A 144,179-nucleotide genomic window follows, 5' to 3' on the forward strand; every position below is an offset into this window, starting at 1 on the left:
GGAGATAAGAGGTTCATGGACTTTCATGCCCAGGTTGGCTTTGAACCACGATCCTTAGATCTCAGCCTCCTGAGTAGCTAGGATTACAGGCGTGAGCTATCAGTGCCCGGCAATTTACCAGTTGTTTTTTCACACCTTCAAGCATTTGCTAGAGTCTCATGAACATCATGATATTTCATCATGATATTTCATTCAAAACATTCCCTTGCTGGGCACCAGTGGCTCACACCTGTAATCCTAGCTGCTTAGGAAGCCGAGATCTGAGGATTAAGGTTCAAAGTCAGCCTGGGCAGGAAAGTCGTGAGACTCTTGTCTCCAATAAACCACCAGAAAACTGGAAGTGGTGCTGTGGCTCAAGTGGCAGAGTGCTTGCCTTGAGTTGAAGAGCTGAGGGATAGTGATAGTGCCCAGGCCCAGAGTTCAAGCCCCACGACCAACAAACAAACAAACAAAGAGTTCCTTACATTACTACTCTTCTGTTATCAAACCTCAGAAAGTTAGCAGTGATTCAATAATAATATCTAATAGATAGTCTATATCCAAATGTCTCTAGTTATCCTGATGTCTTACTGCTTTTACAATCTCAGCTCTAACTAATATTCCTTTTTGTTGTTATTGTTGGTCGTGGAGCTTGAACTCTGTCTGGGTGCTGGCCCTCAGCTCTTCAGCTCAAGACTAGCACTCTACTACTTGAGCCACAGCTCCACTTCCAGTTTTCTGGTGGTTAATTGGAGATAAGAGTCTCACAGACTTTTCTGCCCAGGCTGGCTTTGAACCTTGATCCTCAGATCTTAGACTTCTGAGTAGCTAGGATTGCAGGCATGAGCCACCAGTGCCTCACTTTTTTTTTTTTTTTTTTTTTTTTGGGTCCAGTCGTGGGGCCTGAACTCTGGGCCTGGGCGCTGTCCCTCAGCTCTTCAGCTCAAGGCTAGCGCTCTACCACTTGAGCCACAGCACCACTTCCGGCTTTTTTCTTTTTGCTTATGTGGTGCTGAGGAATCGAACCCAGGGCCTCAGGCATGCAAGGCAAGAGCTCTACCACTGAGCCACCTTCCCAGCCCCAGTGCCTCACTTTCTAACTGATATTTCATTTGATTGTTTTGTCTTATATATTCTAGAACAAACCTTTATTCTTATCTTTTTTATGATATTAATTTTTAAATCCAAGCCTCATAAAGTACTCTACATTCTGTATGTATGATTAATCTTTGTGATTAGATTCAGGTTAAACTTTTCTGACAAGTGAATCACATAGACAAATTCCACGAACCTCTGCATAATTTCTGCAGACACATTTCAGAAAATTGTCCTACCGCGGGGCGCTGGTGGCTCACGCCTGTAATCCTAGCTACTCAGGAGGCTGAGATCTGAGGATTGTGGTTCAAAGCCAGCCCGGGGCAGGAGAGACCGTGAGACTCCTATCTCCAATAAACCACCAGAAAACCGGAAGTGGCGCTGTAGCTCAAGTGGTAGAGCACTGGCCTTGAGCTGAAGAGCTGAGGGACAGCGCCCAGGCCCAGAGTTCAAGCCCCACGGCCGACCAAAAAAAAAAAGAAAATTGTCCTACCACTGGTGACACTAAATTTGATTACTTGATGAAGGCAATATCTACCAGATCTTCCCATATTGAAGTTACTTTGTGTGTGTGTGTGTGTGTGTGTGTGTGTGTGTGTGTGTGTGCGCTGGTAGTGGGGCTGGAACTCTAGGCCTCACACTCTTTCTTGGCTTTTCCACTCATGAATGGTGCTCTACTACTTGGTTCATGTCTGCACTTTAAGCTTTTTTCTGGTTAATTGTAGATAGAGGCTCAAGGATTGGTCTTCCTAGACTAGTTTTGAATGAAGATCTTTATATATCAGACTTCTGAATATCTAGGATTATAGAAGTGTTACACTGATACCCAGCTTATGTTTCATACATTCACTCATAGTTAATTCATTATCATAGTTAATAGTTAATGCATTGTCTGTGTGGGTGATGCTTTAAGACTATTGTAAACACATCATGTCCCCTTATTGCCCTTCACTCAATGGTTTTAAACCCACTGATCATTCTTATCCAAATGATTTCATTTTGGACTTCAGAACTTCAGGTTGAATCAGCCTTAATCATTTTTCAGCATTCATATGGAAAAAAGGTAAACCTGGGTCCAACAAGTCTGAATTTAGGTCACCTTAAGCAAAGGATCCACTATGCCTTGTCTTTCTTCAGAGACTATGTCTCTTAGAACTCCTTTGCTAGAGATGGGTATTATCAGGGATAGATTTTTCCCTCATTCCAAAGCAATGCCCGCTTGAGAGGAAAAGCTCCTGACTTCTTTCTCCTAGAGCATCTTGGCTTCAGATTGCCCCTTTGGTGTCTGCCTGGCATTATTGATCACGTCTGAGCTCTGCTGGGCAAAATCATTTTCTTTTTCTCCAACTATCATCCATGGCCACTTTGACGTTTCTCCATTCCTTTCAAATCTGACCCAGAATTTCTGTGTAGTAAGGACTTGAGGCAGCAATCTGGCTAGAAGAGGGAGGCCAGGATACTTGTTTTGAAGTGATGTCTGTTATATAACTTGCATATGACATATCTGTTTTTGTTTTTATGCTGGTGCTGGGATTTGAACTCAGAGCCTGGGAGTTGTCCTTTAGCTTTTTTCTTGCTCAAGGCTGGCATTTGACCACTTCAGTGACTGGTCCACTTCTGGCTTTTTGGTGGTTAGTTGGAGATAAGATTCTCTTGGATTTTTCTGTCTGGGATGTCTAGAAATCTCAGTCCTTAGACCTCAGCTTCCTGAGTAGCTAGAACTATAGGTATGAGCCACTGGCACTAGCTCTATACCACCTTTTGGAGCAGCCACGTTCCTAACTCTCATGTCTACTCTGCCCTACTCCCCTTTCTCTTCTGAGAGCATAGAAGTCATGCAATCATTTCCTGAGTCTCTTAACACAACATCTACAAAGCCCTGATGTTTCAGCCTCCATTGTATCTCCATTGTATCCAACTTCCTTATTATAAAAGAAAGTGTCTGTTCAAAAAAAAAAAAAAAAGAACAGTCCTTCAACTCTGGCTTAATTTCTAATTCTTTTAATCTTATCAAGAATCTTAGACAATTGAATATTCCCTTTCTTTTCCTGTGTATTTAAGTCTTTATCATCATTATTTAAATATTTTACAGTCTCATCTTAAAATGTCTTTTCTCTACCAGGCACTGGTAATGCTAGCTACTCAGGAGGCTAAGGTCTGAGGATGTCAGGCTGTTGGATGCAGCTCTAGCAGGAGAGTCCATGAGACTGGTATCTCCAATTAACCTCCAAAATGCCAGAAGTGGAGTTGTGGCTCAAGAGACAGAGCACCAGCCTTGAGCAAAAAAGCTAACGACCAGCCGGGCGCCGGTGGCTCACGCCTGTAATCCTAGCTACTCAGGAGGCTGAGATCTGAGGATCTCGGTTCAAAGCCAGCCCGGGCAGGAAAGACCGTGAGACTCCTATCTCCAATAAACCACTAGAAAACCGGAAGTGGCGCTGTAGCTCAAGTGGTAGAGCGCTCGCCTTGAGCTGAAGAGCTGAGGGACAGCACCCAGGCCCAGAGTTCAAGCCCCATAACCGACAAAAAAAAGCTAAAGACCAGTGCCCAGGACCTGAGTTCAAGCTCCAGTACTGGCACACACACACAAAAATAGTTTTTCCTCTGCCCACTGTCACTTCCTGCTTTGTTTACCTTCTTCCCTCCACAGCCGAGCTATCTAAATGTTCTGTCTCCACAGCTTACTTCTTATTCAGGTCACATGAAGCTGTAAACTGGATTTTGTCCCTACCACTTTACCAAGTGGCTCTAGCTAAAATCACTGGTGACTTCAAGGGACAGTTTGTGTTAGATACTGTTCAGGTTTTATCTTCCTTGACCTCTCTGCAGCATTTACACCCTATTCTTGAAATACATTTATTCCTTGGTCAGATGACACTCTTCTTCCCTGGCTTCCCTCTGAATGTTCTAACAGCTCCTACACAGTTCCCTCTGTTGCATGTTCTTCACGACAGGCCTAGTCTCTTCTGTTTTTGTATCTCCTAAGTCATCTGAGGCATCTCCATGACTTGTACTTACATTACCCCACCTCCCATATGAACAGGCCTAGTGCAGATCTCTTCCCAGCACCTGACTGATAATCCAGTGGCTACCAGAGGCTTTCATCCAGATGTGTCATGGGTCCCTCAAACTCTGTTCCTGGAACTGAGCCCTCTGCACATCTGCTTTTCCTCTGGAGTGGCTGCTTCTTAAATGCTATAGAGTTGGGGGAAAACGATCATTTAATGTTTTCTCCCCACTGGATATGGTGACTCCCATATCTACTCAGTTACCAAGTCCTACTGATTTTATCTGCTCAATCTGTCTAATTTGTTTACTCACTCTCATTCACTTGCTCACGATGGTGGTCCAAGCCACCATCATCATTCACTGGAGTCCTTCCAATCCCCTTCCCTGGTTCTCCTGCATACATTCTGCCTTTCTAATCCATTCTGCTCACTGTGGCCTTCCTGAGATTTTGGTTTAACAGCTTCCTTGGAACCTTGTTTGTTTGTTTTTCAGTGGTGCAGATGGAATGCAAGTCCTCACACATGCTAGTCAAGAGCTCTTCATTCCCAGCCCCATAGAGATGGTATTCATATAACCTCCATTTTACCCAATGATCTTTCTCAAACTCAGTCAAACATAGTGCTGGGTGGGTTCTTCCCTGCTGTAATCTGTGTGTGTGTGTGTGTGTGTGTGTGTGTGTGTGTGTGTGTGTGTGTGTGTGTGTGTATGTGTGTGTTTCTAGCATTTGAACTCAGGGTCTTGTGCTTGCTAGACAGGTACTTAACTACTTGGGTCACCACCTCTAGACAATTTTTGCTTTATATTTAGGATAGGGTCTAATGTTTTTCCCTGAGCAAGGCTAATTACTTCCCTTCTACCTACAGTCTCCCAGTAGCTGAGATTACAACATATTCAACCACACCTGGCTTACCAGTTGGGATAGTATATCACTAACTTTTTGCCTGGGATGTTCCAGAAGTGCAATCCTTCTGAACTTCACCTTCAGAGTAACAGAGATTACTGGTATAAACCATTGTTTCTGGCCCTTAAAATCTTTTCCTATTTCTTTCCTTCCCTCTCTCCCTCCCTCCCTTCCTCCCCCCCTCTCATTCTCTCCCTTCCTTCCTTCCTTCCTGCCTTCCTTCCTTCCTTCCTTCCTTCCTTCCTTCCTTCCTTCCTTCCTTCCTTCCTTCCTTCCTTCCTTTTTTGATATGGTCTTGCTATGTAGCCAACTTGACCTCACTCATGATCTTCCCTGTCTTGTGCTCCTCATTACATACCTCAATTACATACCAACTCCTGATTAATCATAAAATCAAGACTGAATCCTTATTCTGATATAATAGTCCTGCAGGAAGTCTTTGCTTCCTGAAATAACCAACATCATTCTAGTCATTTACTCTTTAGGCTTCAGCTGCAGCTGCCATTTCAGTTTCTTCGTTTTAAAAAAATGCACAGATGGGGCTGGGAAGGTGGCTCAGTAGTAGAGTGCTTGCCTTGCATGCATGAAGCCCTGGGTTCGATTCCCCAGCACCACATAAGCATAAAGAAAAAAAAAAGCCAGAAGTGGTGCTGTGTCTCAAGTGGTAGAATGCTACCTTGAGGTGGAGAGCTGAGGGACAGCACCCAGGCCCAGAGTTCAGGCCCCACGACCGAACCCAAAAATAAATAAATAATAAATAAAAATAAAAAATGCACAGATAAAACCAAGTGCTGGTGGCTCACTCCTGTAATCCTAGCCACTCATGAGATTGAGATCTGAGGATCAAGGTTCAAAGCCAGCCCAGGCAGTAAAGTCTGTGAGACTCTTTTTTTTGGTCAATCATGGGGCTTGAACTCTGGGCTTGGGCTCTGACCTTGTACTCTTCAGCTCAAGGTAAGCACTCTACCACTTAAGCCACAGCACCACTTCCGGTTTTCCCCTGGCTAATTGGAGGTAAGAGTCTCACAGACTTTTCTGCCTGGGCTGGCTTTGAATTGATTCTCAGATCTCAGCCTCTTGAGTAGCTAGGATTACGTGAGCCACCTGCGGCCCGGTTTTGTGAGGCTCTTTATTTATTTATTTATTTATTTATTTATTTGGTCCGGTCGTGGGGCCTGAACTCTGGGCCTGGGCGCTGTCCCTCAGCTCTTCAGCTCAAGGCTAGCGCTCTACCACTTGAGCCACAGCGCCACTTCCGGCTTTTTTCTTTTTGCTTATGTGGTGCTGAGGAATCGAACCCAGGGCCTCATGCATGCAAGGCAAGCACTCTACCACTGAGCCACCTTCCCAGCCCCTTGTGAGGCTCTTTAAAACAAAGAAACAAACAAGTTTTTTATTGTGAAAATACTGTACAGAGGGGTTACATTTATATGAGCAAGGTAATGAGTACATTTCTTATCAAGCATTATTGCCTCCTTCTTTGTTTTTCCCCTACCATCCCTTCCCTCCACATCCACCTCCCCCCCAAAATTGTAAAGTTCGTTTTTCGACATAGCATCTTGTACATCTCATTGTTGCAATGGGTCTCCTGTATCCCTATTTAAACATTTTGTTTTTTCCCTTCCCCTCCCCAAACTATACCAACATCAAATACAGTGAAAACAGGGCTTGTACTGTGGGGAGGAACATACAAAGCAACAAAAAAATCACATGGTACCTTATAAATATGTTATCTACAATAGCAAGAAAGAAAAAACCACTTGTGTCCCTATCTTAGGGTTCATTTCGCTTAACTTCATCCTATCTGGTCATATCTCCAATAATACTCAGAAAATGCCAGAAGTGGCCTGGGGCTCAAGTGGTAGAGCGCTAGCCTTGAGCATAAAGAGGTTCAGGGACAGTGTCCAGGCCCTGAGTTCAAGCCCTAGAACCAGCAAAACAAACAAACAAAACCCCACACAGATAAAAATCACATGTAAAAAAAAAATCACATGTATTTATTGTGTATTACATGATGTTTTGAAGTATATTTCCTTGTGGGTATAGTTGAATCTAATTAACAAATGTATTACCTTGCACATAATTATTTTGGGACGAACATTTAACATTCACTTTCTTTATTTTTTTTTTTGGGTCCGGTCGTGGGGCCTGAACTCTGGGCCTGGGCGCTGTCCCTCAGCTCTTCAGCTCAAGGCTAGCGCTCTACCACTTGAGCCACAGTGCCACTTCCGGCTTTTTTCTTTTTGCTTATGTGGTGCTGAGGAATAGAACCCAGGGCCTCAGGCATGCAAGGCAAGCACTCTACCACTGAGCCACCTTCCCAGCCCACTTTCTTTATTTTTTAAGAATACTATACAGCTGGGCACTGGTGGCTCATGCCTATAATCCTAGCTAAAGCTAAGATCTGAGGATCTTGGTTAGAAGACACACACACATGCATTCCCACACACTCACATGCATGTATATGCACACATAGCAGGAGGTAGAGCTATGGCTCAAGTGGTAGACTGCTATCCTTGAACGAAAAAGCTCAGGGATAGCTCTCAGGCCCTAAGTTCAAGCCCCAGGCAAGCATACACCAAAAAAAAAGGCTGATCCAGAGGATTGAAGTTTGAAGCCAGCACAAACAGAAAAGTCTATGAGGCTCTATCTTTACAATAGGCAATAAAAACCAGGCTGGAGTCATGGCTCAAGCGATAGGGCATCAGTAAAGAAAGCAAGCCAAGTGGGAGCCAACACTCTGAATTTAAATTCTAGTACTGTCCCCTGCCCCCATAACTCAAAGGAGAATACAACATGTATTTAGCATGTGTATGGCTCTAGTTTTTTTTGTTTGTTGCAAAAGGCTTTACTAATGGATTTTTAAAAATTTGACTTCCCTACCAGACTTTAGGATAGTGACTATGTCTGTTCTAGTTCTCTTCTGTGTCCTCACATGGTTTCTTGGCATATGATGGACAATCTCTAAATATTGTTGGCTGAATGGAGCACCAAACTCCCTACTCTGCCTGATCCCTGTTCTTATCATTGGTGAACTCACTGGGACCAACGTGGCCTTATGCCTTATCACTACTGTGCTGAGCATAACAGCTCCAGAATGGGGCCTTGCTGCTGCCTCATCTTTATAAATCTTTTCACTGGGAACCCAGACAATGTTGAATTCAACTATCTGGACTTTGATACCAGCTCCCTCCCTGCAGTCCAGTCCATTCAATTTTAGGTATTAATATTCAACTGGGAAAAAAGAGAAAGAACTGAGAAACAATTGGCTTAATTCAAGTGACAGACAAGTGCAGATGAGTTAATATATACAGTGATACACGTACACGAGTCACATGCACATGTTCAAACACAGGGCCCAGCTATCATCCTCAAATACGCATGCATGCACACTCTCACAGAGGCAATGAGATGTACTCTCGTTCCCTATATATGTACACAGAGAAAAATGACATATGCTTGGCACTTATGCATATGTACACAGGCAAGCGGATATACTCATTACATATGTATACACACAGACAAATGGCATATGCTCAATACATATGTATACATACAGAAGCAAGCTGACATACTTAAACACATTCAGTGGTAAAATATAGAATTATTTAGTTTTATTTCACTTACTCTAATTTCTCCAAGTAGTGAGCTTCTTGTTTTATCTCTCATAATTGTGTGTGTGTGTGTGTGTGTATGTGTGTGTGTGTGTGTGTGCATATGCACATGCCAGTCCTAAAGCTTAAACTCAGGGTCTGGGCAATGTCTCGGAGCTTTTCTGCTCAAGGTTAACATTTTCACCATGTGAATCATGGCTCCACTTTGGCTTTTTGGTCATTCATTGGAGATAAGAACGTCACAGACTTTGCTGCCTGGGCTGGCTTTGAAGGGCTATCCTCAGATCTCAGCCTCCTGAATAGCTAGGATCTTTCAGAATTCTTAAAGTCAGTGGTGCCATCTTGTTCCCAGGCCATCTTGTCTTTCTCTTTGACCCACATGGCTAATTTGTATCAACAGCTTGGCTGCCCCTGCCAGTCACCAGGCTGCTCTCCCGGGTGTTTCTCTACTAGGCAGCCAGCCCAGACAAATTCTTTTAACTGTTGATTTTAACTCTTTGTATTTTAAAAGTATAGGCTGTGGAGTTAGAGCAATCAGTTCCCATCCTCGCTACTCAACTGACTGTGTAATTTTGGGCAAATTACTTCTCCCAAACATGTGTCTCAATGATAGAAGGAAGACAACAAAAGCAAGTCCCCTGTTAAGTTTTTGGTAATGGTACATTGGGTAATACGTGACAAACTGTTCACCTCGTGTACAATTGCAGTTAACGGCAATTGACACAGATAATAACATTTATCATGTGCTTTCTATGACATAACTACTGCTAGCCAATTATTTCTCGAGTACTTGTGATGCAATAAGCAAGGGACCCATTTTAACCTAACAACAGCTCTGTGAAGTAGATAAAAGTGGAACTGAGTAGATAATGGAGCTGAGGCAAAGAGAAGCTGTGGAACTTTCCCCAAGGCAGCAGAACTAGCAAGTGTCAGGGGTAAGAGGCATATGCTCCCAAGACAACCTTCTTAATTACTGCATTGTACCTCCGACTTCCATTGCTTGTCTTTGTCAGGGAAGCTATTTCACTACGATAATCATTATGAGTGAAAACCCTTGGAGAAATATTTGAATTGTAGCTGAAATTTTCCCTTTGCTAGAAGATCAAGGCAACTCTTAATTCTGAATTCAGAGCAGCTCTGAACAATTGAATGACAAGAAGACCTGCAGGAAAAACACGGAGATGTCTTCTCTTTCTCTCTCTACCCACTCATAGGGACTGTTTGGGTGAGATGACTTTCAAATTGATACAATTAAAGTGGGGATTCTGTCCTCCTCCAGGCAGAGAATAGCTAGCTAGCTCTCTGGATTTCCAGCACATTTTTGTTCAGATGTCTGCAAATGCCTTCTTGGCGTCTGCACACTGGATCCATAACAGAGGGCCATTATTACACAGAGGGCCATCCACAACAGAGGGTGTGGATAGGAACAGTGGTGCCTTTGGCTGGTGTCCCCACCAGTACCATAACATCATGAAAGCTAAGAAACCCCATCAGAATCTCCCCAATCTCTTGTAACATGCTCATGATGGCTTGTCCATTCTGTTTGGTGGCTGTAGTTATTAATTAATGTTGGGTGTTGGGGATCAAACTCAAGGCCTTAAGCATGCTAAGCACATGCTCTACCACTGAGCTACACCCATTCCCCCACCCCTGGATGCATTCTGCGTGTGTGTGTGTGTGTGTGTGTGTGTGTGTGTGTGTGTGTGTGTGTGTGTGTGTGTGTGTGTATCAGTTGTGGGGCTTGAACTGTGGGCTTGGGTGCTATCCCTGAATTCTTCAGCTTAAGACTAGAGCTTTACCACTTGAGCTACAGTGCTACTTTTGATTTCTCCTAGTTAATTGGGAAATAAGAGTCTTATGGACTTTACTGTCTGGGCTGCCTTTGAACTGATGAGTAGCTGGGATTATAGGCATGATCCACTGTGCATTGCTTTGGTTTTTCTTTCTTTCTTTCTTTCTTTCTTTCTTTCTTTCTTTCTTTCTTTCTTTCTTTCTTTCTTTCTCTCTTTCTTTCTCTCTCTCTCTTTCTTTTTCCTTCCTTCCTTCCTTCCTTTCTTCCTTCCTTCCTTCCTTCCTTCCTTTCTTTTTTCGTCAGTCATAGGGCTTGAACTCTATCTAGGCCTGGGCGCTGTCTCTGAGCTCTTCCACTCAAGGCTAGTGTTCTACCACTTGAGCCACAGCACCATTTCTGGCCATTTCTGTTTATATGGTGCTGAGGAATCAAACTCAGGGCCTCATGCACGTGAGGCAAACACTCTACCGCTGAGCCACCTTCCCAGCCCCTATACACATTTATGGGATTTGGTTTTTCATTATGTGCACAGAGAGTATGTTAGTCATAGCTAACCATTCTTTTTGTACCCTCTGTGCTTGCCCTCACCCTTTTCTAATTTCTAGTAGCTATTACTCTAGTAGATCAGCTTCTTTATAGTCTACACGTGAGAGAATATACAGCATTTTCTGTTTATACTATTGTTTACCTTATTTTGTGTTTACCTTGCTGTCCTCTCGTACCATCCATTTGTTGCAAATGACAGGATTTCATTGTTTTTTTTTTGGGTCTGGTTGTGGGGCCTGAACTCTGGGTCTGGGCACTGTCCCTCAGCTCTTCAGCTCAAGGCTAGCGCTCTACCACTTGAGCCACAGCGCCACTTCCCGCTTTTTTCTTTTTGCTTATGTGGTGCTGAGGAATCGAACCCAGGGCCTCATGCATGCAAGGCAAGCGCTCTACCACTGAGCTACCTTCCCAGCCCCAGGATTTCATTTTTAATGGCTAAATTTCTCCATAACACACACACACACACACACACACACACACACACATTTATGCCCATACTGGGATGTGAACTGGGGCGCTTATTATTATTATTATTATTTTGGCCAGTTCTGGGGCTTGAACTCAGGGCCTGGGCATTGTCCCTGAGCTTCTTGTTAAAGACTAGCACTCTACTACTTGAGGCACAGCACCACTTCTAGCTTTTTCTATATAGTTTATTAGAGATAAGAGTATCATGGATTTTCCTGCACAGCTGGTTTCAAACTGCAATCCTCAGATCTCAGCCACCTGAGTAGTGAGGATTATAGATGTGACCCACCAGTGCCCGGCCTTGAACTGGAGCTTGAAATTAGGGATTTTTCCACTCAAGGCAGGTGTTCTACGACTTGAGCCACATCTATATTTTTGGCTTTTTGGTGGTTAACTGGAGATAAGAGTCTTATGGTTTTTCTTACTGAGCTAGCTTTGAATTGTGATAGTCAGATCTCAGTCTCCTGAATAGCTCATATTACAGGTATGAGCCACTGATGCCTGGCCACCATATTTTCTTTATCCATTAATCTCTTGATTTGTACTTAGGCTTATTTCTTTGTTATGAGCAGCCCTGCTCCAGTCTTGAGAGTCCTAATCTTTGTTCAGTTTTTGTATCAGATGCTGCTGTTTTTCACCTTCTCCTGCTTGTAATGTGGTAGGACTTTAGGATCGTATGATCCAGGAAACTCCAGCATCCTAGCCTTGTAGCGTGTTAGCACTGTGTTTCCTCGTCACTGAAATGGCAATAATACCTACGAAGAAGGGGAGTGGAAAGATGAGTGACAACAAATAGGAAGAGCCTCACATTTCCCTTAGCTGTCGCAGGTTATCAGGGAGTTGTAATCTTTGTTATTTCTCCATCTGACAGCTATTCTCTCCCACCAACTCATTATTATCTATTCTCCTTTATTAGACTATAAGCTTTATAAAAAACTAAACTTACCCAGGGACTTTGTTTGGTGTACTGCTATGCTATTTCTCTGTTTTTTGTTGTTGTTGTTGTTGGTTGTGGGTCTTGAACTCTGGGCCTGGGCGCTGTCCCTCAGCTCTTCAGCTCAAGGCTAGTGCTCTTATCACTTGAGCCACAGTGCCACTTCTGGTTTTTCTGGTGGTTTTATTGGAGAAAAGAGTTTCACAGCCTTTCCTGCCCAGGCTGGCTTTGAACCACGATCCTCAGATCTCAGCCTCTTGAGTAGCTAGGATTTCAGGTGTGAGCCACCAGTGCCCGGCGGCTGTTTCTCTGTTTTTAGAACACTGTATTTAGATCATAATAGGTCCGTAGCAGGTATTTAGAAACAGCTTTTGCTAAAAATCATTGACTTCTTAACTTCAGCTCTTGAGTTGCCTAAAACCAGGAGGAAAGCTTGGCATCTCTCCTTTCATTACATTTGTCTCCTTTGCTCTGAGACACGCCCTCTCTTCCCCCCTTCTGTAGTAGATTACCTTGGGTTCCAGGAAGGATATGACTGATTGAGAAGATGTTTATGACAAAGGGGTGGAAACCACATCCAAAGAAAAGCGGAGCCAAATGAGACACGCCACTCCCTACATCAGGATAATTACCTATAATGAGCAGGCTGATCGTAGAGCAGGAATGATAATCTCATGGGAACCACATTGTTCCCCTAAAGTGATGACAGTGATAACAACTTCTGTGGTCCCCCTTGAAGAACTAGAACTGAGATAATGATCAACCTAGCTACAGTTTGACTAGGACTGTTTAATTATGCTCATCTTTCTCCTCTTGCCCCAATTCTTCCTCTCTCTAAACCAGGATAGGGAAAATGCTTATTTTGTGGAGTCTTGAGGCATGTTGATATTGCATCGTAAATATCCTTTGTCTGCCCTTCACCATTACCTGGCATAATTGAGCAAGTGCTGGACTTGACTTGTTTCTGGTCTTCAACTGGGTTACAGATGTTCAGTAGATTTTGTTGTTGTTTTGTTTTTGGTGGTGGGGCTTGAACTCAGCCTAGGCCCCATCACTGAGCTTTTCAGCTCAAACCTAGCGCTCTACCACTTGGGCCACAGCACCACTTTTAGTTTTCTGGTGGTTAATTGGAGATAAGAGTCTCACGGACTTTCCTGCCCGAGCTGGCTTTGAACCTCGATCCTTAGATCTCAGCCTCCTGAATAGCTAGGATTACAGGTGTGAGCCACCAGAGCCCGGCTTGTTCAGTAGATTTTTTTTTTTTTGCATCTGGTCTTGGGGCCTGAACTCTGGGCCTGGGCGCTGTCCCTCAGCTCTTCAGCTCAAGGCTAGCACTCCACCACTTGAGCCACAGCGCCACTTCCAGCTTTTTTTTTTTTTTTTTTTTTTCTGCTTATGTGGTGCTGAGGAATCAAACCCAGGGCCTCATGCATGCAAGGCAAGCGCTCTACCACTGAGCCACCTTCCCAGCCCCTTCAGTAGATTTTTGATGAATCAATGGAAGTCTAAATAAGTGGACCTTGCTGTCTTAGGTTCTTCTTATACTTACTGGCCAGCATGCAGAGCCTCCTACAAAGAGGCCCTTTGCTTGCTTTCCTGGAACACATCCTCATCTCCTGGTCAACCTCCATCCATCCTTCAGATCTTAGCATAAATGTCACCCCCTTAGGGGAGACAGACAACATTTCAACAAGTTTACAACTGTACTTCCACAACTGTTTGATATTTGACTGTATACTTCCTAAGGACTGGAACCAAGTCTTTTGTATTTATTAATGAATTATCAGGGACTAGTAGACCTATTGTACAAATTTGCTGAATGAATGAATGACTATATTCCCATTTTTTTTTCAAAAAAAAACAAGACTCCTTTCTTTTTATGAAGTGGGGTCCAGTTATTCAAATCAGATTAGAGGTCAGTTTTAAGCTGTGCCAATGCTCCACCATCAATCACCCCTTTTCCTGTCTCTGGCTCAAGCTTTGTGACTCTGTCCTACTAGGGCCAATTAGTCAGCCCCAAGGTGTCTCATTAGTGTTCATCAGGACTTCATTATGCTGCTAGCCCACTCAGCAGGAGGTCTAGAAAAGCTGTGATTTTGGCAGGACTGGGAGCATGGAATGGGATTTGCCAATTACTCCTACCCCAGCCTATCACACTGTGTTGTAACTGTTAATTCTCAGATGTCTCTCCACTCCCTCACAGCCAGGACAGGATTATCTCTTGCCCCCAGAGGCTGTTGTGGTGCCTAGCATGCAAGGAATGCTCATAAAGGTTTCTTGAAGGAATGTAGTGTTTTCCACAAGCAAAGCTGGAGTTTGAGGACAAAAAGAACTCCTAAGAGAGCATGCGCCTCTAGCATTATAAAAATAAAATAAAACCCAAGCCAAGTTAATCCCATTTTGTTGGTTAATTTTGGTTGAATTTTCTGTTACTTGGAACTTTATGTTTAAAGAGAATAATTAATGGTGTGCATGTAGAGGACCTCTGGTAGATTATATGGTTATTAATGTTATTAGTAATAGTAGTAATAGTATGTGTATTGGTAAGGGGGTCTAAACTCAGGGCTTGGGTCCTGTCCCTTAGAGCTTTTACTCTCATGGTTTGAGCCATATTTCCACTCTTCACTTTGTATTGCTTAATTGGAGATAAGAGTCTCATGGACTTTCTGCTTAGGCTGGATTTGAACCCCAGATCTCAGCCTCCTGAGTAATTAGGATTATAGATGTGAAGCACCAGTGTCCAGCCTTGGTAAATTATTGCTTAGAATTATTCACTGCTTCCTTTCACATCTATAGGAATAAACTTCCCTCCTTCTTGTCTTTGAGCTCAGCTCTGGGATTGGCTTTGCCCAGTGGGATGTTAGCAGACATGGAGAAGCAGCAGTGTGCAAACTGCTTGCAGTTTCCCCTGTTCCCTTGCACTACTACTGTATTCTGATGGCTGCTGCCCTTTTAGCCAGGGGAATGAATACTGGGGGAGTGGACCAGAGCTTAGCCTCTCCACTTGCCTCAAGACCAGCTGGATCTGCAGTTTGAAGCATAGCCAACCAGATCTAGCCTAGATCTGTAGACTCACACGAGACCTATGAGCAATGATTCTTGTTTTCATGCTTGTTGAAATTTTATTTCGACTTTGTCTGTCAAAGAAAAATAGCTGATTGAATGAAGTTAAGTCATGGACTTCTAAACATGGCAGCGTACCTGCATTATCTAGAGAACTTTCAAAGAAAAGAGATGCTGAAGCTTTGCCCAAACTGTCTGGAGTAGTGTTCAGAGATTTATAGTCCTTTTAAACCCACTGGGTAGTTTTTATATGGTGTCACATTCTTCGATCTGGTATATTGGGGTCACTAGTACCAAAGTGTGATAGGAGGTTAGATAACTTCTAAGATCCCTTTTTCTGTCTGAGATTGTAAGATCAAAGAGAGAAATCCTGTTTCAAAGTTTCCATGTGAAAACTTCTGAGCAATTGGTGTTGAATTTTTCTTACCTCATTTGGACAAAGATGCAGATATAAATTAAATTGTGATTTATCGTCCCAGGCTTGTTTGTTTTTTTTTTTACTTAAGGGTTATCTGCTCTTAGTATTTCTGCCTGGGTTAAGGTCAGCAAACAGATGAAAATGAAAATTTAAGGCCAGAATACTAGGACTGGAAGAACCATGATGCAGGGTCAGGGGAGAAGTTTGGGTGAAGCTGAGCTTAGCAGAGCTTAGTAGAGCAGTTGGTAAAGGAGTGAGCTGAGAAGAAGCCTTTGCCTATGGCTTGGCAAACAAGGCCTGGGAAACACACCTGTTCAATTTTAGTTAACAATTGCCATGCCCCTGATAACACTTTAGAAAGATTCAGACAAAAAAAGCTAAATACAATGTTAAAAGCACAAATTTATAGCCAGGTCCCAGTGGTTCATGCCTGTAATCCTAGCTACTCAGGAGGCTGAGATTTGAGGATCCAGGTTCAAAACTAGCCTGGCACAAAAGTCTGTGTGACTCTTATCTCTAATTAACCACCAAAAAGCTGGAAGTGGAGCTGAGGATAAGTGGTTGAGCACCAGCTCTGAATTAAAAAAGCTAAAAGACAGTACCCAAACCTTGAGATTAAGCCCTGGTACGTGCATAAAAACAAAACAAAGTGTATTTATTTATATAAAGAGCATGGTGAAAGTACAGTGTAAAAGAACATTGTTTCTAAAGTGATTACAATAAAAATTTTTCACTTAAAAATTTCAGACTGTACAGAAACATCTAAAGAATAAGTATCACATTCATAAACCACTTTTCAGAGAAAACTACTTGCAATGCTGTGCTGTCTCAACATTTTTTTTCCTGTGGATGGATACACATGCATCTTTTCATAAAAATAAGACTTTCTTATGCGTGCTCATTTTTCTATGTCAGTCTAATCATTTTTAAAGTTGCACAATACTCCATCCTACAAAGATGTACCACTGTTGAACATTTAGGTTATATTTTATTATTATAAAGAGACAGTGATGGAGTTCCTTATTAATACATCTTTTTGTGTTTATCCAATAATTTCTCTAGGGTAAATTCTGATAAATGAAATTGTTAGATGAATGGTAAATACACTGTAAAGTTTCTTTCATAGTCAAATTGCCTTCCCCAAATGCATAAATTAATAATGCTAAGGTTTGTCAATATGCTTAGCTCTGTTAATCACCCAAAAGAAGACAATCTGGTGGCTTTATTTTCCCTTTATTACTAATGGTTTAAATGTCTTCTTATATTTATTGTATACTTTTTGTGAATTAGACGTGTTCCCAATTTTTTCCCTTTACTTCAATTATAACGCCTTTATATTGTTTTCTCTCACATTTTTTCCTAGTTGACTTTCTTGTGGTGACTTTTCATACTTTAAAAAAATTGGCTTTTATCAGTGGTACAGGGAAGATTTAATTGACATTTCTTAATTTTATGAGACAACTTGATCAGTTTTCTTTTCTTTCTTGTGTGTGTGTGTGTGTGTGTGTGTGTGTGTGTGTGGTGTGATGGTACTGGCAGTGCCTTGTGCTCTAGGCTTGGCTTTTACACTCAAAGTTGGTGCTCTAGCACTTGAGCCATACCTTCACTTCAAACATTCTGGTGTTTAATTGAAGATAAGAGTCTCATGGATTTTTCTGCCCTGTCTAGCTTTTTTTTTTTTTTGGGTCTGGTTGTGGGGCTTGAACTCTGGGCCTGGGCACTGTCCCTCAGCTCTTCAGCTCAAGGCTAGCACTCTACCACTTGTGCCACAGCGCCACTTCCGGCTTTTTTCTTATGTGGTGCTGAGGAATCGAACCCAGGGCCTTGAGCATGCAAGGCAAGTGCTCTACCACTGAGCCACCTTCCCAGCCCCCCTGTCTAGCTTTTAACCAAGATCATCAGTTCTCAGCTTCCCAAGTAGGTAGGATTACAGGCCTGAGCCCACCAGTGCCCATCTTTGATTAGTTTTTCAATGAGATTTTAAAATTCCAAGATGGAAGGCAAAAATATACTGAAAAAGGAAAAAAAAGGACTTTGGCAGAATTAAGTCCTTGATCTCACTAAGTATCAGGGGGAACAAGCGGTGGTCAGAAGAGCACTGGACTGGGAGTCAGATCACCTTTAAGTCTCTGGGTTCCAATTGAGTCAACACGATCCGAATATGGGCTCCCTTGTCGGGCGGTGCAAAGAAACAGGCGAGAATGTTCACAAAGAGCTTCGTCAAGGCCTTTTCCACAGCAAATCCTGTCCAAGTCTTCGCTGTTAAAGGGGAGGAGGGCACTGTGGGACTTTAAAAAGGCGGTATGTGGGATTCTGTCGCGGTCAGTCTGGGAATCAGGTGGGAGTTGGCTCCCTGTCACTCAGCATCTGGGAGAACGGCATCTCTGGAGCAGTCACAGCCTGAGTTCCAATCCCGATCTTGCCCTTTTCTCCGTCGGTGACCTTGGACAAGTCACCCCTTCTGGTTCTCCATTCAGCGTGTTCACCTGGAAAGCAGACGGCAGACACCTGCCCTTCCTGCACAAGCCTTTCAAAAACGTTGGAAGGAAAACGCTTCCAAAACAGTGCACAAAGGTTCGTTAGGAATAAAAACCTGTCCGGGGGCAGACAGCTGGGGCTCCCGGGGTGCTCGGGCAGGGCCCCCGCCGCCCCGCAGCCCGCCCGAGGGGTGTGGACGACCCCCGCCCCTTTGCTCCCCGCCCGCCTTTGGAACAATAGCTGCCCCGGAGGCGGCGCCGGGCCCGGGGAGGGGGCGGAGCTGCGGGCGCGGGCGCCGGGGGTGTGCGCGGGGCGGGGTCGCAGCCCCCCCTTCCCTCCCCGCCCGCTCCGTCACGCGCCCCTCGCCGGGCGGGCCGGGGTCTTTTGTGACGCAGTGGCTGACGGGTGCGGACACAAAGGGAAAGCGAACCGGCGAGGGTGGTGGGGAGGGCCGGGCCTTGCCCTCTCGTGGAGACCCCCGCCCCGCCGTGCGCGCGCCGGGTCTCCGCTCAGCCTCCGCGCGCGCGCGCCCGTGCGCACGCTCCCGCGACCCTCGCGCGCGCGCACACACACACGCGCACACACACACACACACACACACACACACACACACATACGCGCGCGCGTGCGCGCGGTGCCCACCGACTCCGTCCCGAGCGAGCGCAGCCCAGCCCCGGGGCCTGGCGAGTGCCGCCGCGCGGGCGGGGCGGGCGATGCCGAAGGGCTGCTCGGGGGTGCGGCGCTCCCCGTGCTAGGAGGCGCCCAGACGGCGGCGCAGCGCTCGGGGCGCACGGCTGGATGCTCCTGGCCTGCAGCTCCCCGGACTTCCCGCCGTCCAGGGGCGCCAGCCATGGGCGCCGCGGCCGCCCTGGCGCCGCTCCGGCTGCCTGCTGCGCCCCCGCTCGCTTTCTGCTGCTACACGTCGGTGCTTCTGCTCTTCGCCTTCTCCTTGCCCGGGAGCCGCGCTTCCAACCAGCCTCCCGGCGGCGGTGGCGGCGGCGGCGGGGCTGGTGGCGGCGGCGGCGGGGACTGTCCCGGTGGCAAAGGGAAGAGCATCAACTGCTCAGGTAGGACGGGTCGGAGCCCGCCCCCGGGGACCCTCCCTCCCTCCCTCCCTTCTGCCCACCCCTGCCCTCCCCGCCACCCCTGCCGCTGCTTCCCACGGCTGGACTTGGGGAGCATCCCCAGCCTGCGTGTGTGTGTGTGTGTGTTGGGCGTGGGGGGGGGGGCGTCCCAGGAGCCGGGGCGGGAGAGCCGGGCTTCGGGATGGGGAGTGGTCGTGCGTGCGTCCCTGGGTGTCCGGGGGCCCGGGCGAGGGCGGCTCCGTGTGCGGTGCCCTGGTGAGGCTGGGACCCGCGAGGCGGAGCACGGAGCAGCCCGAGTGGTCGTGTGTGTGTGTGTGTGTGTGTGTGTGTGTGTGTGGTGCTATCGGTGGGAGATGATAAGGAGCCGGGGGCACCTGAGGCAAAGGACCAGAGTAGTGACCATGTGCTGGGGAGGTTCTTCCTTAGGGCTCCAGGGAGCTCAGAAGGGTCTTGTGGGTAAAGGGTGGTACTGAGGACTTGGGGGCTTAACGTGTGTGCAGGTCTGTGGGGTTCAGAAGCCAGATGGAGGAGGGAGGAGGTGTCACACAGTTTTGTGCATCTGGGTAGGGCAAAGTCCCAGGCCCCAGGAAATGACCCTGTGTTTTTGTGTTGTGTGTGGATGGATGGATGATGCCTGGGGCTCAGGCAGCCACCCTGGACTAGGCATTGAAAGAGGAGGGGTTAAGAGTCCAAGAGTCATCCTCCCTTGAGGAGGGACGGGATGGATGCCTAGGACTCTTCTTGTGTGTTGTTTGGTTATAGAAATAGGTGATGAGGTCCCAAGCCGTCCCCCTGGGTAGCAAAGTGTATCCTGGATTATTAGGGTGATGTGTGTAAAGCCAAAAAAAAAAAAAAAAAAAGGATGCAGAGTCCCCTTGTGTGTTTTTGCTGGAGGGCCTGAGATTGGCAGCCCAGGGAGCCAGGGACTGACCTCTCCCCTCCCTTCCAAGGCCGCCTGCCCTCCCACAGCTGTTGGAAACAAAGAGCTTGCTGGGGCTTTATTGGATGACACTGGGGAGGAGGGGACTGGGCAGTAAAGTTCCCTCTTCCTTTATAAAGGAGTCCCAGAGGATCCCAAGGATTCAGGCCCTGGGGCAAGGAGAGGCAGCCAGGTCTCATTTGTGAGAGGGGGTGAGGTAGGGAGTATGTGTGTGTGGGGGATGGGACTGGGGGGGGGTGTTCTTGTTGAACTGGCCTAGCAGATGCTCATTGGTCATCAGCCAATCTTTTGCTCACTTGTCTTTTTATCGGTTCTAAATCCTTTACTGGGCCTCCTCTTTAATAGAGAGGAGGAAGGATGGACATGAGGCCACTGGGAATCTGCTAGCCCACCTGGCAAACAACCTTTGTACCTTTGGGCTAGTGAAGAGGTGTTTCTGAGAGAGGGAGGGAGGGAAGAACAAGACCCTCTCAAGCACCGGGCTCCTATACCCAATGTGAAGAAAAGCTTATAGCCTTGTGTTGAGGTTTCAAGGCCTCAGAACCTTTTAATAGCTTTCACATGGTATGTTTTATGAGCACACTTAACAATTCATGTCCATGGAAAGCATTGCCATCCATGAAATCGAATATTTTTCTAATAGTAAGTGGCATGTGAGATAATGCTTTAATAAGCAATCACACTTTAGGAATAAAGGCCACTTGTATATTGGAGTTATTTTTTTTGTAACAAATATTGGTTATCAAACTAGTAAGTGATCATACCATGTCAAAATATTTTATGGGCTAATGTGCTATGGTTATTTGTTCTTGCTAAGCTAATTTGTCCTTAGCAAAATGTAGTGTTGATGGATGATTGTGTGTATACTGTCTAATCTTTGATGCATAGGACAGGTTTTAGAAAGGGACATAGAGGACTGGGGAACAACATGGGGTGGGAAAAAAGGGGAATAATGTAGGGATCATGGGCATTACTACGGAACTATGTTATTTTGGTGGGGCAAATTAGTTAATTTTTTGTTTCTTTTATTAAAAAAGAGATTTGGATTTAATAATAATTACTTTCAAGGAATATTTATCACTGTTATGCCAATAAATTAGGTTGATAAAGTAAAACATTCCCTAATACTAAGATTATATTTAAAGAATTCTAGATATAAAGCTAGATCTTTAAATGGTATTTGTAGATTCTGGTTACAACTTTGTAAAGACTAAGAAAGAGTGGTAGGGAAAATGTGAATTTTCTTTAGTTGATGAATTGAGAACTACCTTAACTAGTTTGGACATAAGTATCTGTTAATGCAGCTTGAATTGAGTTTTTCATTAGCTTTTAAAAATTTAATTTAATTTTAGGACAGAATCTCATATCCCAGGCTGCCTCAGCCTCTTGAATTCTGTGATTACAGGTAGGTATATATCACCTCACCTGACTTTTTTTTAAGCAGCTTTTGTTATATTATTTCCTAATAAACAGAAATTTACTCAATCATGTACATGAGTTATGAAATCTAAATGTTATCCTTGACTCCCAGCTGTCAGTTTTGGTTTTGGACTATCCTTTTTAGCCTCCTGTGACCTGTATGGAACCTGATTCCATCTGGGCTATGTATTAGTTCATTCAGAGCATTTTGACACTTGCAAATGTGAAGAGAAAGGTAATGGCTTTATTTGATTAATAGGAGTTTAATCTGTATTGTGGAAAAGGATGGACACTTGAAGTGTTTACTGGCAACTGCCTACCAAGTTGGTTGACATTGACATGTTAGCCATCAGAGGCTTAATGAGCTATGCAATCCTCTTATTTGAGTTGAATAGATTTTTGAGCTTCTTCTTTATAGAGTATATTCTATTTGGTTCACCAGCCTATCATGAAAAGGTTTGGTCAGACCATCAAGTTAGTATTAGTTATGTAAATGTCTGTGTCATCTTCCATTTTAAGAGGAAAACAAATGGAGAGCCTTCCTATGGTGGCTTTCTCTTTCTGCTGTATTCAAAGACTTGTTAGTTTATAGTTTTTCAGCAGATAATGTGGCAAGCTTACCCATAGATGAGGTTTCTCAGCATGATCCCTTTATTAAGCATGGTGGATGTGTTCCTTCATTTGTGATACTCTGACGTTTTGTCAGAATAGTTTAAATAATACGCAGCAGTAGTTTTGACATCAGATCTAAAGTTGGTTGTTTTTTTTTTTTTTTTTCTCCTGGGGGCTGGGTGTAGTGGCTGAAGCCTATAAATCCTACTATTTGGGAGGTTGAAATTCCATTTTCATCAATGGTTAGGCACAGGGAGGGATTACAGGATATACCTGGTTCTGGCATAAATTCAGACTTGACCTTGAAAATAACCCCAAAGGGCTGAAGGTATAGTTCAAGTGGTAGAGCCCTGATTTAAACCCTAGTCCTGCCCCTGCCCCTGCCCCCAAAAGGAGAATTTTCAGTATCAGTAAGTAAGTTTGAGCAAGAAGGAAATGCTTTTGAGTTTGTTCTATATTCCACTGTCCACTGTATTCCACTGTCCACAATAACTTAGTTGCTAGCTCCCTTTTATCTTCCCAGTTTTAGGGTCATGTTCCTTGATGAAGACAAGCAAAGAAGTTGAATGAGTCTGCACTGCCCTTCGTGTGTGTGTGTGTGTGTGTGTGTGTGTGTGTGTGTGTGTGTGTGTGTGTGTGTGTGCATGTATGTTGGTACTAGGGCTTGAACTCAGGGCCTGGGTGCTGGACACTTAGCTGTTTTTGCTCAAAGCTGATGCTCTACCACTTGAGCTACAGCTCTGTTTCCAACATTCTGGTGGCTTGTTAGAGATGAGAGTCTCATGAACTTTTCCTCCTGGGCTGGCTTCCAATGGCAGTCCTTAGATCTCAGCCTCCTGAGTAGTTAGGATTACAGGCATGAGCCCTGGCACCTGGCTCGCCCTTCATCTCTTGATATTTCGTCTCCCCATAGCAGTGGGGCTGTTTTTTATTTCTTCTTATTCTAAACCGTTTCCCCCTCTCCCATTTTTTGGTTCTTGCTTCAGTGTTCTACTCACTCATTCTAGACATTAGCTTGTTGCTATTTAAAAAAATCTTAAATTGTACACCTTTTTATTGATGTTTACTGTTTAAAAATTTAATTTTTTAGGAAATTCTCTGGGTGTCAAAAGTACAAAGGTTTGAGGTGACATTTGTAGCCAGGTGCTGGTGGCCCACACCTGTAATTCTAGCTACTCAGGTAGCTGGGATTTGAGATGGTGGTTCAAAGCCAACTCAGGCAGGAAAGTCTTTTAGGCTCTTTTAAAAAATATTTAAATTGTTATTATAAAGGTGATGTGCAGAGGGATTACAGTTAAATGAATTAGGAGTGACAAAGTCACTCCTTCTCTTTTTCCCTCCTAGTTTTCCCCTTCCATCCCTACCCACAAGTTGTATAGTTCATACTGGCTAGTGTCTAATGAATAGCACTGCTACATTTGTTCACCCTTTGTCCCTCCTTTTCTGCACCCCCCCCCCCTTTTACCTCCCAAAGACAAACTCAAGCATGAAAACTCTGGGAGTAGACTGTGGCTCAAGTGGAAGAGCACTAGCCTTGACCACAAAAAAAAACAAAACTAAAGACATGTCCACATCTTGAGTTCAGTTCCCTTATTGTCACACACAGACACAAAAACACACAATATTTGTGAATAAAGTTGAACTTTGAACTCAGGAGACTGTGTAGCTTTAGATGTTCCTTTGCTTTTCCCCTACTTGTAACAGGAATGGATGGTCCTTTTTGGCTTGAGGGTGTTTGAGAACAAATGAAGTTAATGTTATAAATTAAAATGCCACCAACATGTGGCATGTGGTGATAGATACCAGATGGAGGACTGAAACTAGGTTTTAAAAATATCACAAGTTAGAAGTGAGTCCTCTGGATTGTTACATGGTGGCAAAAAGAGAATAAATGGGTAGCATAAAATGTCAGATTAAGGGGCTGGGAAGGTAGCTCAGTGGTAGAGTGCTTGCCTCACATGCATGAGGCCCTGGGTTCGATTCCTCAGCACCACATAAGCAGAAAAAGCTGGAAGTGGCGCTGGGTTCAAATGGTAGGGCGCTAGCCTTGAGCTGAAGAGTTGAGGGACAGCGCCCAGGCCCAGAGTTCAGGCCCCACGACCGTCAACAAAAATAAAAAACAAAAAAAAAAAAATAAGAGAAGTTCCTAGTTGGTGGCAATTCAGGATTCTGGGGAACAAAAAGTGCTAGTGGTGGAATCTTGTCAGGACACTGGTATGTAAAATGTAGATATTAATGTACTTAGTGATCCTTGATGTAAGGCTTGCCTTGGTATTAAGCTACTATACCAGATGCAAAAGGACATGCCTAAGAGGCCAGCCTGCCCTCAAGGGATCTTTAGTCCTTAAGAGAGGTAACTAGTCTCCTACATGTACAGTGGATTCTTTTTTTTTTGGGGGGGGGGTCCAGTCGTGGGGCCTGAACTCTGGGCTGGGCTCTGTCTCTCAGCTCTTCAGCTCAAGGCTAGTGCTCTACCACTTGAGCCACAGTGCCACTTCCGGCTTTTTTTCTTTTTGCTTATGTGGTGCTGAGGAATCGAATCCAGAGCCTCATGCATGCAAGGCAAGCGCTCTACCACTGAGCCACCTTCCCAGCTCCATACAGTGGATATTTCTGCCTGCATTTCCTGACCTTTGTTAGTAAGCATTTCTCAATACTAACAATATATATGTATATATATATACACACGTGTGTGTATATATAACACACATAATATACAATGTATGTATTATTTAAATAGTTGTACAAAGGAGTTTCAGTTAGATTGAGTGCAATACATTTTGATCAATGTCAACCCTTCCATTGTTCCCCAAAAGTCTTTCCCAAGCCTCTCCATCTTTCAAGCTGACAGAATGTTTTGAAAAGTTTGTGGTTATAAGTACACTGTTAAGTATATCCATTAAGTTGGATATCACCATTATCTGATTAAGAACATTTTCTTCACCTTCAAAAGAAACCCTATACCTATTCGCCGTCCCTCCTCCCCCAACCCTTGGCTACTACTCATCTGTTTTGTTTCTGAGGCTTTGCCTATTCTGGAAATGCAAGTAAATACAATCTTCTCCTGTGTAGTTGTTTTTGTCTGGCCTCTTTCACTTAGCATAGTGTGCTCAGTGTTCATGCATGTTGTAGCAGGTATTAAAATTTAATTTTTTATGGCAGAATAATATTCTGTTGTTTAGATATACCACATTTTGTGTATGCATTCCTCCAGCAGTGGATATTTAGTTTGTTTTGTGGGGACATATCTTTTCAGTTCTTTGTGTATATACAGGAATAGAATTTCTGGGTCACATGCCAACTCATATGTTTGACAGCTTCATGAGTTGCCATACTATTTTTCAAAGTAGTTGTATCATTTTACATTTCTACCAGCAAGATTTGAGGGTTAGTTTCTTTGTATCTTCTCCAGCGCTAATAATGTCTGTGTTTCTGGTTACAGTCATCCCATGGAGTGTGGATTATGTATTAGTATAGCTTTTTTTTTTTTGTTTTGTTTTCTTTTTAGTACTGGAGTTTGAACTCAGGACTCTTGTTTAAGCAGGCACTAACTATTACTGTCGAGTGTCATGCATGCCTCCAGCCCTGATTTTTACTTATTTTTGACATAGAGTCTTGCTTCCTGCCCAGTACTGGCCTGGGCTGCAGTTCATCTACATTCAGTTTATTCCTCGCTAGGGTAACAGGTGCATACCACCAGCTCTTGGTTGAGAAAAGGGGTCTTGAGAAGTTTCTGCTCAGGCCAGCCTTAAACCAAGATCCTACCAATCACATTCTTCCAAGTAGCTGGGATTACAGTTAAAAGCCACTGGCATAGAGCTCAGTATAGTTTTGATTTGCATTTTTGTAATAACTAATGGCATCAAGCGTTTTTCACATGTTTATTGGTTACTTGTATATCTTGTTTAGAGCATGTATTTGATATCTTGGACTCATCATTTCCTTAATAAGCCATACTAGCCAGTTCCCACAGCAGGCACACAGATGCTCAGGCTGGTAGTGGAGCTCTGGTTTGTCTGTGAGTCATTTGCTTTCTGTGCTTACCAAGAGGCAATTGTGTTTGTTTTCAAACTTATTTTTGCCAACCTTACTTGAGAGTGTAATTTAATAAACATTAGTCAAAATGAGAAATGCGGATACAAAAAGTTATTTTATGAGGTGCTTTGGAAGGATGATAAAGCAAGAGGCAAAAAGAATTGCCTGTGAACAAACTGGATTTGTGATGGAGACAGCTGAAACAAAATTGGGGAACACAGAACACTATTTGGAAGGATTTTCCAGAAAACATTACAAGTATTTTGAAGTCCCCGCTTTACTTTAAAAGTAAGGGATAGTGGACACCATAGACAATGGATTATCTGTGGTTTAAGAAATCAAGAACTGAATGGAGGGACAAAGGGTGAACAAATGAAGCAATTGTACTCACTTGACACTATGTTGAAAATGAACTATACAACTTGTGGGTGTGGGGGGAAAACTGGGAGTGAGGGAAGGGGTGACATTGTCCAAAAAGAAATGTACTCTACCTGACTTATGTAACTATAACCCCTCTGTATATCACCTTTATAATAACAATAAAATATTTTTTAAAAAGGAAATGAGGAACTGCTTTTAGCAGACTCTTACTCAAAGAAACTGTTTTGGTACTCCATGGGGTAATGAACATATAAATTTTTTTTTTGGGTCTGGTTGTGGGGCCTGAACTCTGGGCCTGGGTGCTGTTCCTCAGTTCTTCAGCTCAAGGCTAGCGCTCTACCACTTGAGTCACAGTACCACTTCTGGGTTTTTTCTTTTTGCTTATGTGGTGCTGAGGAATCGAACCCAGGGCCTCAGGCATGCAAGGCAAACGTTCTACCACTGAGCCAACTTCCCAGCCCCTGAACATATATTTGTATATTTGAAGTTTAAATGGTATTCTGCTTCAATTGACTTTTTTTGGTGCTGGTGTTGAGGTTTTGTTTAAGGTTTTGCACTCTGCCACTTGAGCCACAGCTCTACTTCTGGCTTTTTAGTGGTTAATTGGAGATAAGAGTCCTCCTGGATTTTCCTGCCTGGTCTGGCTTCAGTTCTTGGTCTTCATATCTCAGTCTCCTGAGTAGCTAGGATTACAGATGTGAACCACCAGCACCCAGCTTTTAACTGACTTTTTTGATGAACTTACCAGTGATCACTCTTGTTTATGTTCAAAAGGAGGATTTCTACTGTTCAAGGTGTCCTGGGGAGAAAAAATAGGAGATACAGTGTTAAAAAAATGAATAAGGGGGGGGCGGAGGAGGCTGGGAAGGGATGTGAAGGGTAAACAAAGGAGGAGGCTACAATGCTTGATAAGAAATGTACTCATTATCTTGCCCATGTAATTGTAACCCCTCTGTACAGTATGTTCACAATAAAAAAATATGAATAATTCTGACTGGTAGGAATAAAAAGTACTTTCGCAGAGTGAGTGGCATTTGAGTGGGGCTTTACGGGAGAGTAGACTCAGTTGAAACCTTAGCTACAGCCTTTACCTGAGGCCTTTGCTGTTTATGTTCCTTTTGCAACCTTCTTGTCCCAGTTATTTACCTACTCAGCATCTTCAGGTATTCAGTCTAATGTCACCTTCAAAATGATGCCTTAAAATTACAGCCTTTTCCACATTTCCACAATGTGCTCTGATCTCTCACCCTAGTAATCATTTTTTTCTGGCACCAAAGCACCTTTTTCTGAGTGACCTACTATATACTTTATGCATATCTGTCCCCATTATATAGTTCTGTGAAAGCAGGGGTTCTTCACTGTTCTATCAGTAACACCTAGAATGTTGTCTGACACAGTTGACTATTACAGATTTACCTATTGACTGGTTGTAACTGAGTTGGGAGGGATATTCTGGGCTAATTGGCTTTAGAAATGGCACCAGGGTATTTAAGGGAAGCCAGCATTTCTGGAGTACTGCCCTTGGGTATGTGGGTCGAGGCAGAACATAAGGTACAAGTTGCCACCATGTTTGTGGAAGGTGTTCGGTGGATCCGAAGGTTTGGCATTGGCTCTGAAGACAAAGAGAGGCGTCTAAAGGGTTTGAGAAAGTCCCAGAGACTCTTATTTCCAATTAACCATCCAAAAGCCAGAAGTGGAGATGGTGGCTCAATGGCAGAACACTAGCCTTGAGCAAAAGAGCTCAGGGACAGTGCCCAAGCCTTTAGTTCAAGCCTCAGTGAGCACGCATGCGCACGCGCGCGCGCACACACACACACACACACACACACACACACACACACACACACACACACACACACATACACACACATAATATGAAAGAAAGGAAGGAAGGAAGAGAAAAAGAAATCTAAAAGTTTCACTTCAAAATATGAATTCCTGCCTTAGACTGGATTCTTTGTAGATGTAGAGGTACTGGTATCTTTGGGTGCTCATTTCTAAAGTGCTCTACATCTGTCTGGCAAGGCTCTAACTCTTGACTTCATTGGTCCCCATCCTGTCAGTGTCTTTGCCTTTTCCTTCTTTAGCTGCAGGGCCTCCTGCTGGACAGTTTGGGTGAATGAATGGTGGAGGGCTTAATTTGGAGGAGAGTGTGTAGTGCCCAGCCCTTCCCATCTGAATACCCCTTTTGTCTGCACTTGTAGTTTCCACTGTTCTCTGTTTCCTCCAGACTCTTCACTCAGCATTCTCTTCCTACTCTCCCAAAGGTGGGGAAGGACGATTACAGTCAGACAAATGCCAAGGGCCACTTCAGTCAGGGGTTCTTTTTCCTGTGAGCTTTGCTCCTTGACCACTTCCTCCTTGTTTGTATCCCTTCCTTCCTTCCTTGCTTGCTTGCTTCCTTCCTTCCTTTCCTCCCTCTTTCCTTCCCCTCCCCTCTCCTATTCCTTCCTTCCTTCCTTCCTTCCTTCTTCCTTCTTGAACTCAGGACCTGAGCTCTGTCTCTGAGCCTCTTTGTGCTCAAGGCTAGTGCTCTATCGTTTCAGCTGCAGTGCCACTTATGGCTGTTTTGAGTCATTTATTGGAGGTAATAGTCTCACAGGGACTTTTCTGCCTGGGCTGGCTTCAAACCACGATCCTCAGAGCTCAGCCTCCTGAGAAGGTAGGACTATAGGCATTAGCCACGGGTGCCCAGCTCCAGTTTGTATTTCAAGCTTACCCCATTGTCTGATGATCCCATTTTCCTTGAAAGTCATAGAGTATTATCAGCAGGTTACTTTCATTTGCACAACAATTTTAGGTGAGTGCTAAGACAATAAACTGGGTTGTACAACGGTCATCATCACAAAGAGTTTTAGAACATTTGCATCTCCCCCAGAAAGAAACTTAATACATGAGTCTCTGGGAGTCCTCAGGGATTAGGTTTGACCACCTGAACTAGTAAGCCCTTCATAGAGAAGTGGGCAGTGGTGAAGGGCAAAGAAAAGGGCTTCTCAGCAGCAGAGGTTCATCAGTACCCAAGTTTGTATTTGAGGGGCTGAAAGGAACTTTGAGATTTTATAGACCTACCCCCACTCCCTCCAAGGCACTGATGGGGGATTTGCATGGTTGACCCAGCAGGTAATGTCAGACTGGAGGTCTGGTTGAGCATTATCTGGTTGATCTTTAACTCTGTTTTGAGTGGTGGCTCCATTCATCCTTGGAGCGGGTAATTGGGGTCTACATATTCCCAGGAGTTGGTGGCTGCTGCTTAAGGTAGGTTAGCTTTGGTTCCTGTCTTGGGGCAATTATTTCCTTTGGATGATGGGACATCTCTTCTGCTTGACATCAGTTCTGTTAATTTAATCTTTTGTCATGAAGAAGTTTATCAGTCAGTTCTGTTCTTCCTGGAATCCCAGATATTAGAGCTGGGGAGAGTGACTCAGAAGGAAAAAGAAGAGTTACAGAGAGGTAGATGGAGTCAAGAGAGGATGGAATGGAGTTAGGTTGACTGGGTCTTCCTTTCTTAGCAATTCTGGTCCCCATTCCCATTCTTCTCAGTCATAGACAGACACTAATCTCTTCTGCTGTAGACTTGATTGTGAACATTTGATATAAATGGAATCAGGTAATGTGTGGCTTTTTTGTAGTTTACTTCTTTCATATACTGTAATGTTTTAAAACATAATTCATGTGAAAGCACGTATTTGCCATTCTTTTTTGTGACTGAATTAGTGGATAATGGTATATTTTTCTTATCTATTCATCGTGTGTGTGTGTGTGTGTGTGTGTGTGTGTGTGTGTGTGTGTACTACAGCCTGAATTTAGGGCCTTGTGTGTGAGTAGAGCTCAAGGTTAGAACTCTAACCTTGAGCTCTACCACTTGAACCACACTTTCACTCTGGCTCTTTACTAGTTAATTGTAGATAAGAGTCAAGGACTTTTCTGCTTGGATTGGCTTCAGACCATGATCCTCAGACTTAAGCCTCCTGAGTTGGTAGACTTACAGGTGTGAGCCACCAGAGCTGGCTGTCTATTCATCTTTTGATAGATATTAGAGTTGTTTTCACTTTCTGGCTACTATAAATAGTGCTACTCTGAATATTAATGTACAGGTTTTTTCTTTTCTTTTTTTCTTCTGTGTGTGTGTGTGTGTGTGTGTGTGTGTGTGTATGTGTGTGTGTGTGTGTGTGTGTGTGTGTGCATGCGTGCATGCGTATTTTCTTGGGTGGATAGTCCTCCCTCCCCTTGACCCCTAGGAGTAGAATTTTGGAGTCATAAAGTTACTCTATGTTTAACATTGGGAAAAACTGACAGACTCTTTTCCATAATGCCCGTGCCTTGTTTACTTGTAGTTAAGCAGTCCATTTTCTAAATTCTTACCAACACTTCATACTATCCTTTAAATTTATGTCTGTTGTCTCTCATTTTCCCTACGTGTTTTTTTTAATGAATTAAACATTTTAATTCCCCATCCCCCTTGTTTGTGATACTGGGGTTTTGAATTCAGGGCCTTGGGCTTGCTCTTCCACTTGAGCCACATCCTGTTTAGATTTTACTCACAAATACTGTTTTAACTGCATGATTTTCATTGTTCCTATGATTAATTTTAATATTAGTGTCTCTTGAGCAATGAGGTATGTCATACTTCTCATGTACTTTGAAATTTAATTTTTCTCAGTATATGTTTTTATTTTATTAGGTGATATTTACTGTTAGTTCTTTGTTACTGTTCAGATGCATTTATTTTTTATTTTTATTTTAATACTTTAATGCATTTAATTCTTCTGTTTTAGAAGTTTTTTTTTTTTTTTTTTTTTTTTGTTGGTCGTGGGGCTTGAACTCTGGGCTTGGGCACTATGCCTCAGCTCTTCAGCTCAAGACGAGCAATCTACTGCTTGAGCTACAGCGCCACTTCCAGATGCATTTATTTTAAAAAAGTATCATGTGTGTTCCACAGCTCAGTTGTCATTTTTTCCAAGGCATTTAAGGTTTTAAAGTTCTTAACACTATTCTATCTTCAGAAGCTTTGACAGCATTAGGTTTTTAATCATAACTCCAGTCTTCTTATTTTTGTGAAAAAAAGGGGAGAGGGGAAATAACTTCTTTGTGGTTATTGCTATGGTTATAAAAGCAGTATATGATGTTTGTAGAAAATTTGAGGAATATGAAAAATATAAAAATGAACTCCAAATTAATTGCCAATCTCTTCTATAATCTCTTGTTATGCTAACATTTGTTTTATACCAGAAAAAATTTGAACTTTTAAATTTTTGATGTTAGTATTTGCTTAGGGATTTACTTTTATACTGGGGGTCACTTTTCTTGTTCATGGCTTAGATTTTCTTTTGGGATTTTTTTTTTTTTTTTGGTCTGGTTGTGGGGCCTGAACTCTGGGCCTGGGCACTGTCCCTCAGCTCTTCAGCTCAAGGCTAGCACTCTACCACTTGAGCCACAGCGCCACTTCCGGCTTTTTTCTTTCTGCTTATGTGGTACTGAGGAATCGAACCCAGGGCCTCATGCATGCAAGGCAAGCGCTCTACCACAGAGCCACCTCCCCAGCCCCTCTTTTGGGATTTTAAAGCTCAATTTATTTTTCATTGTTAGCCTCCATCCAAAATAATTTTGTAAGTGAAACTATCAGTGTATGAGTACTATTATTTATCACCTAATTGATGGATTCAGAGTCTCTCTTTTTCATAAGTTAGCTCAGTCTTTGTCCTGAGCTTTTTTGTTGTTGTTGTTGTTGGTCATGGCAGCTTGAACTCAGGGCCTGGGCACTGGCCTTGAGGTGTTTTGCTCAAGGCTAGCACTCTACTACTTTGAGCCACAGTGCCACTTCTGGTTTTCTGGTGATTATTTGGAGATGAGTCTCACAGACGTTTCTGTCTGAGCCAGCTTTGAACTGAGATCTTCAGATCTCAGCCTCCTAAGTAGCTTGGATTACAGGTGTAATCTACTAGTGCCTGGCTTCTGAACTCATTTTTTTTTTTTTTTTTTTTTTGCCAGTCGTGGGGCCTGAACTCTGGGCCTGGGCACTGTCCCTCAGCTCTTCAGCTCAAGGCTAGCACTCTACCTTGAGCTACAGCACCACTTCTGGCTTTTTCTACTTATGTGGTCCTGAGGACCTCATACATGCAAGGCAAGCACTGAGCCACCTTCCCAGCCCTGAACTCATTTTAAAAATAACTTCTTTCCCCCATCTTTTTAGAGTGGTTTAAGGTACTCTTTAGGTAGTAGTATACTGTGTTTATTCCTTTTAGTTAATTGCATAACTGTTTCTTAACAATTCAATGAAATATACATATTTTCTTTTCTCCTTTTTGTTCACTTCTTTCTCCTAGTCTGTCTGCCCTCTCTTCCTTCCTTCCTCCCTCCTTCCTACCCTCTCTTTCTCATTCTCTCTCTTCTCCCTCTCTCTCTCCTTCTCTCTTCTCGCTCTCCCTTCCTCCTTCCTTCCCTCCTTCCCTCCCTCCCTCCTTCCTTCCTTCCTCTTCCTGTTCCTCTTCCTGTTCCCCTTTCTCTTGTGTCTACATTTATTTGTTAAATTTTTATGTATTAGGTGGATGATTGGATGGCGCATTGACTCTACTGAAAAATTCTAAAGATGTATCTGCTGTAAAATATGAATAGGATTATAACTATATGTATAGCTTTATAACTTCTTTTTCTGACTTCACAAGGGGTCTTGATCTTCTTTCTGTTCCACTACACATTTCTACCACATACTTGAATGTCTGCGTTGTGTTTTATCAATAATTTATGTAATTAATTCCCAACAGATGGACATTTAGATTGGTTTCCACTTTACTGTTGTAAAAAAAAAATGTTTGCAAGCAACTAGAATCCCAGCTTACTTGGGAGGTAAAGGAAGAAGGATCTCTTGAGCCTAGAAGTTCTAGGCCAGCTCATAGCCAGATCCTGTTTCAGAAAATGAGCCAAATAGTGACAATGTTGTGCATATGTTTTGTGTATGCTTTTTCTTTTTCTCCATCATTTCGTAGAACTGGAATTGTTGGATAAAAGAATAAAGACAGAATTTTAATGCATATGAGAGGTTTGCTATAGCTGGTTTGAATTTTGATTCCCCCCCCCACCTTTTCTCTACATAATAAAGAAAAATAGCAGCAATACTTAATAGCGCCTCTAAATGCCTCTCATACCTCTCATAGGAGAGAGAGGCTGCTATTGTCTCTGCTTTAGATGCTGGACATAGTTAATGACCAAGGTCCCACAACTGGTAAGAGGGAAAGCCAGGATCTCAAACCATGGTGCTTCCTAAAAACACCAAATTATGATACATGTTCATTTGCAGTTTGTCTCACAATTGTTTCCCAAATTAAAATAGCATCATTGGTGTATCTGATTTTTATTAGGAAGGATAATTCACATCAAATAAAATCCACTGCAGTATGCCATTTAGTGGCTTTTATACATTCACACTGTTGTGCAACCATCATCATTATCTACTATCTAAGAACATTTCCATCACCCAGAAAGAATCTCTGTTACTGTTAACCATCAGTCCTATTATCCCCACCCTGTTTCCTGGCAACCACATAGAGACTTTGTGTCTCTATGGCCTTGTGAGATCTGGATATTTGATATAAACCAAACTGTACATATGTAGCTTTTTTATGCCTGACTTCTTTCTCTTAGCATAATATTTTCAAGGTTTTCTCATGCTGTAGCATGTACTTTTGTTGTTGTTGTTGTTGTGTTGTTCTGATTTAAAAAGTAGTATTAGCTGGGCTCCAGTGGCGAATGCCTGCAAATCTGAATGAGATCTGAGGGTTGAGGTTTGAAGCGAGCCCAGGTATAAAGTCTGTGAGACTTCAATGACCAAAAAAAGCTCAGGGATTGCTTCCAGACCCTCAGTTCAAGCCTTAGGATTGGAGCACCTGCATGTGCATGCATGCATGCATGCACACACACACAAACACACACACAGACTCACACACAAGGAAAAAGTAATATAATGGATCAAGAGTGGTGGCTCATGCTTATAATCCGGGTTACTCAGGAGGTAGAGACAGGGAGATTATAAAATCTCTTTATCTCAACTAATAAACTGAGCATGGTGTTTTACAGATGTAATCCTAGTTATGAGGGAAATATAGCTCAGAAGATCTTTGTCAGAGTCTTGTCTGGGCAAAACACATGAGACCTATGTAAAAATTAACCTAAAGGAACAAGGGCTAGAGGCATGGCTTAAGTGCCGGGACACTTGTCTAAGACATTTGGACATTGAATTCAAACACTGCTACTGAAAAAAAAAAAGTAATAATGACTGTAAAACTCAACACAGTTCAGGAGAATACAGAATAATGAAGGAACTTCAGATTCTACCAACAGATAATTAGTTCATTTGATATATATACTTTCTAGTTTATTTTTTTATTTTTATTTTATTTTTTGTTGGTCGTGGGGGCTGAACTCCAGGCCTGGGCACTGTCCCTCAGCTTTTCAGCTCAAGGCTAGCACTCTACCACTTGAGCCACAGTGCTACTTCTGGCTTTTTCTGTTTATGTGGTGCTGAGGAATCAAATCCAGGGCCTCATGCATGGGAGGCAAGCACTCTACCACTGAGTCACCTTCCCAGTCCCACTTTCTAATTTTTTCAAATTCTTATAAACATTAAAAAAAAAGCTGAGTTATACTCCTTTTTTCCTCCTCTGCAGTGGGGATGGAACCCCACCATGTTTGTTATATATTTTAAAAAATCTGCCCTTAGCTGGGTACTGGTGGCTCACATCTGTAACCCTAGTTACTCAGGAGGTTGAGATGTAAAGATCTGTGTTCAAAGCCTACCTGGTCCAGAAAGTTTGTGAGACCTCATCTCCAATTAACCACTAGAAAACCAGAAGTGGCGCTGTGGCTCAATGAGGTAGAGTGCTGATCTTGAACACAAAGAGCTCAGGGATAGTGCCCAGGCCCCGAGTTCAAGCCCCAGGACTGAAAAAAAAAAAACAAAAGAAAATGAAAGACAAGGAAAGAAAATGGTAATGTTGTGTGTGTGTCAGGAAATTGATTTGTCACCATTATTTTAATAATCCTCAGAATGGATTTGGTTTTTGGATCTGTGAGAAGGAAGTATATAGGTTTCCTAGGTTAATATCAGAACCAGGGGATCAGAAATGGGAAGCAGGGGAACACGTCACTGGTGGGCATCCTTGGTGATCACTGGATGCATCTGGAAGGTTCTTGGGTACCTCTGCTACGGAGCTGGGGCTCAGGTCTGTTCTTCCACCCCACCCAGCCATGGGTGGGTGTGGTTGTCCTCCCTTTCACCTTGCCTGGAGCATCCTGACACCAGCACTTAGATTTGAAGGAGGTGGGTGTGGGGGTGGGTTGACAGGATTCACTGTGCTTTTTGACAAAGAGTGGTTTGGCAAGTACCTTGCAGAATGGATGACAAATATCAGAGTCAGATAATTGTGTGGCAGATGTGAGTTTCCTTTCTTTAAATATTGCTTAGAGAAGTTTTACTCATCAGTGCTCTTACTGCATTTTAATATTAATACGAACTGCTTTTGGTTTTGTATTATGAAATGCTAAGATTATTTCCCCTCACATCGCAATAGTAGAAGGTAAATGTTGCAGTAGGAATATTTTAGTAAACAAGGTGAAGGAAATTAAATTTCTAGCTTTCTTGTTGAGGCTTGATATTAGCTTTTATTAAATCTATTGCTTGGTTTATCCTGAATTTTATTTTCAGTGATTTGTGTCATTAACAGTGCCCCTTTGGCGGGTTGGGAGTTGAAGTCATGTTTAGGGAAAGAAAGTAGGTCTTTGTTGTGCTCTGTGCCTACTTGTTCTAAGCACAGTTGCTTTTGAATACATGATGTCATCTAATCATTACAATGCAAGGGAAATAATTATTTTATGGCTAACATTGACCTCCAAACTCAGGCATGGCCCATTATGGAGCAAACTGTGTCTAGGGTGGTTTGCAATTACATCCCCCCTCTTCCCCCATAGCCAATATAAAGGGCCGTCTTGGTTTAAGGAATAGGGGAGGGGAAGGGCTAATGATGAACTTGAAAGAGGATTAAGATGGTAGGTGTAATTGGTTTGCATATGTGAAAATAGAACAGTGAAACCTGTTGAAATTGTTTAGGGAAGAGTAGGTGGGATACAGGAAAGTAATGGGGGTGTCATTGATTAGGATATACTGTATGCATGTGTCAAGATGTTAACAACCAAAACTCCCCTTGTACAATTATTAAAAGTAGTAATCAGCATAAACCCTTGCAAGAGAGAAAATATCACCCATTGTTCAACTGGTGTAACATGTTTTGTTTTTTCCTAGTTAAATTTTCCCCTCTCTCTCCCTCTTTCCCTCTCTCTCCCTCTCTCCCTGTTTAAGTGTAGCTAGGTAAATAGAATAACCTGGATTATATAAATGGGTTTCTCTTTTTTATTCTAACATTCATATATTCATAGTAGTATGTTATATAACATACATCTTTAAGTTGCTATATAGTGTTTCATGATTATACCACACCATACTGTGATTTTTAAATACTTTAAATGTCTTTGCTGGTTTCAGCAAATGTTGTTCAGTGACTGTCAGGTACGGGTTGGGGCATAAGCGAGGTTTATTTTGGGAGTGATCTCATCAGATTGGACTGGTGTGATTTTCCTGAAAAAAAAAGGACAGATTTCTCCAGATCTTACTAACATCTAGGTAATGAGTCTAAGCACATTTAAATTTTGTTTTTTAAGCACAGGTAAACAATCTGAACATAACTTGTTGAGTTAATAAAGGATGAGTCTAAAGAGGAGTGAAAGATTTCTGCATGTGTTAGGCTTTCCTCAGTGTTAATTTATTGACTTTCCTTAGTGGTTTTCTGGAGATGGGAAGGCTGAGGCAGGTGGCATGGCTTCAGTGAAGTTGGGAACACTGAGTTTGAATGCTTAAAGTTGAGGATGTGTGCTGGTGTACTGAGAGGGAACAAGATGACATAATAGTGGCGGAGGGTAGGGCATTTTTATTTTAGTAGGAACCCTCTTGTCATGATAAACAGAATTCTGTGGGTAGTCACACACACAAACACACACAAGTTGTAGATCCATGTAACATTTTATTTTAACTGAAAAACATGTAAGTATATACTTATTAATATTTTGAAGACAGATCCAGAAGTTTTCATTGAAGGTAGCCAATTCTGGAATAAAACATTTATAATGAGCTTCTTAAGGACTTGTGGATGCTAAATTGTGAATGAATGTAACAGCCATTGCTTTTAAAGGCAGCTTACTTTTTTCCCCACTCTTCAATTTAGCTTTCATAGAAGCAATTTATTCTCACTCATACGAAATGTTGAAATTATAATCATAGTAACAAAGAGAGTGGATATAACTAGTCTGGACAATGTATTGAAACACAAGAACATCTGCCTTGGTTGGCGCTAAGGGCTCCAAGGACGCTAGAGAGTGACTGAGTGGCCTTTGTAGATCCTTGTGCCTGAGACATTGGTGGTGGGTTTTAGGAGAACTCAGGTTCTCAGGTTTGCATTAATCTGATGAAGCTGGAGATACATCTGAGTGTTATAGTCATGGGCTGGACAGTAGGTAAAGGATAAAGGAGTGAGCCAATGGGAAGTGGTCAGAGTTGAGGGGATAATGGACATTGCTGTTTTAGAAGGGGAAGCAGGAATGTCAACTGCTCTAGAAAGATCAAAAAAAGAATTGGAAGACAAGAAATAAAAGCTTTTGACCAAAAATTCCACTTGGACATGATAAATTAAACAGCAAGACTAAAGGAGGTTATTATTAGGAGAGGATCACAAGGACTAATAGCTATGTGCATATGATCATATGAAATGATACTTATTGAAATGAACTCCAAGAAATTGAAACAAGAAGTTTTTTTTAACTGTACAGTTTTCAGTTCTTCCCTACCACCCCGCCCCCCGTTTTTTCCCTTTTGTTGCGGTTCTTTATTTCTGTACCCTTTGTCTTGTATGTAAGTTTATCTGAGGGAAGGGGAAGCACAGAAATGGAGGGACAAAGGGTGAACTATCAGCAGTGATAGTCACTAGAAATGAGCTGTATAACTTGGGAAGGAAGGGGGGTCAGGAGGGAAAAATTGGGAGAAAATGAGGGAGGGGTGACACTATGTACTAATGTACTAATTACCTGACTTCTGTAACTGTAATACCTCTGTACATCACCTTTACAATAAAATTAATAAAAAAGAAAAGCTTTTGAAGTTGGGTGCCACTTGCTCATATCTGTAATCCTAGCTACTTACTGAGATCTGTAAATTTGGGTTCAGAACTAGCCTGAGCAGGAAAGTCTGTGAAACTCTGACCTCCAGTTAACCAACAAAAAGCCAGAGGTGGAGGTATGGCTGAAGTGTGTAGAGCATCAGCCTTGAACAAAAAAGCCAAGGAAGAACATGGAGCTCTGAGTTCAAGTCCTAGTTTTGGTACTTTCCCTCCTCGGGGCGCCCCCCCTCCCCCGCAAATAATAGTAAGCTTTTAAATCTTTAGGTGGCTGCATTGGACTTGAAGTAAAACAGAGGAAGTCAGATTCTTTAGGAGTGAAGGCATTTTTGTGGCTGGGGCCTCTACTTTGAAACCTAGGTCAACATAAACCCAGAGTTGATGTATTTAGGTGTTTCCACTGAAACAGGCAATAGCTGTGGTAAAATACTGAGTGAGCACTTGGAGACTGCTGCGTATTTGACACATGACTGCGTTATACAATCACATGTAAACAAAATCGTTTCCATTTTTCGCAGTGCTTTTTTTTTTTTTTTGGGTCCAGTCGTGAGGCCTGAACTCTGGACCTGGGCGCTGTCCCTCAGCTCTTCAGCTCAAGGCTAGCACTCTACCACTTGAGCCACAGTGTCACTTCCGGTTTTTTTCTTTTTGCTTATGTGGTGCTGAGGAATCGAACCCAGGGCCTCATGCATGCAAGGCAAGCGCTCTACCACTGAGCCACCTTTTTTTTTTTTTTTTTAAATTTTATTTTATTTTATTTGAGAACATACTGTACAGAGGGGTTACAATTACATGGGCAGGATAATGCATACATTTCTTACCAAGCATTGCAGCCTCCTCCTTTGTTTACCCTTCACCTCCCTTCCCAGCCTCCCCCCTCCCCCCCACCCAATCATACCCCCCTCCCCCTCCACACCGACATTGTAAAGCTGGTTTTGACATGACATTTTGTACTTCTCATTGTTGCAACAGGTCCACCTGAATCCTTAAACGACTTGTTTGTCCCCATCTCCTCCACATGTTATACTGACATCAAATATAGTGAAAGCGGGGGTTACACTGTGGGGGAGGGACATACAAAGCAACAAAGAAATAATCTTATAAATGCGTTAGAAACACATGCATGAAAGAAACGAAAACATTAAAATACATATTTAAGGGTTCATTTTCCTAACATCACATTAACTGACCTTTTCCGCTTGACTCATACCTATACTAGATATTGCAAATAAGGGAAACCATGGGACCTATGTTTCTTTGGGCCTGGCTTACTTCACTTAATATAATTTTTTCCAAATCTTTCCATTTCCTAACACTGAGCCACCTTTTTTGACTGGGGCCGATTTTGCCTCTGAGGGGACCTTGGGTAAAATCTGAGGACAGTTTGGCTGGTATTCCTGGGGTGGTCATCCTGGGATCTAGGGCTGGATACCAGGGATACCATCCTCCGATACACTGGGTAGTTCTAGAATTACCTGGCCTCTAATGTCTATTAATACCCAGATTAAGAAGTCTGGAGTTCAACGGTAACCTGTTAAAAAGCTTACTCCCTTTTGGTCTCTTTAAGGGTTAGCTACACAGAACTACCTTCTATTTACGACAGGATGGCTGACAGTCATACACTCTGGATAGAAGTGTTGAACTACAGCCTGCATTTGCGAAATTAGGCAGCTCTTGATCCCAGTAAACAGGGCTCCTACCCCTGGGGTGCATTGTTTCCAAGCTTTGCAGTGCTAATGAAATTTGAGACAGGTTTTGCATTTTGAGAATTAGATGATGGGCAGATTTGCAACCAGAGCTAAATATTGTTGCCCTAAGCCACTCTGTTGAGTGCTTTTTTGTGTAAAATATTTCTGTTTGGTGAGAGTTGATTCTTGAGGACCTTGGTAATGCCTCATCTATTTTGCTGAATTTCCATTTGGGGCTTGAGAAGGCAGGTGTGTAATCAGGCTCATCATTGACAGGTAGCAGAGTGGCCCTCTTGACTCCTGGCAGTCTACAAAGTACTCAAAAAGGCATTCCAGAAAAGTCACCTCCAGAATAGAATCCTTCTGAGTGATTTGAGCTAAGATCTTAGTGCCCACATTTGTCAGGAGGCAGGGCACCACGGAGTTGGTGCTCTGGTGTTTACAGATTTGTAAACAAGGGATATACTGTAGACAATAAAAACTTAAGACTTCTGCTTAGAAATATTTACCTTAATTAGAAACCACAGGCAATACCTGTCTAAGGATTGAATTTCAGTGTATGTGACCTAGATAGGAATAGAATGAAATATGCCTAGTAAGCGGAACCATCAAAATTTCATGAAATAATATAACTTGTCTTAGTCTGTTTCTGTAACTATAACAATACTTGAAGCTGGGTAATTTATAAAGAGAGTTCATTTGGCTCATGGTTCAAGTCTAGAAATAGAGAATAAGTAGGAATAGAGGATTGCTGGGGAAGTGTTTCCTCTTTGCCAAGATGCTGTCAAAATGTAGAATTCAAGAAACCCTGTGTTCCTCAGGCAGTCGGCGGTTAACGTACACTCTGCTTCCACATTCAGCTGATAACCACTGCACTGTATTTTTTTTCTTGCAAGCTTTGTTTTGTGTATTGCATTTGTTGTTGTTAAGACTCATTTCTAATAGAGAAGATATAAAAGTTGTTCTGCAGTGATTTCTCCTAATTCGATGTGATTGGCAACTTTACTTAGCACTTACTTTAAGCAATGTATTTGGTGCTGAGAAAGCTTAATGTGAGTCTTCTAAGCACAAGACTCATAATCTTGGAGCAAGAGCAGAATCATCTCAGAACCATATTCTATCATATGGGTTGTATTTGCTGTGGTGGAGTAAAATTATTGAAAATCTTGAAGTCTAGCAAAAGTTTGTACCCCTTTAATTCTGAGTTCATAAATGTTCCATATATATATATGTACATATATATATATAGTATGAAACTCAAGTTCACTTAATTCTTTTGAATTTAAAATTATTAGTCTAGAATGAACACTGACCAATTAAAATTTATTCTGAGTATAAAAAGAAGATCTGATTCTTTTTTGCCTGACCTCCTTCCCTTCCTTTCCCTTCTCTGTCCCCTTCCCCAGCCCCCCACTCTTCCCTCTTTCCCCCTCCTCTTTCCCCTTCCTCTTTCACTTTCCCTCCCCTTCACTTTCCATTTCCTCTTTCCCCTTTCCCTCTTCTCCTCTTCCCCTCTCCCTCTTTCCTGTGATGGTGGTTTGAATGCTTTGTGTATGCTTGGCAAATCCTTTATAATCCCCTATATCTGCAATCCTTCCTTAAACTATTCACTAGAGAAATAATCTCATATATTAAGACAAACTATGTTTGTGAATTAAATTCTGAAATTTTGAGTTTCATCTTGGGGTGGGTTCCTTTTAGGTATATGATTATGTAAGATTCTTTTGGGGATATTCTGAACATTTTGTATCCTATAGAGCTTGCCTTTTGTATGTTTTATATACTTTTTGTATATTTTCTTATTATACCATCGGAAGGATTTGTTCTTTTTTATATCTATGCACATTTAAGTGAGAAAAGTCAGATACAAATATATGTATAAAACTGTTTTCTTCTCTTGCAGAGTTAAATATGAGAGAGTCTGTTGTAAGAGTCTGTGATGAGTCTTCATGTAAATATGGAGGAGTCTGTAAAGAAGATGGAGATGGTTTGAAATGTGCATGCCAATTTCAGGTGAGGAACCTGAGCCTGTTTTAAATTTTCAAGCATTTCCCATAGTTCATAATTCTGTATTTTTCATCTTAAAATGTGCTTATAGCACCGTGAACTCTATAAAAAAGCTGGGTTCACAACCCACCTGTTCTTGTGGTAAGATGCTATTGCTCTGTTACTTGTGCTTGCCATGCTTTGATCCTGGAGTTCAAGAGGACAAACTGGCAATGACAGGTAGAAAAATACTAAGATTCTATCCAGATATAAGATGTAATTGCCACTGAAGGGAAATAAGCTACAGGTTACATTAGAGGCTTTAAATTTTTAAAAAAAAATAATCTTTTTTTCTTCAATTCTCATTTCTTGTTCTCATCTTTTAGAATGTGACTGGTTTGGAACCTCAGGGACTGTGTCAGGGTTACAGTTGGACTAGAAAGTGGACCCTTTGACTAAGAGCATGGATGTCTTTACCCTACCAGTGCTGTTTGAGTAATTTGATTATCTGAAAAAGTAAAAGAAAGGAAGGGTGTTATATCCAATTCTTCCTTTTTGTTTGTTAGTGATTAACTTATAATTTGGCTTCTTACAAAGTGATTCCTGACTCATAATTTAAGATGAGATGAAGAAAGAACTAGAATTTTTTTTCACTTATAATCTTGCTCTAAATGTACCTGCCATTTTGCATTTTGCAGAGAAGGAAAGGAGTCAGAAGTTAGGAATAAAAACAGAAGAGAGTAGTATTTCCAGTAACTCCTTGATCTCATGTGACTTTCTATATGATATTCAAAGAAGTTTCTTCCTATCAGTATTCCATTTGAAAAGAGAAGGCACATTCCATACCCTTTCTTAAAATATGGTAATGAAAACCAAAGTTGGAAGGAGGGCTTGAATATGAAACCTCTTTGAAAATCATAAGCCACTGTGGTGTTTATTTTCATGAAAAGAAATGGCCAGTTTATGAGTTGGAGGGAAGGTGGTAGGTTTACTTACTCTTGTCCATCCAGCCAAAGAGGGTCTTCATGGGAGAAGCTTTCTATTCAGTTAAAACTTGTGGGAAGGTTTCTCTTGGGCATTTTCAAAATAGACACCTCCTCCCACATTCATGTAGGGAGCTTCTGGCTGGCTTCCGATCTTTTCTGCCTGCTAGGTGGAGACATCAGTGCCCTTCCATAGAGTTCCTCACGCACAGAAGCTGACTGTATCCACTGGGATAAATCACTGATAATTCAGATTCTTTCCCCCTGGAAAATTCATCATCTCTCTGGCTGCTTTCAAGATGTTCTCTTTACTTTTTTTTTTTTTTAAAGCACAATGAGGTGCTTACATTTGGTTTTCTTTTTATCTTACTTGAAATTGGCTGATCTGAAATCTATAAATTTATGCTACTTATTAACATTAATGAGTTAATTGTTTTTTAGTGTATTTTTCTCTCAAGTCTCTGTTCTAATGAGTTTAGCAACTCATTAGACCTTTCCATATTCCGTTTTTTTTCCTCCTTTTTTCACATTAAATTATTATTTTGTGGACCATTCTTCAGGTTCAACAACTCTTTGGTTATGTCCATTCTTCCTATTTAGTGAGTTTTTAGTTTCATTTTTTTAAATTTCTAGGTTTTATAGCTTATCGGTTGGGATTTCTCATTTTTTTATTCATTACAAGTATATTTATTTGAACACAGATATGAGTACTTTAAAATTTTTCTGCTAAAGGCCAGATAAGGTGATGTTAGGGAAATGAACCCTAAGATATGTATTCAAATGTTTTTTTTTCTTTCATGCGATTGTTTCTAACACATTTATAAGATTATTTCTTTGTTGCTTTGTATGTCCCTCCCCTACAGTATAACCCCTGCTTTCACTGTATTTGATGTCGGTATAATTTGTGGAGGGGAAGGGGAAAAACAAATCGTTTAAATAGGGATACAGGTGGACCCATTGCAACGATGAGATGTACAAGTCGTTATGTCGAAAACGAACTTCACAACTTTGTTGTGGGGGGAGCTGCGGCGTGGGGAGGATTTTGTGGGAGGGGGTGGGGGGAGGATGGGAATGGATGGAAAGGGGAAACAAAGGAGGAGGCTACAATGCTTGATAAGAAATATACTCATTATCTTGCCCATGTAATTGTAACCCCTCTGTACAGTATTTTCACAATTAAAAAAATGCAAAAAAATTTTTTTTCTGCTAAGGTCAATATGTACAACATTTTCTAGGTATTGTTTCTTGGGTGCATTATGTTTATTTTTGTGTCTTATTTAAGAGTATGTTGTCAGAATATTTTTGAATTTATCTATGCATTATATATATGTTATAAATGATATGTATGCTTGAATTCTGTTGTGTTCCTTTGAAGAGAATTGCTAATTTGGGGGTGATAAAATTAATTGAACTTTCCAAACGGTATATTCTATCATTGGCTCAAATTCTCAGTATTTAAATAATCAGTTCATTTCTTTTAAACCCAGTGGAGCTACTTGGAGTCTGTCCCATGTATGGGCCAGAAATTGGTTCTGAGTATGTACTCACAGGTGCTGGGACTCCCCTCTGATTTCTGGAATTTCCTTCCCACTTTGCAGTGGCTGGTTCAGGCAGATCTGAACTAGATCTCTCTTCTGGTTTATCACATCAGAAAGTTTGTCTTTTATCTCCATAGAGATTTAGTGTGAGAAAGTATTCCTTTAATTGCCTTGGTATGGACTTGGGATGCTCATGTTAAAATTCACATCCTCACTAGCAGCAGGGTATTGGATTGCCTGTTTTCTCCCAGAGTAGTGATAGTAGGTTTTTGTCAGTTTGCTTATACTTTGTAAACATGAAAGTAAAAACAAAGCATTTATTTGCATCTGATTACTAGAGAAATTGAAAATATGCTCCTTATTTGTTGATCATTTTTTAAGAACTAGTACTAATGTTATTTCCTGTTTTTTTCATACTTTCTTTTTGGTTTGGGTTGATTGGTAACATATATGTGATTATGGGTGTGTACTGTATATAGTATTTGCTGTGCTGAGCATTTTATATCCATTAACTTATCAACTCCTAGGAGAACCTTCTGTTTTGATGTGCTTTTGAAAAGAGTAATATATACCTGCATTTTAAAAATGTAAAAGAATATATATTGAAAAAAAGGTCTTATAATCCAAACTATCAATTGCTTTTTCTTGTAGGCTATATTTGTTGCTGTTATTTTTTTCCAAAATAGTCTGTGTGTATCTCTTAGGAATATAAATCACTTAATGGTATTTACTTCAGGGGTTGTTACCTCCCATTTCATGTAGATGCAAAAAATAAAAGAATTCTGTAGAGAAAAAGAAGTTACCCTGCTTTCATTATTTTTTATATATTTTTTGTAATACTGTACAGAGGGGTTATAGTTACATGAGTAAGATAATGAGTACATTTCCTATTGAGCATTGTTACCTCCTCTGTTTTTCCCAACCATACCTTCCCTCCCCTGCTTTTATTATTTTAAAAATTTATTTGTTTCGATATTTTTGAGTTGGTGCTCACTGTGTAGCTTAGGTACACCTTCAACTTAAGATCTTGTCTCTACCTCCTGATTACTGAGAGGATTGCAGATATATACCACCATGTGTTGGTGGCAAAATTTGATCTATTTGGTGGTACTTGGGTTTGAACTCATAGTACTCCTGATGATTGAACTCAAGGCCTTACCCTTATTAGGTAAGCACTCTACCCTTTGAGCCATGATCCCATCCCTTTTTGTTTTAGATTGTTTTCAGATAGGATCTCACTTTTTTTTTTTGCCTGATTGGGCCTCATTACCTGGGATTGTAAGCTTAGAAAAAAAATTTACTTGTTTTTGGTTAACAGGTAATAAATATTTTTGTGTGTTTCTTTTTTTTTTGACATAAGTTTTAAAGTTTCACATTATACTTACCTGTGTCTGTCTGTATGGTTCTGCTTCTTTTTCTTTATTCATTGAATGTCTTTTCCTGAAAATTCTCTTAAGATTGTAAAGAAAATAGCCCTTTCAGCAGCTAGAAAATCCTTTTGTGAGCTGCCTGAATCCTTTCTGTGCTTACTCTGTCACAAATCAGGAAAAGGAAATATAAGGAACTGAGATCCATAGACATTTGTCCAGAGCTTTATGTGGTGTGTTAAAGCTAGATGCTAAGGATGTGAAGATGTTTAAAGACAGGCTTCTTGCCTTGTACGGGCAAACTGCCTTAGGGCTTACATCATGATTTGATCTTCCTGCCCAGGAAATCTTCCTTTGGACCACTCTGCCTTCCAATAAGCTTATAAAGCTGTTCCAGTTGGACTCAGGTTATTGCAAGCTTAGGAACAATGACTGCATATACACATTAAATGCTTTGCTCTACTGTATACTGTACAGTGTCTTTCAACTCATTAAAAAATAGTTGATGATTCAGCATGTTTTCAAGGCTATTAACAATTTAAATACATTTTAATAGATAACAGGACTTCATGTAAAAGTCTTAAAGTGGTATTTTTATTCTTCTAACAGAGCAATTTTCTTGCCACATTTAAAAACAAAGCCACTTTTATTAATTTTGTACCACAGAAGTGATAAATACTTTAGATTTATGTTAAAAGTTAATGCCTTTGACTTTTTCCCCTATGTCCTTTCTACTTCTTTTTTCTTCTACCTGGAGTTCTCTAGTGTGTGTGTCTTTCCTCTGGAATTTATCAGGGTCTGTCTTGCTAGATGCCAGTGTCTTCTTAGTAGATCTTTGCACTAGAGTTTTCTAGAAACAGAACCAGTAAAGGGACACACACACACACACACACACACACACACACACACACACACACACACACACACACACACACACATGAAAAAGACAATATTATTAATATTATTTTGGTTGCATAGAATCTGAGAAGTGCCACAGTTTCAGTTTCATGTTGCATGTTGAAAGCCCATGGAATCTAGTGCTATGAGTCTCTGTCTAAGACTAACAGCCAGGACCAGAAGACTGATGGATCAGCTCAAGCAGTCAGTAGAGAGAATCCTTCCCTTCTGTGCCTTTTTGTTCTTTAAAAGTGCTCAACACATTGGGCACTGCTCTTCCACATTGGGAGGGCAGTCTGTTTAACTTGGTCCATCGGCTCAGATCTTAATCACATCTAGAAATATCCTTACCAATAAATCTGGAAATAACTTTTGTTGTTGTTGTTGGTCATGGGGCTTGAACTCTGGGCTTGGGTGCTCTCTTAGCTCTTCAGCTCAAGGCTAGCACTCTACCAATTGAGCCACAGCACCATTTCCTGTTTCCTGAGTGGTTTATTGGAGATAAGAGTCTCGTGGACTTTCCTGCTGAGGCTGGCTTTGAACCAGTGATCCTCAGATCTCAGCCTTGCGAGTAGCTAGGATTACAGTTGTGAGCCACCAGTGCCAGCTGGAAATAACTTTTTATCTGGACACCCTGGGGTATAGTCAAATTGACAGATGGCTGAGACAAAACACCTGGGCAAAACAACCTAAGAGGGGTCTAACTGGGTCCCCAGGCTTTTAGATGTTGCTACCCACAGTTAATCCTCTCTGGAAAAGCCTCACAGGTGCACCAGAAATGTGCTTTCCTAAGCTCTCAGATGGTTTTTAATACAATCAAGTTGATGATCAAGATGCATCATCACAACATCCTAATTACCATTTTCTTATTTATTGTGCCCAGAACAATTCATGGTAGATAAGTAGGTTCACAAAAAAGTGCTTGTAAGGATGTGATTCCAGACGTGTATGCTTTTTGTTTCTGAAGTACTTTCATGGCAGAACCATCAGGTTCTTCTAAAGAAAAGTTATAGGGAAATGTTCATTCTCTCAGTGGTTCTAACCTAAACTAAAAGATTGTGGCTGGCAACAGTGCTACATCATAAATTAATTGAATGTTGGGTGGTAGGGATAGGCCAGTGTTAGAGTACTTTATTAGCTTGTTTCCATCCCCAGCATTATAAAATTAAATAATACAGCCCTTTCCCCAAATTAAATAAACAATTTTTCCCCCAAATCGCCCAGATCCTTTCATTTGTTCATAAGCATACCAAGAAGCTTTCAAGAAGACAGACCTCTGGAAATCAAGAAAGACCAAGGAATAGCAGATCTATCTGTTCTCCTATCTCAGGTTCACTTGCTCTAGGTCTGAGGTTGAATTCAGGGGTGTATTAAGTGTCCTGCTTGCTTTCACCAAATGACATAGGGTAAGATTGCTGAATGACTTGAGTGTGTGGAATGGTGAGGAATGGCAGCTCTTCTATTTAGGGACTATGACCCTTGACAAATATTTAAGATTTGGAAATGATAATAGCAACAGCAAAAATAGTTAATATGCAATCTTAATGTACTCTGGCCAGATATACATGTTATAGGTGAATTTCTCTTATTTAATCCTCATAACAACTCTATCAGGTAGGGACTGTTCTAATTGTACAGATGGAGATACTGGAGCTTCTGCTACCCTATAATCATAGTAGTCCCAGGATTTGGACTCAAGCATGAAGCTATGTGGTTGTTATGACATTTAAGTAGTTTCAACTTTTAAAGTTGCAGCCCTGTGCTTATTAGATAGATACTGTTTGATGAGTGTTAGAATTTTCAGTCCTGACAAACTTAATACTTCTTATTACATTTTTAATTTTTCCTTTTATTATAATCTTTAAGTAGTTGTACAAAGGTGTTGCCATTTGACAAAGCAGTTTATGAGTACCATATATTACCCCTTTTAACATTCTCACCTAACCCTCCCCTTCCTTCCCTCACCCATTCCTTCATTCTTCTTAATTTGTAGGATCCGTGTTGAATTCTTGACTGCATTTTTCCCCCTCTTCATTTGTCTCCCCCTACCCCCTACCCCATTCCTTTTTACTGCCTGCTTCCTGTTTCATTTTGCTGAACTTTGATTTTGCCTTTCTAAGGAATTAACTATTTGGGAGATCTCCCCTGAATCTACTGTTAATGCTTCTTTTTTAATGACTAATAATTTATATTCCATTTTTTATTATCCTTAAAGGAAATTCATAATGGGACCTAAACATGTAATTAATGATTATAATGCATAATTTTAACATAAAAGAAAAGCATTTCTATTATAAACATTTCGGAATGTCATTGCTTGGCACTAGAAGACAATGCAGTAGTTAGCTACTTGTATCTATTTAGAATGAATGGTTGGATTAAAAAGATAGAAGTATGGGGCTGGGAAGGTGGCTCAGCAGTAGAGTGCTTGCCTCGCATGCATGAGGCTCTGGGTTCGATTCCTCAGCACCACATAACCAGGAGAGGCTGGAAAGGCACTATGGCTCAAGTAGAGCCCTAGTAGAGTGCTAGCCTTGAGCTGAAGAGCTCAGGGACAGTGCCCAGGCCTAGAGTTCAAGCCCCAAGACCAGCAAAAACAACCTCCCCCCCCAAAAAAAAAGATAGACGTACAAGAAAGAACATGAAAAGAATGACCCATAGGTATGGTGGATGTTAGAATGAAAGCTATTTAGGGTAAGGTACATAAGGGATATACTAGTATATGGTCTTGTCATAGTTGCTACACAAATGGCCAGAGAGAAACACAGAAATTACATGGCACTTGATTTTGTCATGTGCACCTGTCCTTTTCCTAAGTTGTATATGAAGTGTCTTGAAACTCATCTAATAAGTGACTAATAGTCCCTCTATCAGACTCAGCTAACAGATAAATTCTGGAGCCTGAAGCTTACTCATCTTGTTCTATACCATTTGAACCATGCCTCCAGCCTGCTTTTGGCTGGTTCATTGAAGTTGGCTAGCTTCAAACTGTGATTCTCCACGTCTCAGCCTCCTGGGTAGTTAGGAATACAGGTGTGAGCCACCATCTCTTATCTCCAAATATATTCTTAAATGTGTAATTCTGAATAAAAAATGACATTTTAGGACTCGAGCTATATTATTAAATAATGTTCTTTAAAAGCTAAACCAACTTTGAGTATCATAACTAGTGTATTGAGATGTCTACCTAATTAAAAAAAATACCTTTTTTTCCTGACAGTACTGGGCTTGAATTCAGGACTTTGTTCTCTTGGTTGGCCTTTTTGTTCACAGCTAGCTGTCCGCTACTTGAAGTGTGCCTCTGCTGCCAGGCTTTTGCTAGTTAGTTAGAGATAAGAGTAGTGGATTTGCCTGTCCAGGCTGTCTTTAAACCTTGATCCTCAGATGTCAGCCTCCTCAGAAGGCATCTAGGATGCCATCCTAGGCATCTAGGATGGCCCTGAACTGAACCCTCCTGTCAGTTCTATAGAGTGGTAAGATATAGACAGGTACCACCATGCCCAGCTCATTTTTTAAAAATTAAAAATAACATCTCATTTTTAGTACGTAAACGCTGATAAGCTAATGAAGGTCAATTATTTTTATCTATTAAATTGCTGTTTGTAATTTTTCTGTAAATACGTTGTTTTTGGTCTTTTTAAAAATTAATTTGTATTTCATTTTTTAAGTAATGATAATATGTTGTAGCATATTATAGCATTTCCCAAATTTTAATTTAGTCATGTATGATACTGATGTAGTAATTTTTCTTCTCTGGTGATACTCTAGGGTTTGATTTTTAGGGGTCATACTTACTAGGCAGGTGCTTTACTGCAGAACCATATCTCCAGTCCTTTTTTTTTTTTTGCACTATTTGTTTTGAGTTAGAGTCTTGCTTTCTGCCTAGGCATATGTTTGGACTCTGCCCCACGTGTTTAGACTTCCAGCCATAGCTAGGACGACAGACACTTATTGCCCTGCCCAACTATTGATTAAGCATTCTCACAAACTTTATTTATGTATTTTTTTCAGTCGGTTATGGGGCTTGAACTCAGGGCCTGGGTGCTGTCCCTGCGCTCTTCAGCTCAAGGCGAGTGTTCTACCGCTTGAGCCACAGCGACACTTCTGGTTTTCTAGTGGTATTGGAGATAAGAGTCTCACAGACTTTCCTGCCCGGACTGGCTTTGAACCATGATCCTCAGATCTCAGCCTCCTGAGTAGCTAGGATTACAGGTGTGAGCCACCAGCACACAGCTCACAAACTTTTTTTTAAACCTAGGCTGGCCTTGAATAGAAATTCTGTCTGTCTCAGCTTCCAAGTAGCTAGACTTACAGGCATGAGCCACTAGCATTGGACTTGATGTGTAGAAATTTTTAAAGTTTTTTTTTTTTTTTTTTTTTTTTGTTGTTTTGTCAGTCTTGGGGGTTGAACTCTGGGCCTGGGGACTGTCTCTGAACAATTCAGCTTAGGGCTGGTGTTCTACCACTTGGACCACAGCACCACTTCCAGACAGACTTTCTTGCCTGGGCTGGCTTTGAACAGTGATTCTCAGATCTCAGCTTCCCAAGTAGTTAGGATTACAGGTGTGAGCCACTGGCGCCTGGCTGGTTTAAAGTTTTTTAAGTACATAGGTCCACTGGCATTTCTCAAACCCGTATCACCTTTTCTCTTTATTTGTCATATTTCACTTCATCCTTCAGGCTCAGTTCCCATTCCACTTTGTCTGAAGAGGCTTTCCTCTTCAGACATTGTACTTACTGTGTATTCTATTGATTTGGAACAGTTTTTAGCTTACAATTTGTTTTCTAGTCTTAGGATTCTAACAAGATTATAAGATCTCAGAGAACAACGCTCTCTTTTATTTCTTTGTGCCTCATAACATTTACTTTGGGACGACTACAGGTATTGAATAAATGAATTTTGATGGTAGTAAGATGACATTACCTAACTAATGTTCTTTACAAACATTGTCAAGATTTTCCTTACTGTCTCAATGAGGTTTCATAGCAGGCAAATAAAGCAGATAGTGTAGGGATTTCCAGCCTCATTCTTATGGATAGTTGGCAGTTATTTTCATTATAAATATGGAAAAAGGTCGAAGAAATAACAAGAGTCATTTTTTTCAAAACCAAATAAAAGAACAACCTATTCAGTAGTAGAAGAGTGTCATAATACTATGGTATTGCTTTCATGAATGTGAAATAAACTATTAATATTCATGCCTTGTTCTGAGAGTTTATTTTTATTTCTTTTTTGCAGTGCCATACAAATTACATTCCTGTCTGTGGATCAAACGGGGACACATACCAAAATGAATGCTTTCTCAGAAGAGCTTCTTGTAAGCACCAGAAAGAGATAACAGTGGTGGCAAGAGGACCGTGCTACTCAGGTGTGTACCACGCACTTCTAAACACATGGTAGAAATGGTTCTACCATATTTTCTAAAAGGAAGGCTTCATCCAGCCAGAGCTAAAGTCCCTAAATTACTGCATAGATTATGGGTGATAGTTTGAGGGGATTAGATTTTTTTGAATTGCATATTTCATATTGCCACTTTTTAACCTTGATTGGTTTTATACTTAACTATTTATGCCCTTTTTCTGTAGGGATCTCTGTATGTCTTTTGTACTATGGGTTGAACCTTAGACAGATAAGATTTAGAATGGAAGCTGGTGCTGGCAGTTCTTGTCTATAATTCTAGCTACTCAGGAGGCTGAGATCTTGAGGATCACAGTTCAAAGCCAGCCTGGGCAGGGAAGTCCAGGAGACTCTATCTCCAATTAACTATCAGAAAACCAGAAGTGGCGCTGTGGCTCCAAGTAGTAGAGCCACTAGCCTTGAACAAGCTCAGGGACAGTTCAAGCCCCATGACTGACCCCCCAAAAAAGATTTAGGGCTGGGAATGTGGCTTAGTGGTAGAGTGCTTATCTAGCATGCATGAAGCCCTGGGTTCAGTTCCCCAGTACCACATAAACAGAAAAAGTCAGAAGTGGCTCAAGTGGTAGAATGCTAGCCTTGAGTAAAAGAAGCTCAGGGACAGTGCCCAGGCCCTGAGTTCAAGCCCCAGGACTGCCAAAAAAATAAAAAAAGATTTAGAATGGAGAATGACATGGGTCATCATGTCTTACTTTGTTTGTTTGTTTGTTTTTGAGAGATCAAATCAGGAGTCTTTATTAGAAAGCCAGAGATGGTGTGTGGACGTATGTCCCCCCAAAATTTGCAGCCTTGACTATACTTAGTACTGTTAGGAAACTGAGCCACAAGCGTAGTAAAGAAAGAGCAGGAAAACAATCTCAACAAATCAGATCAACTCTCTAGTGGAGAGCCAAAGAGGGACAACATGGTGACCGCAGGAAGGTCAAGAGACATGAGGCCTGGTGTCCATGCCCATCTTTTCTGTTTTCTTTTTGGAAAGATGAGGAAAATCTCTGTATTTGTGTTTCTTTTCAAATTCTTCTTTTGTCTCTTCTACCCCATTATGTCATAAGCTGTCTGTACCTTCTTCCTTTATTTTGTTTCTCTTTCCTGAATTAATGGTAGTTGATTTAGGGAAGTGTTAATCTTTCCTTCCTTCCTTCCTTCCTTCTGTCCATCAGTCCATCATGGGGCTTGAACTCAGGGCCTAGACACTCCCTGAGCTTTTTTGTTCAAAGATAGCCACAGGGCCACTTTCAGTTTTCTGGTGATTTTTCTATTGGAGATGAGTTTCATGGTTTTTCTTGCCTAAGTTGGCTTTGAACCACTGTCCTCAAATCTCAGCCTCCTAAACAGCCAGGATTACAAGCGTGAGCTATCAGCTCCTGGATAATGCTAGATTTTTACTTGTGTTTGTGTTTGAAGGTAGGGATGCATGGGAGGTATTATTATTTTTGTTGGGCCTGGATGTTATCCCTGAGCTCGTTTTGCTCAAGGCTAGCTCTCTACCACTTCGAGTCATAGCTCCACTTCGGATTTGTTTTTCTGGTGGTTAATTTGAATTAAGAGTCCATAGACTTTCCTGCCTAGGGTGGCTTTGAATTGTGATCCTTAAATCTCAATCTCTTGAATAGCTAGAATTACAGGCGAGAGCCACTAGAACTGTTGTACAGAAATTGGTGGTAGAGATGGAGACTATTATTTCCATTTTGTCCCCTCAATTATGATACAGTGCATAAAAGTTCTCCCTTTGACTAAATGTGAAGATTTTAAGGCCATATGCAGAGTTAGAAGGCAGAATCTCACTTTTCATGTCAACAGAGTTTAAGAAGTTTTCTAACCTGGCCTCAGATTCAGGAATTTTCTTTAAGGGCACATAAGCTCATCGAAAGCCATTATACTCAAGTGTTATGATGTAGTACTGGGAAATGATACATGTTAAGCAACTAAAGGAAGAGATAAGTGTATAGGACAGATTTCTGCAGGGGTTCAAACATTAGAACCTCTGATCGTCCTTTCCTTAGAGAATGTGACCTATGAGGAGTCCACATGCAGTATTGCCAACCAGTGTGTGTGTGTGAGCCTCAGTGCTCAGAGTTTTTATTGCGGTTGCATTCCATAAATATGATTGATGGATTGATTGCTCATGTGGTTTATCTTAGACTTTAAATCTGCTGTTATCATGTGACCCAAAGCCCTGTTCTATATCACTTGGGTGAGCTTTCTTAGTATGGCTAGTTCCCACCCAAAACTATTGTGACTATCTTCATCCTAAGTACTGATGTATTACCCACTCCTAACAGAGATCAGGGATGATATAGATTACCTTCTAGAAGCCTATGGAAAAGGCCAGACTTCCCTTTGGGCAAGGTCGTTTTCCTTTTATTATACACTGATGATTAGTTGCTTAGGCACTTATGTTCTTAATAGATAATCAGTAGGCTATCTCATTTGATGTGGTTCTTTTATACCTCTCTAACTAAACTTGTATTTTACAGCCTGGATCTAGAAACTAAAGGAGGAATATGAAGTTTTTATTCCAGGTTAATTTTTCATCATTTATGAAATGCATATATTTAAAACATCAAGTATTTTGATGGACAGTAAATGTTAAGCATCAGGAGGCAGAGTAGTAGATTAGAAAGGCCACTGCACTAAAACCGGGACACCTGTCTTTAAAGTTATCTTAACTCTTATTTATCTTATGACCTTGGGTAAGTTTCTGAGCCCCTATTCCTGAAATCTTTAAATGGACATCAATCATCTCCTCGGCTTGTTAAGATTGAAAGCACAAAGCTATGAAGTGGATGTATTGATCTTGTTATTTGCTGACTGAGCCCAGTGTTTTTATGTAATTTAGTCGTTTTTATGGCTCCTATTCCATGAGCTAGAAGTATTACTCTCTTTTACTTAACTGGAAAACATTTTTCTTATGCTTTTAGCATTGGGTTTAAGCCTTTTTCTCTCTCTAAAATCTGTGAAGTTTTCAGGCAGTTTGTTCATACCTGATATATGTGTCTATGCCTATAATATACTATATTTCACTTATCTGACATATCTACCTCTACCCAGTTCTGTTTCTCAAGTGCAAGCAGAGTGTCCTGCCTAGGGAAATATAAAAATCTCAGTGCTGGAATGGAGCTATGTGGGATGGGGAAGGTTTGTACAGTGAACAAATGTAATCTACAAGAACCACATTGTTGAAATAGTCACAGTAATTTGTTTAGGATTCTAAATGATCAAGGAAGGTGTGAGTTTAAAAAATATTAAAGTTACACATGGAGTAACAAAAAGGATTGTTATATTATTTCTAGCATTATCGTGGGGCCTGGCATTTATACCTAATCAATGTATATGTAACAGAAGAGAGAAAGCTGGGATGTTTTCCTAAAAAATGTTTGGCCATAAAACAATTTAAAATTGAGTTCCTGTTTTCAGTTTCTCTCTCTCTCTCTCTCTCTCTCTCTCTCTCTCTCTCTCTCTCTCTCTCTCTCTCTCTCTCTCTCTTTTGTTCATTGTGGGGTTTGAAATCAGGGCCTACTTGTAGTCCCTGAGCTCTTTTTCTTTTTCTTTTTTGTCAGTTATGGGGCTTGAATTCTGGGTTTGTGCACTGCCGTTCAGCTCTTCAGCTCAAGGCTAGTGCTGTACCTGTTGAGCCACAGTGCCACTTCTGGTTTTCTAGTGGTTATTGGAAATAAGAATCTCTTGGACTTTCCTGCCCTGCTGGCTTTGAACTGTGTTCCTCAGATCTCAGCCTCCTAAATAGCTAGGACCACAGGTGTGAGCCACTGGTGCTGGGCCCCTGAGCTCTTTTATTCAGGGCTAGTACTTTACCACTTGGAGCCACAGTTTCACTTCTGGATTTCTGGTGGTTAATTGGAGATGAGAATCTCATGGACTTTCCTGCCCTAGCTAGCTTTGAATTGCGGTCCTCATAGCTCAGCCTTGTAAATAGCTAGGATTATAGTTGAAAGTCACCAGTGCCCAGCTGTTCCTCTTTCATATATATATTTTTTTCTACTGTGTTTTTTATTCTTCATATCATTTAAAACTTGATGAAATAAAAATGGAGTATAATTGAAAACTTAAGATTACACAGTTGGTACTACATACACTACATTTTTCTTTCTTTTTTTTTTTTTTGTCGGTCGTGGGCTTGAACTCTGGGCCTGGGCACTGTCCCTCAGCTCTTCAGCTCAAGGCAAGCGCTCTACCACTTGAGCTACAGCGCCACTTCCGGTTTTCTGGTGGTTTATTGGAGATAGGAGTCTCAAGGTCTCTCCTGCCCGGGCTGGCTTTGAACCTCGATCCTCAGATCTTAGCCTCCTGAGTAGCTAGGATTACAGGTGTGAGCCACCAGCGCCCGGCTTACACTACATTTTTCTAACCTATCTGGGAATTATTTGATTATTATCTGAAGGAGATTAAAGGGAAGAGGACAATCTTATCTGAGCATTGTCTTCTACTCCATATATATAATATATCTTCTCACATATAAATGTATATACATATATATACACACACATATATATATATATATATACACACATAACACATATATGTGTATGTGTGTGTATGTGTATGTATTTGTTACCAGTACTGGGGCTTGACCTTTTGCTTGTCTTATTTTTGCTCAAGGCTGGTGCTTTACCATTTGAACCACACCTCTATTCTGGCTCTTTGCTGGCTAGTTGGAGATGAGAGTCTCATGGACTTTTCTACATGGGTTGGCTTTGAACCAGAATCTACATATCTTAGGCTCAAAAGTAGCTAGGATTACAGGCATGAACCACTGGTGCCCAGCTTTTCAGAGATCTTCCCTCCAAAATGCAGGCAGAAGTGTGAAAATCCTCACCTGCCAGCTCTGTTTTTTGTTTTAGTTTTTAAAATAGTTCATGTTGATTACACCACACACAGTATTATCCTCTTTTCAAGAGTTGTGTGCTGTATTTTGGTCCTTTTAGCACTCTAAAATTAAATTTTAAGGCTAAGAATATGGCTCAGAGGTAGAGCACTTGCCTCTCATGTGCAAGACCCAGGGTTAATTACATTTTAGGCTGGCTTCTTTTTGAGAATGCTGATTAGATTTCCTGGAGGAAATTATTTTCATCAGTAATATGAAAACCTCAATCTTGAGGTTCTTTCCTTCCTCAACCTTGGGACTTTTTTTCCTCATATTATTGTTTGGCTTTTTGTCTTTGTCCACAGATTTCATTAAGAATAATTTTGGAGCAAGACTCAAAAGCTTTTCTCCTGCTTTTCTAATAAAAGCAGCTTATTCAACAAGCCTCTAAAGCTTAACAAAATTAAAAGAAAATCTTTTACCTTTTAGATGAGTGAGTTTAAATTAATTATATTTAGCTCAGTACAATATTGGTTTGTATTCTGTGAAAGATAGCTAGTCTTTCCTGAATGTGTTTCATACATACATAGACATAAATGATTATGTATGTAAGCCATTTGTATTTTGAGAAAGGCATTGAAAAGATATATAAAAACAAACTGTTAGCTTTTAAAACAGAACTATGAAGCTGGGTACTAGTGGCTCATGCCTGTAATCCTAGCCAATCTGGAGGCTAAGATCTAAGGATCAAGGTTCAAAGACAATGTGGGCAGCAAAGTCCTAGAGATTTTTATCTCCAATTGACTACCAGTAAACAGAAAGTGGTGCTGTGGCTTAAAGTGCTAGCCTTGAACAAAATAGCTCACGGACAATGCTCAGGCCCTCAATTCAAGCCCCACAACTGACCAAAAAAAAAAAAAAAAAAAAAAGCTATGATAATGAGTATGAGTTTTGGATAAAAAAATTTTACTATATGAACAGAAGAAGTTTCTAGGAAAGATGTTTATATGCATTGTTTTTCTTCTCAGATAATGGCTCTGGATCTGGAGAAGGAGGTAAGTTTTAAATCGTGTGTGTGTGTGTGTGTGTGTGTGTGTGTGTGTGTGTCTGTGTGTCTGTGTGTGTGTATGTGTTTATGTATGTGTATATGCCAGAACTTGGGCTTGAACTCTGGGCTTGGCCTCTGTCTCTTAGCTTTTCTGCTCAAGGCTGGTACTCTCCTACTCAAGCCATACCCATATCTTGTTTTCTGGTAGTTAATTAGAGATAAAGGTCTTATGGATGTTCCTGTGTGGGCTAGTTCCAAACTTTTATCCTCAAATCTGAGGATAGGAAAATAGGCACATGGCAGTTTTGATTTCTTTAAAGATAATTGTTTTCTTTCCTATTTCTTTTCAACAGCTTTGAGATGTAATTCATATAACAAGATTCATCCACTGAAAAAGTACTGACATTTAGGACACAATTTCATGTGCCATTTGGCCATCAGTTGTAATCCTCATCCCTAACCTGACTCTCTTTAGCATTGGACATTCTTTGTTTCATACAACTGGACCAAAAAAATATATATATATAAATATAAATATATATATATATACATATATATATATATATATTTTTTTTTTTTTTTGGTCTGGTTGTGGGGCCTGAACTCTGGGCCTGAGCACTGTCCCTCAGCTTTTCAGCTCATGGCTAGTGCGTGCCCTACCACTTGAGCCACAGCGCCACTTCCGGCTTTTTTCTTTTTGCTTATGTGGTGCTGAGGAATCGAACCCAGGGCCTCAGGCATGCAAGGCAAGCGCTCTACCACTGAGCCACCTTCCCAGCCTCTGTTTCATATATTTTTTTTTACTGAAGGCTTGCACTCAAACTACAAGGAAAATGCTGTAATTCCTGTTAAATTGAGGTTGTACAATTGACTTTCCCTTTGGATCATCCACAGAGGTGATCTTAGGTTAGGCCAGAGGATGTGTGACTCTTCTACTTCTTGCTTCAAAACTTTTTGTTTTTGGGTCGGTCATGGGGCTTGAACTCTGGACCTGGGCGCTGTCCCTCAGCTCTTCAGCTCAAGACTAGCACTCTACCATTTGAGCCACAGCGCCACTTCCTTTTTTTATGTTGTTGTTGTTCATAGGGCTGAACTCTGGGCCTGGGTGCTGTTCCTGAGCTATTCAGCTCAAGGCTATCATTCTACCACTTGAGCCACAGAACCACACCCAATTTTTTCTGCTATGTGGTGCTGAGGAATCAAACCCAGTGCCTCATACATACAAGGCAAGCACTCTACCTACCAGTGAGCCACCTTCCCAGTTCACTTCTTTTTTTTTTTTCCCAGTTTACTTCTAAACTTTGTTGTAAGAGATTTTTTTTTTTTTAAGTGGAGGCATGCACAGTACTAGGGTTTGAACTCGGGGTTTCCTGCTTGCTGTGCTGGCACTTTACCACTTGAGCCAGTTCTACAGTCTGGCATTTTGATGGTTATTTTGGAGGACCAGTCTAGTGAACTTTTTTTCCCCCAGGTAGGCCTTGAACTGTAATCCATCCTCCAGATCTCAGTCTCCAGAGAAGCTAGAATTATAGGTATATACCACTGGTCCTCATCTATTATATGGGGTTTTCAAAGGAACAGGCTCAAGAATCTCCAGAGTAAGCTATGCAAAACAGCTCTGGTGAACTTAAAATTTTATTTCAGCGTTCAGAAATTTCCAGTTTTTTTTTTAAATTTCAGAATGTATACAAGTATGTAAACTTTTTTTCTGGTGTTTAAACAGTGTTTGGTAATAGTATGTAATAGAGTTAAATGATGAGAATTAAGGATGATTAATCTATTTCAGAATCCAGCCAAGCTATATCTTAGTATCTACATGCAAAATAATGTTTGAAGTATCTTGAGGATAAAATTAAAAACACTCACGCCGGGGAAAATCACTCTAGATACAAACCTGAGTTAAGATCTTTCACACTTACTTTGTGAAACTTTTATTCCAGGTTGCCCTTTACTCTTCTGTGTGTCATAGTATCCTAAAGCTTCAGAGTTAGGAGGGATTGTGAAAGTCATCTATAATGGGCAATCATGAGAGAGGAAGTTCAGAGGGTGTCAGTTTTAGCCTAAAAAGAAAATGCATAAAGCTGTTGAACAATAGAATTCTATTGAAATAATAAGCTCCTGAATTTTAGGTCTTAGAGCCAGAAAGAATGAAGAGATAATGTGGTCTAGCCCTGGTGATCATATATTCAGTTAGGAAACTCAGTTGATGTCAAGATTTGTTATTATTGCTGCTGCTGCTGGAGCAGCAACAATAATCCAATACTGGAAGTCTTGTCCTGAGGATGTAGGTCTACCAGTTTTTTAGGAGTGTGAGTTTGATACGCTAGGTAGTTTGCTCAATTATTCTGGATTTTATTATGTTTCCGAGGTCTCAGAATTACCTAGGGTGATTATTTCTGGAGTCTCTTTGGGGGATGTTCATGAGAGTTTGGAGAATATTTCTACTTACAGTGCAGGTAGACATCTCCCTCCAAAAATTGGGAGATCAGAAGTGGGGTGTGTGTGTGTGTGTGTGTGTGTGTGTGTGTGTGTGTGTGTGTGTGTGTGTGTGTGTGTGTGTGTGTGTGTGTGTGTGTGTGTGTGTGTGTGTGTGTGTGTGTGTGTGTGTGTGTGTGTGTGTGTGTGTGTGTGTGTGTGTGTGTGTGTGTATACTTTCCTTTTAGCTCCTTTTAATACCCTCCCAGAATAGTATTCTCTCCCAAATCACATTGGGAAATCTTGGGAAATCTCTTGAGTAAGTTGAGATCTTTAAATTGACCCCAGAACTACTGACTTCCCTGCCTAAATCTGAAATTTTCAAGATAGGATCCACTTTTTTTGAGACCACACCTTTAGGCACTTTGTCAGGGTGGGATGTCAGCCCAGTTGGGGGCGCTAGTGTATTTGCTTTTTGTTGTTAGATAATAGGAGACCTACACGATTCTGCATCAAGTATATAGGCTGTGCTAAATGGGCAGGCAGAGAAAGGGAAAAGTCATTTATAAAGACTTTGTCCTTGTTAACATTTGTACACACATACATACACTTAAGCAGTGGGATTCATTTACATATTGTTAGGAAGGCAGATATGAAACTGATGTGAGGGAAAAAGCGTTCAGTCACCTGTCTGCTAATCAACGGTGTACACACTAATTTCAGGAGGAGGACAGTCACAGGAATTGATTTACTGCTCAGGATTTTTCCTCTCTTATTTAGCCAATGGTGTAATTCTTTTTAAAGATCCATTGGTTGTCAAACTTATTATATTGTTCTTGGGCATATTGTTTATGGGATTGTTTGGCTAAAAATGCTCATGCTACAGAATATGTTCCACAGTATTTGGCAACAGTTTTGGATTCAGTCATAGATTAGATTGGGGAGTGACTTTTTTTTTTTTTTTTTTAAAGTTTAGACACATTTCCTGTCAAAAAGGATAATGGCTCCTGAAAACATGATATAGAAAGGATCTCAACTTTTGGTTGAAACTTTCCTTTTTCTTTTTTGCACAGAGGAGGAAGGGTCAGGGGCAGAAGCTCACAGGAAGCATTCCAAGTGTGGACCTTGCAAATACAAAGCGGAGTGTGATGAGGACGCAGAAAACGTTGGGTGAGTTGTGGAGAGAAAGGGATGGGACACAGCTGGAGGTGAGACCTTCCTTCTTTCACAACTGGATCATAGGAAGGTTTCGTCTTCTTGCTTTTGTGTATTTTGGGTGTGCTTTTCTGTAGTTTAAAGTGTTAATGCTAGTTTAGTCGAATGTTTTCCTGAGATTGTTGCAGTATTTTAGAATGTTAATTTTCTCATGAGTTAATTTAAGCCAACGTTCTCCTAAAACTGCTAACTACACCACATTGAAAAAACATGGCATTTTCTGTGTAGAGTAAGAAGAGGAAGGATGGATTTATTCAGTTAGAGTACTAATGAGACTTTTCGGATGTGCATAATACTAGAGGTATTCCAAAAGGCCTTTTGCAAATCTTCTCTTGATTGTGTCAGCAGCGCTATGAGGCGTAACACTGTTCTAAAGGACTGGAGTCATGATTTACTAAAATCGTAAAGCTAAAACATACGAGTGATTTTCATTTATTCATTTATTTACTTATGTATGTAAAAGGCACTGTGGTGAAAGGTGTCTTCCCCGTTACTCAGTTGTCAAGAAGCCATCACTGGAATCTATATCTCGTTTAATCTCCCAGGGGATACTTTATGCATTTGCAAGCAAATGTGCACATGTATTCTTTTCTTAAAAAATGGCAGCACAATTCTGTATCCTCTTTAAAAAATTCTTACTTCTTTCCTGATACTGGAGTTTGTGCTCTTTCTTGGCTTTTTTTCTCGTGACTGGCACTCGACCACTCATCCTATGCCTCCAGCCCAGCTTTATGCTGGTTAATAGAAGATGGAGTGTAGTGGACTTTTCTGCATGGGCCGCTTTTGAACTCTGATCCTCTAGGTCTCAGCCTTCTGAGTAACTAGGATTACAAATGTGAGCCACTGATGCCTCGCTCCTATTAAGACATTTTTATTGTAAAACGGATGTATGGAAGGTTTTAAAGCATCTACATGCAATTTAAGGAATACCTGTGTGCCTACTTCCTGTTGTGCAAACTAGAATACTCCCATATTTCCAGTACTGAGTTTCAACGTCACCAGGGAGTGAAAGGACAGTAAGTGTGAATCTTGGACAGAGCTTGCAATGCAAGAAACGTGAAAGTCTCTGGGTCAGAGTTTGGCTTTTGTTTTTCAGAACAATACCAATTGTAAACCTTACTAGACTGGGGACAGTACTTTGTAGCTTAGCCTTTTTTTGGTACTGAAACAGTTCTGCGATTTTCTCTCCCATTAGCCACCATTTCTTATTTTACTGCTATCCTAATTTTGCCTATTTATTATTTATTGATGGATCTATTTTGCTAGTACTGCTTTGAACTGAGGGCCTTGCTCTCACTTGGCTTTTTCACTCACAGCTAGTACTCTACAAACATGAGCCACCAGCACCTAGCTTCCCACTGCTTTTTCCTGGGACTTGAAGTCAAGGACTAGGAGCTGTCTCTGAACCTTTTTGCTGAAGGGTAGCACTCTACATTTGAGTCACAGCTCCAGTTCTGGCTTTTTGATCATTAATTGAAGATAAGAGTCTCGTGGACTTTCCTGCCCAGGCTGGTTTTCAACCATGATTCTCCCATGTCATCTCCTAAATAGCTAGTATTATAGGCGTGAACCACTAGCACCCAGCCCCAAATGTTTCAATTGTTACTCCTTTAAGACAAACACACATTTTGATTTGATGTCCAGTGTAATAATTTGGAATTTATTTTTCAAACCTTATCTTATTTGATTTATTTAAAAAAACAGTATTTTCTGTGGAAATGAATATGGCCCTTGAAAAATACAGCAGTGTATAGATCTAGCTCTTATTGTTTGTGTTAAAAGTGCAGCATTTTATTTTCAGTATTGAAGCCATTAAGTGTATTATCAATATCCTTGCATACAGAATCTGAAATACTGTTCCTTAGTTAAAAAAAAAAACAGATTGAATTTTAGGGTACCCATTTCTAGGTACAAAATTACAATAGTTTTTATGGAGATTTTGTATCATATTGTAAGGCTTAATACAATTTGTAAAAGAAAGTCATTATTATTTGATTCTCTTTTCTACTCCTATTCTGTTAAGGGGAAAGCAGGGGAAAAAGAGCCAGCCTTTTATTTGGTAAATTGTGATTACAGAGGTTTCACAATTAGTTCAATACCTTAGGTTTTGTTTCAGGAATGGGAAAGGTCTTTGGACATTTAATACAAAAAGCATCATTATTAACTTTGATAATGGACAAGTCATGGTCTCTGAGCTTCAGTGACCTTTTTTGCATTGAGTTTCTTTTAAACTTTGTTTCTGAGCACATGCTAAGATTTCTAGTAATAGCATGGCCTTCCCAAAACAAATTAACTAAAGCTAACCTCATTTTCTTTTGGTCATATAATAAGATTCCTATATTAAAGTATTTTGGAATCTAAGCAACATACACACCAATTAGGTTTGATGTACGTGATTCATCAGGCCAGAAGGTAGGTATCATTCTGGCTGGTAAATGACTGTTCTTAAAAAGCATTCAATAATGAATTAAATTTTCTATAAGCATTGAAGTTAGGTTTTTAACAATTCTTTCTTCTTCTGTTCTGTGTGGTGATTTTATCGATGACTTGGCAAAAGTATAAGGTATTCTTGTCAAAATTATCTTTCTAGGAGATATATGAAATGGAAGAAGTACAGCCTAAAAAGTTTCAGCATGCTGAAGTAGTCTAAAATTGGATTGAGATAAAGGTAGCCTTCTAATCCTGGCCTCCAGAGGATACCCATTGTATGTTTTGCAGATAATACCAACAGAATTGAGTATATTTAAGAACCTCAGCCTCATGTTTGATGTGGTACCAGTAAAGTGAAGGCCAATCCTCTGGGTTTCATACTATTCCAAACAGTTAATCTAATAATTTTTTTCTGTACTGTAGACTTGTTTTATTCTTAACTTCATTCTTAACTTTAACTATGCCATTGGAGTTGGAGGCTGAGCAGAGTAGTTTTGGGGGGTGTTTGGATACTACAACAAATAAGGAAGTCCTGGAAGATATTTTTCACTATTTCATTTAGATTTAGAGATGAGTTACTTTTGCATAGACATGAACAAAATACCTGAGAAAACAACTTAAAAAAAGGGTGGATTTTTTTGGGGGCTGATTCACTGTTTCAAAGGTTTCATTTCATGGTGGTTTGACCCCCCAGGCACTTAAGAAGAACATCATGGTGGTAGTAAGGAACATGTGGAGGAGGATGCTGTTTACCTCATGGAGGACAGGAAGCAGAAAGAAAGAAAGGACTAGAGACCAGACAGAATCTTTAAGGAGGCATGCCACTGTCTACCTCCCCAAATAGTAATGCTTTCCACCCGTTGACAACCAAACACATTCAACACATGAACCTATAGGGTCATTTCATATTCATGCCATAAGAGGAGGCCAAGAATGAGAATCAACAGGTAGAATTTACTGAGATGCAGTTTCTGGTCTCTCTCCTGGGAAGGAGCTTAGTCACCCATGAAATGTGCTGCCTTGGTGGGTGGGCATGCTGTCCAGCTAAGCAAATGCTCTAGAAGGGGCTATGGAGTCATAAATAGCACTCAGATGAATCCTGAACTGGATGTAAGATTGGGAATAGATGGTTTTGTCAAGTCTTTTCAACATTATAATTCTCTCACTGTTGATTTAGATACAGGAATAGGACTAAATGTGTACACTTTCGCTCACACAGTTGGATATTACTCTCTCAATTCATCTGAATGCCCTTTTCTAGGGATGGAACACTAGGCATGCTTTGTCTTTTATCTGAGCTCCACCTTCTCTGATTAGCCCACATTGATACTGTTACTTCTTCCAACTCTTGTTTCCCAGGAATTAAATTTTTTATTATACCAGTATGTTTTTTTCAAGTTAGTTTTTTTTTTTTTTTGCAAGACCTGAGGCTTGAATTCAGGGCTTGGGTGCTGTCCCTGAGCTTCTTTTGCTTCAGACTTAGTGCTCTACTACTTTGAGCCACAGCTCCACTTCTGGCTTTTTTGTTTGTTTCTGTGTTTATTGGAGGTAAGAATTCCATGTATTTTTCTGCCTGGGCTGGCTTTGAACCTCAGCCCTCAGATCCCACCCTCCTGAGTGGCTAGGATTACAAGCATGAGCCATTGGCACACAACTGTGAATATTGTCATGATTTTAATATTTTCTATTAATTTAAATTTCACTTATGAAATATATCAGATAGACAGCCATACATGAAAACTTACATGTTTGGTTCAGTGAACAAGGTGGAAACTAGCTTTTGTGAATCATACCTCTCAAGTCAAGACCTAATGTTCATTGCTGTAACGTGTGTGTGTGTGTGTGTGTGTGTGTGTGAGTGTGTGTGTGTGTGTGTGTGTGTGTGTGTGTGTTGTTTTGGCTATGGTTTCAGCAGTTTCAATCCATGGTCACTTGGCCCCATTGCTGTGGGCCTGTGAGACAGAGTATTATGATGTAGCGGGCATAAGTGGAGTAGAGCTAACTTACCTCACAGTGGCTGGGAAGCAGAGAAACTGAAGCGGGCACAGCCCTAATGTACTTCTAAGTCCTACCTCCCTAGTTTTTTTTTTTTTAACCACATTCCAGTAGTGCCATCAAATTATGCATCATCAAAAATCAGAGCCCTTATGATTCACCCACTTTTCCAAAGTCTTCCCCCAGCCCCAACACAGCTGCATTGAGAAATAAGCTTGGAACACATGAACTATTTTAAGATACCTCCTACCAAAGCTATAACATTTACCAATGCTTGAGGATCCTCTTTGTCCCCTTTCCAAATCCACGTATGATGCATTGCATTTTGTGTAAGGCATCCCCTTTTGCCCTGTGGTTTTTTTGGGTCCGGTTGAGGGGCCTGTACTCTGGGCCTGGGTGCTGTCCTTCAGCTCTTCAGCTCAAGGCTAGCGCTCTATTACTTGAGCCACAGTGCCATTGCCAGCTTTTTTTTTTTCTCTGCTTATGTGGTATTGAGGAATCGAACCCAGGGCCTCATGCATGCAAGGCAAGTGCTCTATCACTGAGCCACCTTCCCAGCCCCTTGCCCTGTGGTTTTGAGGACTGAATGCAGAACATGTTCCTTGCTAGGCAAGTTGTCTACCATTTGAATCATATCCTCAGCCCTTTTGTTCTGTTTTGTTTTGAGAGAAGGTCTTGCTAACTTTGCCTAGACTGGCCTCAAACCCTATTTTCCTGCATTTGCCTCCCCAGTAGCTGAGATATATTCTAGTCATGCATTTACAGTTTTACCCTGTAGGATAGATCCTACAGTATGGTATCATTTGTTTTCCAGCTGATTTTGAATTTTATTCGAATGAAATCACACTCTGTGCATGCTTCTTCACCTTTTATGTAGCTTCACATAGGTGTGGTCAATTTACTTTAACTACATGTTGGATTCAACATGTTGAATGTTGGTACCACATTCTTTTGCAGGTAGACTTTTTTTTTTTTAATTTTAGGTAGACTTTTGTACGGTTTCTAGTCTTCTGTTCTCATACCACTGCTCTTGGTGCACACATGTAAGACATATTTTTAAGGACCATACAAATACCCAAATTGTTAGGCAAGTACAAGTCTAACTTTTTATGGCAATGCCGCTTTTCTGAAGTGGTTGTACCAGTAGACTCTCTTACCAGCATTTGCTTCTCATCCATGATATTGTCTTTGTTCATAGTTTTACCAAGTGTGGATGCTATATTTTTGTGGTCTTAATTTTCAGTTTCATGATAATTAAAACATTGAATGCCTTTTCACATATACTGACCATATATGCTATTTAATTTTAATATTTAAAAATATTCTTCCCTCTTCTATATTGGTTACACATCAATTGAAAAACTGACTTATATTTATGTATTCTGGATGCTTCTTTTGGGCCTTATTGGCTGTAATTATCTTTTTGTTTGTAACTTAGGTAATGAGTCAGGTAATGAGTACATTTCTTATTGAGCATTGTAACTCCCTGCTTTGTTTTCCTCCTACCATCCCTTCCCTCCCCACCTCCTCAACTCCTCCCTCCCCAACCAAGTTGTAAAGTTCATTTTCTACAGTATCTTGTACATCTCATTGTTACAATGGGTCAACTTGTATTCGTATTTCAGCATTTTGTTATTTCCCTTCCCCTTCCCAAATTAGAAAAATGTATATACAAGATTCAGGGCACTAGAATCAAATACTGTGGAAACAGGGGTTATACTATGGGGGAAGAACATACAAAAGACACAAAAAAAATCACACAGTACATTATAAGTACATTAAAAACAACAACAACAAAGATAAAACCTCTTATGTCCCTATCTTGGGGTTCATTTCGCTTAGCATCATCTGATATGGTCATATGTACATAGTTTTTTACCTTTTCTGCTTGTCCTAGACATATACTAGTTATTGCAGATAAGGGAAACCATAGACCTATGTTTCTTGGGGCCTGACTTACTTCACTTAATACAATTTTTTCCAAGTCTTTCCATTTCCTAACAAATGGGGCGGTGTCATTCTTTCTGATGGAGGCACAGAATTCCATTGTGGGGTGTGTGTGTGTGTGTGTGTGTGTGTGTGTGTGTGTGTGTGTGTGTGTGTGTGTGTGTGTGTGTGTGTGTGTGTGTGTGTGTGTGTGTGTGTGTGTGTGTGTGTGTGTGTGTGTAAAACCACATTTTCTTGATCCATTCATGTATTGAGGGGCATCTGGGTTGGTTCCATATCTTAGCTATGGTGAATAATATTGTGATAAACATACCTGTGCTGGTAGCTTTAGTAGGGCCTTGTTTGTGATCATTCGGGTAAATGCCCAAAAGTGGGATTGCTGGGTCATAGGGGAGCTCTATGTGGAGTCTTTTGAGGAACCTCCATACTGCTTTCCAAAGTGGTTGAACAAGTTTACCCTCCCACCAACAATGCAGCAGGGTTCCCTTTTGGCTACACCCCCTCCAGCATCTGTTGTTATTAGATTTCTTGATTATAGCCATTCTTGTAGCTTAGGTTTTATTCTTTTGATAAGACATTACTTATTTCCAAGTCATATTTATCAGTCTCTTATGGTCTTCAAAGACTTTCTGGCTTTATCTTTCATATTTAGGTGTTTAATAAAGCTAAAGGATTTTTTTTTAAAGTTCATCAAGAATTAGGGAGTCTTCAGATACATAGGAAAACAGGGTAAACAAATGGATCTACCATGTAACACTGTCTTCAAAATGTCTAATGTTGTTTAATCTTTTCTCCTCTGCATACCCTTTTCTGGGGGACCTATTTTAAGTAATTTTAACACCAAGATTTTTTTTTACCTGCACAGCTTTCAGTTTTACTATGATTTTATCTGCTTGATGCATGGGTTACCCAGAGGTATTTCATTGTAGTTTATCAACTTTTGCTTTATAACTTTTGAGTCCATCTTCAAATCTTGAGAATTATTAAATCTTCCCAGTGAACAAAATGTTTTGTTATTATGAAGGGATTTTCTTTTTTATCCTTTTTGCACTGTAGTCTTATCTTTGATATTAAATATAACTATGTCAGGCATGCTATCTCTCTCACTATGCTTTTACTTTCCGTTTTTCATTTCATTATATCTTAACATGTGTCAGAAAAGCAGCACACAGGTTTTGTAATTTTATCCAGCCAGTCTTTGTCATTTAGCTAGAAAATTTCGTCTACTTAAACATAAATATTTAAAAAATTAATTTACTTTATTGCTATATAAAAGTGATATGTAGAGGGATTACAATTCTGTGATCAGATCATGATTGCATTTCCTTTGGCTTTACAGTGTTTTCTGTTCCTCACTCTCCCAGTACTTCCCTCCCATCTCCACCCATGAGTTACATGTTCGCTATCGTCTGTGTCCAGTCAGCTTCACTGCTGTATTTTTTTATCCTTTTCCTTCTCAAGTTCTGTACCCTCCCCCACACCCTCCTGAAGATAGACACTTGAATACATCATATATAAAGAAAAGACAGCCGGGTGCCGATGGCTCACGCCTGTAATCCTAGCTACTCAGGAGGCTGAGATCTGAGGATCGCGGTTCAAAGCCAGCCCGGGCAGGAGAGACCGTGAGACTCCTATCTGCAATAAAAACCACCAGGAAACCGGAAGAGGTGCTGTAGCTCAAGTGGTAGAGCGCTCGTCTTGAGCTGAAGAGCTGAGGGACAGCGCCCAGGCTCAGAGTTCAAGCCCCACGACCGACAAAAAAAAAAAAAAAGAAAAGAAAAGACAGAATCATTAAACAAAAATTAAAAATCTTGGAGTTCATTTTGACATATTATTTTATATATATATGAAGAGGCATGTAGACATAGCGCCTTTTTGTTTCTCTCCTGAGAGTATTCTCTTTTTTCTCATTGTATGTTTCTAGAATCCTGTATAATTGATCATATCCCAGTGTCTTTTAGATCTATTTCTGCATGTCAGAGAAAACATGCACCGTTTGTCTCTCTGAGCTTGGCTTACCTCATTTAACATGATTTGTTCTAGTTTTACCCATTTCCCTGCATATGAAATTATTTTATTATTACTTAACTATATTTTAAGTACTGATACATTAACTTTTTTCTGTTGTTTTGTACTTTTTTTCTTGCCTTCTCTTTGTTTCTCCTTGCTTTGTGTGTGTGTGTGTTTCTCACTAGTTATAAAGTTACTGATTGTTCTTTAACTAGTAACCTTTGAACTCTTAACATATATACTCAACTTATTACCTCTTAAAGCTTATTACTGTCTTCTTTAAGCATTGTAATTTCAGCACCTTTAAGTTTATATGCTATCATTTTAATTTTATTTTAAAAACTTTTTTTTTTTGTCGGTTGTGGGGCTTGAACTCTGGGCCTGGGCGCTGTCCCTCAGCTCTTCAGCTCAAGGCGAGTGCTCTACCACTTGTGCTACGACTGCCGGTTTTCTGGTGGTTTATTGGAGATAGGAGTCTCACTGTCTCTCCTGCCCGGGCTGGCTTTGAACCGCGATCCTCAGATCTCAGCCTCCTGAGTAACTAGGATTATAGGCGTGAGCCACCAGCGCCTGGCTTATTTAAAAAACTTTAAACACAATATGGTTATCATCTTATCTGATCAGTATTTTGGTAATATTACCTACATATTTCACCTTTTTTTTTCATCTTTTATGCATATGTGTTTATGCCTGAAACCTTCCTTTATAGGATCACTTTTCTATTGCATTTAAGGATACAGGTCAACTCACTGTAACAATGAGACAGTCAAGACACTATGTTGAAAATGAACTTTACAACTTCAGGAAGGAGGTGGGGAGGTGGGGAGGGAAGGAACAGTAAGGGGAAAACAAAGGAGGGGTAGCAATGCTCATAGGAAATGTACTCTTTACTCATGTAACTGTAACCCCTCTCTGTACAGTATCTTTTTTGTTGTTGTTGTTGTTGTTGTTGGTTTTGGGGCTTGAACTCTGGGCCTAGACGCTGTCCCTCAACTCTTCAGCTCAACGCTAGCATTCTACCACTTGAGCCACAGTGCTACTTTCGGCTTTTTCTGCTCATGTGGTGCTGAGGAATCAAACCCAGGGCCTCATGCATGCGAGGCAAGCGCTCTACCACTGAGCCAACTTCCCAGCCCCGTCTGTACAGTATCTTTACAATAAAAAATATATATTAAAAATGAATTTTATTTAAGCACTCTAGAACAAAAACCCTCTTGTTTTTACTTCTATTTTTAAAAAATTGTGTACTGGTACTGAGATTTGAACTTAGGACTTCATGTTCTGGCTTTTACTCTTTCACTCTTGACACATGTTCTACTATTTGAGTCACACTTCTGGAGTTTTGCTAGTTATTGGGTATATGAGTATCTTGTATTTATCTTAGACTGGCTTCAAACCAGAATCCTCAGGTGTTAGCTCCCTGAATAACCTGGATTATAGCTGTGAGATACTGGTGCCAAGCAAGTTTTAATTTTTTTCTGAATTATTTTCCCCCCTCATTCATAAAAAATATTTCTTTCTGTATAGATTTCTATTTTATATCAGCACATTGCAGATACTAGTTCCCTATTTTCAAGGTAGCAGTAGTTTATCTTTACCATTTCTTGTGAAGTTTACTTTTCCTTCTTCTTGCCTTTTTAGTGTTATTTTTCTCTTCTTTCTGGCTGCAAGAATGATTAGCATTTTTGCTTAGGTCTAGCACTCTGTCACTTGAGATACTGTTCTGCTTCTGGCTATTTTGGTTCTTAATTGGAAAGGAGGGTTTCATGAACTTTCCTTGGACTAGCTTTGAGCCACTATCCTCAGATCTCAACCTCTTGAGTATGTAGGATTACAGGCATGAACCACCAGTGCCTGGCAGTGGGTTCTGTTTTTCAAAAAATTATTGGGAATTTGTTGGGTTTCATAGAAATTTAGATTAGTATCTGTCATTAGTTTTAGAAAATTTGAAGAGAAATTGCTTAGACTGTTTCATTCTCTTAACTCCCAGGCAACGCTGGATTTTTCTTATTCCTTTTGACTATTCTCCATGTCTCTCAAGGTATATGATCTGTTTCCTGGCTTTGCTCTGGTCTGAGCAATTTCCCCAGTCTTTCAGTTCACTGACTCTACTTTAGCTTTCTCATCAGCTGTTACATCTTCCCACTGCTTCTAGTAATACATTATTTATTCATGGATGGTCTGTTTGGATCTCTGTGTGTATGTGTAAGGGAGAGAGACAGAAGAAGAGCCGGGAAAAGAGAGAGGGAGGAAGGGGAAAGATAGAAAAGGGGGCAGACGAGAGAGAGAAGCGTTGGGTAGGTAGGTAGTGTGGTATTTTTTTCCTCAGAATTGCATCTGTGGAGAAGGGGCCTAAGGTACAGTTAGGTTTCTCTAGAAGATTCTCTGTGTCTTTTATTTTCCTAGGACTCCTTCCAGCCCCTTGATTTTTTATACTTGAGGATTTTTTTTAACAATCAAATAGTATTTTAGTTGTAGTTACCCCTGTGAGGGCTGGCTCTGTGGTCTGTGGTTTTACACTCTGAGGCGATCTTCTTCCCTGTCTTCAATGCCATGGATGGGGTATTCTTATACTTACTTTCTTTTGATTCATATAATTCCTTTGGAATATGGTAAATCATTTGCAGTTAACCCTCATGCTGAGAGTTACAAGTTTTTGAAGGTATGTCAGTGTTATTTGTCTCCTATTCCCAGAGGGCTACAACCCAGAAATGTTGATAATTGAATTTATTCAGTTTGGCCAGTGCCTTCAAGGTGAAAATCAGCTTGAGAGTACTCAATTGACCTTTGTTTGTACCTGTCTTCATTTAACTTCTGTTCTGAATATTCTTGGCTCTCTTAGCAATTAATGAATGTATTTAAAAGGATTTTTAACTTTATTTTTAAAATTTTTGTTTTGGTGTTTTGAAGCCTGGTCTTGTTATGTTAAACCAGGCTGGTCTCAAGCGTAAACCAGAGTGGTTTCAAACTTGCAATATAAACCATGTTAGACTTGAACTCCAAATCTTGTTTTTCTTCCTTACAATTTCTGGGTTTATAGATAGGTGTGTACCATCATGCTTAGTGGGAGAATGCTTTTTAAAATGATTAACCCAGGTTTTGTTTTTTTCTTCCCAGCAGGAAAGTTAATAAAGGTTCCTAACTGGGCACCAATGGCTCATGTCTGTAATCTTAGCTGAGATCAATTTGAAGCAAGCTCATGCTAGAAAGCCCTTGAGAATCTTAGCTCCAGATAATCACTTACCCACCCCCCCAAAAAAAAAGCCAGAAGTGGAGCTGTTGCTCAAGTGGTATAGTGCTAGCCTTGACTGACAAAGCTCAGCAGGCCCTGAGTTCAAGCCCTAGTACCAGCACCAAAAAAAAAAAAAAAAAAAAAAAGAGAGAAAGAAAAAAGTAAAATGCTTCCTAGCCCAACATGTTGCAGGAAACAGGAGAATCTCTCTCTACCTCTCTCCCTCCCCCTCTCTTCCTTTCTCCATCCATCCAGCTAGACATTATTGCCTTGGACTAACTTCTCTTTGGTGTAATGTTCTATTCTCAGTGAGTGCATTTATACAGGTGGATAAGTAGCTAGAACACTAATCTTCTTGATTACTTAATAAGTACACATGTCATATCTACCTCTGTGTAACAGATCAGTAAAGATAGACTTCAAGGAAGACTCTGGAACAAATCTGGTGATTAGTTGGGGACTAGGACTTAGATTAATGACTTTTGATTGGTCACATAATTCCATTTTTTTTGATGTTGTTGGCTATGGGGCTTGAACTCTGAGATTGGGAACTGCCCCTCAGCTCTTCAGCTCAAGGTGAGAGCCCTTCCACTTGAGCCACAGCACCACTTCTGGTTTTCTAGTGATTTATTGAAGATTAAGAGTCTCACAGACTTTTCCTGCCCGGGATGGCTTTGAACTGCGATCTTCAGCTCTCAGCCTCATGAGTAGCTAGGATTACAGGAGTGATCCACCTGGGCTCGGCTCATTCCATGTTTTTTAACCGTACTATTTTGCTTTGTATTTAATATTGTCAATGTCTGATAGCTCCTGACTATTTGATTTAGATATGACAATTCTAGAGGAACCCTTAGAAAAGTAATATGTAGATGAAATTATTTCTAAATTCTCAATGGAAAGAAAGATTCACGTGAAAAGATCAATTTGCTTAAGAGTTCCTTAGTAACATAAAGCAAAATACTGACTTCTGTTAAACAGCAGAGACAAAATAACATTTTTTTTGGCTACTGAAGCATTGTGTGATAATTTTGTGGTAAACTATTAGTGATTGTTGTCTTTTTCCGACAGGTGTGTGTGTAACATAGACTGTAGTGGGTACAGTTTTAATCCTGTGTGTGCTTCTGATGGGAGTTCCTATAACAACCCCTGTTTCGTGCGAGAAGCATCTTGTATAAAGCAGGAGCAGATTGATATAAGGCATCTTGGCCACTGCACAGGTAAACTCCATTCTCTTCACCTATAGACCTGTTTGTAATAGTATGTGTCTGTTATCATACTTGGTAGCAGTCTGAATTTATAAAATGAAAAGCCTTCAAAATGTGGATCTTTTCTAGCACGGCATGCCTCAGCATTTCTTTTGTTACTAATGGATTAAAAAAAACTATACTTTTATCTTCTTAAGATATAAAGCTGGGCTGGGAAGTTGGCTCAGTGGTAGAGCTCTTGCCTTGCATGCCTGAGGCCTGGGTTCAATTCCTCAGCACCACATAAGCAAAAAGAAAAAAGCCGGAAGTGGCGCTGTGGCTCAAGTGGTAGAGTGCTAGCCTTGCGCTGAAGAGCTGAGGGACAGCGCCCAGGCCCAGAGTTCAGGCCCCACGACCGGACACCCCCCCCCCCAAAAAAAAAAAAAGATATAAAGCATACTTCTTGGTTGTTTATTTAGTTCCTCAGCTTATCTGCATGGATCCTAGTGTATCCATCTAAATTAGCTTTCAGTGTATTTATAGTTCCAAGGTGATTTTAAATTTGATAATAGCTAAAGGTTAGCTTATTTTGACTTGATTACAAATAAAACTGTTTGCCATGCATTCCGAACTGTTCTTTTTCTAGAGAAAAATAGTTTGTTTTCACATGACCTATTTTGTGATTGTAGTTATATATTGTGTTTATATACAGGTGGACTAGGATTGTATACTTTTTAACTCTACACCCTCCTTTCTCCCTTGGTGGCTTACTAAAGGGATATACTTTCATCAGAATTAAGGGCAAAAGTTTCTAAAATAAAGTTTGGTACTTTATCTTGGTGGTGAATTATTTATGACACACTGCCTACCTGATTACAACACCTCTAGGCTGAGCTACCAAAGAATACCCAAGAAGCTTATCAGAGAACTTCCAGGAAGGGATGATGTGGGAAAGATAGATGTAGAGATTTCTTTTGGCTTTGATCTTGGAATATGATTTATTTTATTTCATGTGGTAGAATTTAGATCTCAGGTGGGAGGAATAGCTTAGGGAAGTCCTCTTCTGAGGAACTACTTACACGTTTGCATGGAATGTCAAGTTCAGAGCAGTTGGCCAAACTGAAGAATTTTAATTGAATTTCATATGAAGATTTAGATGATTTCTGCCTGGTTAGGCCTTAGTCATTATTTTAGTACCATCAGTAATTTTCTAGCCAGGCATCGGTGTCTCATGCTTGTAATACTAGTTACTCAGGAGGCTGAGATCTGAGGATTGCAATTCAAACCAGCCTGGGCAAGAAAGTCCATGCGGCTCTTATCTCCAGTAAACCACCAGAAAACTGGAAATGGTGCTGTGGCTCAAGTGGTAGAGTGCTTGCCTTGAGCCCAGGCCCAGAATTCAAGCTCTACTGCTGAGCCCCCCAAAAATATTTTTTTTTCCTGTCTACCTCCCTATACCTTCCCTCCCAGTGTATTAGAGGCTGAAACTTGTGCCTCCTAGCTGGTATTGTGGGTTTTTTAAAAAAAAGTCTTCCCATTCCAGATGCAGTTCACAAATTAATAAAGTTATTTGATGACACAGCTGAGATTCCATATTCATCTTAACTCGATGTTTCCAGGAAAACATTCATTGTTCCTTGGAAAGTTTAAAATAACACACAGCTCAGTGCATGTGTAGTTTTAGCTTTGACAGGAAAGACTTTTTTTTTTTTTTGTCGGTCGTGGGTCTTGAACTCTGGGCCTGGGCGCTGTCCCTCAGCTCTTCAGCTCAAGGCGAGTGCTCTACCACTTGAGCTACTGGTGGTTTATTGGAGATAGGAGTCTCACAGTCTCTCCTCCCCGGGCTGGCTTTGAACCGCGATCCTCAGATCTCAGCCTCCTGAGTAGCTAGGATTACAGGCGTGAGCCACCAGTGCCCAGCTAGGAAAGACTTTTTAAAATGGGTGAAATTTGAACTCTGAGGTCCAAATGACATGAGACTAGTATGCAAAGAGCATATCTACCTGGGTTGCACTGAGGTCTGAGACAGAAAAGGGACAGCTATTGAAGAGAAAGGTAGAAATTCTTTTTTAGTGTGGCATACATCAAAGCATTATGTTGTACATGATAAATTCACATGATGTTACCTATCAATTTACAAAAGAGAGAATGGTGGAAAATGTGAGTGGATTAAGTGGTAGAAAGTACAGGATGTCCTGGAGCATTTGGAATAATTGGGAGTTCCACTGTATGACCTCCACTTCGTATCTGGTTGATTTAACACTGTTTTCTTCTCACAGACACAGATGATATGAGTTTGCTGGGAAAGAAAGATGATGGACTGCAATATTCACCAGATGTAAAAGGTACTGAATCATGATATTTCTAAATTTGACCAACTACAGTGGCTCATGCCTGTAATCGTAGTTCCTCAGGAGGCTTTAAGATCTGGATGATTATGTTGAAGCCGGCCCACGCAGAAAGGTCTATGAGACTACATCTTTGATTAACCATCAAAAAACCCCAAAACTGGACTGGAAGCATAGGTTAAGTGATAAGAGTACTAGTTGAAAGGGAATAAGCTTGAGCCATAGTACAGAGCCTTGAGTTTAAGTCTCGATCCTGGCACACATGAAAAGATACTCTAATATAGAATCTACTATTAACACTTCCTTCCATCTGTGTCCAGGTTGGTGACCCTTTTCCCTCTGCCTGGAAGTCTTTACTTCATTCTCTGACCTCCTATTCATGTTTTTAGTCTCAGCAGTGGGAGGCATTTCTTTTTGGAATATATTCTTTGACCTTCAACTTAGATTAGGTGCTTTCTTACATCCCCCCCTAGCTGAGCATTCTATTATAATTTATTTTTAACTCATCCCCTGTAGGCTAAGAATTCTGCACAGACAGGATGACAGTACTTGTCATCGTCACTCTGCATCACTAAGCCTAGCAGATTATCTAGCACATAAGAGGATGCTCTACACATGTCAGTAGAGTGGATGTGGCTCAAGTGATAGCATTTATTTGCACAAGCCTTACATCTAGTTAAGTTAAAGAACAAACTGGAATCCAGGTCTCTTGACCTCATTCTGTTGTACTTTCCCATTTGACATTTATACAGATTAATTTGATCCTTACAACTACTGTCGTAAGAAGTAGCTGAGACTAATGCCAGTGCTACTTAACCAACATAGGTCTAGATCTTAGATCTTTGGACTATCTTTGAACAAGATCTTTGGACTGTATATTGTCCTATACCAGTGCATCTTTTCCTTATTTAGTTTTAATAATGAAAATGCATATCTGCTAGATGTAGTGGTACATACCTATAATCTAAGCATTTGGGAGGTTTAACTACAAGTTTGAGAGGTCAGCCTGGGGTATATTGCAAGTTCCAGGGCAACTTGAACTATATAGCTAGACCTTGTCTCAAAAAACCAAGTGTTAGCTGGGGCACTGGTATCTCACACCTGTAATCCTAGCTACTTAGGAGGCTAAGATTTGAGGATTGCAGTTTGAAGCCAGCCCAGTCAGGAAAGGCTGGGAGACTCTTATCTCCGATAAACTACTCAGAAAAATCCAACAGTGATGCTATAGCTCAAGTGATAGAGAACTAGCCTTGAGTATAAAGAGGCTCAGGGACAGTGCCTGAGTTCAAGCTTCAGGACCAACAAAACAAAAACACTAAGTGTTATGGATTTAGTTCAGTGGTGTAATGTTTGCTTAGCATGCATAAAATCTTGGATTTGACCCTGAGTACTAGAGGGAAAAAGTGTAATCTATCAATACCCCTGGTTATTTTATGTTGTTGTTGTTTTTAAAGTAACTTAAAAAAATCATGTGAGTGATAATAGTACCATCTCATAGAATCGCATAAAATTTAAATAGGATAATTTATCAATATTTAGAACAGTGTCTAATAATTTTTAAGTATTCAGCAATTGTTAAAACTTTTTAAAAGTGTTATTATAAAGATGTTTTATAGAAGGGTTACATAAGTCAGGGAATGAATACATTTCTCTCTCTCTCTCTCTCTCTCTCTCTCTCTCTCTCTCTCTCTCTCAGTTGTAGAGCTTGAACTCTGGTCCTGGACACAGTCCCTGAGCTCTTCAGCTCAAGCCACAGTGCCACTTCTGGTTTTCTGGCAGTTAATTGGAGATCAGAGTCTCATGAACTTTCCTGCCAGGCTGGCTTTTAACCACAATCCTCAGATCTCAGCCTCCTGAGTAGCTAGGATTACAGGCATGAGCCACTGGTGCCCAGCATGAGTACATTTCTTTTTGGACAGTGTCACCTCTTCCTTTGCTTTCTCCCAGTTTTTCCCTTCATCTTCACCCATAAGTTGTATAGTTTATTTTCAACACAGAATTGTTAACTTTATGTCACTGAATAATTAATCACTTTTTTATTTGAATATTATTTATCAAATCTGAATCCATTATAACTTATCTATGAGCTTGGTAAATCCCAGTTTCCTATGCTGATGCAAAATGCTTATTTCAAACAGGGGACATAGTACATCAGCTCTAGTTTTAGTTTAATAGTACATGTCTACAGTTAGAAGACTATTTTTTCTTGCATTTAGAAGCTCATATTTAAGGCGATTTGGGGAATTGTGTATACCCCAAAGAGTGTATGTACTGTTGATAAAATCGCATAATGACTTGTATATATGACTATGGTATAATGACTATAATAGTATCATGTGGGTATATATGCTAATAACTTAGTATCTTTGTGACTTGAGATACTGAAAATTCTGTACATGGGTAAATTGATCTATTACTAATTGATCTATTACTAATCACAATCAGTCTGTATAGTTTATTTCATACCTAATTTATATTGGTCCTTTTAGCAGCTAGTACTTGTGGACAGAAGATAATCTAAACATGGTCTATGCAGGTGGGATGTCATGACCTCTGTGACCAATTAACATACAGTTTAACAAAAAGAGCATTAGGAAGTTAAGACCTGTCTGGGCTGGGGTGTGAGAAGTAGGAGGAAGAGGACACTTGAACAGAGATGGGCCAAGAGAGCTAATATAGTCATAATAATCTCTGTACATGTGTAAATAAACAGGGAAACTTGATGAGACCGAAGGGGAAAGGTGGGGAGAAGATGAAGAGAAGGATAAAGATTCATTGTTTAAAGCCTGATGCCAGTGGCTCACACCTGTAATCCCAGCTACTCAGAGATCGGAGGATTGCAGTTCAGAGCTAGCTTGGATAGGGAAGTCCATGATATTCTTACCTCCAATTAACTACAAGAAGTTGGAAGTGGAGCTGTGGCTCTAATAGTAAGGTGCTGGCCTCGAGTGGAGAAAGCTATAGGCAACTGAGTCCTCAATTCAAGCCTCTTAGTACCAGCATACAAAAGAAACAAGCAAAAAAAAAAAAAGGAAACACCCTTATACAAATCATTGATGCTAATAGAAAAGATAACATAGTACATGATAATTTAAAGTTTATGCTATAGTAAGAAATGCAAATAACTACTAATAAGGTGAAAATTAACTGTCGTCATAAATAGAGTGTAGTTAAAAAGGGTCATGGGAAAAGAGGATCATGTTGGTTAGGAACAGTGGAGATCTGAGAAATGTCTTGGGAGAGGTGGAATTTGAGTGAAGTTCTGTGCTTTGTATGCAAAACACTGTAGCTGCAGTGGGATTTGTGTGAACTTCTATGGATGGACTGAGTTGCTGGGTGGCCAAGTGTCCTTTTTGTATCAAGCATACACAAACATCATTCAGACACCAGCAGTTGCAGCTGTTGGTGGAGCCTGTCACCACTTGCCCAAGGGCACTGTTTACCCAGAATCTTTCTGGGCCTAGATTGTACTGTACTGAGGCCACATCTCTGCTGTGGTTTGTGAAAGAAACCGTGCTTTATTGAAGCTTGAAAGCCTTTTAATCTTCATATTTGGAAGTTGTCTTAATTTATTTGTCCATCAAAGCAGATGCTTGGATATTATCTTTTTGTTTATCCCTTACACATCTCGCAAGTTTCTTGGCGAAACCATAGCTAAAAGCAGTGTATCTTGACATTTCTGAGCCTCAATGATCACATCTATAAAGTGAGATTGCCCTGAATTCTAAATACCAGGTTACTAAATACTACATTCATTAATGCTATTGTTACGGCTATTTCTAACACCTTTGTTTTCTGGGCTCAGTGTTGGTTTACCTGGTTGTGCTTAAATTTCTCACCAGGTATTTTCATATATTTGGGTTATTACATGCTATCTTCATTTTGCAGATGAAGACGCTGAACTCATTTGTTGCTCATGGAGAATGAAGGTCAAAGGCAACAGGCTTTCTGACCCAACTCTGGTTACTCTTTCGAAACTCTATGTCACAGCTATACCAGAATTTTGTTTCCTCTTTTCCTTACTGACTCTTCTTCAGAATGTTTCATGTACCCAACAGCTGTTACTTCTTTCTAGAGCAATAATTTCATGTATTTAGTTACTTGGTGGGTCTTTATTCTGTCCTTGTTTCACGTTCCAGGAATTACGACAGCCTGGAACACAATTAGTATTTAACAAATGCTTTTTGAGTGAGTGGAGATCTAAATTTGTACTCAGCTTACTATGTTCTCTCTATTTCTCTCTATTGGGTCCCCTGTCATTAGGCTCATATTTTAAAGATACTTTTTGCATAATTGCTTATTAAGTATCTTTAATAAAGAGAGGGTGGTTCTCTTCTAGAGAACTGGGTTAATGCTGAGCACCACTCTTAAAAGACAGATGCAAACTAAACTTGTTCAAACACAAATGGGAGTGGGAACTTTGACCTCAATAATAAAATATGCTGGTGGGTAGTGGGGAAGGAGATGAATAGACACTAGGAAAGCTACCCAAAGAGATTTCATTTGATATGAAGGAAATCCAATAGCATTTTAATCCATTGTGTTGTTATAATGAGTTTGTCCTCATTGGAAGTGTTAAAGTAGGAACAGACTGTCAGTTAAACCAGGTGGCCACTGTGCACCCTTCAATCTTTTTAATTATCAGTGTTTTTTAGTGTAAAGACACTGTACAGAGGAGTTAGAGTTAAATGAGTAAGGTAATGAGTACATTTCTTGTCAAGCATTGTTACCCCTTCCATTGTTTTTCTCCTACTTTCTCTTCCCTCCCCCGACCCCTTCAATCTTAGTTCCAGGATTTACTCGTTCTGAATACTGTCAAGCTTGATTATTATTGTTTTTGGGTGTATATTTTAGAATTCATTCCTACTGCTCAGCTTTAGCATAGCTTTCATTATCATTGGTTTGAAGCATACATTCTCCTCTTTCCTCCTTTCCCCTCTTTTTCACCTTCTTCTGCATTGCCAGGGTAAACCTAGGGCTTTGCTCTTACTAGGCAACCACTGAGCTATTTCTTGGCCCTCTGGTTTATTTTATTTTATTTTACTGTAGTTTGAACTTAGGGCCTTGGGATCTCCAATCACATGCTCTACTGGTTTTACCTAGTCTGTCCTTGGAATGCGATCCTTTTACACCTTTTGCATCCAGCTCATCTGTTGAGGTGTTTTGCCCAGGCTGGCCTTGAACCTTGATTCTTCTGTCTTTGCCTCCTGAGTAGCTAGGATTGCAGGTGTAAGCTATCAAGCCTGGTTAGTCTTTGTTTTTGAGACAAGATATCTTTCCTTGAATTTGTGATCCTTCTGCTTCTATCTCCCACGGCTATGCCACACTCTAACGTTTCTAATAGATCACCTGCTTTCTTTATCTTATATGTTGGTATGTAAGTAATTATGTTAGCTTTTTTTTTTTTTTTTTTTTTTGGTGCTGGTCCTTGGGCTTGAACTCAGGGTCTTGGTGCTATTCTTAATCTTTTTTTGCTCAAGGTGAGTGCTCTACCACTTTAGCCACAGTTCCACTTCAGGCTTTTTGGTAGTTAATTGGAGATAAGAGTCTCCTAGACTTTCCTGCCTGGGCTTTGAACCCCTGATCCTCAGATCTCAGCTTCCTGAGTAGCTAGGATTACAGGCATGAGCCACCCAGTGACCAGCTTAACCCATGGCTTGATTGGGGTAGAGTTTACATATCCTCAAGTTACTTGTTTAAACTGTACAGTTCAGTGGTTTTTAAAAATTTTGTAGAGTTTTGCCACTTGTGAAAGGACTCTCAGAACCATTAGCAGTTCCTCCTTTTTATTCAACCTAGGCAATTGTTGTCTATTGAATTTTTTTTTGGTTAGTGTGGGGCCTAAACTCTGGGCCTGGGCGCTGTTCCTCAGCTCTTCAGCTCAAGGCTAGCACTCTACCACTTGAGCCACAGAGCCACTTCCAGCTTTTTCTGCTTATGTGGTGCTGAGGAATTGAACCCAGGCCTCATGCATGCAAGGCAAGCACTGTACACTGAGCCACATTCCCAGCCCTCTATTGAATTTTCTTTTGAAGTGTGCTTTTATTATGTTATTCTCCAGTAGAAAGTCCTTCAGTGTCTTCCTTATCTATGTGATAAAAAAATGTTTCCTAGCGGGAGGTCACATTTTGCCGAATATGGCTTCAGCCTGCTTTCCCGTCCTTGATGTACACCCTTTCCACGTCTCAGGGCACCAACCTTGCTATATTGAGCTCTTTCTTGTTTTTGTACTTGAGGATGTTCAGTACTGGATTCCTTATCCTTCCAGTCTTCCTTTCTAAACCTGAGTATGCTTTAAGTGTGCTATAAGTTTAACCTCGGTCCTCCCTTAACTACAAATTCTCTTGGGTAATTTAGCCTAGTGGCCTTTTCTCTGAATGTGAACCTCCGTGATACCCATTGGCATTTAATTACAAACTGTCATATGGTTGAGTACCTCTTATGTGTGCAACTTTTTATATATAGATTCCCTAGATCAATGATATGCTTCTTGAGGACAGGGAACCATGTACCATCCAATTTATATGTTGACTTTCCTGATTTCTTTGTGTCCTCTAGCCCAACTGAACTTACAGCTGGTTTTGCATAGGATATTTTATAAGTATAATGGAGTGAATAATGACTTTGAAAGGAATGCTGAATTTTGAACTCTGAGCAAAGCTTTGAAGACTTACTAGTATTCCTTTTGTTTTTAGCTAGCCTCACTGTTGATGATACTTCATTCAGTGTTCTTTGTCTATTAATTTCTTGAAATCTTATTCTTAATTTAGTTAATTTTTTCTTACTGCTTTCATACAGTTGAATTCTCTGATAGCTTTCAGCTCTGCGTTATTTCCGAAGTCCCCTGCTGCCTATACGGCTTTCTTATGACAGATTAGTACATTACCACACCTTTTCCAAGCTATACCATCTCATTGTTAACATACATTATGGGATTTTACTATTATAGGTTGGCACACTCTCTAGGGTGCCTTGATTATATACTCTGATGGCATCCCACTGGGAAAGTACTGTGTTTTCAAAGTGCTGTGGTCTGAGGTGAGATCTGTGTTCCTTTGCTTTTTCATGACTTGACTGGGAACAGAGAATAGGGTTTTTAGTTTGAAAAATGGTAGCAGAAAAGTACATATGAATTCTTCATTTTCTATTAAACTATTTCTCCAGCAGTGCTAACTGCTTGAAGAACATCTTCTGCTTGGATTACAAGTATTAATAAATAAAAGATCTGTTAATTAAGTTTTAGCTTCCGCTTAGAAACACAGAATAGGACTAATGTCTAGATTCTAAAGGAGCTTGCAGTTAAACAAACAAACAAACAAACAATCAGGGTAGTGATGCCACAGTATCATGGATGGTAAAATATAACAGTCAGTGTCCAGGGTCATAGCAGCCTAGAGGAGGGCTTGGTTCTTTTGCCACAGAGAATTACAGTCCAGGAGCTGGAGAAAATCATAGAAAGTGCTGAGGTTAGGATATGTCTTATTTTTGTGTCTCTGCTGTCTAGAGTATTTGACACATGTAAAGTGATTGGTAGATGATTACCAAATTCATTAGTTTCTATCTTGTGCTGTGGAAACTGTTAGCCACAGACAGCTACTCAGCATGTGAAATATGTTATGAATGTGAAATGCTGGATCTTGGAGGTTTATTTAAAAGAATATAAAATACCTTAATTTTTTTATATTGGGAATATATTTAAAGTAAAAGTATCAGATGAATTTTAATTTTATTTTCTTTTTAAAATATGACTTCTAGAAAATACAAAGCTACATATGTGTCCCTATTCTATGTCTGTTCTTAGACGGCACTGCACGTAGCCCTCTCAGGGTCAGGAAGTGATGTGACCAGCATCATGAAGTAGCAAAGATATTTTTTTAAACCGAGAATTTGTATGTTGAACCCCCTGACTTCTAGTTCCCATCTCTTTCTAGAGATAAGTTAGTACAATGTAAACACATACATTTTGAGGTCAAATGGCATCCTGTTTTTGTTATGGGTGACACAGTCTTTGCTTTATTTATTCTGCCACCAAGCTTAATAATCATTAAAGTTTTCTTATGTCCATGAGTAAATTTTGTTCTCCAGGAAACCTGAGCTTTGTTTTCACACCTGTATTGCTATTGACACTTCGTTTATCTTCTTTTTCCCACATCCATACGTACATATGCAGCCTCCTAGTTCATCCTTCTTAGTTTCTACAAACCTTCAGAATTTATTAAAACATTTATCTGTGTCTTAGGGAGGTAATTCCTTTGCTGTTACCATATAGATAGATATACCATATAGATAGCTGGTTATTTTATTTTATTTTTTTGTCTGTCATATGGCTTGAACTCAGGGTCTGAGTGTGCTGTCCCTGAGCTCTTTTTGCTCAAGGCTAGGTCTCTATCACTTTGAGCGACAGTACTACTTCTGGTTTTCTGGTGCTTAATTGGAGATAAGAGTCTCATGGACTTTCCTGCCCCAGCTGGCTTTGAACTGCTTTCCTCAGATCTCAGCCTCTTGAGTAGCTAGGATTACAGGTGTGAGCCACTGATGACATCTGGTTTCCCTCCCTCCCTCTCTCCCTCCCTTCCTTCCCTCCCTTCTTTCCTTCCTTCCTTCCTTTCCTCCCTCCCTCCCTCCCTCCCTTCCTTTCTTCCCTTCCTTTCCTTCCTTCCTTCCTTTCTTGTAGTTAATTGGAGATAAGATTCTCTTGGACTGTGATCTTCAGATCTCCACCTCCTTAGTAGCTAGGATTGTACACCACCAGGGACCGATAGATGTGCAGATGCTTAGCCTTCTTTGGCTTTTTTTTTTTCTTTGCGTACAATAGTAGTATGTAGTGGTCACATGCTGCAAATAGTTTTAAATGCTTTGAGCCTAGCTCACCTGCTGTGGCATAATGGAAATTGGAAGGAAGCTTGGATCTTACCAATCGTCTATCTTACTGATTAATCTCCTTTCTAAATTCCCTAACAGGTGATTTGTAAGGGGTGAATTTATTTGCTATTTCAGAACCTTTGAAAAGTACCTGTTTTTCAGTTTGCTTTTCACTATTCAGTGACCTGGTTTATGTTCTTTTAAGATGCTAGCGATCAAAGAGAAGATGTTTATGTTGGGAGTCACATGCCTTGCCCTGAAAACCTCAATGGTTACTGTATCCATGGGAAATGTGAATTCATCTATTCTACTCAGAAGGCTTCATGTAGGTAAGTCAGTGATTTTTTTTTTTTTCCATCATCAGTCATTGATTTATAGAAGGCAAATGTGAGCAGGATAATACCAAAAACTAGTATTTATCTACAATAGATAAGACAGAAATTGCTGCTGCTTTATATGATAAGAAACAAAAATACGTGTTTTATTAGGGATTTGAGATTAGGAACTCAGCATCTTTAAGATAATGTGACATCCTTTTTTTCATATAAAAAATAAACATATCACATTGCCATACTATTTTGGTCTTTTAGGCAATCTGTCACAAGCAAGGTGGTTGGGGGACTGAGGAATATATTAAGAATAGGAAACTTGTAACTCAAATAAAATGCTAAAATAGATTTCTAAAAATAAGGGAAGAGGAATGAAGAACCAGGTGTGAATGGAGAGAAGTGGAAAGGGTGTAAATTGTTTTCTGCTTCCAGAGAAGTTATGTAACTTGTTCAAGGTGAAAAGCAAGTTAGAAATAGAAACTCGGAGAAAACCCGATCTCAGATTTCCTGATACCCAACTTGGCCATCTTAGTGCTTTTGCTGCTGTGTCTTTGTTGAGTACTACTACTTCTTGCTGCTGCCAGACTTGTCCTCTGCCTTAGGTTGGTCTGGTTAGTCAGGTTGGGTTTCCATAGACACAGGGAGATAGTTGTCATATTGTTCACTCTGGCCACCACGAACTAGCCAGAATCCTTTTTCTTTCCTGTCAAAACATGGAGAGATATTCCTTATTTCCCTCCCTTTCCTTCTGCATAAAAACAAAACCATTATTAACCATTTTTGTTAAGCCTTTGGCATTTTCTTGATTGAAAGTTTTTTGTCTTGGACTCTTGGCTCTGGGGCTCCTCTCTGTGGAGAGTCTATACTCTTTTTGCTTTCAATAAACTCACTACATTAAAAAAAAAAAGGAAGTCCTTGTCTTTCAAGAAGATGAGGGAGATGGCCTCCCCATTAAAAAATACAGCTGTTATCAGAGAGTACAGATCAAGTTAGAAACCAAATCATAACAATGGAGTCCTCATATTTGTCCCATACTGGCATAGATATATTGGTGGAAGTTCAGATCCTCTTTCCTCCTAGAATAGGCTTTCTTGAAGACCGCTACAAACAGGATGAAAGAGATGTCAGGCAATAGTATTTTACTAACTGACTATAAGAGGATTTGAATGGAACTGATCATGGTAGCAAAGGCCTGACATCCAGCTATCAAGGTAAGTACAGGCAGAAGGATTAAGAGTTTAAGGCCAGCCTGGACAAAGTTAGTGAGAGCTTGTCTAAAAGCAAACTAAAAGTAAAAGGATTGGGGGTTGTGGCCAAAGTGGTAGAGCCTTTGTTTAGCAAGTATGAAGTCCTGGGTTCAATTTAGTTGAATGGGTTGATATCTAAAGGTACACGGACTTGATTAATTATTGGCTCTATGTCCTTTGGTACATACTTATCATGTCTGAGTTTTATTTTCTTCAATTAAAAAAGATAATAGTAATAGCAACTATTTCAGGTTGGTAAAATTACAGTGACGTATATGTAAAGAGTTTATTACACAGTATCTGGTATGTATTTACCAAATGGTAATTGATACTAGACTATCCCCATTATATTAGGAACTCGTGTGTGTGTGTGTGTGTGTGTGTGTGTGTGTGTGTGTGTGCGTGCATGTGCGCGCACGCGTGCATCTGCCAGTACCAGGACTCAAATGCAGGGCCTTGTACTCTTGCTCAATTTTTTTCCCTCTCAATTGGCACCACTTGAGTAACAGCCCCATTTCTGGCTTTTTGCTGTTTAATTCATATAAGAGTCTCTTGATTTATTTGCTGAGGCTGTCTTCAAACCTCAGTCCTGAATCTCATTCTTCTGAGTAGCTAGAATTACAGTCATGAGCCTCCTGTGCCCAGCCAACTCAGGGACTTTTAATAATTTTGGTAACTAGTCTTCCCAGTGTGTATTGTACAAGCTTGCCCAAGAGGGTCTTTGTAAGTAAGTACTTTTTGAATGACCTGTGATGATTATTGACATTTGCCTTCCCCAGACCAGAGGAATTTAAGTGCTAAAAGACCTTTTTCCTACACACTTAAAACTCCTAGAAAGCAACTGGTCTTTTCCTTTGTTCAGGGTTTTTACCATGTCTGAAAGAATTAGGTCAAAATATCACATGCCGGAGGAGGTGACAATGTTTGATAAGAAATGTACTCATTACCTTGCTCATGTAACTGTAACCCCTCTATACAGTGTTTTTACAATAAAAAATGTATTAAATATCACATACCTGTAATGCATAGCCAGTAATGAAAAACCTCAGCCACAGTTTCATTGTTACAATAAAAGCTATCATAATCCTCCCATTGGCTTGTTTGTTTACATGTTTATTGTTTCCTTTATACCAAATTCTTTCAGTCTGGCATTGAACTTGACTGTTGCAGGGTCCATGGATGTTGTCTTCAAAAAACAAATCTGTCTTTTATACTTTCCACCTCCAGAAAAGTAGTTCTAAGAGAGATGGCCTCTTAAGAAAGATGAAATGACCTGGCTGCCTGTGGCTCACACCTTTAACCCTGGCCACTCAGGAGGCTGAGATCTGAAGATTGTGGTTTGAAGCCAGCGTTGGCAGGTGGGAAAGTCTGTGAGACTCTCATCTCCAACTAACCACCAAAAAGTGGGAAGTAGAGCTGTGGTTTCAATGGTAGAATATTAGCCTTGAGCAAAAGAAGCTCAGGGACAGTACCGAAGACCTGAGTTCAAGCCCCAGGACTGGTAGCAAAAAGATAGCATGAAAAATAGCTGTCTTAGAAAGATATACATGAGATGATTTGAGATTTTAGAAAAGTCACTTCATGTTGGGCTCAATGGTTTGTACCTGTAATCCTAGCTATTAGAGAAGTAGAGATTGAGGATCATACTGAGGCCAATACAGGCAGAAAGGTTTGGAAGACCCCATTTTAACCAATAAAAGCTGGCCATGATGCTTCAAGTCTGTCATCCCAGCTACATAGGAGATGCAAATAGGAGGATTACAGTTCAGGCTGGTCAGGCCTAAGTGTGAGATCCTATTAAAAAGTAACAAAAATAAAACACTGGGGGTGGGGGGAATGTGGGGGGTGGTGGTCTTGGCTCAAGTGATAGTGCACTTGCCTAGCAAGTGCACGATCCTGAATTCAGATGCCATTACCACCAGAAAAGCACTTCTTGAAAGGGGTCGAGCACATTGATAGAGGAGGGGCTCAGGTCTTGCAGGAACATTTGTGCTAATCCCAGGAATGTGCTCTTTATTTTAAAGGCAATGAGAAGCCTTTATAGGTGGTGCAGTAGCAGTGGTGTGGTCAAATCTGAAAGTAAAGTGTACTAGGAAGACCGAAAGAGAGAGTAAGAAATGAGAGCCTAAATTCGGAAGAGGAGTTGTTCTGGGGCTGAGCTAAGCAGATGAGACTGTAAAGGTAATAAAGTGGTTGAATCTGCAGATCCTGGTGCCACTGTATGTGAGGATGAGATGTAGAGTAGTCAGGTGTTACCTGGGTTTCTGACTAGGGCAGAACTAAGTAGGAAATATGAAGAAAGAAGCTCTTTGGGGGAAATTGTGAGTTCAGGTTAACCTTCATGCTCTCAAGCTCCTGCGAAATTTCCGCTTATGGACTTCTAATAGGATGCTAGAGGTATTAAGAACTTGTAGGTTGAAGATGAGAATGTTTCCCTCTCTAGCCTATCTCCTTTAGGTTTACCTAGCAGCATCCTTCTATCCCAGTAGGTCTGGTTTATTGATCCTGCTGTCTTTTCAGTGTCTTTCACCTACTAAAAGTCATCATGATTATTTGCTGTTGTTGAGCCTTTGTATATGTCTCTGTCCCCTTGTACAGTCCTGGTTCATTCTAGGTTCCCACCCACTACATACTGATCCCCATATAGCTGCACATGGCTGCTGTTGGAAAGCATCCCCTAGGTTAACCTGTCTGACCAGCCTGTGCCCCTAGTCTCAAAGCAAGCCCGCCTTGCTTCCAGGCATCTGAATGGACCACAGTCCTTTCATCCTCCTCATCTCTTGAGTGGCTGCTGTTTACCCTTACCTACCTCCTCCGGTTGTCAGTATCTCTTCTCTGGCCGCTTTCTCTGCTGATGATCCTGTCTCTAGAGTCTCTGAGAACTCCAGGAATTTGAAGAGAATGGTCGTGTGTCACTATCACCTACTAGCCAATCTCTTTTCCTTCATATTGTACATCTTGACGGTGTGCATAAGTATAGGCCTATATATTTTAAAATCTTTTTCTTCCATAATGGGGGAAAAAACCCTCCTCATAATTCTCTTTATCTACAATGTCTTTCTTGAAAGAGTTGTCTATAAACCATCTCGTTTTTATTCTCCATCCCTCTTGAACCCACCCCAACATGCCTTTGTCCCCAGTACCTTATGCTCACTCTTCTGTTGATAAAGACAGTGGTCAATTGATGGTCAGTAGTGTTTGACACAATTGATGGCGCCCTCCTGTGTTTGGCATTCTTAGGGCTTGTCTTGGCATTTTAGGACTATAGTATATTCTCCTGATGTCTTCCATCTTGCCAGGCATTCCAGTCTTCTTGACTGATTTCTCCTTTGTTCCTTGTCACAGTGCACTGGAGTTTAGTCTTGATCCTCCTCCTCAGCAATGCTATCTACTCACAGGGCTTCATGTGAGGGACATGTGCTAATGGCTCTTAAGTGATATAAATCCCTGTCCTCTTGCATGAATCTGCAATGAAGATCCATCTGCCTCATTTATATTTCCAGTAGGTATCTTACATCTTAGTCTCAACAGGATTAAAGCTGATTTCCAGATCTGGTTTCCCTACCTCCCTAAACTTGCTCCCCTGAACCCTTTTCTGTCTCAGTGGAAACTGTCTTTCTACTGCATACCAAAAGCACCACTGATAGATTTTTGACTTCTCTTTCTCATTCTCTCCATATCCAGTTATGTGGGAAATCCTGTTAACGCTTTAATTTCAGAATATTATCAAGACTTATTACTTGCCATGTTGTCACTGCAACTTCTAGTCAGTCCAAACATTTCCTCTCTTCCTCTCTCTGTGATTTTGTTAACAGCCTCCTTGATGCTATCTTACAGGCTGTATTGAACATTTAAAAATAAACATCAGTTCATGTCATTCCTTTCCTAAAAATCTTCCACTGACTTCTCCATCTCAGTAAGTGCAGAGGGATCTACTCAGTTTGGTTCCATTCCTCTCTGTCTTGATCTCTTCTTGTTTGCTTCACTCTAGGCACACATACCATAGGAGGGTTCTCCCCCGCCCCCCCTCCCCTGCCCATTGGCTCTTCTTCGGCCTGGCATACTCTCCTGCCAGTTGTCTGGATGATAGCAGACTTAGCTTCTTTAAATCTTTATTCACATACCATATCCTCCTTCTCCTCTAATTCCTCCTGCTCCACTACCACCACCTCCTCCTCCTCCTCCTCCTCCTCCTCCTCTTGTTCCAACTGAACTATATCTCTAGATTCTCAGGGTCTGTTTGGATTCTTATTGAAAATTACAATCCTTGTTTTCTGGCCCCTACATGTCACTCACATTTCCCCTTAATAAACAGCATACAATGCCCCCCTCCCTCACCCCGCCCCCAAGTGGATAAGTGAATGAATCAGAAACCAACAGAGTGAATGAGATTTCCCTATGGAGGGTATGTGGGCCGAGAAAAGTAGAAGGTGATGGATTGAACTCTGGATCTGCCTTTAATAATGGAGGGAGAAATAACAACTTCAAACTTAGTATTCTAGTTTAATGTGGAGATCATAAAAGTCAACTGCAAAAACAAATATCCAGGGAGTATCACTTAAATGATATATGACCTACAGATTCTTCTTGATATTCCAATTTTAATCCTTGGATTAAGCTAAGCTGTGTAAGAGCTGCTTATCTACGGCATTGTTATAGCTCTTTCTGGAACTGTTTTGATTTTACTGAGCTTTAACTTTAGGCCGTTAGCCTACCATGAAGGACATTATTTTAAAAGTCCTCTGAGATTTCATCCAGTGACTGAATTTGTGGAAGCTGTGTTGTTGAAGATGATCTGTATGTGAGAAGGTGCCCCTTTCAAATGAGGACCAACAAGAGAGGCAGTTCCCTTGAGTTTAATAACAGTAGTAACTGTGCGTCCTTTCAATCAAGGTTTTTGATTTTGTTTTATGGAGATTGCTTTCTATGTTAGTGATTGATCCATTCTCCTTCCACCCCTCCTTCTTCCCTTCAATGCTTTTAATACACTACCACCACAATCAATTTTTAGCACATTTCATCACAAGAAAAAAATCCCATGTCCTTTAGGTATCATTCCCAAAGTTTCTGTTTACTTCAGCCCTAGGCAGCCACTAATATTTTTTCTTCAATGGATTTATTTATTGTAGGCATTTCATATAAATAGAATAATATATAGTCTTCTAGGACTAACCTTCTCACTCTGTATAATATTTTTGGGGGATTTTTAATAAATATTTTTATTATAAAGATACTGTACAAAGGGGTTACAATTACATGAGTGAGTCAATGAATACACGTCCTATCGAGCATTGTTACCCCCTCCCTGTTTTTCCCCTACCATCCCTTCCCTCCCCACCTCTCCAATTTCTCCCTCCCCCCAAAAGCTGTAAAGTTTGTTTTCAACATACTGTCTTGTACATCTCATTGTCATAACTCTTTTTGTTTTATTAATGGCTAAATAATATTTTGTTTCATGGATACCGCATTTTAAAATACAGTCACCGATTGATGAATATTTGAATTGTTTACATGATTTGGTTATTATGAATGATGCAGCTATGAATAATTGCAAGTTTTCATGTAAGCATATGTTTTAATTTCACTTGGGTAAATGCTTAGGGGTAGAATTGCTGGGTCAATTGTAACTTTGTGTTTAACTGTTTAAGGAATGCCAAACTCTCTTCAAAGTAACTACCCTACTTTACATTTTCTATAGCACCCTCACTAACAGTTGTAATCATCTAATTTTTTGATTCAGTCCTAAAATGGTATTTTAATGTAGAGTTAGGTGTTTTTTTCCCTTTTTTTTTGAGACAGAGTTTTGCTGTGTAGCTTATGGTAGACTTGAACTTGCTTCCTGCCTTAGCCTTGAGATCTGAGATTATAGGTATGTATAAATGTGGTTTTTGATTTGCATTTCCATAGTGACTAATGATTTTGACTATTTTTTGTGCTTACTGGTTATCTGTGTATCTTCCTGGAGAAAGATCTATGTGGATCTTTCCCAGGTGGGTTTTTTGGGGGAGTGGGCAGGGATAATTTTATTATTAGCTCATTATACATTCTGGGTACTAGTCGCTCTTCATATATATAATTTGTGAAAGTTTTTTTTTTTATTTTGTTGGTTGTCTCTTTCTTAAAGTCTTGAAACACAGAAGATCTTAATTTTGATTTAATCTGGTTTTCATTTAGTCTAGTTTTCATCATCTTTACAGTTGGTATCATATCTGAAATCATTACCCAACTAGGGTCACAAGATTTATTCCTATGGTTGTTTATTTCTATGGGTTTCATAGCTTTAACTCTTAACAGAGTAAGTAGGGGTGTTGCAGTGAGGGTTCATTCCTTATTTTTGGAAGAGATGATTCTCCATTGAACTGTGTTAACAGCCTTGTCAAGAATCAGTGCACCATCAGTGTGTGGACCTTCAATCAGTGGGTTTAGTTCTGTGCTCTGGGCTCTATGTGTATCTGTGTATCTGTATGTGTATCTCTGTATCTATGTATGTGTATCTGTGTATCTGCCTTGCTGCTTGTTTGCCTTGTCCCAGGACATTTAGGGCCAATGTGAAGCTTCCTGGAAGGTGTTCAAGAGCCGTAGGGCCTAAGTTAGTCGATTCACCTGTTTTTATTGGCTCAGATTTCTTCTCTGTCATTGTTATGTGTGTTTTATGAAAAACTGCCTCCAGTCTTTCTGTAACAAGGTATGTCACATGAATAAATACACTCCTGTTCTTTAGACTTCACATATGTTATAAATCAGTTCCAACTGAACTCTGCCCCATTTATACATTTCTGTCAGCTAAAAATGTGCTTTTGCTGTTAAACACCTTAAATGTTGCCCCTGTTAGTAAATCAGAAACAGCTATGATAATACCTTTGTATTTACTTTTATTTGGCATTCACGTAACATACAAGGTTGACAAACTTGACTGCTTTGCTCTGTTTCTCAGCTATAACTTACTTTCCTCCCCATAACATGTTAAATATTTATGGTTTGTACACTAAAAAGTGTCTTGAGATAGAATTTGGGGTTGTGTTTGTAGAACTATAAACATTGACACCAATTTGTTCAGTGATCCCATTTCCAGGTATCTAGTCTAAGGTATACTCTTAAATAGAAACATGTAAAGTTATAAAATGTTTGCCAAATATAAATTTTAATTGTGAAAAACTGAAAATATATCTCAGAATGGGAAATTGATATGTTAGCTTTGCTATAGTCACTGGATGGAATGTTGTGACTCTACTTTATTTATTTATTTATTTATTTATTATTGTGAAAATACCATATAGAGAGATTACAATTACATTGGCAAGATAATGAGTACATTTCTTATGAAGCATTGTTGCCTCCTTTGTTTCCCCTTCCCATCCCTTCCCATCTCCTAGCCTCCCTACCCCGCCCCTCACCACCTCCCCCAGCCAAAGTTGTAAAGTTTGTTTTTTGACATAATGACTTATACATCTCATCGTACAGGTCCACCTGTATCCTTGTTTAAATGATTAATTTTTTCCCTTCCCCTCCACAAATTATACCAACATCAAATACAGTGAAAGCAGGGGTTATACTGTGGAGGAGGGACATACCAAGCAACAAAGAAATCATCTTATAAATGTGTTAGAAACAATCACATGAAAGAAAAAACATTTGAGGGCTGGGAAGGTGGTGGCTCAGTGGTAGAGTGCTGGCCTCGCATGCACAAAACCCTGGGTTCGATTCCTCAGCACCACATACACAGAACAAGCTGCAAATGGTGCTGTGGCTCAGGTGGTAGAGCGTTAGCCTTGAGCAAAAGAAGCTCAGGGACAGTGCCCAGGCCCTGAGTTCAGACCCCAGGACTGGCAAAATAATAAAATCATTATTAAAAAAAAAAAAAAGAAAAAACATTTGAATACTTATCTTGGGGTTCATTTCACCTAACATCAACTTATCTGACCTTTTCTGCTTGTCTCAGACATATACTAGTTATTGCAAATAAGGGAAACTATGGGACCTATGTTTCCTTGGGCCTGGCTTACTTCACTTAATATAATTTTTTCCAAGTCTTTCCATTTCCTAACAAATGGGGCAATGTCATTCTTTCTGATGGAGGCATAGAATTCCGTTGTGTAGAGGAGCATCTAGAGACAGAAGTTAATGGCCTAGGAAATTTGTGACTCTACTTTAAAAGGCAGATTAGCAACTATAATGGAAAAAAGGCGTGTGAAAAATACGACAAAGCTGGGTGCTGGTGGCTCATGCCTGTATTCCTAACTACTTATTAGGAGGGGCTGTTCAATTACTTAATATCTGGATTTTAGAAGCTATTTTAGAATACTATAATGAGTAACACAGTTCTTAATCACATTTCATAAATTCTAATTTAAAAAACTTTAATAAGTAAATAATCAGATAGTTTCACTATTTTAAATTTTTTCAACCCTGCTGTTCAGAACAAGAGCCTTACTGAGTGTTTTCCCTGAGACAGTAGGTCAAACAGCAATGTGTTTGTATTCTAGAATTTTCTTTTCTTTGATATGTGAACCATTTACAACAAAAGAGAAGAGGATGACAAGGATAAAAGACTGATGCATGAATTTCTGCTAACCTTTTCTACAAAAAAATACATGTTTATAATACATTTTAGAAGGCTTATGTCCTTTCTTTCATTTGTCTTCAGTTTGGGTTCATATCCTTGTTATTTTTAAAGACCCTGAAGCTATTTTCTGGTGGCTCATTCCTCTAACCCTTCCTATTCAGGAGGAGATCTGAGAATCATAGTATAAAGCCAGCCTGAGCAGAAAGCCTGTGACATTCTTATCTATAATTAACTAACAAAAAGCTGGAGGTAGAGTTGCGACTCAAGTGGCAGAGGACTAGCCTTCAGCAAGAAAGCTCAGTAACAGCACGTAGGCCCAGAGTTTAAACCCCAGGACTGTCACACACAGACACACACACACACACACACACACACACACACACACACACACATACACACACACACGTCTCACACAGACACACACGTCTCTCACACACACACACACATACACACACAGAGTAAGAAAATATATTTAATATTTTCCCCCAGATGATTACAGAGTGATTTTCTGTTCCTGTTTTAAATGTGTTGTCCTTTTGTATCTTTTACTTTAGAGACCTAGCAATATGAAAAGTTGTAATTCTCACAGGAATTCTTTTTTTTTTCTCTTTGCAGATGCGAATCTGGTTACACTGGACAGTATTGTGAAAAGACAGACTTTAGCATTCTCTATGTAGTGCCAAGTAGGCAGAAGCTCACTCATGTTCTTATTGCAGCCATCATTGGAGCTGTACAGATTGCCATTATAGTAGCGATTGTCATGTGCATAACAAGGTAGGTAATAATGTAAGCAATGTCTGCTTTAAGTTAAGGGTGGGTAGCTGTTGAATTAGAGAAAAACCTTGAAGCATACTCAAGATGATAGGGGTCTGAAGTTTACTAGTCTATTAGGGAGAAATCCTAGAGTCCATTCTCTGACGTTCTCATGTAAGTCTGACCTCTTCCTGTCTTGCTTCTTTAGAGTACTGATCAGAGCTCATTTGTGAGGTTAGAGACATATCTGGGTTACAGGCACAGAGAATATAAGAACTGTCAATGGAATAAAGGAATTTAGAGATCTTAGCACTGCGTAGTACTCGCACTGCATTCAGTGCAGTTATGGTAGTAGCAGAGTTTCTAGAATGTTCTGCACCTGCACAGAAAAGCCATGTAGCAATGTCTTAAAACCTGCACAGCTGTAATGTGTTTCATGCTCTGGCAATATACTTTATTCCTGTTAATTAAGGATAACTACTTTTCTTACTATATCATTGTCTTGACATTATTTCATATTCTAGATTATAGTGACAAGTCACAGACTTTAAAATTCGGTGTTGCATATAAAACCATTTGCTGTAATGAAATAATTCATTTGAAATGTAATTGGCACAAAATGGGTGTTTTTCTAAGCTGAGTGGAAATGTGTGTCAGACCCTAGAAAAGTCGGAGCAAAGGATATGGTGCTTCCCAGGTTCATACGTTTTCTTTTTACTACTGTTAAGGTTCAGCTGTTCTGTGGATACCATGTTTGTACTTTCTGCATTTTTCTGGGCAGAGCATTGGATCATACGAAAGACAGACATTGGCATGGTATCATGGATGTATGGCTTTTCTATCCAAGGTTGGGTTAGGAAGCCAGACTTTTAGTCTCAACCATCTGCAGCTGATACGCTAAATCTAAAAATGATTAAAAAAAAAGTTCTCTGAGTAATGGATATTTGTCATGTAATTCAAGCACTGAAGTCTGATCTGCCTTTAGGCAAGCTGACTTAGTATACAATTGGTCAGTAGATCAACAGCAAGGTAGTTGTGATCATGTAGCACAGGCCTGAGAGGTTAAGTTTGACTGTAGTCATCCAACTAGTAAGTGGAAGTACCTGAGATTCTATTCATGGGTGTCTAATTCCTTAATCATTCCTCTTTCCACTAAGTCATCAAGGGGCAGATCAATAGTGAGGCATGTTGAGAAATAGGTTTGCCAGGTGTAACTGTTGAATGGAAAGCAGGGGTGAACTTCATTTTTGTTGCAGTTTAGGGTTTTCAACCAAGGGAGTAACTTGGTATAAAACATTTTTCTAGAGCATTAATTGAAAGGTTATGTATAGAATAGAATAAAGCAAGAGGATAGAGATCAATGCTTTAGAAGGTGAAAGAGAAATGAGTTAGAGGAGGCTGGGAGATAGTACAGTACCCTGTGAGAGTATCATAGGTAGAGCATTGGGAAGTGGCTTTGAGATCAATCCTCTCCTTAGAAAAGTGAGGTGGCTGACTTCTCATTTGAAGTGAGAGGAAGCTAACTTCCTCAGTTGAAAAGTATCTTGCCCCAGGCTAGAGAGTTAGGCAAATCCTTTTCCAGCCTAATCCAGATCTAGCCTTTTCCCCCACAGTGTATTTCTGCTCTTAGTGTTCCATAATCCCCAGCTACTAAAGTTACCTGGCTGGTGTTCGCTGTGTCGGTGTCCTTGAGTTTCTATCTGAGATCCATTTGCTACCTTCACCGTCACTTGGACCCCAACGTGACAGTGTCTTCACTACATTCGACCTCTGTGACTGGAGGGTTATCTCAGTGTATTTATTACAGATTCCTCCTTGAGGCCTTTTTATTTTAGCCTTCTCCCTTCTTACCCAGACAGTCTTGCTGTCTTGTATTTGAAATGTTATAATTATATCTGTGGACTTACCATCATTGAATTTTCAGGCGTGCCTCTCCCACACAGCCCATTATGGGACAGCTGTTCATCTATCTTGTGGTTGCTGTTGCTTGTTGAAGAATTTTCCTTTAAAAGATGTTCCCATGTTCCCACTGACCTGCTCATCAAGTGTCTGAATCGTATTTTCTTCTTGGATGCTGTTAGTCTTCTTTGCATGTTTTTAGACTCGTGGATCACAGATAGGCAGGGCATCAATCATAGCTATATATACTTCCTTTATCTTGTAGGAAAAAAAAAAAAAAAACACGCCTCCGGGAAGGCTGGGACTTTCCCAAAGGTAGTCAGTTAGGGATAGATGGTTCAGGCCTAGATGGTTCAAGAGGGTTTTGACTTCTTAACTCATTTCCTCATTTATGAAATTGCTATGATTCCAGCTCTATCTCCCTCAAAACTATGTTTTATGAAAATTAGTGAGAAAAATCTTTTAAAAACCATCCACAAAGTAGAAGTATTAGCATTAAGTCTTTTTAAAGGCAAAACAGTCCCCTTGGGAATGGGATAAAAATGTAGAATATTAAAGTAGGAGGCTTCATTATTCTAAGATTTTCATTCCATTAAGGAATATCGAAGTGGCATAGCTAGTTATCAGGACTCAAACAAAATTACCAGAATGTTTCCCAGCCTTTTTACTTTGCATAACCCAGCACCTTGGGCACAGACAGAGCCAAGTTTGTGATGTAGTGAGCAGGGAGAAGAGCAGTTACGGTACCATGAGCGCTGCTTCACAGTAGGGAAGCATTTCTAGTAAAAGAAGAGCACAAGTCGGGAGTCACACTCTCCCTGTGGGTTCTGTGGAATGCCCTGTCAGCATGTGGACAGAGCACATTCATTGTGAGTTATTGTCTAAAATCAGTGAACATTCCAATATGTTCAAATTTGATGTTAGAAGCGCAATTCTTTCTGATTTCAGCCTTCATCTAAACTTGTCATTTTAGGAATGTGACAATGCTCAGGAGACAATACACTGGCCAAAGTCTTCTATGATCACAGGCTTTTGTTTTGTTGTTGTTTTAATGTTGTTAGTCACTGTGGTCAGGCCAGTGGGGAAGGCATTCTTCTCAGGGATGCGTGTGTAGCCGTTTTGCTTGTCCCTGTTCCTAACTATATGTCTGATCTTTCTACCTCCCAGTTTGATGAGTAACAATCTGCTATCACGTTTATCTTGCAAATACATAACGTGTATCAGTTAGCTTCTTGGTGTCTCTGTATATAAACACATGCAATAGGATTTTGTATTCGAAATGTGTATTACTCAGAAACACTTGAAATCTCTTTAACAAAATGGTTCAATTGATCTTTTCCTTTTTTTTTCTTCTTTTTTGTGTGGAACAGAAAATGCCCCAAGAACAATAGAGGACGTCGACAGAAGCAGAACCTAGGCCATTTTACTTCAGATACATCCTCCAGAATGGTTTAAATGGATAACTTTTATATGCACACTGACCATGTGATGTACATTTACGATGTCTTTTTTTAAAGAATGGAAACATTTATTTCAGAGGCCTTATTTTTGGACATTTTTAGTGTAGTACTGTTGGCTCGTATTTAGAATATTTAGCTACAACAGTTTTGGACTGTTTAGTAGTCTTTGTTTTATGTTTTTAAATACAGAAATTGGTTTCACAGATTTGTACCACATGGTAATACTAAAACCTTGTTCTTTACCCACGGAATGTAATATTTTTGCAAAGACGGACCCACTTCACAAACAGTTCTAAAGTCATACTCATTTCTCTCCCAGTGACCATTGCAAATTGACCAAGCATGAACTAAAGGTAAAGATGTTTACAGATTACTTTTCTTACAAAAAAAAATTCTAGAAGACACTGTGTTTAAATAGATATTTAAATGTTTTTGAGATTTAGTATCTGATTTTTTTAGACACTGCCTACTGCATGAACTGTAAAGCTGTGTGTGTTAGATGTAAATTATTTATAAGATGGACTGGAATTTGATTATTCTTCTTTGAAAAAAAATAACTCTAATAATTTGAAATAAAATTACCTGGTACTAGTAATAAGGGAAACAAATCATTGAAAAGTAGATTTAGGTATTGTCAAAATAGACTGTTAACAGATTGGGATGAAGCCTACACTCTCAGTTAAACTACTTTAATACACATTCATTTTTAAGCAGACTATTTGTTTTAACATAAATTGTATCAAGTGTTTGTGAATATCATACAAAAAATAATTGTTAATGATTGGTGCTCTTCAATTGAGCTTAAAAAATGACCCAAGATCTCTCTCAAATTTGTCCTATAGTAATAGCTAGATGAATAGATTGTTGTTGTTTAAAAGTCTGAAGTGTGAGTAGAATGTATTGAGCTGTTTAACGTGTAGTTTAGGTACTCAAAAGTATGCATGTAGAATTCAAAGACTATGTTCAAAATTAAATATTAATTTTCATATTTGGTTTGGAAAAGCATGTTATAATATAACATTTTCTCTATATGGCCTCTGTTTTGGTGTGGTTATTTACTATATTGTTTGGTATTGATATATCAGTCTATATAATAATGAAATTAGTAGACAAAGCAATTCCCCTTTGCTTTTACAAATACTGTTTGAAATGATCTTAAGACAAAAGGTTTCATCCAATATTTGTCAGTTGCTTTTTTTGTTACTCGGCTTATAGGCTTAATATTTGTAACACGGTGGCTTTAATGAACTTAAAGAAAAAAATCTTTCCTTTTCTACCCACACAGTCTTATTTGAGTCCCTTAGTCAGTCAGCAAGCATGTTTGGAACAGTCCCCAGTTCTTTGCAAGGGCTCATATTGCAGGATAGTCACGAATGGGTATTTGTAGTTATAAATACTTGACCACTCTCCAGCAAGTGGGCTTTCCAACCCTTTAAACAACCCTGTTGCCTGTTACCAGGCTGGCTTTTGGTTTCAAGTGCCAGAATTGATTGTGGGTAGGACTCCTTTCTCCGAGAAATAAATAAAATGGAGCATAATGGGTCTGCTTCCAATGCGGATAAAATCCACCAGAATCGTCTGTCCAGTGTTACCGAGGACGAAGACCAAGATGCTGCTCTTACCATTGTGACTGTGCTAGACAAAGTCGCTACCATCGTGGACAGTGTACAGGCAAGTCAGAAGAGAATAGAAGAGAGACACAGGGAGATGGAAAATGCCATTAAATCTGTGCAGATTGACCTGTTGAAGCTTTCACAGTCACATAGCAACACTGGCTATGTCGTTAACAAACTATTTGAGAAAACTCGGAAAGTCAGTGCTCACATAAAAGATGTGAAGGCCCGGGTGGAGAAGCAACAAGTTCACGTGACAAAAGTTGAAACCAAGCAAGAGGAAATAATGAAGAAAAACAAATTCCGTGTGGTTATATTCCAGGTGAGCTCAATTGCTATCATCTAGCTAGCATTCTGTAATTGTAACAAGTCGTATCAGAGGTGTCCAGTGTCACATCTTAGTCCTTGTATATATTTAGTGGTGTTCTATAACAGCAGAAAGCTCAGGAAATAAACATTTCTGTGTTACCTTATGAGACTCTCCAGTCTATCTGTATTTTGAGCTTCTCAAAGCATTTCATGTAATATGAACTGTGTGGCTCAGAGCTAAGACTATTTCTGCCTTTGAAACTTAATATTGGTCAGGCTCGTTCAGCATATTAGCTTTCATATCCCTACAATTTCTCATAGAGAGCCCAGAAAGTTTAACCTGTAAAATAGAAGCTTTTCAGAATATAATTTATTAGAATTTTTATCTGTACCTTACATTAGTAAGAAATGTTACCTGTTTCTAAGTAGACAGTCAGGTAGTTGTTTTATTTTTATATGGTTAATTAAGATATGGCAGTTGGATAAATAATTCCTTAGTTACAAAAATCTTTTTAGTGAATTGAATTATTTTTGTGTGGCTCTGAATATTGAGGTTAATTCCCATAACACTGTACCCAATGCTCAATGCATTTCTTTGAAACAAACATATCATGGCAAATGCATAATATGTCCAATATGTTTTCAAAATTCTTCAAAATTAAAAGAAGTTGAACTCTCTTCTCATAATAAAACAAAACTAAATCCAGGAAACAAGACAAGACGAAACCCCGGGAAGGTATAGGAATTTCACAAAAGGCACAGTAAATAAGGGTGAGTTTCATACCTGTTTAAATAGTAACAACTATTTAAACTTAACTTTTAAGATTCATTTTCATATGCTGTTGGGACTATCGGCTGGCACAACATGTCTGGAAGGCATGTTTTGTTAGGGTACATTATGAACCTTAAAAACTTACAAACCTTCTAGCCCCAAATTTTGTCTTACTAAATAATTGGTTCTCAGCATAAAATCAAGAATGCATGCTAGGGTGTTTACTTGGTGCATATACAATATTTTATCACATGTTCATTAAAAAATGGGAGAAAACAAGGATTAAAAAACAAGATGAAATAGGAACACAGTTGGATGATATAGGCGAATATTTATGAAATGGTGGGTGTGGCCCCATAACCCTCTACTGCATTCTTTATGAATTAGTCAATTCTCCACAGCCCTTGGCCCACTGCTATAGTTATACCAGGAATGGTAGAGTGGCATTTTTGGATTTGGCTTTAGAGGTCATAGGTTACTGAGGAAAAAGATTAGGGAAGAGAGAAAAGTGTTTCTTATTTCACAAGTAGACAGAATGGGCTGTGACATTTGGACTCCTTTTCCGTATCTTTTTCTTCTTCTGGGTCATTGGAGGTCCTTCTCCAACCTTCTAAGGTTTATTTTCAGAGGTCAGTTCCAGGGTTAGTGCAAGTATTGTGGATCCAGGTTTGTCTTTGGAGAATGGAATATTGGTTCTCCATTTCTCTTCCCAGGGCACCAGCCATTGTGTGTTTATTTAATCCTCCATGTGCATATAGTGAGTGGATCAGGTTTCAGTCTAGATTTACAAAAGCCACAGCCAAGAAGTTTCCGAAAAGTTCTAAAAGTTGTAATTAACCTTGTCTATAGGCGTGATTCTGTTTATCCCCCCCTTTTTTTTAATTTGTTTAAAATTTGTTTTTTAGTCAGAATCTTACTATGAGCCCAGGCTGGCCTAGAACTTACAAATTACAGAGTGTGCACCACCATATTCTTGTAAAAATGTTAATATTAGCTGAGCTCTGGTGGTTCCCACCTGTAATTCTAGCTTCTCAGGAGGCTGGGATTTGATAATTCTGGTTCCAAGCCAGGCCAAGCAGTAAAGTGTGAGACTCAGACCTCTAATTAACTACCAAAGAGCTGGAAACAGAGCTGTGGCTCAAAGTGGTAGAGCACTAGCCTTAAGTACGAAAGCTCAGAGACAGTGCCTAGGACCAGCATGGGGAAAAAAAGTTAAGATGTTTATTTACTTCTTTATTTTCTATAACTTACCATTTTTTCTTTCTTTGAGTCCCTGTAATTACTTAACAGAAATGGGACGGTCTGGTTTAGAATAGGCCTCTTTTAAGATACTCTGCTATGAAGATTTGTGAAATTGTCTTGAGTGAACAGCCATTTGTCCTAAAGCAATTCTGCTGTCTTTTATAAACTAAAGAAAGGAAAAAGGCTCATGCAGTGGACACAGGACTCAGTCATGAATTCATTACTTTGATAATCAAGTCCATTTAACCGAAGTATTCAACCTCCTACAAAAATGGCATTTTAAAAATCTTGACAACATAGTGATACTTGGAAATTACTCATTAACACAGTCTTATAATCTTGAATTACCACTACAGTGTATTCGCTATTAACTTATGGTATGATGTGATAAATAGATCTTTATAACAAAGACCTATTTTACTTTCTTTTTTTGTAAAGCCTGGTTTCGGACTGTTTGTCGGACCATTGAAGAGAAAGGGGTGTCATTCCAAATTAAGCTATATTTGAGGAAAAGCTTTTTTTCTTTTGTTCCTCTATCAAGTAGAAATGGCTCTTTGGTGCCTTCCTTTTCTAATTATACCTTCTCAGGCCAGCCCAGCCTTGCTTGCTTCAGCTGCTCCCTGCAGCAGGTGTCAGGAAAGGAAATAACTTCAATGCTTCTAACTGATTCATCAGAGAGTTATGAGACACCTACCTCTCCTTTTTTTCTTTTTTAACTCCTAGATGCTACAACCCTGGAGCCAAAGAATTTAATTTTAAATAAGTATCCAACAAAATAATTCAGCAGGAATTTCTTCCATACCACCAGGCTGATTTTTTAGCATATGTGTAAACATGTTTCTGAGTATTCTTTCTTTTATTGAATAGAATTAATCTTGATCTAAGTAAGAATACAGTTTCTGTTAGAAATGATAACTCCTGATAAAGAAAAACTCCATACTCCTTAAAATTTTGCCTATTTTGTTTTAACTAAATAGTTAGCTAGATTCCTTTACCCTTATGGTCCTCAAGATCACCAATGTCAGTCTGATTCTTCTTCTTCTTCTTCTTCTTCTTCTTCTTCTTCTTCTTCTTCTTCTTCTTCTTCTTCTTCTTCTTCTTCTTCTTCTTCTTCTTCTTCTTCTTCTTCTTCTTCTTCTTCTTCTTCTTCTTCTTCTTCTTCTTCTTCTTCTTCTTCTTCTTCTTCTTCTTCTTCTTCTTCTTCTTCTTCCTTCTTCTTCCTTCTTCTTCTTCTTCTTCTTCCTTCTTTCTTCTTCTTCTTCTTCTTCTTCTTCTTCTTCTTCTTCTTCTTCTTCTTCTTCTTCTTCTTCTTCTTCCTTCTTCCTTCTTCTTCTTTCTTCTTCTTCTTCTTCTTTCTTCTTTCTTCTTTCTTCTTTCTTCTTCTTCTTTCTTCTTTCTTCTTTCTTCTTTCTTCTTCTTCATTTTTTTTTTATTTTTGGGTCCGGTCGTAGGGCCTGAACTCTGGGCCTGGGCGCTGTCCCTCAGCTCTTCAGCTCAAGGCTAGCACTCTACCACTTGAGCCACAGCGCCACTTCCGGCTTTTTTCTTTTTGTTTATGTGGTGCTGAGGAATGGAGCCCAGGGCTTCATGCATGCAAGGCAAGCGCTCTACCACTGAGCCACCTTCCCAGCCCCTGATTCTTCTTATTATTTCATTTTGCTTCACTTTCTTGTAGGATTGGAGACCAGCCCTAGGGCCTTGTACATGTAACTACCTCTGTGCTGCATTTCCAGCCTACAAAAATCTTTAGTTCCATGCCAAGATTAATGACTCCTAAACTTGTTTTTCTAGCTCGTCCTCCCTCCTGAATTCCACGCTCATGTGCCCGCCTCAGCTGCTTACTCAGCACCTCTGCCTCCATGTCCAGTGGGCATTTCCAAAGCAGCATGTTTAGATCTCGTCCTTCCTCTTTACGCTTTGCCTCCTGCTCTTTCCCTATCTCTCCCTTCTTCTGTGGTTTGGGCCATGTACTTGACAACCATCCTTGATATTCCACACCTAAGCTAGTAGCAATAATGTTGGCTCTTTACCTGAACCAGAACCAGAACATTTCTCACCTATCTTTGCCCACAAACACTCTGGTCTATCTCCCACCTGCTTGAACTCAGTGCTGTCTAACCGTTCTTTTTCCTTCTTGTCCCTGTAGTTTGTCTTCAACAGAGTGAGTCAGATCTTACCACAAATCCTTTTTCTTCCTGTCATACATGGAGTAGGGGTCACTGTCATTAGCGGACACAGAGCCTTTCCTGCCTCCCTCATTTTCTCTCCCCTTCCCCCCTTCTCATGTCTGTTGTTCACTTTCTTCTTGCCCAATTCCTGTCTCAGCTCAGATATCATCTTACTAGGAAAGCCCTTCTGGCCACTTGTTTCAAGTAGTACCCTTTCCTGTCACTGAATACCAACTTCCCTGGTTTTTTTTTTTTAAATCTTAGCACTTAATTTTTATCCAGCATGCTATATATTTTACTTGTTTTTAGAATGTAAACTCTTCCTGTTTTCTTCATAGAAATATTCAGTTCTTAGAATATTGACTTGACATATAATGTGTGCTTAGTAACTTCTTGTTGATGGCATAAACCTTTTATTTGATCAAATAATCATTTATCAAGAATACATGTATGTACAAGGTACTCAGCTATTGGGCATACATAAATTTTAGGTGAATATATTGTTACCTTTAAGAAACCTATCATCTGGTGAAGGCTTTAGAAATACACGTGTAAGTCAGTGGAATTCCAGTTCAGTTCAGACAGTGATAAATGTTACAATTGTGGCATACCCATGTTGTTTTGGAGTAAATTGGAGAACAGACTAGCTACTTGGGGAAGTTGAGATACCTGAGTTGATTTTTGGAGAATTCTATTTCCATAAAGCTAAAAGAGGATGAAGATGTATTAAGGGTACACGAGACCATGCATCTAAAGGAATGCAAAGGCAAGAATGCAAACATTGTGCAGAAGGTGTGGACAGGACTGACTGTTGCTCATCTTGAGAGGTGTGGGAAAGTAGGATCAGGTTAAACTGAAGAGCCTTCTTTATAAAATATTATTATTATTATTATTATTAATGTGTGTGTTCTGGTACTGGAACTTGAACTCAGGGCCTGGGCACTGTTCCTGAGCTGCGTTTGCTCAAGGCTAGTGCTCCTACCACTTGAGCCACAGCTCCACTTCTGGCTTTTTTGGTAGTTAATTGGAGATAAGTGTATCATGGACTTTACTGCCCTGGCTGGCTTTGAAGTACCATCCTCAGATCTCAACCTTCTGAGTAGTTAGGATTACAGGTGTGAGCCACGGGCACCTGGCTTGAGTAGCCTTCAAAGTATTCTAAAGGATCCACACTCTCTTCTTGGAGTTTTCAAAGGATATAATCAAGGCTCGATTTTAGAAGTATGTCATAGCAAGTTCTTAGCTGGTGTTCTGGAGGGAGAAGAATCACTGAGAAGGATTTATACAATTTCAGACCTGAGGTGACAAGGACCTGAATGAAGACATTGGTTAAGGAACGTGGAGGGAAAGCTGAGTTATATAGTCTCATTCACAAGGCTTGTGACCAGTTGAGATAATGCTTCTGACTTGTGTGGATCTGGATGATGAAAGGTACAGACAGGAAAGGAAGTGACAAATGGAGAGGATGACGGGGTGGGGGTGGGGGTGGGGGAGAGGGAGGACAGGCAGGCCATGAGTTTTGAACCTGCAAAGTGTGAGGTGTCTGTGGCACATCTGGGTAGAGAAGTTTGCTCAACGATTAGACATGCCTTTATCTTAGAAGTAGAGCAATAAAGATAAAATGTTTGAGCAGAGGATCCCTGAGAAATACCTGCTTTCAGGAGGAGACAGAGCATGAGCAGCAACAACGGTGGTTAGCAACGTGTGGGCAAACAGGTCACAGAGCTATTCAAAAGAAGCACTAATATGCTTTGTTTTTCTCTCCTTCAGGAGAAGACTCGCTGTCCAACTTCCCTGTCTATTGTTAGAGACAAAAACCTCACCGAGAACCAAGAGGAAGAAGATGAAATCTTTGATCCTCCCATAGATCTTTCTTCGGATGAAGAATATTATGTTGAAGAGAGCAGATCTGCCAGGTTTAGAAAGTCAGGCAAGGAACGCATTGATCATATCAAAAAGGCATTTTCCAAAGAAAGCATGCAGAAGACACGGCAGGATTTTGACAAGAAAGTGAACAGAATTAGAACTAGAATAGTGACACCCGAGAGGAGAGAAAGGTTAAGGCAGTCTGGAGAGAGGCTGAGGCAATCTGGAGAGAGGCTGAGGCAGTCAGGGGAAAGATTTAAGAAATCTATTTCCAATGCTGCCCCCTCAAAGGAGGCTTTCAAGATGCGCAGCCTCAGGAAGGCTAAAGATACAAAGGCAGAAGGTCAGGAAGTGGGGAGGGACATGGGTGTGGACATCATTGCAGGCAGCCCGGCTCTCGGCCCCATCCATGAGCTCCACCCCAATGAGTTCAGTGAAACTGAAGAGGAGCCAGGCAGGACAGGGTATGTGCCCCAAGTAGGCAGTGACTTCCCAACCCCTGAGCCTTTAAAGGTTACTTTTAAACCTCAGGTGAGAGTAGAGGATGACGAGTCTCTCTTGTTAGATTTAAAGCAGTCTTCATAAAGAAGGATTACATATAAATCCTTGCTCATGTAGTTTTCATTGAATAATATATTTATATGTCATGCAGGGAAACAGATAGAATGGTTTCATTTCTTATGTTTAAAACCTTAAAGATCACTTATATATGTATCTTCATGTTCTTTGGGAATTCTTTTTACTGAGCATAGACAATTCTTAGCAGCTTTTTCTCTTGTAACCTTCTTTTTCATGGCAGCTGAGGCTTCTAAGTTCCATTCTCTCGCGCTGTAGAGTCATGTGACACTTGTATAAAGCAAATTTATACCCATCATTTACAAGCAGACTCTAAATTTTGGTCTAGATTAATGATGTGGTCCACTGCAAAGATGAATAACATCATGTGTGGATTACATCATCAGGATTCATCCACTCAGTGGATTCTTTCGTCAGCTACACCCCTTCTGAAGCATGTGCATAGAAAAAAAGAGTTGAAGGTCAGGACTTGAGCATTAGTCTGTAACATAATAGCTTTATTATTATGAGACACCTGGCAAGTCACCTGTGTATTCTCATCACTAGAAGTGAGGATGGCTTACCTGTCCTGCCCTTTTCCGTGGACGGCTATGAAGATCAGAGGAAATGTCATACACTCTGGGAGAGCCAGAAGCACAACCAGAGAAACACAAGCCACACTGTTCTCTGAAAAGCAGAATCAAAATAATTACGTATTGTGACAAAGCCCCAAGCATTAGGCAGAGGGGCAGGGAGCGGGGGACAGGAAGTAAAGGTTGGGCAGAAACTAAATTTGATCTCAGACATCTTTTCACAAATAAAAACTAATTGGCTCCAATGATCACATTTTCAACAGGGAATACAACCAAACTTTGGGTGTCATTGGTTCTTAAAATGTTCTTTGGAAAATTGTTTTCTAATTTTCTTTTGATTTAGATTTGGGATCGACTATAGAAACTTTTGTTTGAAATGCACGATGTGTTGAGAGTTCTGTTGTCAAGTCTGCCCTGGTGAAGAAGGTTTGGGAATCATCTCGAGTACTTCTGTTCATTACCAACAGTATTTGCAATTTTGGCCATGCTGCTCTGGGGGAAGCCAGATTTCAGGTAGCTCTTAGCTGTGGATGTGCAGTCAAGAAACATGCAAAGAAGAGGGAAATGGTCATACTTGTTCTGAACTGCCACTATATTTTTAGGTCTTCTGATTTTTTTAAAAAAATTAGAGACTTGATGGAATTATTGTATTTGAAGAGGTTAGCAATTTTTCAATTTTCACTTTTAGGTAAGACAGTTAAAAAAATCATGTAATAGATAAAAATAATTTGCCAGGAATGGTGTTTACACTACTGGAATCCAATATTCAGATGGCTGAGTCAGGTAGATCATGAGTTTCAGACTGTCTTGGGCTGCATAGCAAATCTTCTCTGAAAGAAAATAAGAAAAAAAAAACCTCACATATTCATAAGTGCACACAGAACAGCTTTAAAATGTTGCAATCGGGGCTGGGAAAGTGGCTCAGTGGTAGAGTGCTTGCCTTGCATGCATGAGGCCCTGGGTTCGATTCCTCAGCACCACATATGCAGAAAAAGCTGGAAGTGGTGCTGTGGTTCAAGTGGCAGAGCGCTAGCCTTGAGTTGAAGAGCTGAGCAACAGCGCCCAGGCCCAGAGTTCAGGCCCCGTGACCGACAAAATAAATAAATAAATAAATAAATAAATAAATAAATAAATAAATAAATAAATAATTTAAATAATTAATTAAAAATTGCAATGAGGTGCCCAGAATTTGGATTTGGGAGTTTGATTCAGTGTCATTTCCTCTCCTCTTTGCCTCAATACAGAAAAATCATCAGTTGTTCATCTTCTTATCTTTTTATATTGGTAATTCAAGTGTATTCAATATTGAGTAAAGCCTTGAAAGAATAATTCCAAAGACATTTTTTATTACAGTTTAGAAGGAGTTTGTAGAGTTTGAATGCCTATTCACACGTTTCTTTAAAAGCCATAATAAATTTGAATTTACAAAGACATTGTTGCAAAATTTGTCAGTCTCCTAGTCATAAATATTTTTTACTAATGATGAATGGTAACAACAACCCACAAACAGAGTCTGATATAGTTAATCCTCCTTGTAAGAAGATATGTTTCAAGATTTATAAGAATGAAAGGAAATTGTAAGGTTTTTCATTCTGGTGCTAAACAGAATAAATATTAGTTGGGCTACAGTATTTTCCTGCAAATACTGTCAAGGAATTTTCCTTACGGACTCCATTATATAACCAGACTTGACATTTTATGGAATATTTCACATACAGGTATATTTGAATTCTGATGAAGTTGTAACCTTGTCAGGAACAGTAGATTTTGTGCACAAACACTAAAACAATTTTCCTCCCTTGGGAGTCATATTCTTGCTGCTAGGATTTTCCCTCTATGTCACATCAGTCTACAGATCTCCTCTATTCAGGACATTTCTAAATTCCATGATCATAATGTCTTCAACTTCCACATTTCCTTAGTACAAAGATAATGATCTGTGAAGTAACTTCTCATTTAATATACAGGATATTCTAGTCAGTGTTCATTCTCTTAAAAGTCTCAGAAGATATCAGTGTTTTATAAAGTACATCTATCAGACTTTCATCAGTTTATTCAATAAAGCCATTATCAGGCCATCTGCCTTTCTTACTATGAGGCTGAGCAACATAGCATCAAAGACACCAGGGCAGGGAGCCATTTTGAAATCCTTTCCTCAGAGGAGAGGAGGAGATGCAAGACTGCATGGAAGGTGGCTTCATTCTGGCTTCTATGTTAGAGAAACTGGGTGAATGTGAATCGACACTAATGTGCATGAAAGTTCAGCTTGCTAAGAGTACATGTGTGTATGTGTGTATGAACTCTACTGACAAAATGAAAATAAACTACCTTGACTTCATTCTATTTATTTATTTATTTATTTATTGTCGGTCGTGGGGCTTGAACTCTGGGCCTGGGCGCTGTCCCTCAGCTCTTCAGTTCAAGGCAAGCACTTTACCACTTGAGCCACAGCGCTACTTCCGGTTTTCTGATGGTTTATTGGATTTAGGAGTCTCACAGTCTCTCCTACCCGGGCTCCTGAGTAGCTAGGATTACAGGCGTGAGCCACCAGCGCCGGGCGACTTCATTCTTTTGTGACATTAAAGGGATTGGTTTAGAGCAAAGCCTACACATTGTAGTCCTCAGAACCATTGTTAAATGTAATTCTCTTACATGAAAGCACTGGACGTTTCCTTTTTCTGGAGACATATTTCCTATAGCTTCTGTTATTGAACTGTGCTAAGAAAATTTATAGATTATGGTTCCTAAAAAAGGTGAGTGACTGTTATGTATTCGATTTCAGTTTGCTAGTACCTGGTCTGTAGTGAATGAACAATGAAACCGCTTCACGCTCAGTCTTGTGTCATTCTTGTGATTAGGTCCTGTCCGAGGAGTTAGGGCTCTTCCTCCCAGATTAGAATCTGTCATTATTGGCGAGGAGAAGGCCTCCTGCTGGGTACAGTTTGAAGGCATAACCTGGTTTGTATTCTTGTGGGGTGGTGTGCAAAGGTTAGCCTACCCCAGTGGATGTGGCTCTTCCTGCTATGGAGACCTGTTTCAGACACACTGAATTGAGGGGTTGCTCTGCAGTGGGGACCAATGGAGGAGGAGTGGCAGGTTGGATGTACAAACCAGTCTAAAGGAGGGGGAGGGCTACACATTGTAGAAAATGAGGTGAGAAAATAATGGGCATTTTGAAGGAAAGACTGGATAGAGATCTTACCTGCCCAACTTTTGTATTAAGAAGTCCGTTTTCAGAGGACTAATTCCAGAGAGACTAACAATTAGGAAGTGATTTAGTTTCGTGTGAGATGTGATGCCCGTTTTGAAGGGGGCTAGGGAGGTAGAGCGGGCTGCTCTCCAAGTTAAGCTATTCTGAACAGTTGTTCCTAGGCTCTCCTTTGAGGGAGAACTTTCTTATGATTAGTCTGGGGCATCATTAGTTAGAAAAGGCTGAGTTCTCTGTCAAACCCGGTTTCCAACCCTCTTACTTAATCTATTTCAAGAGAAACATGACAAATTATTCCAGCCTGAAGCTCAGAATTATAACAAGCCCGCACTGTGTATGGATTGGCTCCATTTCTTGCCATGAATCCATTAAAGAATTACTCCTGGCTGAAGTTTACCCACGGCATAGTATTGTAAGGCAGCCAAGTTTTTCTAATAATCTCATGGGCCAATATTCATAATTTATTAGGATCTCATTAGACCTTGTATCTGAACGAGTTTTAAGTTCCGAAACCATGATTAGGTAGATAAAGTGTTTTAGGGTAAAATGAAATCCATTATTTTATGAGTGTATCATTTTAGTCATGTAAGCATCTTTCAAGTGGCCACATTTATTTGAAATGTTTCCCTGTAACAAGAAATGAATTAATGGGATTGTGCGTGGGGTGTGCTTGGTTCTAGTTCAAAGCAGAAAAGTAGGTAGAGGACAACATTGATGCTCCTGTCCAAATATACAGTCCTGTCAAAACAGAGGATTACCTTTTTCTTTAGTAGGAGGGAAAATATCTAAACAAACCACAGATGGTAAATTCACGAGGAAAATATAACCAAAATAGTCTGTACTTGAAATTTATATAGTTCTTTCACATAAAAAAGAACTCACCAAACCAGGTGCTCACTTCTGAAATCCCAGCTACTAAGGAAAGAAAGACAGAGGTTCAAAGCCAGTCTGGACAAAAGATTAGTGAGACTCCATCTCAGTAAAAGTGAGGTTGTGTGTGTGTCTGTCATCTCAGCTGTGTGGAAAGCCATCCTTCAGGACAACTTGGACAAAAACTTGAGAACTAAACAAAAGGGCTGGAGGCATGGCTCAAGTGCTAGAGTATCTGCCTAGCAAGTGTATGACCTTGAGTTCAAGCTCCCAAAAGTGTAAATAAATCACTAAGAGCTATGTTGGTGGTAGATGCCTGTAGTTCCCGCTACTCAGGTAGAGGTAGAAGGATCTTAGGTTTTAGGGCTGGGAACATGGCTTACATGGTAGCCACTGGCTTTGCAAGCTTGAGGCACTGAGTTCAACTGTTGGTGCCACCCCCCTTCCCCCTTCCCCCTCCCCCCCAAAGGAACCACCTACCAACAGTTCAGGCAAATACTTACTGGAGAGTTAGTAGTAATTGCTATTCTCCCATATTTAAAAAAATCATTTTCCAGTCATATAGATTAGAGAAAGATCAAAACTGGTTAGGATCCAAAAGAGCCTGTGACTGGGGTTGAATGGAACCCAAACTTTAGGAATGTCATGGATTATTTTTCCTGACTTTCAAACTTTGTTCAGAAAGGATGATGATTACCTTTATGAAAAAAACCCCCACAAAAACAAAAAAACCTCAGTGGCTCCTATGAGGTATGGGAATGAGAATGAAACATGAAATCCTGGGTCTTATAAATAAAGACAAAACACAAAACACGACAATCAGTTGAGTGAAAGGTTACACCAGGAACAGTGCCTGGAAGAACCTGGAGAAGGGCAGCCCAGTGGTCTCTGTTGTCTTTTTTTTTTTAATTTAATTTAATTTTATTTGTGAACATACTGTACAGAGGGGTTACAATTGCATGGGCAGGATAATGCGTACATTTCTTACCAAGCATTGCAGCCTCCTCCTTTGTTTACCCTTCACATCACTTCCCAGCCTCCCCCCTCCCCCCCATCCCAATCCTTCTCCTTCCACCCTCCCCCCCCCCCCCCCCCCCGCACCGACGTTGTAAAGCTCATTTTGGACATGACAACGTGTACTTCTCATTGTTGCAACAGGTCCACCTGTATCCTTAAACAACTGGTTTTTCCCCATCTCCTCCACAAGTGTCTCTGTTGTCTTTGAGGAAGAAAATGTGTCCAAAGGCAGGAAGAGGGACTCACGGGCTCTTGTGTAATAGAAACCTCTTTCCAGGGATGTTTCAAGAATTGAACAATCCTCTATTGGGAGGCAAGGAGGTTCTTGACATGGCCAGAGAGGAATGCATGTGCTCTGTTTCTTCGGTTCTAGTTTCCTCACAACAGGTAGCCAGGACTGTCCTATTCACGTAACTCTTTTTATAGAGCCTTGGGTCCCAATGCACCGTGTTTTCTCTCAGATTCTGAGTTAAGTGCAAGAGACTGTTTCTCATCTCTCAGAATCAGTTTCTTGTACCTCCCATAGTTCAATGGCTGTAGTAGAAGTTTAAGAAGTATTTGCTAAACAAAAACAAATGCCTCTGAATATCTTTGGAGTAGTCATTGGTTGCATTGGATAGTTCTACATTGAGCAGCTATCATTCCACACTGTTTTAGAAGTAATGCTGTGAACAAGATAATCTGTATTCAGAGATCGAATTCCAGAGACATTTATGAGTTTTAGGAGGTGGATATAATTTAATGTTAGAAGGTGCTAAGTGTTAGGAAGAAATATAAAAGCATGGCAGGGACAGGGCAGAAGAGGCTCTTCCCCTTTTAGAAGGGGTATCTTGAAGACCTTTGATAAGATAGCCTCAAGGTCCTGAATCTAGCAAGTCAAACATGTAGAAAAGAGTTTCTGGTGTGTTCAGGAGAGATAGTGGAAGGTTCTCAAGGAAGGATGAGTAGGAGGAGTGGGGTGCTACAGGTTCTCTTAAGGACTTACTTGTTTTTGTTTTCTGAATGAGGAGAGCACAGGAGTGTATGCAGAGGAGTAACATGATCCATTTTATTGCATTCTTATTGAGAAATTACTGAGTTGTGTACAAAAAAGGTAAGTGCACTTCCTGTCTTAGTTCATGCTACAGAGGAAATCACCCAGACTCCAAATGTTTTCCATTAGGAGAACGTGGGCTCAATGCCTAACAGCAGAGGCCTGGCAAACACCCACTGCAGCTGAAGCCTGCCATCTGGTGGACATTATTTGCCTTTTAAGTTTTTTTGCTGTAAAAGATTTTATTTTGTAAAAATGCTAAGTTTCTTAGTAGAACACTAGGAAAAAAGCAGAGAGCTCAACTGTAGAAATAGACTTGAAGAAAATGCCCACATATATTAGAGTAAAAGATGCAATATAGAGAGAATGCCTAGAAATTAGTTGTAAAAAGATAATAAACCAGTCGAAAAATTAGCAAAGGAAATGAGTAGGCAACTTGCAGATTAAGTCATTTGGGCTAACTGTATTTGAGTTGGAGAAATTCCAACCTTTTTAATCCATAAGACTGACAAAATTAGGGTGATTAATAACATGCAGGATGGGAATTTTCTTGGTGAGGATATGAATTGCTAGAGCCTTTTGAGGGAGCTTTAGGCAGTGTTCAGTGAAATGAGACATGCCTTGTGATGTCAGCAATCTCACTGTGGGCCTTTGCATGGATATTAACATTTGTGGATAGGCATTTTTGGACCCTATCAGCCCTTGACTAGGGACCAAAGGGTACACTTGAATACAAAAAAACCCATCACACAGAGGGTAACAGAACAGTTGTGAATTTATTAGGAGGAGATTGCTGAGGGTTCATTTGCATTATTTCCTGGTCTAGTCTCTATTCAGGTGTTTGTTTTTGGCTAGCATACTGTTAGAGCTGCTAGGTTCAGCTGCCAGATTATTTGGTCACCAACATCATGGGCAGGTGAAATGGGGGAGAATAAGTGACCATTGGACTGGTCAAAGGGGAATGTCCTGGTTATTAGGGTGGCCCTCAAGAGGGAGCCTGTGATTTGTCAGTGATATTTAGAATGTGTGAGGCACACCTCTGGCTTCAATCAGGTTGGCATCCATTTAGAAGGGAGTCTGAAGAGTCAAAAGCATCGTGAGAGGGAAGTCAAAGCAGTGGGAAATTAAGTCAAATTGAGTTTTTCTCAAATCTCGCAGTGTAGACATCCAGTTTAGCTTCACAACTAGACATCTAGTTTCATGCTTCATTCTGTCATTTCCTAATGGAAAACTTAGATAAGTTAAAAATTTCTGCATCTCAGTTTCTACGATCCAATTTGTAAAGTTTTTTTTAACTTGTTTTTATTTTTTTAATCCTGCAGCCTGGGTGCAGTCCCTGAGCTCTTTTGCTAGCACTTTGATCCGCAGCTTCACTTCTGGTTTTCTGGCAGTGAGATGGAGATAAAGAGTTTCACAGACTTTCCTTCCCTGATCTGATCCTCAGATCTCAGCCTCCCCAGTAGCTAGGATTACGGGCATGAGCCACCAGCACCTGGCTAAAGGGATTTTGTTTTTTTTTAAAGTCAGGTAGTTAATGGCAAGTATTTTGACACACTCGCATTTAGGAAGTAGTAGCAGCCAGGAGATGCTAATTAGAGGAATAATAGCTTTTGGAGGGACAGACAGACAGAGATAGAGGAAAGCAGAGATAGAGGAGAGAGAGGCGGAGAGACAGGGGCAGGCTATTGTAATATCTGTTCAAATGAATGTAAGCTTTTGAAGTGTAAATTTTGAGGCCTAATTTTGGTCTTACTCTGTGGCCCAGGTTGCTTTTGAGCTCATGATCCACTTGCTTCAGAGTCTTGATTGTTAGGATTACAGGTGTGAATCACTACACCTTATACATACATACACACACACATATATGTATATATAACCATTTTGCACATGATGCATTTGATTGGGCTAGTTTGTTCTTCTGCTTTAAATAATATATATTCATATGCTACACAGAGTTTAAAATCTCTTTGTAACTTCCATCATATTTAGATGGGAAAAGATCCAGACCTTAGCTCTGCCAGAAATGACTCCTGCCTGTGTCTGCATCCTCATCTCCTCTTTCCCTCCATTCCTGCCTTCAGGCATGCTGGCCTTCCAGGGTCTTGTCCCACCCTTAGGACCTTTGCACAGACAGTTCCCTTTGTTCACACCTGTCCCGTTGCCACCCCATCCAGGACCCCAGCACAGAATAACTCTTGTCCATCTCTCAATTACAGTTCAAATGATATTTCTCCAGGGAACGATTTCACTGCTTCCTTCCCAACTCTTTCCAGGGCAAATCTCCTCAGTTCTTATATGATCTCAGAAACACACATTATGGTTTTATTTAAATACGTGGGTAACTCTTCACCAATAAGTGCCTCCAGGTCTGGGCTTGTGCCCAGCTGCTTGCTCTGTTCCTGCCGTAGTACCTCATGTTTTTGAATAATAAAAGTAGTCTGGAAAGGAAGTGAGCTTATCGGAAAATTAAAATGTAGAACGAGGGGAAACATTTGGCGACTCTGAGGACTGTCATTGTCGTCGTCCTGTGGTGTGAGATCCTCTCTTTTGAGGCCCGAGCTGGATTTGGGTGGCTGCTAGCTCTCCGCCAATTCCTCTCAGCAGAGAGCGCCATCTCACCCAAGGTCATGGCCTTGCTGAGAGCAGCTTGCATCCCGTGACAGGTTGATTGGAGCGGGTGGTGGTGGTGGTGTATGTGTGTGTGTGTGGTGGAGGGTGGGCATGTGATTGACCCATGGCCTCAGCATGGAATAACTCTGAAGGGCCATCAGGGGCAGAGCTGGCCATGGAAACAGCTGTGGCCACTTTAACATCACATCAACGACTCTTCTCTGCCCTCCTCCCAATCCAGAAGCCCTCAATCTCTCCCAGGTGGTGTGATTGAGAACAACCTTCAATAAACCACCAGGCACAACAAGTCTCAGTGTCTGTTTCGTAGGGAACCCAACTGGGCACGGGTGAAGAGCAGGGAGTCCAAGGTGGCTTCTAGATTTCTGGCATGAGATATGATGCAGTCCAGTGAGATGAGCAACAGGAGAAAGGCTACATAGAGAAAGATGAAGTTGAAGCAGGTGTGCTCTAAAGATCTGCTTTGGAGGTGCTGTCTGCCAAGGAGAGGAGTAACGAGTCGGAAGCTTAGAGGTAAGAGCCAAGTTAGCCACACAGATTTTGGGGGCTGTGGGCACAACAAAACAAAAGATTGCCCAGAGAAAGTGTAGCCAATGAAAGAAAACAGGATTGTAACCTACTTGGGTAAGAGCAATGAACACGCACTAGTGGCAGATGGACAAAAAACGATGACCAGAGACGTAGGAAAACGAGGAGTGTGAGCAATTGTTTATCACTTCTGTGGTCCTGGGGCTTGAACTCGGGTGTTCTTGCTTGGCTTTCTTTTGCTCATGGATGGTGCTCTACCACTTGAGCCACACCTCCATTCCTGGCTTTGTGCAGGTTATTTGGAGATGAATCTCACAGAACTTCAGGTTACTGGCCAGCCACCTGTACCCATCTGTACCACTGCCTTGGTCAGGAGATTCAGCATGTGGACCTTTGTTTTTAATGTCTTTTAACCATTTCATCCATTCATTATCATGGGTAGGATGATGGGTTCAAGAGGTTGGCATCCAAATTCACCAGGATGGTCAGTTTCAGTGTATCAAAATGAATAGCATTCATTAAAAAAATAAAACAAAAAACAAACCACAATTCCCCTGCTCTGCTCCTTTCCCCATGTCCGCTTACACTGCCCTGGGGAAGCCATCTTTTAAAAGCTTGTCTTTGTGTTTAAACAGTAAATTGCAGTTATTGACACATAAACTTGTACACTGAGGTGCTAAGTGCTACCACTTGGCAATGTTTATGTGAGGGGACACACTATGGCATTCTACGCCCCCTGCATCTTAGTCCCTAACAATCCTGAGGTAGCTGATAAAATGAAGCCCTGTATAAAGCTGCAGAAAGCCAAGCTCTCTGGTTTAAAAAAAAACCTCTTATTAAAGACAGGTATGAGTGTGCTGTCCCAATCCTTGCTAACCTTCTTCTGGAAAGTTTTTAGACCCTAAGCATTTGGCAGATCTGCTGTGCTTGTGTGGATTGGGTGTAGCTTTGACTGCATCTTATGTCCTTGTTAAGCTTGGCAAGTCTGTCTAACAGAGGCAAACTACACCTCTGCCTTATATTTCCCAAGGAATGACTCTTTCCAGCAGGTGCTGTCAATCTCTAGTCTTAGGACAGGTGGCAGAGGGCCCTCCCAGCTCCCTGAGTCATGCCTTCCCAGGAAGCTCTTCTGTAAGCCTAGAGAACACAGGAACATGAACTATGCTGTATAGGGTAGTTGTTTACTTGACTGAGACTCCACCTCTTGAGTCATTCCCACAACCTACCTTTTTGATAAGTATGTTGGAGAAAGTCTTACACACTTTGCTACCTGGTCTGTCTTTGAACCTCATTTTCTTCAGGCCTGTGGATTATTATTTCCTCCTTTCTCTCTCGGTTTATAAAAAACACATTCTAACTGGTCAGTTTGCACGTACTTGTCCAGAAAGCTCTCCACCTAAAATCCAATGCATAGTAGTTAAAAAGTTCTGCCTTCTCCCATAAATACTTGTACAAGTGTTCAATGTCATGAGTTCTCAGGGAAATGTGAATCAAAATTATACCTCTCCCTAGTCAGAATTCTCTTATCAAGGAAACAAATAACTTGCCCTTTTGGCAGGAATGTAAATTTGTCCAGTGACTGAGGCAATCAGCATGGAGTATTCTCAAAAATCTAAAGCTAGAACTACCGTATATGATCCAGCTATACCATACTAGGCATGTGCCCACAGGAATCCAGTCAATATACAAAAGAGATAGACCCATACACCCATGTATATTGTGGTACTATTCACAATCACCAAGTTATGGACTCAACCTCAGTATGTTGCAGTGGATGAATGGATGAAGAAAAGTAGGCATATATACAAAATGGAATAATATCCAGTCATAACAAAATTATGTCTGAAGACAAATGGATGAAACTTGAGATAATCATGTTAAGCGAAATATGCCAAACTCAGAAAGACAAATACTGAGCTGGCTCTTGTCTGCAATACTAGCTATTGAGGCTGAGATCTGCGGATTGTAGTTCAAAGCCAGCCTGGGGAGGAAAGTCCATGAAACTCTTTATCTCCAATTAACCAGCAGAAAACTGGAAGCAGAGCTGTGTCTTAAAGTGGTAGAGCAGTGGATTTGAGCAAAAAGAACTCAGGGACAGTGCCCAGGCCCTGAGTTCAAACCCCATGACCGACATAAAAAAGAAAAAAGGAAAAAGAAAGACAACTACTATATATTTTCTCTAACATATGGAATCGATTTAAAAGTAAAACCATAAAATTATAAAATATATTCTTTGGGGACAATAAGGGGCCTGAGGAAGGGGGACAAGAAAGGGTGACATGTATGCCCATGACATGTATGTATAAAAGCATCACAACGAAACCCACTGCACTGTAAAATGAATATGCCCTGCGTTTATAAAAACACAGATTGAAACCTTCACATTCTGAATTCTAAGCTTCCCTTTAGTGAGGAAACCTTTTCTACTACTTTAAAATAAGTATTTGGGATGGGAAAACCATGTCCTCACACCTTGAGTACTTCACTTCACCGGGTCCTTGCAACATTTTTCCTTGGCTAGCTGGCACAGTGCTAAGTTTTGTCAGCAGAGGGAACTAGAGAGATGTCTATTGATTTATTTATTTTGGTGCTACTGAGGTTTGATCTCTGAGCCTCACAGTAGTAGTGCTCAGCTTGCTTTCTTGGCTTGCTCATTTGCCCGAGACGCCACCTCTTGAGTCATGCCTACAGCCTGCCTTTTTTGATAATTAGAGACAGTCTTACATATTTTGCCACCTGGTCTGTCTTTTGAACCTCAGTCCTTTGAATCTCAGCTTCCCACCAAAGTAGGATTACAGGTGTGCACCACCAAGCTGTGACTTTTTAAAGAACTACAGGTTGGGTTCTGTTTTTCCTCATTGCTTAAGGCCATTTTATATTTTTCATTTCACTTATAAGGTAAATAAATTTCCCTCGTTTTTCATGTTTTGGGCCCCTGACCCATATGGCCCTTCCCTACCTCTTGGCCTCCTCTCATTTCAGAAGTCCCTTTGCTTTCCTCCCACCATGGGGTTTCGACAGTGCTGTTCCTCTGTCTGAAATCATCTTCCTTCACTTTTCCACTGGAAGTCCATACTTAGGCTTCAGTATAGTCATCTTAACCTCAGGAAAGCATTCTTCACCTTCTAATCACTTTCAGAGCCTGGCTGAAAACCCCTTTGCCTTGTTTCTCATGACTGTACTTTTGAATTACAGATTGTAAGCCCTTCGAGGATAAGGGTCTTTGGTATATTGGCTTCTGTGCAGCTCTAGTGTCTAGCCTTGTTTTAAATGTTCTCTCTTCCGCTTTTTACAATTGTCTTGGTCTCACTATGTCCTTGACTCTATACTCCAATTTGCCACAAGGTGGCAGGCTAAGACACACAGCAACTGGATTTCCCTTGAGAAAGAAGTAGGTCTCTTTATGTGAAAATGCCTTTGAGCCAGAAGAGGATCCCTTTGAAGTGAAGTCACGTGTTAAAGATTTCTCTGAAAATGGCCTCTGTATCCTTTACTTCTTCACTGACTCTGAGGAATGATGGTGAATACTAATAGTCAAGACAAAGGAGAGTCTCCCAGGATTCTGAGAGGCCATTGCATCATTTAGTGAGTGTGAAAGAATCTTGGGTATGATTCACCTGGGGGAATATTTATGGATCCTGACTTTGGACTTAGTTTTGCATTAATTGCAAATTCTAAGGTCTGGAGCAAAGGGCCAGAGAATGATGGTACTGGGGCTGAATCTGGCTCCCTGCCTCCTTTTGTAAATGAAGTTTACTTGGAATATAGCCATGCTCATTTGTTGATTTCCATGAGGAGTTGTGACACAGACTAAATGATCTGCAAAACCCAAACCATTTCCTATATGACCTTTTATATAGGCAAAGTTTGGAGATGTCCGGTTTAGATACATGCACTTATATTGGAAACCTTAATATCTGGTTAGCATTTAGCAACCACATATAAATGATTTGATCCTCTTTTGGAGGAGAGGGGAAACATTTTTTTCCCTGTGAAGTAAACAATCTTTGGAGATTTCTTAGAAATACAAATACAAATCAGAATTCTATGCGTCAATTCCTTTCCAGAATTACATATTTAAGTATGTTGCATCTTGGACATAAGATGTGAATTCTTTGTATTCTCTTAGCATGCTTCCCATAGCATTATTAATCACGTCTTCTGTCACAATGCTAATCAAAGATGCTGTGGCTATTTTCCTTTCATTCAGGAGATATTTCTAGTATAGACAGGTTATTTAAAAAATGAGCTTGTAAGTGCTAGGATATTGCCAGGTCAGCACCATGTTAATTAGTTTTCATAGTTAAACACACTTCATATAGATCATCTCCTTGCCAAACCTTTTGGAGAGAGACAATAGCTATTTCTTATAGTTTCTTAGAGTTCTTATATTTACAAAATCAGGACAATCACAATCACGCTGCTTATTTTTGAGCATACATAGAAGGAAGATTTAGATCCCTTTAGTTCAGGCAGATGATTGCTGTGGCCTTGTATTAAGTCTGTTTCTGGTAAGGGCTGCCAGGAGTGGAGGCTCCCAGCTCATGAGTATTGGTGAAGAACAAAGTTACCTGTTTCTCAACAACACTTTTTCCCCCTTTATATTTCAGGTTAATTTTGTAATAGGATCTTTTTTTCTACCTAGCTGGGGAACTTGGCATGGGAAAATATTAGAAGCATATGCTTAGTTTTATCTTGTCCTCCAGATTATTGTGATTACATCTATTCTAAGAATACTATGTTGTAGGCAGATGGTAGTACATGCCTGTGATTCTAGCACTCTGAAGGCTAAGGAAGGAGGATGGTGAATCTGAGGTCGGCTTGTTACATAGTGAGATCTTTTCTCAAAAAATTGTGATTTCCAAAACAGTATTTTTTGGTATATTTACAACCTATACCTATAATTCTTTATAACTATTAAAGGGATTTCAGTGTTTAATGTCAAGTCTTTCCTGTTACAGAATTCTTAATGTTGATTTGTGCTTCAGTTTCTCAATGTCTCCAGGCACTTTTATTGGTGAAGGTATCTGTATTATGTAGTTTTTTTATGTACACTTACATATGTGATAGTATCTTTAATGTATAAAAAGTAGGTATGGAACTTTTGATTCAGGTATTTTCACTATCAAAATAGTGTGGGAGAATATTTTTCAAACTATGAAATTATGACTCATACAGATATAATATTAACATGAATAGTATGAAGGTTTTTATTTAACTCATTAATTAATGAAGGAAACAGTAAGAGGTCATGATTGATCCAAAAGAAAATCAGAAGGACCACGCCATTACAAGGACAAACGCTAGTAGGAATGTACAAACAGCTGTTGATCTATGAAGCAATAATCAATTATATTCCAGCAGATGCAATTAATTTGCATTTTTATAGGTAAGAATTTACTTCCAATTTTCTGTAATTTTCAGAGTTGAAAAATAGGTCAAAGTCAATAAAAGGATGATGTGTGTGTTAACAGGCCCTAAAAACTTTTTGCTCCATTCCAATGTCTTTAACAACATTTTCTCTACAATAATGTTAGTGTTTAGTATACCTGGTATAGTTACAAGCATGTTATATATTTTAATTCAGTAAGTTTCTACAAAGTTATCTTTATTTTCAAAATGAAAAATGAGAGCATTGAGCTTTTAATTGCTGATGGTAGAATGAAGGAGACAGAATCGGAAAATAATATGTATACTCTCCTATAGATGTGAAATTATACAACATGTTTATATGTGAACAATACGACTAAACAGAAGAATGTGATTTTTGTCATTAGCTTATCTGCTACCCATAACTTGTGCTAAGAAGAACAAAAGGGAAGATAAAGAGTAATGTACATAGAATTATTGTATTTCTATGAAGACTAACTTAGAGCAACAGCAGTATTCATTCATTGCTGGCAGAAATAGAAAAAGTAGCCACTTGGAAGAGAGCTGAGTTGCTTGCAGAACTTAATATACTCTTACTGCGTAACATAGCAATCATGTTTCTTGGTATTTACCCAAATTAATTGAAAGATTAAGTCACTTAATAACTTGCATATAGCTCCCTTTTTTAAATTGGTTATGGGGCTTGAACTCAGGGCCTAGGTGCTGTCCCTGAGTTTATTTTCACTCCAGGCTAGCATTCTATCACTTTGAGCCACAGTGCCACTTATGGTTTTCTGGTGGTTAATTGGAGGAAAGAGTCTCGCCGACTTTCTTACTCTGGCTGGCTTTGAACTGTGATCCTCAGATCTCAGACTCTTGCATAGGTAGGATTACAGGCATGAGCCACGTGTTGGCTGGCTGGTGCATAAAGTCTTCTATAGCAGCTTTATCCATAATTGCCAAAATTTGGCAGCTATCAAGGTGCCTGTTAGGTGAGCAGATAAGCGGTGGCTATCCTGAGCATTGGGATATTATATTCAGTGCTAATAAAAAATGAGCTATCAACCCATAAAAAGACATGTGGGGACATGTTTTGGTTAAAAGAGCCAGTCCCAAGAGGCTACAAACAGTATAATTCCAACTACATGGTATTCTGGAAAAGGAAAAGCTACAGAAACAATAAAAATAATATGTAGTTGCCAGGGCTTAGTAGGGAGAGGAGACGAGAAAAAGGAAGAAAACAGTATTTTATTTGTATATTTGGATTAGATGGAAGAGGTTTTGTCGTGATTTACAGAGAAACCATAACCATTAGGATTTATTTTTATTTATTTATATTTTTTTAAAATTTAATTTAATTTTATTTGTGAACATACTGTACAGAAGGGTTACGATTACATGGGCAGGATAATGCGTACATTTCTTACCAAGCATTGCAGCCTCCTTCTTTATTTACCCTTCACATCCCTTCCCAGCCTCCCCCCTCCCCCCCAATCCCAATCCTTCTCCTCCCCCCCCACTTCCCCCCTTATTTTTATTTTTTTTTATTTTTTTTCTTATTTTTATTTTTTAATGGACAAGGTGATGAGCTAAGGGGGGGTTACAATTACACAGGTAAGGCAATAAGTACATTTGTTTTTAATCATCATTACCCCATCCCTCTTTATCTCCCACAGACCCCTCCATATCCCCCCCCCAGTTGTAATGTTCATATCCAACATAGTGTCAAGTATCCATGTTGCTTTGGTGCATCAGTTGTTCTGCTGCTTGTGATTCCCTTTCCCTTTCACATATTGCATTGTCTATTATGCAAAACACGAGGTACCAAAAACTAAGAGAAATGAAGAAGGAAAAAAGCAACAACAGAGAAAAAAGAACGAACTATATATTGAGTTTAATGAGAGCCTCTTGTTTCCGTAAGTTGGAGTTCATGTTACTATGCTTCATATGAATTGCTCAACATCTCTGGCCATAAAAGAAATGCAAATTGAGATTCTACCTTAGAATGTCAATAATCAAGAAGTCTAAGAATAACAGATGCTGGCAGGGATGTGACCAAAGGGGATCATTACTACACTGTTGGTAGGAGTGCAAACTTGTTCAACACTCTGGAAAGCAGTGTGGAGGTTCTTCAAAAAACTACACATAGAGATCCCATATGATCCAACAATCCCACTTCTAGGAATCTACCCAAATGACCACAAACAAGACCACACTAAAGCCACCAGTATGACGATGTTCATCGCAGCATTATGGAACCAACCCAAATGCCCCTCAGTAGATGAATGGATCAAGAAAATGTGGTACATATACACAGTGGAATTCTATGCCTCCATCAGAAAGAATAACATTGTTCCATTCATAAGGAAATGAAAAGATTTGGAAAAAATTCTATTAAGTGAAGTAAGCCAGACCAAAGAAAAGCAGGTTGCATGATCTCCCTCATTTGTAAGAATTAGAATATGTATGATGTTCTTAACAGGGGATCTCAATAACCCAAGTGGTTAGTGGAAAGGCCTATACATAATGAAACCATTAGGATTTATACATATATACATACATATATCTATTATATGAGGAATTGGCTCATGCAAGTACAGGATATTAGATTTGCTATCTGTAAACTGGAATCCAGGAAAGATAGTGTTGTGATTCTAGGCCAAAGGGTTGAGAATCAGGGAAGCCAATGATGCACGTCCCACTCAGAGTCAAGTCTGAAAACCACGAGGGCCAATGGTGTAGATCCAAATTTGAGTCCCCCAAAACCTGAGTACCAGAAACATTGGTATATGAAGGCAGAAGATGATGTTTCAGTTCAAGGACAGAGAGATGGGGGGCGGGGGGAAGGAGAGGGGCATGAAGAAAGGGAAAGGGAGGAGAGAGGAGAGAGGGATTAAGGGAGAGATGAGGAAAGGGAGAGGAAGAGAAAGCAAGAAGTCTACCTTTTTGTGTAAGTGTCTTCAATGGATAGCAGTGAAGACGCCTATGCTCTACAGTTGTCTAGCAATTTAATGCTAATCTCTTCTGAAAACATCCTCACAGATCTGCCTAGAAATACCATTTTACCAGCCAGCAAGGCATCCCTTACCTCAAGACCTAACATTGACCATCATAGCAGAGATTCTTGGGCAGTTTAAATGCTAGTTCGAAAGAACTAGTAGGGAAAAAGAGTGAGACAGAGATAGACACAGACACACAGACACACACACAGACACACAGACACACAGACACACACAGACACACACAGACACACACACACACACACACACACAGAGCTGGGGATGGAAGAAGGATGAACTGTGAATTATGAGCCAGAAGGCCCTAAAATGAGGTTATGAGATCCAAAACACACATGGGGAGGATCGTTTTAAACAGAACAAGAGATTAAAAAAACATTTTAGCCAGGCGTTGGTGGCTCATACCTATAATCCTACTACTCAGGAGGCTGAGATCTAAGGGTTGTGGTTCAAAGCTAACCCAGGCAGGAAAGTCTCTGAGTCTCTTATTTCCAATTAAATCACAGAAAAGCCAGAAGTGGTGCTGTGGCTCAAGTGGTAGAGGGCTAGCCTTGAGCAAAAGGAGCTCAGGAATAGCACCCAGGCTCAGAGTTCAAGCCTCAGGACTGGTAAAAAAAAAAGATTGTTATTATAAAGGTGATATACAGAGGGGTTACAGTTACATAAGTCAGGTGATGAGTACATTTCTTTTTAGACAATGTCAGCCCTTCCCTCATTCTCTCCCAATTTTTCCCTACTGACTCCACCTACAAGATATACGGTTCATTTTAATGTAGCATCTAGTGAGTACAATTGCTGTATCTGTTCACCTTAGTCCACCCATTTCTGTGCCCACACTTTTCCTCCCAAAGACAGATAACCACACAAGACAAAAAGAAAAGATAACAAAAACATGAGAAAAGAACTTTTGTTTCCATTTTCTGAGTTCAATAATATTTTATATGATTAGAGGCACATAGGCATTGCACCCTTGTGTTCCTCATTTAAAAATATTCTCCTTTGTGTAATTTATCATGTCCTACTGTATTTTAGATCTAGTTTCCACATATCAGAGAGAACATACACCGTTGATCTCTTTGAATGTGGCATGTCTCAATTAACATGATTTGTTCTAGGTCTATCCATTTCCCAGCAAATGATATATTATTCTTAATAATGGCTGTGCAAAATTCCATTGTGTATAGGTGCCACATTTTTTGATCCATTCATCTATTGTAGGGCATCTGGGCTGTTCCTTTAACGTGTCTATTGTGAATAGTGCAGCAATAAATAAAAAAAATAAACATGGCTATGCATGGTATCCTGGCTTGTGATGTTCTGGGTAGATGCCCAGGAATGGTATGGCTGGGTGGTAGGGAGGTCTGTATTTAGTTTTCTGAAGAACCACCAGACTGCTGTCCAGAGTGGTTGAACTAGTTTACATTCCCAACAACAGTGGCAATAGGTAGCACATGAGATTCTTAACTATAATGGGAGGGAAGGAAGAGTAAAATGGACATAGTTCCCGTCTTATAGTGTCTTTTTTCTGTGTGATTCGATGAGAGCTTATTTTCTGGGAATGAGGAATTTAAAGGGCAGTTTGGATGTTTGAAGAGAATGGAGGAGTTGGAGCACTAGCCAGTGAGTGAAAACATCAGGTACCAAGTTCGATTCCCATCTTGGACCTAAAAATAAAAAAAAGAAAGAAGAGTATGGAAATAAAGTTTCAAATTTAAGTGGTGATAATTCAGATCAGGAGAGCAAGACTGGAAAACGTGGGATTTTTCTCAAAGATGGCTAGAGGGCCAGGCACATGATGGAGAAGGTTGCGTGTACTAGAGTTTATTCAGGGACATGTGAAGAACTGAACTCGATGTGGAGACAGTCATTCTTGGAATATGACTTACATAGGGTGAGCAGGAAGCCAGGGATGGACTAAAGGCCGGAAAAAGGTTGAAGGGTCAATGGATAGAAGTTTGGATGAGGTCAGAGGACTGGAAAGTTCTAGTCCAAATTACTGTTTTTTTCAGGCGATATCCAGGGTCCATCCTGTGACTCCAGCAGCCATAAAGAATGGGAAGATCTGAATGACATAATTTGTGAGAGCTATTGTGTTTCAACAATACCACATTTCTTTTCCCCAGTTTATTCTATTTGGAGATGGTGTTTACTTACACATTATTAAACAAATAACATTAAAAAACTCCTTTAAGGGAAAAGACACTAATGAAGAAATAAAAATAAATTATCTTTATTCAATAGCCATGCCTGCTTTCCTATTGGAATATCAGCAGAAATGGAGGAGGAATAGTATGAAGATGAAATTGACTTCTGGGATATTCAAATTATAAGAAAGTCTTATTGGACATGCCCAAGAGGGAAAAGTGACACTTTTTGATGGCCTTTGTTTCTCATATTAGAAGCGCTGCAACGAGTAGGTTCCTAAGTCTATTTCCTGCATCTAATATGCTCATGAAATATGTTATTTTGAGCTGGGTGGGCATTGGTGGCTCATGTCTATAATCCTAGCTACTCAGGAGGCTGAGATCTGAGGATTGGGGTTCAAAGCCAGCCATATAATTGAAAAGAAGTCCTAGTACTTCCATGGTTTAGAGTGTTTAGAATAAGACACATAACACTTTTTTTTTTTTTTTTTGGTCCTGGGTTTGAATTCAGGACCTGGGCTCTTCCCTAAGCTTTTTCTCTCAGGGCTAGCAAACACTTGAACTACAGCTCTACTTCCACACAAAACTCTTTTACTATGCTTGTGTTTAATCTCCTCATTTTCCTTCTGTGCAAGCTCAAATGTTCACATCGAGGTCTGTGTAGTTGCCAGGCTATAATTACATTCAACCAATACTTCAGGGAGGTTGTGGCAATGTGACAGTTCTCCCCACATGGATCCTGACTAACCCATTCTGTCTTCTAGCTAAATGCATTGGCCACAGTAATCTTTTAAAGGTAAACAATGTAATCACCCCTTCTTAGTGGTTTCTCAGAGGAAAACCAAAATTCCTTGGCTTGGCTTATTAAACCTTGGCTGGCATGCCCTCTTCCTGTCTCTCTATCTTAGTTTTGGGCCTCTAAAGAAATATTCCTTCAAACACAGTGGCCCTGACTCAGTTTCTAAGCAGGCCCAGGCCTTTGGATTAGACTATCCTCCTACTGACCACCTAAATTGGGAAACTTTGTTGTTAGAGAACCATGGTTTTTCTTTTTCTTTTCTTTTCTTTTTTATCAGTTTTGATTATTAATTCATTATTGTGATTATGTGGTTAAGTGTACATTTTCTACCCAGGTTAGGCATTAAACAACATACATAAAAGTTGTCCTCTCTGTCCAGACCATTGTCCAGAAAGTCAGGACAGTGTCTATATTTACATCTCCCTGGAGGGTCACCACCAACACAGGTTAACTAGAGAACAGCACAGATTTAGTTAGCCAAGTTTTTCTGAGTCATGGGAATCTTCAGATTAAAGACACAGAGATGCATAGACCTAGGAAAATGTTCCTTTTTAGTCTTAGCTCCCATGAAGAATGGGCAGCAGTGTAGAAATGTGATTAGAAGGAAAGGGATGACTAACGTAATAGACCGAAGTGGGGAACTCAGCAAGGCCTGTCTGTTACGGTTCTCCTTTGCCTCTTGGTGTGGAATTCCTTCCTTCTATCTGGGTATGGAGCAGGATCCCTTCTGGAATGAAGTCTGGGAATTCACTATCAGATAACATAGGTCAGAGTATTATGGCCATTTTTTACACAGAAATGTCAGAGAAGATTAGAATAATATTTTTTAGGCTTTATGATTTCCTTTAGAGGAAGAAGGTTCTACAAAGAAGGTTCTACTCTTAATGACCGATCTTGGAGAAGAATGGTTCTGGCATTCTAATTGTTTCTCCTCCTCCTCCTCCTCCTCCTCCTCCTCCTCCTCCTCCTCCCTCCTCCTCCTCCTCCTCCTCCTCCTCCTCCTCCTCCTCCTCCTCCTCCTCCTCCTCCTCCTCTTCTCCTCCTCTTCTTCTCCTCTTCTCCTCCTCTTCCTTGTTCTTGTTTTTGTTCTGGTACTGTGATTTGAACTTAGGGCCTCATGCTCTTACTTGGCTTGATTGCTCATGCTTGGTGCTTTATTACTTAAGCCATGCCTCCAGCCTGGCTTTTGGCTGGTTAGTTGGAGATGGAATCTCATAGACTTTTGTGCCTAGGTTGGCTTTGATACTCTGATTTTAGCCTCCTGAGTAGCTAGGATTACAGGTATGAGCCACTGGCACCCTGGTTATTCAGACTTATTTCTGCATTAAAGAATATAATGCTCCAGAATTTTTCTCAACCAATAAGTGTTCAATCTTATTTTGTATGCTTTTGTTCTAAGACACTTTGTTTAGTATCATGTTGATTTATTAACATTAAAGTCATGGCTAAACACACTCAAGTTTAGTGGGAAATTGTTTTACATGCATACTTTCCCCCCAAGACATATCTCAGCTGCCTTCTTAAGAACACGATACAACACCCTAGTAGTATTGCATGGGGATTGTTTTAAAATAGTGTAATCACAAACAAAACAAAATAAAAAGTATTCCACTAAATTATGTATAAAAGGTTGTGTGTGTGAAATAACCTGTAGAAAAGGTCTTTGATTACAATGTAAAGCTGCATCAGGAGGGCAAAATGGTGCCTTATTGACTGTAGGACTGCTGATGAATTTTTGGAAAAGGAAAATTATTAGTAAGATTTTACATTAATATCATTATACTTATTTATTTTATTTTATTTTTTATTGTGAAAATACTGTACAGAGGGGTTACAATTACATGGGCAAGATAATGACATTTCTTATCAAGCATTGTAGCCTCCTCCTTTGTTTCCCCTTCCCATCCCTTCCCATCCTCCCTCCCCGTCCCCCCCAATCCTCCCCGCTCCCCCCCAAAGCTGTAAAGTTCGTTTTTGACATAACGACTTGTACATCTCATTGTTGCAATGGGTCCACCTGTATCCCTATTTAAACGATTTGTTTTTCCCCTTCCCCTCCACAAATTATACTGACGTCAAATAGAGTGAAAGGGGGGGTTATACTGTGGGGGAGGGACATACAAAGCAACAAAGAAATAATCTTATAAATGCGTTAGAAACAATCGCATGAAAGAAAAAAAACATTTGAATACATATCTTAGGGTTCATTTCCTTAACATCACCTTATCTGACTTTTTCTGCTTGACTCAGACATATACTAGCTATTGCAAATAAGGGAAACCATGGGATCTATGTTTCTTTGGGCCTGGCTTACTTCACTTAATATAATTTTTTTCCAAGCCTTTCCATTTCCTAACAAATGGGGAAATGTCATTCTTTCTGATGGAGGCATAGAATTCCATTGTGTATATATTCCACATTTTCTTGATCCATTCATCTACTGAGGGGCATCTGGGTTGGTTCTATATCTTAGCTATAGTAATAGTGCTGCAATAAACATAGTCGTGCTGGTAGCTTTAGTGTGGTCTTGTTTGTAAACATTTGGGTAAATGCCCAAAAGTGGGATTGCTGGGTCATAGGGGAGCTCTATGTGGAGTCTTTTGAGGAACTTCCATACTACTTTCCAAAGAGGTTGAACAAGTTTACCCTCCCACCAACAATGCAGTAGGGTTCTTTCTGTCCACATCCCCTCCAGCATCTGTTGTTTTTAGAGTTCTTGATTTTAGCCATTCTAACTGGAGTGAGGTGGTATCTCAATATTGTTTTGATTTGCATTTCTTTTATGGCTAGGGAGGTTGAGCATTTCTTCATATCATTATACTTATAAACATCTGAATCAAATTCAGGAGAATATAAGTCAAGTTTTAATGGAAACATAAAATTGGAAGAATTTCAAGGTTCTTGGTTAAAGTAATGTTAAATAGGTGAAAACAGGAAATAAATATAGGTTCTCTAAAATAAGATTTCAATCATTAGTGATCTGGAAGATGGACTTCTTTGAAAATGGTTCCAATGAATCTTGGCACCTTTAAAACATCTGGCATGTTACAAACAAAACAAAATGAAAAATCCAAGCACACAAAAAAATCAACTAAGTCAGATGCCCATTCCTTTGAAAATGGGGACTACAAATAATGCAGAGAACTTCACCTTTTTAAAAAATATATTTTATTGTTATTGTAGAGGTGATGTACAGAGGGGTTATATTTATATAAGTCACGTTATAAGCACATTTCTTTTTGAACCATGTCACCCTTTCCCTCGCTCTCTCCCAGTTTTTCCCCTCCCATCCCCACCACAAGTTGTAGAGTTCATTTTTCACTTATGTCTCGTGAGTACCACTGCTGCATTTGTTCACTCTTGTCCCGCCTTTTCTGTTCCACTTCCACCTGCTTTTGCTGTCTTTTTCTTTTGTCTTGTTTGTTTGTTTGTCTTTGGGAGGGTAAGAGAAAACTTCATCTCTATGGAAGGCTCCACTAGGGAAATTGTGTTCACTGCCAACTCTGGGTCACACTTGGAGATCATGGAACCCTGGCCTCCCTCTCATTTTCAAGAGGTTATTTCAGGCATCAAGTTGTGCAAGTTCATCAAAACCTAGAACAATAGTGGTGCGAAGTTCTCTTTCATGTGTTGTAGAACACATGCACCTAATTTCTTCTGTCCTGAGATTATGAATTCACCATAATGTGCTTCTTACCTTCATCATCTAATCTGCAAAAGAAATGAACTCTTGCATTTCAGAGGCTAAGAACAGCACAGCACTGTTTCCATTTCGTAGCCTGCCCTCTGGATGGGCTGAAGTGTTCCTGTTGCTTCTGGTTGCCTGCATTGCAGGCCTATGCCCAGGGTTTTTTTTCTACACGACTCTTTCCCCTGGGTCTTTATTTTAGAATCCAGGATGAGGGTGCATCCCATTTAGGACACATTGTTCTTGAGGTTGAAATAAAAACAACAGCAAAACAAGACAAAACCTCTGAAATTAGCTCCTTCTGTGAACATCCTATCATTTCTGTCACATTCATTGACAAGTCACAACCACAGCCAAATCTGACAATGGATAGGGAGATATTCTCTATCTGCAGGACACAGGGCAAACGATAAGGATGTATTGAAATTCTCTTGCAGGGAAGGACATATATAATTGTAAACACAATCAGCTTCCACCCAGCTGATGAATATTTTACTATCAATTCCAGCTCTGCAGAAATGCACGACATTGGCCTTTGCTTTCTTTTCTAAAGTAGGTCTGAGTTCTCAGTTTTTTCCCTATATTGGTCTCAAATTGAAGATTTGCATCTTCGTAACTTAAGAAGCAGGTTTTCAAAGCTGCAACTGAATTTGAGGACTGTTTGTATGTAGTAATTGGTTTTCCTTTGAACTAACAGTTCTTTTTTTTTTTAATTTGAGGATGTTTATTTTTAGAAAAATGACTTTAGGGAAGGAAGGGCATTTAATGTAGATTTTTTTAAACCTTTTCAAATTTATTATTTTATTAGTATATATTCTACAAAGTGAGGGGATTTATTGTGATATATCCATTCATGCATACTTTGATCATAGTAACTCCTATTATTCTTTCTTTCTTTCTTTTTTTTTTTTTTGGTCGGTCGTGGGGCCTGAACTCTGGGCCTGAGCGCTGTCCCTAAGCTCTTCAGCTCAAGGCTAGCGCTCTACCACTTGAGCCACAGCGCCACTTTGGCCTTTTCTATTTATGTGGTGCTGAGGAATCGAATCCAGGGCCTCATGCATGCAAGACAAGCGCTATTATTCTTTGTTATCCTCTCTCTCAATCCATCCTTTTAAGCTTTCTCGCAGTTAAAAGTGAGCTATATTATGAATTTTTAATATGTGCATATGCTTTTTTATTTCTTTATTGAGATTAAGTGATTACATAAATTTCACAGTGTTGGGGGGATGGTGATACTTAGCTAAAGTCACAAACACAATTTAACCTTCACAAGGTGGATTGTCATTATCATGGTCTGTAAAGCTTATGAACTTTGACAGTACAACTATTGCTTCCAAATCAGGTGCTATGTACATTTCTTTCCTTTTGCTTAGTGTCAGCGGTTCCCTCTTTCTCTCTCATTCCCCCCCTCCCATCGCTGCCCTTGAGTTGCTTAGTTCACTTTCATCAATGTCCAGTGCAGCCGATGGGCCCCTCTGTTGTATTTTTTCACCTGTTTCCCTCTGATTCTGTGCCCTCCTCCTAGCTTCCCTCAGATGTACACATGTATGTACCATATCATACAATATAGATTAATTATATTCTTAATTATATATTCTTTATATATTAATTATATAATATATTATCTATATGAATTATATTCTTCCAGCATTCTCTTTACTCCTTCCCATCCCTCTGGTTCCTCTCCAACAGTGCCTCCCTCCACATCACTTTTCACAGTATTGGGGTTGGAACTCAGAGCCTCACGCTTGCGAGGCAGGCAATCTCCCACTCAAGCCATGCTCCCAGCCCTGGCCAGGCTCAAACTACCTCCTGCTTCAGCCCCTTTGCCTTGTTGATTATGGATGTGTGCCATGTTCCCTCTTAGTTCATGTCCTCCTTTTCTTTAGACCTGGATTCTACATGTGAAAGAAAAATGTGATATTTGTCTTTCTGAGTCTGGCTTATTTCAGTTTGAACATGATAAACTGCAATTCGAATCCATTTTTCCTACAGATGATGTAATTTTATTTTTTAATGCTTATAATAATCTTTATTTTATCTTTCTCTTCATTTTATTTGTTTATTTTTGAGTTCTGATGGGAAGATATTAAATTGTGTATAGTAAGGGTTTCATCACATTTCCTGCATATAATGAATTTTGTTGATATTCACCTTCTATTATTCTTATTAACTATCTCCATTTTCCTCTCGTAATTTTATTTTTTATGGTTGAATAATAATCCATAGTGAATGTTTACCACACTAAAAAAAACACAAAACAACTATTCATCTGTTGATGGGCACATAGGCCAATTCTATGACATGGATATTGTGAATAGTTCTAAATAAATATGAGAGTGTAAGAATCTCTCTTGGATGATGATTTAACATTGCTTCAGGAAAATGCCCAGGTGGCATAGCTGGATCATATGGCAGTTGTATTTTCAGTTTTTGTGAGGACCGACCATATTGATTTCTAAAGTGGCTGCATTAATTTATGTCTCCAGCAATGGTGTATGTATGAGGATTCCTTCTTAGCTGAATTTTGTGTTTGGTTGCCATTGTGATTGGGATGAAGCAAACGTTTCCAGTTACATTTCCTTTATGGGTAAAGATCTCAAACACTTCTTCATGTGTTTATTGGTCATGCGTACTTCTTTTTCTGGAAACTATTTAATTCATTTGTCCATTTATTAATTTACTTTTATTTACTTTTGGCAGTATTAGAGGTTGAACTAGGTGTCTCATGTTTTCTAGGCAAACACTCTACCACGGAAGAGCCCTTTTGGCTTTAGTTACTTTTGGGGTCTTACCTTCATGTCTAGGCTGGCCTGGACCATAATCTTCCTCCTACCTCTTCCTGTCTAGCTGGGATGACAAGCATGTAGCACTGGGCTCTGCTATTGGATTAGATAACTTTTTGCCTAGGCTAGCCTTGACCATCCTTTCAAAATAGCCAGGATTTCTAGTGTGAGCTACTGCATCTGGCTAGATTATTTATTCTTTTGGGGTTTAAGTTTTTGGTTCTCTATATATTCTTTTTTTTTTTTTTTTTTGGTGCCAATACTGGAGCTTGAACTCAAAGCCTGTTGCTTAGCTTTTTTGCTCAAGACTGGCATTCTATCACATAAGCCACAGCTTTACTTCTAGTTTTTTGCTGGTTAATTAGAGCTAAGTGTCTTGGAGATTTTTCTGCCTGGACTAGCTTTGAACTATGATCCTCAGACCTTAGTATTCTGAGTAGCTAGGTGTGAACAGCTAGTACTTGGCTCTTTATATATTCTTTATATTAATTAATTAATTTATATATTATATATTAATATTTATATATTCCAAAAATTTCCCACCATTCTGTTGTCTGTTTCTTTACTCTGGTAGTGTGCATAAGCTTTTAATGTGATGTAATCCCATTTATCCATTCTTGCTGTTATTCATTTGTGTTACTATTTAAAAAGTCATTATCAATGCTTTTTTTTTTTTTTTGGCTAGTTCTGGGCCTTGACATCTGGGCCTAGTCACTGTCTCTGAGATTCTTTTGCTCATGGCAAGTGCTCTACTACTTTAGCCACAGTGCCATTTCTGGCTTTTTTGAGTATTTATTGGACATGAGTCTTAGAGTTGCTTGCCTCCTGAGTAACTAGGATTACAGGCCTGAGCCACCAGTGCCCGGCTCTTCAATGCTTATATCTTACTGTTTTCTCTCTGTTTTCTGTAGTATTTTCAAAGTTTAGGTCTACATTAAGGTATTTAATCCATACTGAGTTGGGTTTTATACACAATAAAAGACAAGAATCTAGTTTCAGTCTTCTACATGTGGCTATCCACTTTTCCATATACCATTTGTCTAAGAGACTGTCTTTTCTACAGTGCTTGTTTTTGGCACTTTTGTCAAGAATCAGTGGGCTGTAGCTAAAAGGGCTTGTTTAACTCTCTTCCATTGATCTATATCTATTCTGATACCATTGTCATTCTGTTTTTGTTATGGCTCCTGTAGTATAATTTAAAGACAAATTGCAATACCTGCTGCATTGCTTTTGCTTAGAGTAACTTCAGCTATTTGTTTTTTGGTGCATCTGTGTAAAGATTTGAACTTAAAAAAATGTTTCTGGGAAGCATGTTGTTGGCATTTTAATGGTGATTACACTGGTTTTGTAGATCACTTTCAGTAATACAGCCATTTTCACAGTATTAGGTCAACCCATGAACAAAGCAATCTTTCCATTTTCTAATATCTTCTTTAGTTTCTTCAGAGTTTCTTTGTTTTCATTATAAAACTCTTTCACCTATTTACTTACATTTATTCCCAATTATTTTTATTTTCAGGCTATTGCAAATGGAATTGTTTTCCTGATTTTTTTCCCCCAGCATATTTGTTATTAGTAAACAGAAAAGTTACTGATTTTTATATGCTGATTTTGTATGCTATTACTTTGCTGGAAGTATTTATCAGCTCTAATAGCTTTCTGGGAGTCTTTTATGGTATTTTAAGTATAAGATTTTATTATCTTCAAATAGGGATGATAAAGATATAAAATGTATCCCCTTTATATCTTTCTTTTGTCTTATTGTTCTAAGAATTCAAGAATTGACACCTTTTCTTATTATTTTGTTTTGGTGCTGGTCCTGGGCTTAAATTCAGGCTTGGGCACTGTCTGGGGTTTTGTTTTTCTCAAGGCTAGCAGCTCTACTTCCAGATTTTTTGTGGTTAATCGAAGATAAGTCTCTTGGACTTTCCTGGCTTTGAACTGAGATCCTCAGCTCTCAGCCTCCTGAGTAGCAGGATTATAGGTGTGAGCCACCAGTGCCTGGCTCATTTTCTATTCTTTTTTTTTTTTTTTTTTTGGGTCCGGTCATGGGGCCTGAACTCTGGGCCTGGGCACTATCCCTCAGCTCTTCAGGTCAAGGTTAGCACTCTACCACTTGAGCCACAATGCCACTTCCGGCTTTTTTTCTTTTTGCTTATGTGGTGCTGGGGAATCGAACCCAGGGCCTTATGCATGCAAGGCAAGCGCTCTACCACTGAGCCACCTTCCCAGCCCATCATTTTCTATTCTTAAAAGGAGCCTCGAGGTGTACTTTAGGTAAATATAGCATAATGTATTAGTTGGTAGTGCATTTGTTCCTTCTGAAAACATATATTGAATCTGTTTCATTCCCCAAACTATGTTTCCATCAAAGACAATTGCTAGAGGGAATCAGGGAAGCCTTATCAATTTAAAATGATGTTTACTTGTTACTTTGGTTCATTCTCATTTCCTTACACTGATACATAGTGAATGCCCTACAACATGCGTGGGACTCACTTTGGGAGATCACACTGAAGGGCAAGACAATCAGAAACTGAAGCACAAAGGGAGAGGTTCTCCTATAAACCATCAAAGTGACAGTGCCTCTGGAGACAGAAAGGAAATCTAACAAAACTCTGACATGGGCCGAAATGGGCTCCTAGCAGTGAAGAGGGCAGAAGGCAGCAGAATGCTGACATGACAGGCAGGTAAGGCAGGTGTCTGTGTCCAGATGTGTTCACCTTCTCACTCCTCATCCTTCTGACAACCAAACTGGGGGAAAGAAAACTTGATGTGTTTGAGTCTAAACAGGAAATGTGTGATTAGAAGGTGAGTCACCTCAAGTTACAGGTTAGAAATGGTATGTCAATTGAGTGAATTAATTATTAAATACCAGCCATGATCAATCATGTTTCCATTGTATTTAAAGAGGATGTCTTGATCTGCTATCAGCACTGCTGTTTCTTCTCTCCATCTTTGTTTTCCTTGCTTGGCTGGTGTGAGGATTCCGGTATAAGTTCTGAAACACAATGACCCCCAAAAGCCTTCACAACCATTAATCGCCACTCCTTTCAACCATGGCTTTCCTAATGCTTTATCTGGTGTTTTCCTGAGATAGATCAGCCTCTGGCAATAATTAGATAGGCGAACAATTACACCAGACTTATTTTCATACTGCTCAGGAACATGAATTATTATTTAAAAAGTCTATCTAGTTTTTCCTTTTTTTTAGTTTTTCCTTTTTTAAAAATCATTCTAGTAGATTGCAAGAGGGCCAGCAATAGTGTAAACAGTTAAAATGAGATTTCAGCTATAATATACTCTATTCAGATGTAAGAGGGTTTTTTTGTTTTTGTTTTTTATAATATTCCATTGCTTTTGAGTTTTTGTGAAGAATTGGTTTATCTGGAAAGAGTTTTATGAGCTAGTAAAATTGGACACAGATGTCCTTGATGCTTTTGAGTAGCAATCATCTATTCAGTTAACAACTTAAGTTTTTTTTTTCAGGAGCTTGTAACCCAAGCCCTTTAATCTTAGTATCTCAGGCTTTCAGGGTGACAAGTTTTCTGCACCTGTCTTCTGTTTAAAATCTAGCAAATAGAAAATTTACAGAGCTGTCTTTCAGACCTATTCAATGGCAATTTCAAATTCTACACAGTATGTTGTAAAAACACGATTTCTTGATTTTAATAAAGAGCAGGGACTGGCTCTTCATTGAAATAAATAAGCCTGACAGACTTCAGCATTATCAAGAAACTTTGGGTTACAAAATACTTTCTCAACCATTGTGATTCTGAAGAGAATCAGTTTTCATTGTTTTATTAACAGCACATAAGCCCTTTTTACTCTTTCTGGACGGAAAGGAGTTTTTGTTAGGCATTCTCTTTTTATCATCTGTCCTAACTAGAAAGCCATTTATTTTCTCGTGAGATGGTGGTTGCCACATAGTGGTGGGCTTGAGCCATTTTGCTCTGGCTTGTGAGGACTGTTTGCATGAATTCTGCAAGGTGGTAATAAACATTGCTACTAAAAATTAAGTTGCATACAATTTCAATAGATTATAGGTAGAGGTAATAAGTACTTGAAATTTACCACCACCTTGTGGCTTTACTCCACTTTGCTATCAGCTACATGTGTGAGATTCTTTGTATCTTTTCTATTTGTGTGCTGGAAAGGATCAGTAATGGTACCCTGCCAAGCATCCTTTGCAATTCTTCTTAGAGATTCTCTGTGTTCAATGATGTCTCCTTGGTAGCTTGAAATCAGTCCTTGCAGGAGCATTCATGCCACAGAAACTGGAAAATGTTCAAGTCAGAGCTGAACCTATAAGGGAGCCTATTGTTAAACATTTTCTAGACCACTAGAAAATTTCATATTTCTGCATTCTTTCCAACCCTCCAAAACTTACCTTATCACTGGAACTTTAGAGTTCTAGATCTAAATTACTTAGTTTATATAATGCACCAGCAAGATAAGAGCATGTATTTCTTTAGCCTTTATGACCTACAGTGGGATATAGATTTTTTTTTTCTGTTTCTCTGCCTTTTGCAGATGAAGCTGATGCTCAGAGGAGCTGTGGAGCAGGAGGAGCATGATGGGGGGAGGGGAAGATAAATGACTTGTTTTTTCAATACAGCTGCTCTGGCTATTGTCTTTAATTACACTCTTGCTGGATTGATAAGGAAATTGGCTCCTGATAGCTAGAAGGAGCTGTCATACTACAAAGCCCTAATATTTCTTTTCTGATATAAACAAATGTCTAGTGTGCTAAGCAACACAGATGTAAATTATTTTGACAGTTGTTATTAATTATGTTTCCCATAGGTCTAGGGCCTTAATTTTCTTCAAGCTATATGACCTCTACTTGGAAGTTTATCTGAGTTTAGTAGTTTGAATGTAGATATATGGTTCTAGCTTTCCAATATATTCTTAATCATATGCTTTTTAACTTAGCATTTTAAAATACCTGGATATCTTCTTGAAACTACAGTTAGTAACTAGGGTACCGTTTGGGGACTTTGCCTTGTGGAGGTTCTTGGACAGAATGCCTTCTCTCATCTTTAGGCTACCTGCCTTCATTGGCTTATGGCTTTGTTCTCCATAGAGTGTATCTCTCCAATCTGTTTACATTATCACACTTTTTTGGACTCTGATACTCTTTCTTCCCGCTTTCTCTTATAAGAATCCTTGGGATTTCCTCTCTCCCCCCCCCCACCCCAAGTCCCTGAAGTTACTTCAGAATTGTCTTTAATCACACCCACACCATCCCTTTTGCCAAGTAAAGTAAAACATTTTTCTATCAAAGGTAGACAGTTTTAAGGAAGAGGAAGTGACCTAGGGCTGAATGCTGAAAGCTGATGGAAGGTCAAGAAGGGTCCTCAGATGTGGAGAGCAGGAGACCTTTACTGACTAAGCACAAGGACTCTCATTTGCGTGGTGCAAATGAAGGAGGAGAAGTGGAGGTGAGAATGCAAAATGAGGAAATGGAGAACTTCAAAGAAACTTCAAGAAATGAGGTGATAGTAGATGGGGACATAAGATCAAGAAAGGATAGTTCCTTCCTACCTGCCTGCCTGCCTGCCTGCCTGCCTGCCTGCCTCCCTCCCTTCCTCCCTTCCTCCCTTCCTTCCTTCCTTCCTTCCTTCCTTCCTTCCTTCCTTCCTTCCTTCCTTCCTTCCTTCCTTCCTTCCTTCCTTCCTTCCGTCTAATAACAGTAGTCATTAGAGCATGGTAATGCTCAAGTGGAAAAAGACAAACTGATGATATAGGAAGAGAGAGAGAGAGAGGACGATTCTTTGGGGGAAATTGAGAGGAATCCAGGGCTCAAGTGGAGTAACTAACATTTAGTAAGTGTTGGGATCTGTTGCAATGGGAGGGAGGACATACTATAGCTGTATCCAGTAGCTTTGGATTTGGCTGTAAATAATGGAAAAATCCTAGGAAAGGGGTTTAAACAAGAATTGGATTTATTTTCTCCGAAAACAATAAGCCTAGAAGGGGCTATCCATTGTAGGAGTACTAACTTTTACTGCCTTCTGTTTTCTTTCTCTGTTGTGCTTATTTGTGATTACTTTTCCTTACTGTTGCAAGATGCTGGCTGCAGCCCTAGTCTTTTGAGTTGCCTTTCATTGGAGAGGATGGGAGGGTAAGGTGTGAAGGGCAAAAGTGAAGCACACTTGCTGTCTTTTTTTTTGCATTTTTTAAATTTTTATTTTTTCTTATTGTGAAAATACTATACAGAGGGGTTACAATTACATGGGCAGGATAATGAGTACATTTCTTATCAAGCATTGTAGCCTCCTCCTTTGTTTCCCCTTCCCATCCCTTCCCATCCTCCCCCCGCCCCCCGTCTTTTTTTTTTTTTTTTAAGTTTTCTCAAAAGTGACACACAGTTGCCTTTGCTTCTAGCTTATTGGGCAGGTCGCAGGGCAATCTCTACTGGTACTAGAAGAGCTAAAACTATCACAGAAACCATTTTAACATTACTTTATACTTTCAGGATTTTCTCTTATGTATCAGAATTCCCATTTGGCCAATCTTCCGGAGCATCAGAAAGTCAGTAAGTAGCCATAAATTATCTACACTCTTGAGGAATACTATGAACTAAGAATCTTCCAGTGAATTAGTGGTAAAAGGTATTAGGAGATGAAGTATAGTAAGTCTGTTGGATCTTCTTGAGAGAATTAGAGATGTAAGAATAGAGCCAATCCAGACACTGGTGTCTCATGCCTATAATCCTAGCTACTTAGGAGGCTGAGATCTGAGGATCACGGTTTGAAGCCAGCCACGGCAGGAAAGTCCATGAAATTCTTATCTCCAATAAACCACCAAAAAAATCTGGAAGTGGAGCTGTGGCTCAAGTGGTAAAGCGCTATCCTTAAACAGAAAAGCTGAAGCCCAGGACCAGAGTTTAAGTCCCAGAAATGTCATGTGCGTGTGCGTGCGCGTGCATGCGTGCACGCGCGCACACACACACACACACACACACACACACACACACACACACACATGCACAAGAATGAGGACCAGTGTATAAAACTGGTTGAATGATTTTTTTCTTGCCAGTCTTGGGGCTTGAACTCAGAGCCTGGGTACTGTCCTTGAACTTCTTTTGCTCAAGGCTAGCACTCTACCACTTGAGCCACAGCACCACTTCTGGCCTTTTCTGTTTATGTGGTACCGAGGAATCAAACCCAGGGCTTCATGCATGCTAGGCAAGCACTCTACCACTAAGATACATTCCCAGCCTCGGAATGAATTTTTATACAAATGGAGAGGGTGTTATACATGTTTGTATTGATGATGATGGGAATTCATTCTTAGTTCTCTAAAGGACTGCAGAAAGAGGATTGCAAGGCAAAAGGAAGGGTTCTGGC

At 40.1% G+C, this 144,179-nt stretch overlaps 2 protein-coding genes across 2 annotated transcripts; both read left to right on the plus strand.

The window, feature by feature from the left end:
- The first annotated feature begins 18,747 nt into the window (after positions 1-18,747).
- Positions 18,748-101,646, plus strand: Tmeff1 (transmembrane protein with EGF like and two follistatin like domains 1). Its single transcript, XM_070010791.1, has 10 exons — positions 18,748-19,364; positions 42,573-42,682; positions 52,680-52,809; positions 58,707-58,733; positions 62,215-62,311; positions 75,039-75,187; positions 77,434-77,499; positions 86,570-86,693; positions 97,119-97,277; positions 100,526-101,646. Exons 1-10 carry the CDS (start codon positions 19,148-19,150, stop codon positions 100,608-100,610), a joined length of 1,164 nt encoding a protein of 387 aa, XP_069866892.1. The 5' UTR covers positions 18,748-19,147; the 3' UTR covers positions 100,611-101,646.
- Positions 101,647-102,040: 394 nt separating this feature from the next.
- Cavin4 (caveolae associated protein 4) lies at positions 102,041-109,203 on the plus strand. Its single transcript, XM_070005807.1, has 2 exons — positions 102,041-102,550; positions 108,490-109,203. Exons 1-2 carry the CDS (start codon positions 102,143-102,145, stop codon positions 109,168-109,170), a joined length of 1,089 nt encoding a protein of 362 aa, XP_069861908.1. The 5' UTR covers positions 102,041-102,142; the 3' UTR covers positions 109,171-109,203.
- The last annotated feature ends 34,976 nt before the right edge of the window (positions 109,204-144,179 follow it).

The sequence above is a fragment of the Dipodomys merriami genome, unplaced genomic scaffold (genome assembly GCF_024711535.1).
Source record: "Dipodomys merriami isolate MVZ:Mamm:240054 unplaced genomic scaffold, mDipMer1.0.p SCAF_11, whole genome shotgun sequence".
Taxonomy (NCBI): domain Eukaryota; kingdom Metazoa; phylum Chordata; class Mammalia; order Rodentia; family Heteromyidae; genus Dipodomys; species Dipodomys merriami.

Excerpts from the sequence above, each read along its gene's own strand:
- Tmeff1 (XM_070010791.1), top strand. The coding sequence starts at position 19,148 with ATGGGCGCCGCGGCCGCCCTGGCGCCGCTCCGGCTGCCTGCTGCGCCC. Across the intron at positions 42,683-52,679 it reads AATGTGCATGCCAATTTCAG|TGCCATACAAATTACATTCC; the intron begins GTGAGGAACCTG and ends TCTTTTTTGCAG. Across the intron at positions 75,188-77,433 it reads GCATCTTGGCCACTGCACAG|ACACAGATGATATGAGTTTG; the intron begins GTAAACTCCATT and ends TTCTTCTCACAG.
- Cavin4 (XM_070005807.1), top strand. The coding sequence starts at position 102,143 with ATGGAGCATAATGGGTCTGCTTCCAATGCGGATAAAATCCACCAGAAT. Across the intron at positions 102,551-108,489 it reads TCCGTGTGGTTATATTCCAG|GAGAAGACTCGCTGTCCAAC; the intron begins GTGAGCTCAATT and ends TCTCTCCTTCAG.